The sequence below is a fragment of the Columba livia genome, chromosome 36, assembly GCF_036013475.1.
Source record: "Columba livia isolate bColLiv1 breed racing homer chromosome 36, bColLiv1.pat.W.v2, whole genome shotgun sequence".
Classification (NCBI taxonomy): domain Eukaryota; kingdom Metazoa; phylum Chordata; class Aves; order Columbiformes; family Columbidae; genus Columba; species Columba livia.
In genome coordinates, this window is record NC_088637.1 from 25,869 (window position 1) to 136,777 (window position 110,909).

General features: G+C 57.2%; 5 protein-coding genes and 1 long non-coding RNA gene across 23 annotated transcripts; 1 reads left to right on the forward strand and 5 right to left on the reverse strand.

Annotated features, from left to right (window-relative positions):
- Window positions 1–4,148: 4,148 nt before the first annotated feature.
- Window positions 4,149–5,816, reverse strand: LOC135576946 (uncharacterized). The gene is made up of 3 exons (XR_010468590.1): window positions 5,253–5,816; window positions 5,090–5,167; window positions 4,149–5,000 (listed from the first exon to the last, which is right to left on the reverse strand). It is a non-coding gene; the product is annotated as an uncharacterized LOC135576946 (long non-coding RNA).
- Window positions 5,817–45,255: 39,439 nt separating this feature from the next.
- Window positions 45,256–59,993, reverse strand: TTC5 (tetratricopeptide repeat domain 5). Of its 4 annotated transcripts, XM_065044327.1 has the most exons (25): window positions 59,845–59,993; window positions 58,227–58,395; window positions 57,334–57,545; window positions 56,350–56,512; window positions 55,590–55,681; window positions 54,905–54,961; window positions 54,552–54,698; window positions 54,109–54,297; window positions 53,431–53,575; window positions 52,333–52,379; window positions 50,880–50,981; window positions 50,631–50,755; window positions 49,706–49,857; window positions 48,879–49,070; window positions 48,558–48,641; window positions 48,391–48,473; window positions 48,213–48,305; window positions 47,452–47,548; window positions 47,329–47,380; window positions 47,155–47,243; window positions 46,488–46,576; window positions 46,276–46,401; window positions 46,004–46,117; window positions 45,667–45,754; window positions 45,256–45,495 (listed from the first exon to the last, which is right to left on the reverse strand). In XM_065044327.1, the coding sequence occupies exons 1-25, from the start codon at window positions 59,926–59,928 to the stop codon at window positions 45,347–45,349; spliced, it is 2,940 nt and encodes a 979-aa protein (XP_064900399.1). In that variant the 5' UTR covers window positions 59,929–59,993; the 3' UTR covers window positions 45,256–45,346. The 4 variants fall into 4 exon arrangements, with proteins under 4 accessions (XP_064900399.1, XP_064900402.1, XP_064900400.1 ...); XM_065044330.1 differs by lacking the exon at window positions 57,334–57,545; XM_065044328.1 differs by lacking the exon at window positions 46,276–46,401.
- Window positions 59,994–60,350: 357 nt separating this feature from the next.
- On the reverse strand, window positions 60,351–75,568 carry LOC102087315 (protein NDRG2-like). Of its 9 annotated transcripts, none has more exons than XM_065044340.1 (17): window positions 70,547–70,680; window positions 66,907–66,939; window positions 66,568–66,673; window positions 65,794–65,914; window positions 65,222–65,284; window positions 65,079–65,139; window positions 64,400–64,486; window positions 64,254–64,310; window positions 64,066–64,160; window positions 63,491–63,535; window positions 63,322–63,373; window positions 63,196–63,243; window positions 63,080–63,115; window positions 62,958–63,009; window positions 62,364–62,402; window positions 61,075–61,869; window positions 60,351–60,445 (listed from the first exon to the last, which is right to left on the reverse strand). In XM_065044340.1, the coding sequence occupies exons 2-16, from the start codon at window positions 66,934–66,936 to the stop codon at window positions 61,712–61,714; spliced, it is 1,050 nt and encodes a 349-aa protein (XP_064900412.1). In that variant the 5' UTR covers window positions 66,937–66,939; window positions 70,547–70,680; the 3' UTR covers window positions 60,351–60,445; window positions 61,075–61,711. The 9 variants fall into 9 exon arrangements, with proteins under 9 accessions (XP_064900412.1, XP_064900411.1, XP_064900410.1 ...); XM_065044339.1 differs by having other exon boundaries at window positions 66,568–66,676; XM_065044338.1 differs by lacking the exon at window positions 70,547–70,680 and adding an exon at window positions 67,526–67,647 and having other exon boundaries at window positions 66,568–66,676.
- A 172-nt stretch (window positions 75,569–75,740) lies between these two features.
- PIP4P1 (phosphatidylinositol-4,5-bisphosphate 4-phosphatase 1) lies at window positions 75,741–79,330 on the forward strand. Of its 2 annotated transcripts, XM_065044333.1 has the most exons (7): window positions 75,741–75,896; window positions 76,027–76,223; window positions 76,624–76,730; window positions 77,746–77,851; window positions 78,107–78,159; window positions 78,327–78,417; window positions 78,822–79,109. In XM_065044333.1, exons 1-7 carry the CDS (start codon window positions 75,830–75,832, stop codon window positions 78,963–78,965), a joined length of 765 nt encoding a protein of 254 aa, XP_064900405.1. In that variant the 5' UTR covers window positions 75,741–75,829; the 3' UTR covers window positions 78,966–79,109. The 2 variants fall into 2 exon arrangements, with proteins under 2 accessions (XP_064900405.1, XP_064900404.1); XM_065044332.1 differs by lacking the exon at window positions 78,327–78,417 and having other exon boundaries at window positions 78,822–79,330.
- Window positions 79,331–79,719: 389 nt separating this feature from the next.
- HNRNPC (heterogeneous nuclear ribonucleoprotein C) lies at window positions 79,720–91,055 on the reverse strand. 6 transcript variants are annotated; one of them, XM_065044349.1, is made up of 9 exons: window positions 90,928–91,054; window positions 88,856–88,883; window positions 87,121–87,383; window positions 85,423–85,498; window positions 85,246–85,293; window positions 83,773–83,942; window positions 81,923–82,024; window positions 81,687–81,835; window positions 79,720–79,977 (listed from the first exon to the last, which is right to left on the reverse strand). In XM_065044349.1, exons 3-9 carry the CDS (start codon window positions 87,359–87,361, stop codon window positions 79,894–79,896), a joined length of 870 nt encoding a protein of 289 aa, XP_064900421.1. In that variant the 5' UTR covers window positions 87,362–87,383; window positions 88,856–88,883; window positions 90,928–91,054; the 3' UTR covers window positions 79,720–79,893. The 6 variants fall into 6 exon arrangements, with proteins under 6 accessions (XP_064900421.1, XP_064900419.1, XP_064900418.1 ...); XM_065044347.1 differs by having other exon boundaries at window positions 85,384–85,498; XM_065044346.1 differs by having other exon boundaries at window positions 81,687–82,024; window positions 90,928–91,055.
- Window positions 91,056–91,461: 406 nt separating this feature from the next.
- SUPT16H (SPT16 homolog, facilitates chromatin remodeling subunit) lies at window positions 91,462–110,671 on the reverse strand. Its single transcript, XM_065044326.1, has 26 exons — window positions 110,396–110,671; window positions 109,333–109,425; window positions 108,160–108,330; window positions 107,570–107,722; window positions 107,349–107,495; window positions 107,118–107,269; window positions 105,902–106,074; window positions 104,862–104,952; window positions 104,709–104,782; window positions 103,764–103,876; window positions 103,048–103,113; window positions 102,853–102,948; window positions 102,176–102,291; window positions 101,937–102,090; window positions 101,189–101,316; window positions 100,253–100,388; window positions 100,033–100,159; window positions 98,754–98,872; window positions 98,546–98,671; window positions 97,309–97,421; window positions 96,275–96,350; window positions 94,968–95,137; window positions 93,593–93,722; window positions 92,597–92,726; window positions 91,924–92,001; window positions 91,462–91,794 (listed from the first exon to the last, which is right to left on the reverse strand). Exons 1-26 carry the CDS (start codon window positions 110,459–110,461, stop codon window positions 91,682–91,684), a joined length of 3,111 nt encoding a protein of 1,036 aa, XP_064900398.1. The 5' UTR covers window positions 110,462–110,671; the 3' UTR covers window positions 91,462–91,681.
- Window positions 110,672–110,909: the final 238 nt, after the last annotated feature.

Genomic DNA, 110,909 nt, shown 5'->3' on the forward strand with positions numbered 1-110,909 from the left:
GTTTTCTGAGTTGGATACCCTGCTGGTTAAAAGGAATATTGAAAATGGAACTGTTCTTGTTAATTGTAATTATATTAGCCTTAATGTTCTTAATCTGTATCATGCTTTGAAGACAGTGTGAAATACAGGGTATTTTTTATTTAATAAAATATTAACGAGGAGGAGATAGCGAGGCAGAGTCCCCCCCCGCCCCGGGGGGATGGGGTTGTCGCCAGCCTGGCTGAGAGGTGAAGCCAGAGACAAGAGAAACAAAAGGAGCCCCATAAGAAGGTAACAGTGAATGAGCAAGCGCCAGACACATGTGTGCAGAGCGCGTGGACAGTGCATGCAGCCTATCACGTTATTGTATAGCATGTGATACAACCAATCACACTGTTGCAAGGCACGTGGAGAGGGCAGCTTTGTATAAAGTCCGACAATAAAGTGAACTCGGTAAACATCACATTGGTGTCTCAGGTCCCATCTGTCACATGGAAAAGTGACAATACAGTCCAATAGCAACAGCTGACTCTGGGGTCTTCTTGATTCTCAGAGGATCCTTTGTACTGACCTCAGACAGGTAGTTGATTTGTGCAGCTGTAGATACTATTTACAGTCATATTAACAATGTGGTCACCTAAAAAAAAAAAAAAAGAAAAGTTAGAATACTCTGAAAAAACATCACACTACAGAGAACATTAGTTAACAACAGTCTTGAGTATGAACTGTAAAACACCAGTACAGGGAATGTCCACCCTCCTACCCATCGCAACTCCGTGCCAGATGATCGTATGAACTTTGCCTACGCAATTTAATATGTCAACAAATGAACGGTGGACACCCAGAGCTCAGTCCACCCACCCCGACTCTACAACTCTGGGCACAACAGCTCCCACCCAACATGCACATGTGCACAACAAGACTCCACAGAACGTGATAGACCACATGACTGAAACAGCACCAAAAATGTTCAACGACTCCAAGAAGAGACATGGCATCGATCAAAACAACCTGCAGGGAGGCAGTGGGAAGGCAAGGAGCCTCTGCTGCAACGCCAGAATAAAAAGGAACAGAACTCCACGGTCCCTTATGAAATGGCACCGCCACAACAAACAGAGAGAGCAACACCAGCGCAAAAAGCTGCGGCAAACGCTAAAAACTTCAAGATGCTGGGAAGAAGTGCCAGTGCCTGAGACTGGATGGGTAGAGAGCACGGCTGCTGGCACAGCCCGGGACAACGACACAAACACCCCTGAACAGAAGCGGCCGAGGGACCGAACCCATCTTCAGCAGAGGAAAACGCCACGTGCGCCAACGGCCGTCTTCCCGCGTCGCCGGGTTCCTCTTCAGCGCCTGCAGGAGCACGAGAAAGCACGCGCTCGCTAAGCCAGTGAGGCGAGGAGCCTCTACTGCAACCCCAGAAAAAAAAGGAGCCGAACGTCACGGCCTCTTATGAGACGGCGGCGCTGGCGCAAACACACAGAGACGGCGGCACTGGCGCAAACACACACAGAGACGGCGGCACTGGCGCAAACACACACAGAGACGGCGGCACTGGCGCAAACACACACAGAGACGGCGGCACTGGCGCAAACACACACAGAGACGGCGGCACTGGCGCAAACACACACAGAGACGGCGGCACTGGCGCAAACACACACAGAGACGGCGGCACTGGCGCAAACACACACAGAGACGGCGGCACTGGCGCAAACACACACAGAGACGGCGGCACTGGCGCAAACACACACAGAGACGGCGGCACTGGCGCAAACACACACAGAGACGGCGGCACTGGCGCAAAACACACAGAGACGGCGGCACTGGCGCAAACACACAGAGACGGCGGCACTGGCGCAAACACACACAGAGACGGCGGCACTGGCGCAAAACACACAGAGACGGCGGCACTGGCGCAAACACACAGAGACGGCGGCACTGGCGCAAAACACACAGAGACGGCGGCACTGGCGCAAACACACAGAGACGGCGGCACTGGCGCAAACACACACAGAGACGGCGGCACTGGCGCAAACACACAGAGACGGCGGCACTGGCGCAAAACACACAGAGACGGCGGCACTGGCGCAAAACACACAGAGACGGCGGCACTGGCGCAAAACACACAGAGACGGCGGCACTGGCGCAAAACACACAGAGACGGCGGCACTGGCGCAAACGCTTCGAGATGCTGGGAAGAAGTGCCAGTCCCCAAGACTGGATGGGTAGAAAGCAGAGCTGCCAACGCAGCCCTCAACGACACCATAACACGCAACTGACCAGAAACATCCAAAACGCAAGGACCTGCCACGCTTTCAACTGCTGATACGACAGAACCGGCACCCAATTGGCGCTACGCCAATCGGCACCGGCGTTGCAGATCCCGGAATGGCACCCGAGTAAACTTTTGTGTCCCTCGAACGCGATGAGACCCCAGGATCGTCACACAGGCGCAAGGCAGGCTTCCCGAACTACACAGCGACGCAGACGTTGGCTGGAGCTGCCCTGCCCGGCGCACGCTGGCATCGCGCTGTGAAATTCCCTGGACCCTTCACCTGCCCAAGGGAGACTGTTCCCGGAGAACCCTTGCCCCGAACGGAACTTAACCCCCCTCCCCGCAGTTTTCAGCCCCTTCCCAGGCCCCCAGCCTCCACTTAGCTTTCAGAGGGCCAAGAAACTGAATCCGTCTTCAACAGAAGAAAACGCCACGTGCGCTGACAGGGATATTCCAGCATCACCGGGTTCCTCCTCAACATCTACAGCAACACAAGAAAACACACGCTCGCTGAGCAGAGCGAGCGCACAGTATAAAGGCACGAGGCACATCTTCCCTTTGACACCACGCACCGCCCCACCTGCTTACTGGACGGCCCTTACCCTTAGCGGAGCTAAACCCCCCGTCCCTGCGACTCCCGGCCCCTCCCCAGCCCCCGTGCCTCCACTTAGCTTTCAGAGGGCCGAGGGACCGAACCCATCTTCGGCAGAGGAAAACGCCACGTGCGCCAACAGCCGTCTTCCCGCGTCGCCGGGTTCCTCTTCAGCACCTGCAGGAACACGAGAAAGCACACGGTCGCTAAGCCGCGCCGGCACACGGCGCCGCGGGGCAAACGCCGAGTCCGTCCGCGACACCCACCTCCCGCTGAGCTCCAGGGCGGTCCGGTCGGCGTGTCCTGCCGCTGGCGCGGTCACAAACACTCAGCGCTGGTGACGCCTACGACGGCGAGAAGCAAAAAAAACCGTGGCGCCGGGAACGAGTCCCCGGCCCCACGCTCCTCCTCGCCCCTAGCCCGGCTCACCGCAAATGCTCCTCCCGGTCCAGAGGGCCCACAAAGCGCCTGCAAAGCGAGAAGGAAAAGATGAAGCGAGACACCGGGCAATACCAGGGTCCTCAACGCCCACCGCCGCCTCACCTTCTCGGCTGCCGGCCGGCGTGCGGCTTCGCCCCTGCCGGCCCGTCTGCGGCACCCGCAAAACCAGAGGCATGCGCTCGGACGCCGCCCGAAAACACAGCCTGCCCGCAGACGGTCCCAGCTCGCCCTCCCTTACCTGGGCCGCTCGCCCACCCGGCCGCCCTTGCTTTTGACTGCCACGCCGCGGACCGCCGAGACGCTCAGCTGCCGCCTGTAAAACACCACCAAAGGACGCTCGGACCCGCGCCAGCAACACGGGACCTGAAACGAGCTGCCGCTTCGGCCCAGCACTCCGTGCTCACCTGGCCCGAGGAGCTGAGCTGCCGACAGCCCGCTTTCCTCTTCGCTTCGCACCTAGGAAACAGAGAAACGACCGAGCTTAGCTAGAGCCACACGGCACAGCTCCCCTCTGGCACCACCCACCGACCCACCTGCTTACGGCGCACAGCTCGCCTCCTCCGTCGCTCTTCCGGGCCAAGTTGTCCCTCTGCTCCTGAAATCAGGTGATTCTGCAAGTCACCCAGCAGCCCATCCACAGCCTGACCAGCCCACAGGTCTGCTTTCTGTGGCGCAATAACGTCCCAAGCTCTCGTGGAGGCTCTCAAACGCCTGCGCGGGGACCCTCCGCTCGCCTGACCACGGCTACTCCATCCCAGATGACCGCAACGCATGTGCCCACGCAATTTAACGCGTCAGCAGGTTCACCGGGGACCGCCAGAGCTCCGTCCACCCTCCCCTGCCTCTACGCGTCCGGGCAGAGCAGCTCCGAGCCAAACGCGCACCCGGGCCGACAGACGCTCCGCAGAACCTTATAGACCACGCGACGGCCACAGCGCCAAAAACGCTCCACGACGAACACGACGCTCCGAGACCAGAAGGGCATCGATCCCAATAATCTACGGGGAGGAGAGGAGCCTCTCCTGCATCCTCAAACGGAAAAGGAGCCCGACGTCACGGCTCCTGACGAGACGGCGGCAGCGCCACAACCGAGCAGAGACGGCGCAACCAAACGAGAAGCTGATGAAAAACCTAAGAACTTCTTCCCAGCATCTTGAAGTTCCAGTCCCTGAGACTGGATGGCTAGAGAGCACAGCTGCCGGCACAGCCCAGGACAACGCCGCTAACACCCCTGACCAGAAACGGCCGAAAGGCAAGAACCCGCCACGCTTTCGGCTGCCGACACCAGAAAACCAGCGCCCGATCGGCGCTACGCCGATCGGCACCGGCGTTCCAGATCCCGGGGTGGCACCCGAGAGGCCTTTCGTGCCCCTGGAAAGCAACGAGACCCCAGGATCGGCTGACGGGCGCAAGGCAGGCTTCCCGAACTACACCACAACGCAGACGCAGGCTGGAGCTGCCCTGCCTGGCACACGCTGGCATCGCACGGTAAAGGTCCCCGGGGCCTTCACCCGCGCCAAGGGCGCGGTTCCTGGACGGCCCTTGCCCTTAGCAGAGCTAAACCCCCCGTCCCTGCCATTCCCGGCCCCTTCCCAGCCCTCGCGCCTCCACTTAGCTTTCAGAGGGCCGAGGGACCGAACCCATCTTCGGCAGAGGAAAACGCCACGTGCGCCAACGGCCGTCTTCCCGCGTCGCCGGGTTCCTCTTCAGCGCCTGCAGGAGCACGAGAAAGCACGCGCTCGCTAAGCCACGCCGGCACACGGCGCCGCGGGGCAAACGCCGAGTCCGTCCGCGACACCCACCTCCTGCTGAGCTCCAGGGCGGTCCGGTCGGCGTGTCCTGCCGCTGGCGCGGTCACAAACCCTCAGCGCTGGTGACGCCTACGACGGCGAGAAGCAAAAAAAACCGTGGCGCCGGGAACGAGTCCCCGGCCCCACGCTCCTCCTCGCCCCTAGCCCGGCTCACCGCAAATGCTCCTCCCGGTCCAGAGGGCCCACAAAGCGCCTGCAAAGCGAGAAGGAAAAGATGAAGCGAGAGGCCGGGCAATACCGGGCTCCGCAACGCCCACCGCCGCCTCACCTTCTCGGCTGCCGGCCGGCGTGCGGCTTCGCCCCTGCCGGCTCGTCTGCGGCACCCGCAAAACCAGAGGCACGCGCTCGGACGCCGCCCGAAAACACAGCCTGCCCGCAGACGGTCCCAGCTCGCCCTCCCTTACCTGGGCCGCTCGCCCACCCGGCCGCCCTTGCTTTTGACTGCCACGCCGCGGACCGCCGAGACGCTCAGCTGCCGCCTGTAAAACACCACCAAAGGACGCTCGGACCCGCGCCAGCAACACGGGACCTGAAACGAGCTGCCGCTTCGGCCCAGCACTCCGTGCTCACCTGGCCCGAGGAGCTGAGCTGCCGACAGCCCGCTTTCCTCTTCGCTTCGCACCTAGGAAACAGAGAAACGACCGAGCTTAGCTAGAGCCACACGGCACAGCTCCCCTCTGGCACCACCCACCGACCCACCTGCTTACGGCGCACAGCTCGCCTCCTCCGGCGCTCTTCCGGGCCAAGTTGTCCCTCTGCTCCTGAAATCAGGTGATTCTGCAAGTCACCCAGCAGCCCATCAACAGCCTGACCAGCCCACAGGTCTGCTTTCTGTGGCGCAATAACGTCCCAAGCTCTCGTGGAGGCTCTCAAACGCCTGCGCGGGGACCCTCCGCTCCCCTGCCCACGGCTACTCCATCCCAGATGACCGCGCCGCCTCTGCCCACGCAATTCAACGCGTCAGCAGGTTAACCGGGGACCGCCAGAGCTCCGTCCACCCTCCCCTGCCTCTACGCGTCCGGGCAGAGCAGCTCCGAGCCAAACGCGCACCCGGGCCGACAGACGCTCCGCAGAACCTTATAGACCACGCGACGGCCACAGCGCCAAAAACGCTCCACGACGAACACGACGCTCCGAGACCAGAAGGGCATCGATCCCAATAATCTACGGGGAGGAGAGGAGCCTCTCCTGCATCCTCAAACGGAAAAGGAGCCCGACGTCACGGCTCCTGACGAGACGGCGGCAGCGCCACAACCGAGCAGAGACGTCGCAACCAAACGAGAAGCTGATGAAAAACCTAAGAACTTCTTCCCAGCATCTTGAAGTTCCAGTCCCTGAGACTGGATGGCTAGAGCTGCCGGCACAGCCCAGGACAACGCCACAATCAGCCCTGAACAGAAATGGCCCAAAGGCAAGAACCCGCCACGCTTTCGGCTGCCGATACCAGAAAACCAACGCCCGATCGGCACCGGCGTTCCAGATGTCAGGATGGCACCCGAGAGTCCTTTCCTGCCCCTGGAAAGCAACGAGACCCCAGATCGTCACACAGGCGCAAGGCAGGCTTCCCGAACTACACAGCGACGCAGACGTTGGCTGGAGCTGCCCTGCCCGGCGCACGCTGGCATCGCGCTGTGAAATTCCCTGGACCCTTCACCTGCCCAAGAGAGACTGTTCCCGGATAACCCTTGCCCCGAACGGAACTTCACCCCCCTCCCTGCAGTTTTCAGCCCCTTCCCAGCCCCCAGCCTCCACTTAGCTTTCAGAGGGCCAAGAAACTGAATCCGTCTTCAACAGAAGAAAACGCCACGTGCGCTGACAGGGATATTCCAGCATCACCGGGTTCCTCCTCAGCATCTACAGCAACACAAGAAAACACACGCTCGCTGAGCAGAGCGAGCACACAGTATAAAGGCACGAGGCACATCTTCCCTTTGACACCACGCACCGCCCCACCTGCTTACTGGACGGCCCTTGCTCTTAGCGGAGCTAAACCCCCCGTCCCTGCGACTCCCGGCCCCTCCCCAGCCCCCGTGCCTCCACTTAGCTTTCAGAGGGCCGAGGGACCGAACCCATCTTCGACGGAAGAAAACGCCACGCGCGCTAACGGGGATCTTCCTCCGTCGCCGGGTTCCTCTTCAACGTCTACAGGAACACGAGAAAGCACACGCTCGCTAAGCCTTGCCGGCACACGGTGCCGTGGGGTAGACTCCGACCCCTTCCGCGACACCCGCCTCCCGCTTAGTTCCACGGCGTTCCGTGCCGCGGGCGCGGTCACAAACCCTCAGCGCTGGTGACGCCTACGACGGCGAGAAGCAAAGAACTGTAGCTCTTTGAACGAATCCCTGGCCCCACGCTCCTGCTCGCCCCTACCACGGCTCCGTGCTCACCTTGCCAGAGGAGCTGCGCTGCCGATACCCAGCTTTCCACTTTGCTTCACTCCTAGAAAAGAGAGAAACGACCAAACTCAGCTAGAGCCACACGGCACAGCTTCCTGCTCCCACCACGCACCGACCCGCTTGCTTACGGCGCTCGGCTCGCCTCCTCCGGCGCTCGTTCGTGCTGAGTTGTCCCTCTGCATCTGAAACCAAGGTATTCAACAAGTTACCCAGGAGCTCATCAACAGCTTGACCGTTCCACAGGTCTGCTTTCTATTCAGGAATCACACAAGAAGGTCTGATTGAGTCCCAAAGACCACTGGGGAACGGACTGTCCGCTCCCCTGCCCACGGCTACTCCGTCCCAGATGACCGCACAACCTCTGCCTACGCAGGATAACGTGTCCACAGATCAATCGTGGACTCCTAAACTCAGTCCGCCCGCTCCTGACTCTACACCTCCGGGCAGAGCAGCTCCGAGCCAAACGCGCACGTGCTTAGACAGATGCTCCACACAACATTATAGACGACCCGACAGCAATAACACCAAAAATGCTCCGCAACAAAAATGACTCCGAACCAGAGACGGCAACAGTAAAAATAACCTGCGGGGAGGCAGTGGTGAGGCGAGGAGCCTCTACTGCAACCCCAGAAAAATGAGAGCCGAACGTCACGGCCTCTTATGAGACGGCGGCACTGGCGCACACACACACAGAGACGGCGGCACTGGCGCACACACACACAGAGACGGCGGCACTGGCGCAAAACACACACAGAGACGGCGGCACTGGCGCAAAACACACACAGAGACGGCGGCACTGGCGCAAAACACACACAGAGACGGCGGCACTGGCGCAAAACACACACAGAGACGGCGGCACTGGCGCAAAACACACACAGAGACGGCGGCACTGGCGCAAAACACACACAGAGACGGCGGCACTGGCGCAAAACACACACAGAGACGGCGGCACTGGCGCAAAACACACACAGAGACGGCGGCACTGGCGCAAAACACACACAGAGACGGCGGCACTGGCGCAAAACACACACAGAGACGGCGGCACTGGCGCAAAACACACACAGAGACGGCGGCACTGGCGCAAAACACACACAGAGACGGCGGCACTGGCGCAAAACACACACAGAGACGGCGGCACTGGCGCAAAACACACACAGAGACGGCGGCACTGGCGCAAAACACACACAGAGACGGCGGCACTGGCGCAAAACACACACAGAGACGGCGGCACTGGCGCAAAACACACACAGAGACGGCGGCACTGGCGCAAAACACACACAGAGACGGCGGCACTGGCGCAAAACACACACAGAGACGGCGGCACTGGCGCAAAACACACACAGAGACGGCGGCACTGGCGCAAAACACACACAGAGACGGCGGCACTGGCGCAAAACACACACAGAGACGGCGGCACTGGCGCAAAACACACACAGAGACGGCGGCACTGGCGCAAAACACACACAGAGACGGCGGCACTGGCGCAAAACACACACAGAGACGGCGGCACTGGCGCAAAACACACACAGAGACGGCGCAAATACGAGAAGCTGCTACAAGACCTAAAACCTTCAAGATGCTGGGAAGAAGTGCCAGTCCCTTAGACTGGATGGGTAGAGAGCAGAGCTGCTGTTGCAACCCAGAACTACACCATAAAACACAACTGACCAAAAGCGTTCAAGATGCAAGAACCGTGTACCCTTTTGACTGCTGATTCAAGAAAACCAGCAGCCGATCGGGGCTACGTCGATCGGCACCGGCTTTCCGGACCCCGGGACGGCGCTTGAAATGACTTTCGTGCCCCTGGAGCACAACGATACCCCGAGATCGTCTGACAGGCACGAAGCGGGCTTCCCGAACTACACCACAACAGACGCGGGCTGGAGCTGCCCTGCCCGGCACGCGCCGGCGTGGCACTATAAAGTTCCCTGACCCCATTTCTCTGTCCAAAGGGGACTGCTCCTGGACTGCCCTTTTCTGTCTCAGAACTTTAAACCCTCCCTGCAGTTCCCAGCCCCTTCCCAGCCCTCGTGCCTCCACTTAACTTTTAGAGGGCCGAGGGACCGAATCCATCTTCAACAGAGGAAAACACGACGTGGGCTGTGATCTTCCTGCAGCTGTCCCTTCCTCCATCATCACCTACAATAAGGAAAGCAAGGACATGCGTACGATTAGGCACCCAAATAACATTTTTCGGTACTAGCCTACAAGTCATTGCTCACCTTGGCTGAGTTCCGGGAGGTACGTTTGAATGACCTACCGGGGACCGCTGCAAAGGTTCTGGAGACAAGACGCTCTTCTAGGAGAAGAGATTATATTAACAGGTATTAATACAGCAATACAAACCAAAAAACAACACTCCATCTTCATCCTAGTCAGGAATTATTGGAAAATGCAAAGCACCTGGGACTGAATCAACAAATGAAACACAATGACAAACAAACTTTCTACTACAGCTGCTACTGAACCTTTCCTGCGCCCAAAGCTCTCACCTCAAAGGGACTCCTCGGCTTCTCCTGAGACGGCTGTCCACGTAGCTTAAACGGCTCAAAACCTGCCGACTGCCGAAGGAGCGACAGAGAACCGTCACCGAAGGGGTCCTGGAGCGGAATGAGCTCCCTGCCAGAGGACTGGGGCTCAAATACCCTGAGCCCCGCCCACCCCTTCCCACAATCCCCTAGGAAAGGGGAGGGATCAGTCACCACAGACCCCACCCATGACCCTTATCAAATCACCTGGAATCTCACTAGAAATGACAGCACCTGCACTTTATTACTGCTATGGCATCTACAATGAGACTCAGTATGGAGGTCAACTTACATTTTCTAGGGAGCAGACAAATAATAAGATACAATAACCGATGCTCCATCTTCATCGTGTTCAGGAATTATCGGAAAATGCAAAGCACCTGGAACTGAATCAACAAATGTAACACAATGACAAACCAACTTTCTACTACAGCTGCTACTGAACCCTTCCTGCGCCCGAAGCTCTCACCTCAAAGGGACTCCTCCGCTTCTCCTGAGACGGCTGCCCACGTAGCTTAAACGGCTCAAAACCTGCCGGCTGCCGAAGGAGCGACAGAAAACCGGCACCGAAGCGGTCCTGGAGCAGAATGAGCTCCCTACCTGGGGACTGGGGCTCAAATACCCTGAGCCCCGCCCACCCCTTCCCACAATCCCCTGGGAAAGGGGAGGGGTCAATCACCCCGGCCCCTCCCACCACCCTTATCAAATCACCTGGAATCTCACTAGAAATGACAGCACCTGCACTTTATTACTGCTATGGCACTTGCAATGTGACTAAATACAGATTTCAACCTAGATTTCCTAGGGAATAGATAGAAATAATTATATTACTAATAAAATTGTGTATTGAAATTCCCTATAAAAGGGGTCACAGGTAAGTGTCAAATGTCAGAGATCAGCACTGAAGGGTCTGAGGTCAAGAGTCATATGTCAAGGGTCATAGCTGAAAGGGCACATGTAGATGGTCAGGGGATCAGACTCAAAATGCAGTGGTCAAAGGTCTAGTGTCAAAGGTCCAGGGTCTGAGGTGGAAGGTCATGGGATCAAAGGACCACAAATGTCAAAGGTCACCAGAGGTCAAAAGGTCACCTGAGGTCAAAGGGTCACCTGAGGTCTAGAGGTCTTCTGAGGTCAAAAGGTCACCACAGGTCAAAAGGTCACTAAAGGCCAAAAGGTCAGAGGGGTCCCCCACTGTATCCTTGGCTCCCGAAAACCAGGGTCCCCGTGACATCCTTTGGGTGTCCCCTAGCCCCTATAGACTCTGCCCCCAGCCCCCCCGAGCCCTCGCTTTCAACACCAGGGATGGGGCTGTGTCCCCAAACAGCACCCCAGCCCTGTCCCCCAGAGAGCAGCGACAGCAGTAAAATCCATTACTTTAACGGACTGGGGGGCAAGGGGTGAGCCCCCTGCGAGGGCGAAAAATCACGGACTCCACACAAACCCATATGAATTCACACAAAGCCATTTATTACAGAAATAAGCCTCCTGATATATGCGGTTATGTCTTGATCACGCGTCCACGCTCCGAGCGTGCGTTAGCTGATTGGATATTGTCTATGTTCGACAGCTGTCCACGCGCCCGAGTCTCGCTGTTGATAGGTCTGCTGATTTACGTCGTGTTTTCGGCTTTCTGAGATGGCCTTGAAATTCCTGGGGGCCTGGCTAGTTCAGTAACAAATCTCCATCTAATAGAAACCCATCCACACATTGACTTCAAGAAAATCCCTCGAATCTCTCACGATGCCCCCATTTTGTCTTTGAACCGGCCGGGCCTTGTTTACAACGCGCTGATTCATCTTTGAAATAAGCCGTACTTATGTCATTAATCACATGTTGTATGCTGCAGCATAACTGCATTATATGTAATTGTAATTAATAAGATCAAACAGCTACCCAGCTATTTCCAAGCTTTTAAACCATTTGTCAAACCCTAATTCTGCTAGGACCATCTTATTAACGTGCTGTTTCAGTTTGTCTGAAGTACTATACATAGATTCTGAAGGATCGGACAACTTAATATGACGCATTCTCTCAAATTCTTCACAACCGTGACCTAGTGACAAAAGAAAAGAAAAGATCTACAGGGAATCGGGCGGCGTGGGAAACGCGGCATCTGTGGAAGAAAAAGTAAGAGTGAAAAGTACTCTGCGGCTGGCTGCACGAACAGGAAGATTTTTGGAAAAAGAAGCGGTGGGGCGTCTTTTACTATTGGCCCGGCGGAAGGGGAGTGTCCGATCGACGGACGGATTTTTTCTCCCGGTACGTGGGAGGAGATCGGGACCGAACTGTGGGAAGCGGTCACGAGGGGGAGCCGCGAGGCCCGCGACCTCGCCGGACCCTGGCGGCGGGGGGTCAGGCGGCCGACGGAGGATGTCTCGGGGGAGCCGGAAGCGTGTGCCGTCCCCTCGGAGCCGCCTGCCGCGAGCTGCCCCTGCTCCGAGAACTCCGAAAAATCGATACCCCTGGTATGTCCCGCATCACATTTGGAGTTCTGGAGCAGAGAGCAAATTAGACCCGCTGCACCCTTTGAGCCATCGCCTGCCTACGAAGACGAACGGCAGCAACCGGCAAGTTTCGACGAGCCAGGACGAGTTAATCCAGCTGACGGGCCTTTGCCGGAGGACCCGATGGAGCGCCGGGACGGAGCGCCGCAGATTCGCCCTGACTTCCGGGAGGAGAGCCGTGTGCGGAGCCTGAGTGACTTACTGAGATGGCAGGAGAGCAGATGCAGGAAGTTTTAAAAGCCAGGAAACCATCAGATGGCAGTAATGGCAAAACTTCGTGGTTGATAGCATGTAAAAAGGCATCATACGCAATTAGGGATGCGTTAGAGGCGATTGGCAGGGAATGTGAAAAACGGGGAAAAAGGGAACGGGAGGGGCGGAATTGCACATCGCTCCTGAGGAGCTCCGTATTAAAAAGGAGCAAATACATAAATGGGCTAGACAATGTGCAGAGGATGGGATGTGGTCTGTGCTTCTGTAAGAGAAGCGGATGAATATTTGAGAGCGCGATATGGAAAAGGGCTGGAGACTGGGTCAGCAGATCTATTTACAAATATGCGACGACTTACTGATCTGCAGAGAAAGACAAGGGAATTGTATAGGAGTGATAGTAATGATAATTTGGGTGCTGCCCCTATGCATCAGGGTAGAGATACTCCTCGAGATGACTCTCGTAATGCAGGGCAACGCTCACAATGGGTAGTCGGGGATGCGACCGTTGAAGGGACTATGTTACCTGGCAGTATTACATCGATGCCAGCGCACGTAAATAACAGAGGACAAAGGCAGTGGTCGCCCTTTGATTGGAAAACGGTTGAGCGATCGCAAACTGCGGTTATGCGATATGGTATGGATAACAGGCGTGTGATGCGGCTAATGGATTCATTTTTCAAGGGGTGAATACAAACTCCAACAGATATTAAGCCATTGATAGAGTTATTGCTTCCCCAGTGGGGTATTTGCTGTTCTTGGACAAGTGGCAGGGGAAGGTGGAATTGGCAGTATTAGAAAATGTTCCTTTACCAGCTGATGATCCATTGCAATCAGCTAGCATGGACCGATCACCGGATCGTGGCGATATGCGGATGGTGCCGCTGGGGTGGCGCTTCCTCCGAGGGTTTTGCGGCGAGGGCTTGCTGTGATGGCAGTGAAGGAATTACCAAATATAGGTAACCCTGTACCACCCTGTTCTACAATAAAGCAGGATCCTGGGGAGCAATATATAAGTTTGTGGACCGTTTAAAAGAAGCTATAGATGCTTCTCCTAACCTGACTCCAGAGGCAAAAGCTGCGGTGGGGAAATATTTGGCCATGACAAATGCAAACACTCAATACCGACAGATATTAGCCGGCTTGGGAAAAACAGCTTCTCGGGCGGAGATGGTGGAAGCTTGTACACGGGTACCGATTATGCAACGGGAGGTAGAAAAGGCAAAAATACATGTTCGAGCCAACGCTGAGGGTTCGGCTGCAGCGTTTTTAGCCGGCGATGAAAGGCCGAAGCCCTTCTTGTGACGGCCTAGCGTGTTTTACTTGCGTACAGACGGGGCATGTTAAAAGAAACTGCCCTCGATACGCTTAGCAGCGTTACAAAAATGGCATAACTGCTCAATTAATCCGGTAGGAGATTCTCTTTATGTTGTGGGAGTTACACAAAGACTACGTAGAGCGCTTTTGCGGCGAGTTTCCAATGCCTTGTTTATTGAAGCATTGTTAGATTTGTGGAATGTGTTAGATTATAGGACACTGCCAGTGTTTATAACGCATATAAAAAGCCACTCTAACCTACCAGGTGGTCTAGTTGAGGGAAACGACGTTATAGACAAATTAGAGCAGTGACAGAAGTATCTCCTTTTGAACAAGCCAGACAGGCTCACGAGTACTTCCGTCTATCCTCAGCATCGCTCCAAAAGCGGTTTGCGCTGACCGAGGAACAAGCTCCATCTGTTGTTACAGCTTGTCCCGATTGTGCCCGCATAATGCCTTTGCGGCAAAAAGGAGTGAATCCTCGGGGCTCGCAGCCAGGCCAGTTACGGCAAACTGATATTACTGCATTTGCACCGTCTGGCCGACAAAAGTACATTAGTGCATTCGTAGATACCTGTTCAGGACTGCTGCGGGAGTCCTCAGCAAATGCAAAAGCGGTGAAGCGTTATTTATTACGAGCTTTTGCTGTCACGGGTGTTCCTACACAGATCAAAACAGATAATGGTCTCCCCTATCGTTCTGACACACTTGCAACCTTCCTCGTCCGGTGGAATGTACAACACCCGTTTGGTGTCCCTTATGGTTCTATTGTCCGGGCAATTATCGAGCGTGCACAGGGCACCCTGAAAAGTCTTTCGTGTGTTTTGAAAAAACAAGGGGGAATTGGTCTCAGTCCAGAAGAGGTTTTGATAAAGGGACTGCATGTGCTGAACTGGCTTAATCCTAAAAGTGAGACTAAAATGGAACCTGTTCTTATGCACCATATAAAAAATGTCAGAGACTTTCCCAAGAATGTACTTAAGGTTATAGTGTGTTTAATCTGACAACGCAACAATGGGAAGGTCCTACATGATTAATAACCTGGGGAAGGGGATATGCTTGTGTTTCTACAGGTAACCATAAACATTTGTGGATCTCAATGAAGCGGGTGAGACCTTCCCTAGCGAACAAATAAGAAACTTACTACAATTATGACAACCCTTAACCTCAAAGGTGTTGAGCGGCAATGTGAAATGAATGACAGACGATGGCTGCGGGGGTCCAATTATGAATTTACTAGAAGCATGTGGTGGTATACAAATTACAGCAATCAGTGACTTGGCAAAAGTATGTTACAATAGCACAAAACTTATCAATACATTGTCAGCAAAAACCCTTCTAAAAGCAGTGGATTGGCAACAATTAGTAACTGTAATGCGAAACTTAACAAGACTTTAGCAGCAGAACTTAAACATATAAATACCATTGTAAGGAAAAGGGAGAGAGAGAGAGAAGAGGAAAACTAAGATATCAGAAAAAGAAAGGCAGAGAGAGAGAGGCAAAGAGTAAGATATCACCACTCCACAGGCACGTCGGTCCTGTGACGACCTCTGGAGTGGGGGACGCATTGAAGATTTACATGCTGGTGACCTGTATCGTACGTGAGGTTGTTTAATAAGCCGGTTCATTTACATGCAAGATAGTAGAAGGCGGCTCATCTCCTCCCTCTGCTCGCTCTTCCTGCTAATTAGGAAGACTCTTCTGGAACGGCTCTGGGGTCTTCAAACTAGGAGAAGTTCACGGTACTGAGCAGAAGCGAGATGTCTTGCCCATCAGGGGTAGCTGTTGGTTCGTGGTCTCTTCTGGTAGTTGGCTGTTCGACAGATGGTTCATCTCTATCATCCCAATTAGGCCGTGAAACCTTTCACGGCAACACTGTCAATTGTCCTTATCTTCCAAGGCGTCTGCCTTCATAGCCATAAAACTTTGGGAAAGATAAGATGAGGTGTCATCTCTCTCTTCCTCCCCACGTAACAAAAACCAGATGTTTAAGGCATAACAAGGTCTTAGTTCTGCTAAGCATGGGGGGCAGTGCTTCAAGATTGTCACACCACTTTGTAAAACAGAGCAGCGATTGATTTTGTGTTATGGGCCATGGTCACAGCTATATTTTAAGTTCAAACAACACATACAACCAAACTCTTCATAAGATAGAAGATTTGCAGAACATGAAAATAACAGAAGATGTTGGGTTTTCTGAGTTGGATACCCTGTTTGGTTAAAAGGAATATTGAAAATGGAACTGTTCTTGTTAATTGTAATTATATTAGCCTTAATGTTCTTAATCTGTATGCTTTGAAGACAGTGTGAAATACAGGGTATTTTTTATTTAATAAAATATTAACGAGGGGGAGATAGCGAGGCAGAGTCCCCCCCCCGCCCCGGGGGGATGGGGTTGTCGCCAGCCTGGCTGAGAGGTGAAGCCAGAGACAAGAGAAACAAAAGGAGCCCCATAAGAAGGTAACAGTGAACGAGCAAGCGCCAGACACACGTGTGCAGAGCACGTGGACAGTGCGTGCAGCCTATCACGTTATTGTATAGCACGTGATACAACCAATCACACTGTTGCAAGGCACGTGGAGAGGGCAGCTTTGTATAAAGTCCAACAATAAAGTGAACTCGGTAAACATCACATTGGTGTCTCAGGTCCCATCTCTCACATGGAAAAGTGACAATACAGTCCAATAGCAACAGCTGACTCTGGGGTCTTCTTGATTCTCAGAGGATCCTTTGTACTGACCTCAGACAGGTAGTTGATTTGTGCAGCTGTAGATACTATTTACAGTCATATTAACAATGTGGTCACCTAAAAAAAAAAAAAGAAAAGTTAGAATACTCTGAAAAAACATCACACTACAGAAAACATTAGTTAACAACAGTCTTGAGTATGAACTGTAAAACACCAGTACAGGGAATGTCCACCCTCCTACCCATCGCAGCTCCGTGCCAGATGATCGTACAAACTTTGCCTACGCAATTTAATATGTCAACAAATTAACGGTGGACACCTAGAGCTCAGTCCACCCACCCCGACTCTACAACTCTGGGCACAACAGCTCCCACCCAACACGCACATGTGCACAACAAGACTCCACAGAACGTGATAGACCACATGACTGAAACAGCACCAAAAATGTTCAACAACTCCAAGAAGAGACATGGCATCGATCAAAACAACCTGCAGGGAGGCAGTGGGAAGGCAAGGAGCCTCTGCTGCAACACCAGAATAAAAAGGAACAGAACTCCACGGTCCCTTATGAAATGGCACCGCCACAACAAACAGAGAGAGCAACACCAGCGCAAAAAGCTGCGGCAAACGCTAAAACCTTCAAGATGCTGGGAAGAAGTGCCAGTCCCTGAGACTGGATGGGTAGAGAGCACGGCTGCCGGCACAGCGCAGGTCAACGCCGCAAACACCCCTGACCAGAAGCGGCCGAGGGACCGAACCCATCTTCGGCAGAGGAAAACGGCACTTGCGCCAACGGCCGTCTTCCCGCGTCGCCGGGTTCCCCTTCAGCGCCTGCAGGAGCACGAGAAAGCACGCGCTCGCTAAGCCAGTGAGGCGAGGAGCCTCTACTGCAACCCCAGAAAAAAAAGGAGCCGAACGTCACGGCCTCTTATGAGACGGCGGCACTGGCGCAAACACACACAGAGACGGCGGCACTGGCGCAAAACACACACAGAGACGGCGGCACTGGCGCAAAACACACAGAGACGGCGGCACTGGCGCAAAACACACACAGAGACGGCGGCACTGGCGCAAACACACACAGAGACGGCGGCACTGGCGCAAACACACACAGAGACGGCGGCACTGGCGCAAACACACACAGAGACGGCGGCACTGGCGCAAACCACACAGAGACGGCGGCACTGGCGCAAACCACACAGAGACGGCGGCACTGGCGCAAACCACACAGAGACGGCGGCACTGGCGCAAACACACACAGAGACGGCGGCACTGGCGCAAACCACACAGAGACGGCGGCACTGGCGCAAACACACACAGAGACGGCGGCACTGGCGCAAACACACAGAGACGGCGGCACTGGCGCAAACACACACAGAGACGGCGGCACTGGCGCAAACACACAGAGACGGCGGCACTGGCGCAAACGCTTCAAGATGCTGGGAAGAAGTGCCAGTCCCCAAGACTGGATGGGTAGAGAGCAGAGCTGCCAACGCAGCCCTCAACGACGCCATAACACACAACTGACCAGAAACATCCAAAACGCAAGGACCTGCCACGCTTTCAACTGCTGATACGACAGAACCGGCACCCAATTGGCGCTACGCCAATTGGCGCCAGCGTTGCAGATCCCGGAATGGCACCCGAGTAAACTTTTGTGTCCCTCGAACGGGATGAGACCCCAGGATCGTCACGCAGGCGCAAGGCAGGCTTCCCGAACTACACAGTGACACAGACGTTGGCTGGAGCTGCCCTGCCCGGCGCACGCTGGCATCGCGCTGTGAAATTCCCTGGACCCTTCACCCGCCCAAGGGAGACTGTTCCCGGAGAACCCTTGCCCCGAACGGAACTTAACCCCCCTCCCTGCAGTTTTCAGCCCCTTCCCAGACCCCAGCCTCCACTTAGCTTTCAGAGGGCCAAGAAACTGAATCCGTCTTCAACAGAAGAAAACGCCACGTGCGCTGACAGGGATATTCCAGCATCACCGGGTTCCTCCTCAGCATCTACAGCAACACAAGAAAACACACGCTCGCTGAGCAGAGCGAGCGCACAGTATAAAGGCACGAGGCACATCTTCCCTTTGACACCACGCACCGCCCCACCTGCTTACTGGACGGCCCTTGCCCTTAGCGGAGCTAAACCCCCCGTCCCTGCGACTCCCGGCCCCTCCCCAGCCCCCGTGCCTCCACTTAGCTTTCAGAGGGCCGAGGGACCGAACCCATCTTCGGCAGAGGAAAACGCCACGCGCGCCAAGGGGCATCTTCCTGCGTCGCCGGGTTCCTCTTCAGCGTCTACAGGAACACGAGAAAGCACACGCTCGCTAAGCCTTGCCGGCACACGGTGCCGTGGGGTAGACTCCGACCCCTTCTGCGACACCCGCCTCCCGCTTAGTTCCACGGCGTTCCGTGCCGCGGGCGCGGTCACAAACCCTCATCGCTGGTGACACCTCAGACGGCGAGAAACAAAGAACTGTAGCTCTTTGAACGAATCCCTGGCCCCACGCTCCTGCTCGCCCCTACCACGGCTCCGTGCTCACCGTGCCAGAGGAGCTGCGCTGCCGATACCCAGCTTTCCACTCTGCTTCACTCCTAGAAAAGAGAGAAACGACCAAACTCAGCTAGAGCCACACGGCACAGCTTCCTGCTCCCACCACGCACAGACCCGCTTGCTTACGGCGCTCGGCTCGCCTCCTCCGTCGCTCGTTCGTGCTGAGTTGTCCCTCTGCATCTGAAATCAAGGTATTCAACAAGTTACCCAGGAGCTCATCAACAGCTTGACCGTTCCACAGGTCTGCTTTCTATTCAGGAATCCCACAAGAAGGTCTAATTGAGTCCCAAAGACCACTGGGGAACGGACTGTCCGCTCCCCTGCCCACGGCTACTCCGTCCCAGATGACCGCACAACCTCTGCCTACGCAGGATAACGTGTCCACAGATCAATCGTGGACTCCTAAACTCAGTCCGCCCGCTCCTGACTCTACACCTCCGGGCAGAGCAGCTCCGAGCCAAACGCGCACGTGCTTAGACAGATGCTCCACGCAACATTATAGACGACCCGACAGCAATAACACCAAAAATGCTCCGCAACAAAAATGACTCCGAACCAGAGACGGCAATGATAAAAATAACCTGCGGGGAGGCAGTGGTGAGGCAAGGAGCCTCTACTGCAACCCCAGAAAAATGAGAGCCGAACGTCACGGCCTCTTATGAGACGGCGGCACTGGCGCAAACACGCAGAGACGGCGGCACTGGCGCAAACACACACAGAGACGGCGGCACTGGCGCAAACACACAGAGACGGCGCAAATACGAGAAGCTGCTACAAGACCTAAAACCTTCAAGATGCTGGGAAGAAGTGCCAGTCCCTTAGACTGGACGGGTAGAGAGCACAGCTGCCGGCACAGCCCAGGACAACGCCACAATCAGCCCTGAACAGAAGCGGCCGAAAGGCAAGAACCCGCCACGCTTTCGGCTGCCGACACCAGCAAACCAGCGCCCAATCGGCACCGGCGTTCCAGATCCCGGGGTGGCACCCGAGAGGCCTTCCGTGCCCCTGGAACGCAACGAGACCCCAGGATCGTCTGACGGGCGCAAGGCAGGCTTCCCCAACTACACCACAACGCAGACGCAGGCTGGAGCTGCCCTGCCCGGCACACGCTGGCATCGCACGGTAAAGGTCCCCGGGCCCTTGACCCGCGCCAAGGGCGCGGTTCCTGGACGGCCCTTGCCCTTAGCAGAGCTAAACCCCCCGGCCCTGCCATTCCCGGCCCCTTCCCAGCCCTCGCGCCTCCACTTAGCTTTCAGAGGGCCGAGGGACCGAACCCATCTTCGGCAGAGGAAAACGCCACGTGCGCCAACGGCCGTCTTCCCGCGTCGCCGGGTTCCTCTTCAGCGCCTGCAGGAGCACGAGAAAGCACACGCTCGCTAAGCCACGCCGGCACACGGCGCCGCGGGGCAAACGCCGAGTCCGTCCGCGACACCCACCTCCTGCTGAGCTCCAGGGCGGTCCGGTCGGCGTGTCCTGCCGCTGGCGCGGTCACAAACCCTCAGCGCTGGTGACGCCTACGACGGCGAGAAGCAAAAAAAAACCGTGGCGCCGGGAACGAGCCCCCGGCCCCACGCTCCTCCTCGCCCCTAGCCCGGCTCACCGCAAATGCTCCTCCCGGTCCAGAGGGCCCACAAAGCGCCTGCAAAGCGAGAAGGAAAAGATGAAGCGAGACACCGGGCAATACCGGGCTCCTCCACGCCCACCGCCGCCTCACCTTCTCGGCTGCCGGCCGGCGTGCGGCTTCGCCCCTGCCGGCTCGTCTGCGGCACCTGCAAAACCAGAGGCACGCGCTCGGACGCCGCCCGAAAACACGGCCTGCCCGCAGACGGTCCCAGCTCGCCCTCCCTTACCTGGGCCGCTCGCCCACCCGGCCGCCCTTGCTTTTGACTGCCACGCCGCGGACCGCCGAGACGCTCAGCTGCCGCCTGTAAAACACCACCAAAGGACGCTCGGACCCGCGCCAGCAACACGGGACCTGAAACGAGCTGCCGCTTCGGCCCAGCACTCCGTGCTCACCTGGCCCGAGGAGCTGAGCTGCCGACAGCCCGCTTTCCTCTTCGCTTCGCACCTAGGAAACAGAGAAACGACCGAGCTTAGCTAGAGCCACACGGCACAGCTCCCCTCTGGCACCACCCACCGACCCACCTGCTTACGGCGCACAGCTCGCCTCCTCCGGCGCTCTTCCGGGCCAAGTTGTCCCTCTGCTCCTGAAATCAGGTGATTCTGCAAGTCACCCAGCAGCCCATCGACAGCCTGACCAGCCCACAGGTCTGCTTTCTGTGGCGCAATAACGTCCCAAGCTCTCGTGGAGGCTCTCAAACGCCTGCGCGGGGACCCTCCGCTCCCCTGCCCACGGCTACTCCATCCCAGATGACCGCACCGCCTCTGCCCACGCAATTCAACGCGTCAGCAGGTTAACCGGGGACCGCCAGAGCTCCGTCCACCCTCCCCTGCCTCTACGCGTCCGGGCAGAGCAGCTCCGAGCCAAACGCGCACCCGGGCCGACAGACGCTCCGCAGAACCTTATAGACCACGCGACGGCCACAGCGCCAAAAACGCTCCACGACGAACACGACGCTCCGAGACCAGAAGGGCATCGATCCCAATAATCTATGGGGAGGCGAGGAGCCTCTCCTGCATCCTCAAACGGAAAAGGAGCCCGACGTCACGGCTCCTGACGAGACGGCGGCAGCGCCACAACCGAGCAGAGACGGCGCAACCAAACGAGAAGCTGATGAAAAACCTAAGAACTTCTTCCCAGCATCTTGAAGTTCCAGTCCCTGAGACTGGATGGCTAGAGCTGCCGGCACAGCCCAGGACAACGCCACAATCAGCCCTGACCAGAAACGGCCGAAAGGCAAGAACCCGCCACGCTTTCGGCTGCCGACACCAGAAAACCAGCGCCCGATCGGCGCTACGCCGATCGGCACCGGCGTTCCAGATCGCGGGGTGGCACCCGAGAGGCCTTTCCTGCCCCTGGAAAGCAACGAGACTCCAGGATCGTCACACAGGCGCAAGGCAGGCTTCCCGAACTACACAGCGACGCAGACGTTGGCTGGAGCTGCCCTGCCCGGCGCACGCTGGCATCGCGCTGTGAAATTCCCTGGACCCTTCACCTGCCCAAGGGAGACTGTTCCCGGATAACCCTTGCCCCGAACGGAACTTAACCCCCCTCCCCGCAGTTTTCAGCCCCTTCCCAGGCCCCCAGCCTCCACTTAGCTTTCAGAGGGCCGAGAAACTGAATCCGTCTTCAACAGAAGAAAACGCCATGTGCGCTGACAGGGATATTCCAGCATCACCGGGTTCCTCCTCAGCATCTACAGCAACACAAGAAAACACACGCTCGCTAAGCTGAGCGAGCGCACAGTATAAAGGCACGAGGCACATCTTCCCTTTGACACCATGCACCGCCCCACCTGCTTACTGGACGGCCCTTGCCCTTAGCGGAGCTAAACCCCCCATCCCTGCGACTCCCGGCCCCTCCCCAGCCCCCGTGCCTCCACTTAGCTTTCAGAGGGCCGAGGGACCGAACCCATCTTCGGCAGAGGAAAACGCCACGCGCGCTAACGGGGATCTTCCTGCGTCGCCGGGTTCCCCTTCAACATCTACAGGAACACGAGAAAGCACACGCTCGCTAAGCCTTGCCGGCACACGGTGCCGTGGGGTAGACTCCGACCCCTTCCGCGACACCCGCCTCCCGCTTAGTTCCACGGCGTTCCGTGCCGCGGGCGCGGTCACAAACCCTCATCGCTGGTGACGCCTCAGACGGCGAGAAACAAAAGAACTGTAGCTCTTTGAACGAGCCCCCGGCCCCACGCTCCTGCTCGGCCCTACCACGGCTCCGTGCTCACCTTGCCAGAGGAGCTGCGCTGCCGATACCCAGCTTTCCACTTTGCTTCACGGCTAGAAAAGAGAGAAACGACCAAACTCAGCTAGAGCCACACGGCACAGCTTCCTGCTCCCACCACGCACCGACCCGCTTGCTTACGGCGCTCGGCTCGCCTCCTCCGTCGCTCGTTCGTGCTGAGTTGTCCCTCTGCATCTGAAATCAAGGTATTCAACAAGTTACCCAGGAGCTCATCAACAGCTTGACCGTTCCACAGGTCTGCTTTCTATTCAGGAATCCCACAAGAAGGTCTAATTGAGTCCCAAAAACCACTGGGGAACAGACTGTCCGCTCCCCTGCCCACAGCCACTCCATCCCAGATGACCGCACCGCCTCTGCCCACGCAATTCAACGCGTCAGCAGGTGAACCGGGGACCGCCAGAGCTCCGTCCACCCTCCCCTGCCTCTACGCGTCCGGGCAGAGCAGCTCCGAGCCAAACGCGCACCCGGGCCGACAGACGCTCCGCAGAACCTTATAGACCACGCGACGGCCACAGCGCCAAAAACGCTCCACGACGAACACGACGCTCCGAGACCAGAAGGGCATCGATCCCAATAATCTACGGGGAGGAGAGGAGCCTCTCCTGCATCCTCAAACGGAAAAGGAGCCCGACGTCACGGCTCCTGACGAGACGGCGGCAGCGCCACAACCGAGCAGAGACGTCGCAACCAAACGAGAAGCTGATGAAAAACCTAAGAACTTCTTCCCAGCATCTTGAAGTTCCAGTCCCTGAGACTGGATGGCTAGAGCTGCCGGCACAGCCCAGGACAACGCCACAATCAGCCCTGACCAGAAACGGCCGAAAGGCAAGAACCCGCCACGCTTTCGGCTGCCGACACCAGAAAACCAGCGCCCGATCGGCACCGGTGTTACAAATCCCGGAATGGCACCCGAGTAAACTTTTGTGTCCCTCGAACACGATGAGACCCCAGGATCGTCACACAGGCGCAAGGCAGGCTTCCCGAACTACACAGCGACGCAGACGTTGGCTGGAGCTGCCCTGCCCGGCGCACGCTGGCATCGCGCTGTGAAATTCCCTGGACCCTTCACCTGCCCAAGGGAGACTGTTCCCGGAGAACCCTTGCCCCGAACTGAACTTAACCCCCCTCCCTGCAGTTTTCAGCCCCTTCCCAGGCCCCAGCCTCCACTTAGCTTTCAGAGGGCCAAGAAACTGAATCCGTCTTCAACAGAAGAAAACGCCACGTGCGCTGACAGGGATATTCCAGCATCACCGGGTTCCTCCTCAGCATCTACAGCAACACAAGAAAACACACGCTCGCTGAGCAGAGCGAGCGCACAGTATAAAGGCACGAGGCACATCTTCCCTTTGACACCACGCACCGCCCCACCTGCTTACTGGACGGCCCTTGCCCTTAGCGGAGCTAAACCCCCCGTCCCTGCGATTCCCGGCCCCTCCCCAGCCCCCGTGCCTCCACTTAGCTTTCAGAGGGCCGAGGGACCGAACCCATCTTCGGCAGAGGAAAACGCCACGCGCGCTAACGGGGATCTTCCTGCGTCGCCGGGTTCCCCTTCAACATCTACAGGAACACGAGAAAGCACACGCTCGCTAAGCCTTGCCGGCACACGGTGCCGTGGGGTAGACTCCGACCCCGTCCGCGACACCCGCCTCCCGCTTAGTTCCACGGCGTTCCGTGCCGCGGGCGCGGTCACAAACCCTCATCGCTGGTGACGCCTCAGACGGCGAGAAACAAAAGAACTGTATCTCTTTGAACGAATCCCTGGCCCCACGCTCCTGCTCGCCCCTACCACGGCTCCGTGCTCACCTTGCCAGAGGAGCTGCGCTGCCGATACCCAGCTTTCCACTCTGCTTCACGCCTAGAAAAGAGAGAAACGACCAAACTCAGATAGAGCCACACGGCACAGCTTCCTGCTCCCACCACGCACCGACCCGCTTGCTTACGGCGCTCGGCTCGCCTCCTCCGTCGCTCGTTCGTGCCGAGTTGTCCCTCTGCATCTGAAATCAAGGTATTCAACAAGTTACCCAGGAGCTCATCAACAGCTTGACCGTTCCACAGGTCTGCTTTCTATTCAGGAATCCCACAACAAGGTCTAATTGAGTCCCAAAAACCACTGGGGAACGGACTGTCTGCCCCCCTGCCCACGGCTACTCCGTCCCAGATGACCGCACAACCTCTGCCTACGCAGGATAACGTGTCCACAGATCAATCGTGGACTCCTAAACTCAGTCCGCCCGCTCCTGACTCTACACCTCCGGGCAGAGCAGCTCCGAGCCAAACGCGCACGTGCTTAGACAGATGCTCCACGCAACATTATAGATGACCCGACAGCAATAACACCAAAAATGCTCCGCAACAAAAATGACTCCGAACCAGAGACGGCAACAGTAAAAATAACCTGCGGGGAGGCAGTGATGAGGCGAGGAGCCTCTACTGCAACCCCAGAAAAATGAGAGCCGAACGTCACGGCCCCTTATGAGACGGCGGCACTGGCGCAAACACGCAGAGACGGCGCAAATACGAGAAGCTGCTACAAGACCTAAAACCTTCAAGATGCTGGGAAGAAGTGCCAGTCCCTTAGACTGGATGGGTAGAGAGCAGAGCTGCTGTTGCAGCCCAGAACTACACCATAAAACACAACTGACCAAAAGCGTTCAAGATGCAAGAACCGTGTACCCTTTTGACTGCTGATTCAAGAAAACCAGCAGCCGATCGGCGCTACGTCGATCGGCACCGGCTTTCCGGACCCCAGGATGGCGCTTGAAATGACTTTCGTGCCCCTGGAGCACAACGATACCCCGAGATCGTCTGACAGGCACGAAGCGGGCTTCCCGAACTACACCACAACAGACGCGGGCTGGAGCTGCCCTGCCCGGCACGCGCCGGCGTGGCACTATAAAGTTCCCTGACCCCACTTCTCTGCCCAAAGGGGACTGCTCCTGGACTGCCCTTCTCTGTCTCAGAACTTAAAACCCTCCCTGCAGTTCCCAGCCCCTTCCCAGCCCTCGTGCCTCCACTTAACTTTTAGAGGGCCGAGGGACCGAATCCATCTTCAACAGAGGAAAACACGACGTGGGCTGTGATCTTCCTGCAGCTGTCACTTCCTCCATCATCACCTACAATAAGGAAAGCAAGGACATGCGTACGATTAGGCACCCAAATAACATTTATCGGTACTAGCCTACAAGTCATTGCTCACCTTGGCTGAGTTCCAGGAGGTACGTTTGAATGACCTACCGGGGACCGCTGCAAAGGTTCTGGAGACAAGACACTCTTCTAGGAGAAGAGATTATGTTAACAGCTATTAATACAGCAATACAAACCAAAAAACAACACTCCATCTTCATCGTGGTCAGGAATTATTGGAAAATGCAAAGCACCTGGGACTGAATTAACAAATAAAACATAATGACAAACCAACTTTCTACTACAGCTGCTACTGAACCTTTCCTGCGCCCGAAGCTCACACCTCAAAGGGACTCCTCCGCTTCTCCTGAGACGGCTGCCCACGTAGCTTAAACGGCTCAAAACCTGCCGGCTGCCGAAGGAGCGACAGAGAACCGGCACCGAAGGGGTCCTGGAGCCGAATGAGCTCCCTACCTGGGGACTGGGGCTCAAATACCCTGAGCCCCGCCCACCCCTTCCCACAATCCCCTGGGAAAGGGGAGGGGTCAATCACCCCGGCCCCTCCCACCACCTTATCAAATCACCTGGAATCTCACTAGAAATGACAGCACCTGCACTTTATTACTGCTATGGCACTTGCAATGTGACTAAATACAGATTTCAACCTAGATTTCCTAGGCAATAGATAGAAATAATTATATTACTAATAAAATTGTGTATTGAAATTCCCTATAAAAGGGGTCAGAGGTAAGTGTCAAATGTCAGAGGTCAGCACTGAAGGGTCTGAGGTCAAGAGACATATGTCAAGGGTCATAGCTGAAAGGGCACATGTAGATGGTCAGGGGATCAGGCTCAAAATGCAGTGGTCAAAGGTCTAGTGTCAAAGGTCCAGGGTCTGAGGTGGAAGGTCATGGGATCAAAGGACCACAAATGTCAAAGGTCACCAGAGGTCAAAAGCTCACCTGAGGTCAAAGGGTCACCTGAGGTCAAAAGGTCTTCTGAGGTCAAAAGGTCACCACAGGTCAAAAGGTCACTAAAGGCCAAAAGGTCAGAGGGGTCCCCCACTGTATCCTTGGCTCCCGAAAACCAGGGTCCCCATGACATCCTTTGGGTGTCCCCTAGCCCCTATAGACTCTGCCCCCAGCCCCCCCGAGCCCTCGCTTTCAACACCAGGGATGGGGCTGTGTCCCCAAACAGCACCCCAGCCCTGTCCCCCAGAGAGCAGCGACAGCAGTAAAATCCATTACTTTAACGGACTGGGGGGCAAGGGGTGAGCCCCCTGCGAGGGCGAAAAATCACGGACTCCACACAAACCCATATGAATTCACACAAAGCCATTTATTACAGAAATAAGCCTCCTGATATATGCGGTTATGTCCTGATCACGCGTCCACGCTCCGAGCGTGCGTTAGCTGATTGGATATTGTCTATGTTCGACAGCCGTCCACGCGCCCGAGTCTCGCTGTTGATAGGTCTGTTGATTTACGTCGTGTTTTCGGCTTTCTGAGATGGCCTTGAAATTCCTGGGGGCCTGGCTAGTTCAGTAACAAATCTCCATCTAATAGAAACCCATCCACACATTGACTTCAAGAAAATCCCTCGAATCTCTCACGATGCCCCCATTTTGTCTTTGAACCGGCCGGGCCTTGTTTACAACGCGCTGATTCATCTTTGAAATAAGCCGTACTTATGTCATTAATCACATGTTGTATGCTGCAGCATAACTGCATTATATGTAATTGTAATTAATAAGATCAAACAGCTACCCAGCTATTTCCAAGCTTTTAAACCATTTGTCAAACCCTAATTCTGCTAGGACCATCTTATTAACGTACTGTTTCAGTTTGTCTGAAGTACTATACATAGATTCTGAAGGATCGGACAACTTAATATGACGCATTCTCTCAAATTCTTCACAACCGTGACCTAGTGACAAAAGAAAAGAAAAGATCTACAGGGAATCGGGCGGCGTGGGAAACGCGGCATCTGTGGAAGAAAAAGTAAGAGTGAAAAGTATTCTGCGGCTGGCTGCACGAACAGGAAGATTTTTGGAAAAAGAAGCGGTGGGGCGTCTTTTACTATTGGCCCAGCGGAAGGGGAGTGTCCCATCGACGGACGGATTTTTTCTCCCGGTACGTTGGAGGAGATAGGGACTGAACTGTGGGAAGCGGTCACGAGGGGGAGCCGCGAGGCCCGCGACCTCGCCGGACCCTGGCGGCGGGGGGTCAGGCGGCCGACGGAGGATGTCTCGGGGGAGCCGGAAGCGTGTGCCGTCCCCTCGGAGCCGCCTGCCGCGAGCTGCCCCTGCTCCGAGAACTCCGAAAAATCGATACCCCTGGTATGTCCCGTATCACATTTGGAGTTCTGGAGCAGAGAGCAAATTATACCCGCTGCACCCTTTGAGCCGTCGCCTGCCTACGAAGATGAACGGCAGCAACCGGCAAGTTTCGACGAGCCAGGACGAGTTAATCCAGCTGACGGGCCTTTGCCGGAGGACCCGATGGAGCGCCGGGACGGAGCGCCGCAGATTCGCCCTGACTTCCGGGAGGAGAGCCGTGTGCGGAGCCTGAGTGACTGACTGAGATGGCAGGAGAGCAGATGCAGGAAGTTTTAAAAGCTAGGAAACCATCAGATGGCAGTAATGGCAAAACTTCGTGGTTAATAGCATGTAAAAAGGCATCATACGCAATTAGGGATGGGTTAGAGGCGATTGGCAGGGAATGTGAAAAACGGGGAAAACGGGAACGGGAGGGGCGGAATTGCACATCGCTCCTGAGGAGCTCCGTATTAAAAAGGAGCAAATACATAAATGGGCTGGACAATGTGCAGAGGATGGGATGTGGTCTGTGCTTCTGTAAGAGAAGCGGATGAATATTTGAGAGCGCGATATGGAAAAGGGCTGGAGACTGGGTCAGCAGATCTGTTTACAAACATGCGACGACTTACTGATCTGCAGGGAAAGACAAGGGAATTGTGTAGGAGTGATAGTAATGATAATTTGGGTGCTGCCCCTATGCATCAGGGTAGAGATACTCCTCGAGATGACTCTCGTAATGCAGGGCAAGGCTCACAATGGGTAGTCGGGGATGCGACCGTTGAAGGGATTATGTTACCTGGCGGTATTACATCGATGCCAGCGCACGTAAATAACAGAGGACAAAGGCAGTGGTCGCCCTTTGATTGGAAAACGGTTAAGCGATCGCAAACTGCGGTTATGCGATATGGTATGGATAACAGGCGTGTGATGCGGCTAATGGATTCATTTTTCAAGGGGTGAATACAAACTCCAACAGATATTAAGGCATTGATAGAGTTATTGCTTCCCCCAGTGGGGTATTTGCTGTTCTTGGACAAGTGGCAGGGGAAGGTGGAATTGGCAGTATTAGAAAATGTTCCTTTACCAGCTGATGATCCATTGCGATTAGCTAGCATGGACCGATCACCGGATCGTGGCGATATGCGGATGGTGCCGCTGGGGTGGCGCTTCCTCCGAGGATTTTGCGGCGAGGGCTTGCTGTGATGGCAGTGAAGGAATTACCAAATATAGGTAACCCTGTACCACCCTATTCTACAATAAAGCAGGATCCTGGGGAGCCGTATATAAGTTTGTGGACCGTTTAAAAGAAGCTATAGATGCTTCTCCTAACCTGACTCCAGAGGCAAAAGCTGCGGTGGGGAAAGATTTGGCCATGACAAATGCAAACACTCAATACCGACAGATATTAGCCGGCTTGGGAAAAACAGCTTCTCAGGCGGAGACGGTGGAAGCTTGTACACGGGTACCGATTATGCAACGGGAGGTAGAAAAGGCAAAAATACACGCTGGAGCCGACGCTGAGGGTTCGGCTGCAGCGTTTTTAGCCGGCGATGAAAGGCCGAAGCCCTTCTTGTGACGGCCTAGCGTGTTTTACTTGCGTACAGACGGGGCATGTTAAAAGAAACTGCCCTCGATACGCTTAGCAGCGTTACAAAAATGGCATAACTGCTCAATTAATCCGGTAGCAGATTCTCTTTATGTTGTGGGAGTTATACAAAGACTACGTAGAGCGCTTTTGAGGCGAGTTTCCAATGCCTTGTTTATTGAAGCATTGTTAGATTTGTGGAATGTGTTAGATTATAGGACACTGCCAGTGTTTATAATGCATATAAAAAGCCACTCTAACCTACCAGGTGGTCTAGTTGAGGGAAACAACGTTATAGACAAATTAGAGCAGTGACAGAAGTATCTCCTTTTGAACAAGCCAGACAGGCTCACGAGTACTTCCGTCTATCCTCAGCATCGCTCCAAGAGCGGTTTGCGCTGACCGAGGAACAAGCTCCATCTGTTGTTACAGCTTGTCCCGATTGTGCCCGCATAATGCCTTTGCGACAAAAAGGAGTGAATCCTCGGGGCTCGCAGCCAGGCCAGTTACGGCTAACTGATATTACTGAATTTGCACCGTTTGGCCGACAAAAGTACATTAGTGCGATCGTAGATACCTGTTCAGGACTGCTGCGGGAGTCCTCAGCAAATGCAAAAGCGGTGAAGCGTTATTTATTACGAGCTTTTGCTGTCACGGGTGTTCCTACACAGATCAAAACAGATAATGGTCTCCCATATCCTTCTGACACACTTGCAACCTTCCTCGTCCGGTGGAATGTACAACACCTGTTTGGTGTCCCTTATAGTTCTATTGTCCAGGCAATTATCGAGCATGCACAGGGCACCCTGAAAAGTCTTTCGTGTGTTTTGAAAAAACAAGGGGGAATTGGTCTCAGTCCAGAAGAGGTTTTGATAAAGGGACTGCATGTGCTGAACTGGCTGAACCCTAAAAGTGAGACTAAAATGGAACCTGTTCTTATGCACCATATAAAAAATGTCAGAGACTTGCCCAAGAATGTACTTAAGGTTATAGTGTGTTTAATCGGACAACGCAACAATGGGAAGGTCCTACATGATTAATAACCTGGGGAAGGGGATATGCTTGTGTTTCTACAGGTAACCATAAACATTTGTGGATCTCAATGAAGCAGGTGAGACCTTCCCTAGCGAACAAATAAGAAACTTACTACAATTATGACAACCCTTAACCTCAAAGGTGTTGAGCGGCAATGTGAAATGAATGACAGACGATGGCTGCGGGGGTCCAATTATGAATTTACTAGAAGCATGTGGTGGTATACAAATTACAGCAATCAGTGACTTGGCAAAAGTATGTTACAATAGCACAAAACTTATCAATACATTGTCAGCAAAAACCCTTCTAAAAGCAGTGGATTGGCAACAATTAGTAACTGTAATGCGAAACTTAACAAGACTTTAGCAGCAGAACTTAAACATATAAATACCATTGTAAGGAAAAGGGAGAGAGAGAGAGAAGAGGAAAACTAAGATATCAGAAAAAGAAAGGCAGAGAGAGAGAGACAAAGAGTAAGATATGACCACTCCACAGGCACGTCGGTCCTGTGACGACCTCTGGAGTGGGGGACGCGTTGAAGATTTACATGCTGGTGACCTGTATCGTACGTGAGGTTGTTTAATAAGCCGGTTCATTTACATGCAAGATAGTAGAAGGCGGCTCATCTCCTCCCTCTGCTCGCTCTTCCTGCTAATTAGGAAGACTCTTCTGGAAATGGCTCTGGGGTCTTCAAACTAGGAGAAGTTCACGGTACTGAGCAGAAGCGAGATGTCTTGCCCGTCAGGGGTAGCTGTTGGTTCGTGGTCTCTTCTGGTAGTTGGCTGTTCGACAGATGGTTCATCTCTATCATCCCAATTAGGCCGTGAAACCTTTCACGGCAACACTGATAATTGTCCTTATCTTCCAAGGCGTCTGCCTTCATAGCCATAAAACTTTGGGAAAGATAAGATGAGGTGTCATCTCTCTCTTCCTCCCCACGTATCAAAAACCAGATGTTTAAGGCATAACAAGGTCTTAGTTCTGCTAAGCATGGGGGGCAGTGCTTCAAGATTGTCACACCACTTTGTAAAACAGAGCAGCGATTAATTTCGTGTTATGGGCCATGGTCACAGCTATATTTTAATTTCAAACAACACATACAACCAAACTCTTCATAAGATAGAAGATTTGCTGAACATTAAAATAACAGAAGATGTTGGGTTTTCTGAGTTGGATACCCTGCTGGTTAAAAGGAATATTGAAAATGGAACTGTACTTGTTAATTGTAATTATATTAGCCTTAATGTTCTTAATCTGTGTGCTTTGAAGACAGTGTGAAATACAGGGTATTTTTTATTTAATAAAATATTAACGAGGGGGAGATAGCGAGGCAGAGTCCCCCCCCCGCCCCGGGGGGATGGGGTTGTCGCCAGCCTGGCTGAGAGGTGAAGCCAGAGACAAGAGAAACAAAAGGAGCCCCATAAGAAGGTAACAGTGAACGAGCAAGCGCCAGACACACGTGTGCAGAGCACGTGGACAGTGCATGCAGCCTATCACGTTATTGTATAGCACGTGATACAACCAATCACATTGTTGCAAGGCACGTGGAGAGGGCAGCTTTGTATAAAGTCCGACAATAAAGTGAACTCGGTAAACATCACATTGGTGTCTCAGGTCCCATCTGTCACATGGAAAAGTGACAATACAGTCCAATAGCAACAGCTGACTCTGGGGTCTTCTTGATTCTCAGAGGATCCTTTGTACTGACCTCAGACAGGTAGTTGATTTGTGCAGCTGTAGATACTATTTACAGTCATATTAACAATGTGGTCACCTAAAAAAAAAAAAAAGAAAAGTTAGAATACTCTGAAAAAACATCACACTACAGAAAACATGAGTTAACAACAGTCTTGAGTATGAACTGTAAAACACCAGTACAGGGAATGTCCACCCTCCTACCCATCGCAACTCCGTGCCAGATGATCGTACAAACTTTGCCTACGCAATTTAATATGTCAACAAATTAACGGTGGACACCTAGAGCTCAGTCCACCCACCCCTGACTCTACAACTCTGGGCACAACAGCTCCCACCCAACATGCACATGTGCACAACAAGACTCCACAGAACGTGATAGACCACATGACTGAAACAGCACCAAAAATGTTCAACAACTCCAAGAAGAGACATGGCATCGATCAAAACAACCTGCAGGGAGGCAGTGGGAAGGCAAGGAGCCCCTGCTGCAACACCAGAATAAAAAGGAGCCGAACGTCACGGCCTCTTATGAGACGGCGGCACTGGCGCAAACACACACAGAGACGGCGGCACTGGCGCAAACACACACAGAGACGGCGGCACTGGCGCAAACACACACAGAGACGGCGGCACTGGCGCAAACACACAGAGAGACGGCGGCACTGGCGCAAACACACAGAGAGACGGCGGCACTGGCGCAAACACACACAGAGACGGCGGCACTGGCGCAAACACACACAGAGACGGCGGCACTGGCGCAAACACACAGAGAGACGGCGGCACTGGCGCAAACACACACAGAGACGGCGGCACTGGCGCAAACACACACAGAGACGGCGGCACTGGCGCAAACACACACAGAGACGGCGGCACTGGCGCAAACACACACAGAGACGGCGGCACTGGCGCAAACACACACAGAGACGGCGGCACTGGCGCAAACACACACAGAGGCGGCGGCACTGGCGCAAACACACACAGAGGCGGCGGCACTGGCGCAAACACACAGAGACGGCGGCACTGGCGCAAACACACAGAGACGGCGGCACTGGCGCAAACGCTTCGAGGTGCTGGGAAGAAGTGCCAGTCCCCAAGACTGGATGGGTAGAGAGCAGAGCTGCCAACGCAGCCCTCAACGACGCCATAACACACAACTGACCAGAAACATCCAAAACGCAAGGACCTGCCACGCTTTCAACTGCTGATACGACAGAACCGGCACCCAATTGGCGCTACGCCAATCGGCACCGGCGTTACAGATCCCGGAATGGCACCTGAGTAAACTTTTGTGTCCCTCGAACGGGATGAGACCCCAGGATCGTCACACGGGCGCAAGGCAGGCTTCCCGAACTACACAGCGACGCAGACGTTGGCTGGAGCTGCCCTGCCCGGCGCACGCTGGCATCGCGCTGTGAAATTCCCTGGACCCTTCACCTGCCCAAGGGAGACTGTTCCCGGATAACCCTTGCCCCGAACGGAACTTAACCCCCCTCCCCGCAGTTTTCAGCCCCTTCCCAGGCCCCCAGCCTCCACTTAGCTTTCAGAGGGCCAAGAAACTGAATCCGTCTTCAACAGAAGAAAACGCCACGTGCGCTGACAGGGATATTCCAGCATCACCGGGTTCCTCCTCAGCATCTACAGCAACACAAGAAAACACACGCTCGCTGAGCTGAGCGAGCGCACAGTATAAAGGCACGAGGCACATCTTCCCTTTGACACCACGCACCGCCCCACCTGCTTACTGGACGGCCCTTGCCCTTAGCGGAGCTAAACCCCCCGTCCCTGCGACTCCCGGCCCCTCCCCAGCCCCCGTGCCTCCACTTAGCTTTCAGAGGGCCGAGGGACCGAACCCATCTTCGACAGAGGAAAACGCCACACGCGCCAATGGGGATCTTCCTGCATCGCCGGGTTCCTCTTCAGCGCCTGCAGGAGCACGAGAAAGCACGCGCTCGCTAAGCCACGCCGGCACACGGCGCCGCGGGGCAAACGCCGAGTCCGTCCGCGACACCCGCCTCCTGCTGAGTTCCAGGGCGGTCCGGTCGGCGTGTCCTGCCGCTGGCGCGGTCACAAACCCTCAGCGCTGGTGACGCCTAAGACGGCGAGAAACAAAGAACTGTAGCTCTTTGAACGAATCCCTGGCCCCACGCTCCTGCTCGCCCCTACCACGGCTCCGTGCTCACCTTGCCAGAGGAGCTGCGCTGCCGATACCCAGCTTTCCACTTTGCTTCATGCCTAGAAAAGAGAGAAACGACCAAACTCAGCTAGAGCCACACGGCACAGCTTCCTGCTCCCACCACGCACCGACCCGCTTGCTTCCGGCGCTCGGCTCGCCTCCTCCGTCGCTCGTTCGTGCCGAGTTGTCCCTCTGCATCTGAAACCAAGGTATTCAACAAGTTACCCAGGAGCTCATCAACAGCTTGACCGTTCCACAGGTCTGCTTTCTATTCAGGAATCCCACAACAAGGTCTAATTGAGTCCCAAAGACCACTGGGGAACGGACTGTCCGCTCCCCTGCCCACGGCTACTCCGTCCCAGATGACCGCACAACCTCTGCCTATGCAGGATAACATGTCCACAGATCAATCGTGGACTCCTAAACTCAGTCCGCCCGCTCCTGACTCTACACCTCCGGGCAGAGCAGCTCCGAGCCAAACGCGCACGTGCTTAGACAGATGCTCCACGCAACATTATAGACGACCCGACAGCAATAACACCAAAAATGTTCCACAACAAAAATGACTCCGAACCAGAGACGGCAACAGCAAAAATAACCTGCGGGGAGGCAGGGGTGAGGCGAGGAGCCTCTACTGCAACCCCAGAAAAATGAGAGCCGAACGTTACGGCCCCTTATGAGACGGCGGCACTGGCGCAACCACACAGAGACGGCGCAAATACGAGAAGCTGCTACAAGACCTAAAACCTTCAAGATGCTGGGAAGAAGTGCCAGTCCCTTAGACTGGATGGGTAGAGAGCAGAGCTGCCGGCACAGCCCAGGACAACGCCACAATCAGCCCTGACCAGAAGCGGCCGAAAGGCAAAAACCCGCCACGCTTTCGGCTGCCGACACCAGAAAACCAGCGCCCGATCGGCACCGGCGTTCCAGATCCCGGGATGGCACCCGAGAGGCCTTTCGTGCCCCTCGAACGCAACGAGACCCCAGGATCGGCTGACGGGCGCAAGGCAGGCTTCCCGAACTACACCACAACGCAGACGCAGGCTGGAGCTGCCCTGCCCGGCACACGCTGGCATCGCACGGTAAAGGTCCCCGGGCCCTTGACCCGCGCCAAGGACGCGGTTCCTGGACGGCCCTTGCCCTTAGCAGAGCTAAACCCCCCGTCCCCGCCATTCCCGGCCCCTTCCCAGCCCTCGCGCCTCCACTTAGCTTTCAGAGGGCCGAGGGACCGAACCCATCTTCGGCAGAGGAAAACGCCACGTGCGCCAACGGCCGTCTTCCTGCGTCGCCGGGTTCCTCTTCAGCGCCTGCAGGAGCACGAGAAAGCACACGCTCGCTAAGCCACGCCGGCACACGGTGCCGTGGGGTAGACTCCGGCCCCTTCCGCGACACCCACCTCCTGCTGAGTTCCAGGGCGGTCCGGTCGGCGTGTCGTGGCGCTGGCGCGGTCACAAACCCTCAGCGCTGGTGACGCCTACGACGGCGAGAAGCAAAAAAAACCGTGGCGCCGGGAACGAGTCCCCGGCCCCACGCTCCTCCTCGCCCCTAGCCCGGCTCACCGCAAATGCTCCTCCCGGTCCAGAGGGCCCACAAAGCGCCTGCAAAGCGAGAAGGAAAAGCTGAAGCGAGAGACCGGGCAATACCGGGCTCCTCAACGCCCACCGCCGCCTCACCTTCTCGGCTGCCGGCCGGCGTGCGGCTTCGCCCCTGCCGGCTCGTCTGCGGCACCCGCAAAACCAGAGGCATGCGCTCGGACGCCGCCCGAAAACACAGCCTGCCCGCAGACGGTCCCAGCTCGCCCTCCCTTACCTGGGCCGCTCGCCCACCCGGCCGCCCTTGCTTTTGACTGCCACGCCGCGGACCGCCGAGACGCTCAGCTGCCGCCTGTAAAACACCACCAAAGGACGCTCGGACCCGCGCCAGCAACACGGGACCTGAAACGAGCTGCCGCTTCGGCCCAGCACTCCGTGCTCACCTGGCCCGAGGAGCTGAGCTGCCGACAGCCCGCGTTCCTCTTCGCTTCGCACCTAGGAAACAGAGAAACGACCGAGCTTAGCTAGAGCCACACGGCACAGCTCCCCTCTGGCACCACCCACCGACCCACCTGCTTACGGCGCACAGCTCGCCTCCTCCGGCGCTCTTCCGGGCCAAGTTGTCCCTCTGCTCCTGAAATCAGGTGATTCTGCAAGTCACCCAGCAGCCCATCCACAGCCTGACCAGCCCACAGGTCTGCTTTCTGTGGCGCAAGAACGTCCCAAGCTCTCGTGGAGGCTCTCAAACGCCTGCGCGGGGACCCTCCGCTCCCCTGCCCACGGCTACTCCATCCCAGATGACCGCACCGCCTCTGCCCACGCAATTCAACGCGTCAGCAGGTTAACCGGGGACCGCCAGAGCTCCGTCCACCCTCCCCTGCCTCTACGCGTCCGGGCAGAGCAGCTCCGAGCCAAACGCGCACCCGGGCCGACAGACGCTCCGCAGAGCCTTATAGACCACGCGACGGCCACAGCGCCAAAAACGCTCCACGACGAACACGACGCTCCGAGACCAGAAGGGCATCGATCCCAATAATCTACGGGGAGGAGAGGAGCCTCTCCTGCATCCTCAAACGGAAAAGGAGCCCGACGTCACGGCTCCTGACGAGACGGCGGCAGCGCCACAACCGAGCAGAGACGTCGCAACCAAACGAGAAGCTGATGCAACACCTAAGAACTTCTTCCCAGCATCTTGAAGTTCCAGTCCCTGAGACTGGATGGCTAGAGCTGCCGGCACAGCCCGGGACAACGCCACAATCAGCCCTGACCAGAAATGGCCCAAAGGCAAGAACCCGCCACGCTTTCGGCAGCCGATACCAGAAAACCAGCGCCCGATCGGCACCGGCGTTCCAGATGTCAGGATGGCACCCGAGAGGCCTTTCCTGCCCCTGGAAAGCAACGAGACCCCAGGATCGTCACACAGGCGCAAGGCAGGCTTCCCGAACTACACAGCGACGCAGACGTTGGCTGGAGCTGCCCTGCCCGGCGCACGCTGGCATCGCGCTGTGAAATTCCCTGGACCCTTCACCTGCCCAAGGGAGACTGTTCCCGGATAACCCTTGCCCCGAACGGAACTTAACCCCCCTCCCCGCAGTTTTCAGCCCCTTCCCAGGCCCCCAGCCTCCACTTAGCTTTCAGAGGGCCAAGAAACTGAATCCGTCTTCAACAGAAGAAAACGCCACGTGCGCTGACAGGGATATTCCAGCATCACCGGGTTCCTCCTCAGCATCTACAGCAACACAAGAAAACACACGCTCGCTGAGCTGAGCGAGCGCACAGTATAAAGGCACGAGGCACATCTTCCCTTTGACACCACGCACCGCCCCACCTGCTTACTGGACGGCCCTTGCCCTTAGCGGAGCTAAACCCCCCGTCCCTGCCATTCCCGGCCCCTCCCCAGCCCCCGTGCCTCCACTTAGCTTTCAGAGGGCCGAGGGACCGAACCCATCTTCGGCAGAGGAAAACGCCACGTGCGCCAACGGCCGTCTTCCCGCGTCGCCGGGTTCCCCTTCAGCGCCTGCAGGAGCACGAGAAAGCACGCGCTCGCTAAGCCACGCCGGCACACGGCGCCGCGGGGCAAACGCCGAGTCCGTCCGCGACACCCACCTCCTGCTGAGCTCCAGGGCGGTCCGGTCAGCGTGTCGTGCCGCTGGCGCGGTCACAAACCCTCAGCGCTGGTGACGCCTACGACGGCGAGAAGCAAAAAAAACCGTGGCGCCGGGAACGAGTCCCCGGCCCCACGCTCCTCCTCGCCCCTAGCCCGGCTCACCGCAAATGCTCCTCCCGGTCCAGAGGGCCCACAAAGCGCCTGCAAAGCGAGAAGGAAAAGATGAAGCGAGACACCGGGCAATACCGGGCTCCTCAACGCCCACCGCCGCCTCACCTTCTCGGCTGCCGGCCGGCGTGCGGCTTCGCCCCTGCCGGCTCGTCTGCGGCACCCGCAAAACCAGAGGCATGCGCTCGGACGCCGCCCGAAAACACAGCCTGCCCGCAGACGGTCCCAGCTCGCCCTCCCTTACCTGGGCCGCTCGCCCACCCGGCCGCCCTTGCTTTTGACTGCCACGCCGCGGACCGCCGAGACGCTCAGCTGCCGCCTGTAAAACACCACCAAAGGACGCTCGGACCCGCGCCAGCAACGCGGGACCTGAAACGAGCTGCCGCTTCGGCCCAGCACTCCGTGCTCACCTGGCCCGAGGAGCTGAGCTGCCGACAGCCCGCTTTCCTCTTCGCTTCGCACCTAGGAAACAGAGGAACGACCGAGCTTAGCTAGAGCCACACGGCACAGCTCCCCTCTGGCACCACCCACCGACCCACCTGCTTACGGCGCACAGCTCGCCTCCTCCGGCGCTCTTCCGGGCCAAGTTGTCCCTCTGCTCCTGAAATCAGGTGATTCTGCAAGTCACCCAGCAGCCCATCCACAGCCTGACCAGCCCACAGGTCTGCTTTCTGTGGCGCAAGAACGTCCCAAGCTCTCGTGGAGGCTCTCAAACGCCTGCGCGGGGACCCTCCGCTCCCCTGCCCACGGCTACTCCATCCCAGATGACCGCACCGCCTCTGCCCACGCAATTCAACGCGTCAGCAGGTTAACCGGGGACCGCCAGAGCTCCGTCCACCCTCCCCTGCCTCTACGCGTCCGGGCAGAGCAGCTCCGAGCCAAACGCGCACCCGGGCCGACAGACGCTCCGCAGAGCCTTATAGACCACGCGACGGCCACAGCGCCAAAAACGCTCCACGACGAACACGACGCTCCGAGACCAGAAGGGCATCGATCCCAATAATCTACGGGGAGGAGAGGAGCCTCTCCTGCATCCTCAAACGGAAAAGGAGCCCGACGTCACGGCTCCTGACGAGACGGCGGCAGCGCCACAACCGAGCAGAGACGGCGCAACCAAACGAGAAGCTGATGAAAAACCTAAGAACTTCTTCCCAGCATCTTGAAGTTCCAGTCCCTGAGACTGGATGGGTAGAGAGCACAGCTGCCGGCACAGCCCAGGACAACGCCACAATCAGCCCTGACCAGAAACGGCCCAAAGGCAAAAACCCGCCTCGCTTTCGGCTGCCGACACCAGAAAACCGGCGCCCAATCGGCACCGGCGTTCCAGATCCCGGGGTGGCACCCGAGAGGCCTTCCGTGCCCCTCGAACGCAACGAGACCCCAGGATCGGCTGACGGGCGCAAGGCAGGCTTCCCGAACTACACCACAACGCAGACGCAGGCTGGAGCTGCCCTGCCCGGCACACGCTGGCATCGCACGGTAAAGGTCCCCGGGCCCTTCACCCGCGCCAAGGGCGCGGTTCCTGGACGGCCCTTGCCCTTAGCAGAGCTAAACCCCCCGTCCCTGCCATTCCCGGCCCCTTCCCAGCCCTCGCGCCTCCACTTAGCTTTCAGAGGGCCGAGGGACCGAACCCATCTTCGGCAGCGGAAAACGCCACGTGCGCCAACGGCCGTCTTCCCGCGTCGCCGGGTTCCTCTTCAGCGCCTGCAGGAGCACGAGAAAGCACACGGTCGCTAAGCCACGCCGGCACACGGCGCCGCGGGGCAAACGCCGAGTCCGTCCGCGACACCCACCTGCTGAGCTCCAGGGCGGTCCGGTCGGCGTGTCCTGCCGCTGGCGCGGTCACAAACCCTCAGCGCTGGTGACGCCTACGACGGCGAGAAACAAAGAACTGTAGAGCTTGGGACAAACCAGAAAGTTGCCACTTTCCCCTTCATCACCCACAATACGAAAACACATACACAATAATGAGCACTCAGATCATGGTTGTCCGTACTAGTTCCCTCGCCATCGCTCGCCTTGACCGAGTTCTGGGAGCTACATTTGAATGATCTACCAGGGTCCACCGCACACTGCAAAGGGTCTGTGGACAACACACTGTTCTGTGGTGATCAGGGAGGCCATGAGCCACCCCGTAGCTTGAAAGACACTCTGCCTTATGGTCCTGCTGCTTCCTTCAGAAATGCTAAAACTCCACCTGCAGATACGAGATGCTCATCCTAACCCCTGGTAGATAACCTGAGCATCCTAGGAGGAGAGATTGTATCAGCAACTTGTTACACACCAACACAAACCAAGAACTAACACCCCATCTCCATTGCAATCAGGAATTTAGGGAAAACACAAAGTACCAGGAATTGATTCAATAAATGAAAAATAGTTACAAACATATTTTCAACTACAGCTGCTATTGAAACTTCTCTGCTCCTGAAGGTCCTACCTCAAGCAGACATCTCCACTTCTCCAAACACATCTGTCCATGCAGCTTAAACAGCTCAACAGCTGCCGACTGCTAAAGGAGCAGCAGAGAACCAGCACCCAAGCAGCCCAGCAGCAGAATGAGCTCCCCACCTGGGGACTGGGGCTCAAATACCCTGAGCCCCGCCCACCCCTTCCCACAATCCCCTGGGAAAGGGGAGGGGTCAATCACCCCAGGCCCCACCCACCACCCTTATCAAATCACCTGGACCCTCACTGGAAGTGACAGCACCTGCACTCCTGTCGGGCTCTGTCAGACACTGTTGGTTTTTGTGAAGCCCTGTGAGACCTCTTGGGTCTGTCAGGCTCTATCAGGCTTTGATGGGCTCTGTAGGGCCCTGTCGAGACCTGTTGGGTCTGTCAGGCTCTATCAGGCTTTGATGGGCTCTGTAGGGCCCTGTCGAGACCTGTTGGGTCTGTCAGGCTGTGTCAGGCTTTGATGGGCTCTGTAGGGCCCTGTGAGACCTCTTGGGTCTGTCAGGCTGTGTCAGGCTTTGATGGGCTCTGTAGGGCCCTGTGAGACCTCTTGGGTCTGTCAGGCTGTGTCAGGCTTTGATGGGCTCTGTAGGGCCCTGTCGAGACCTCTTGGGTCTGTCAGGCTGTGTCAGGCTTTGATGGGCTCTGTAGGGCCCTGTCGAGACCTGTTGGGTCTGTCAGGCTGTGTCAGGCTTTGATGGGCTCTGTAGGGCCCTGTCGAGACCTGTTGGGTCTGTCAGGCTGTGTCAGGCTTTGATGGGCTCTGTAGGGCCCTGTCGAGACCTGTTGGGTCTGTCAGGCTGTGTCAGGCTTTGATGGGCTCTGTAGGGCCCTGTGAGACCTGTTGGGTCTGTCAGGCTCTGTCAGGCTTTGATGGGCTCTGTAGGGCTCTGTGAGACCTCTTGGGTCTGTCAGGCTGTGTCAGGCTTTGATGGGCTCTGTAGGGCCCTGTCGAGACCTGTTGGGTCTGTCAGGCTCTGTCAGGCTTTGATGGGCTCTGTAGGGCCCTGTGAGACCTGTTGGGTCTGTCAGGCTCTGTCAGGCTTTGATGGGCTCTGTAGGGCCCTGTGAGACCTCTTGGGTCTGTCAGGCTCTGTCAGGCTTTGATGGGCTCTGTAGGGCCCTGTCGAGACCTGTTGGGTCTGTCAGGCTCTGTCAGGCTTTGATGGGCTCTGTAGGGCCCTGTCGAGACCTGTTGGGTCTGTCAGGCTCTGTCAGGCTTTGATGGGCTCTGTAGGGCCCTGTCGAGACCTCTTGGGGTCTGCTGAGCCCTGTCAAGATTTCTCAGGCTCTGTTGAGACCCCCAGGGCTCTGTCATACACATTGAGGCTCTATCAGGAACTGACAAGATTTGTCAGGCCCTGACGGGTCCTGTTGGGCTCTGCCAAGCTTTGTCAGGCTCTGTGAGGACCCGTCAAGCTCTCTCGGGCCCTGTCCGGCTCTGTCGGACTTTCTCAAGCTCTCTCAGGCCCTGTCGGGCTCTGTTGGTCTTTCTTGAGCTTTGTCTGCCCCTGTCATGCCCTGTCAGGTACATGGCTCAGCAGGGGAGGGGAAGGAGTTGTAGGTCTGTAGGCCACACCCCCTGCAGGGAGCCCACCAATGGGGGTGGAAGTGTGGGTCAAGGGGGAGGAGCCCAGCTGGGAGGGTGGGGTGCTTGGAAAGGGGGTGGGGCCTGGTTGGGGCACACCCCTTCGGGAAGGCACATTGGGGAGAGCTTGGGAGGGAGGTGGGGTTGGCAGTGGCCCCGCCCACATCTTCAGCCCCACCCACAACCCTAAACCCCACCCCCAAATCCTTCACTGGAAATGGAACAAACCACATGCTTAAGGTTTTTTTACATTATTTAATTTTATTGGGTGAGAATTGGCCCCAAAACCAGGTTAAAAATCCCCCAACACGGCCCTGGGGGAGCAACGTCAGGATGGCAGCGGCACAGCGCTGCCCTTTTCCAAGATGGCTGTCAGGGGCAAACAGAGCCACAGGCCCCACCACCCACCTTGGGCCCCACCCCAGAATGGCCGCCCTAGGCAGGCCCCGCCCACCTCAGCCCCACCCTTCCAGCACAGGCTTGGCAGCCATGACAGCCATGGCCCCGCCCACCAGCAGGGACACAGCAGCCGAGATGGCCACGCCCATCAGGGCAGCCACCTTGTTCCCATGGGCAGGGTGCAGGGCCACAGGAGCAGCCGATACAGCCGGGAGCTGCCGCCTGAGCACGGCGCAGACCAACAGCCCCTCCGGCAGTGCCAGCATGGCTGCCAGCCCTCCCCCCCCAGCCATCTTGGATTCCAAGCAGGGTGGCGCCCAGCAGCCATGCTGTCCTCATTTTGTTGTGCACAGGGCCCCGTGCAGCATCGCAACCCAGGACAGCTGGTGGGGTGAGGGGACCCAGGAACGTCGATCTATGGGCGGAATGCAGAGGCTGTGGGGTGCTACACATCACTGGGGCAGAGTGCAGGAAGGGCTTTGGCTGGCTCTGTCGGGCTCTGTCAGGCCTTGTTGGCCTTGTTGGGCCTTGTTGGGCTCTGTCGGGCTCTGGCTGGCTCTGTCGGGCTCTGTCGAGCTCTGTCTGGCTCTGTCGGGCCTTGTCGGGCTCTGTCTGGCTCTGTCGGGCCTTGTCGGGCTCTGTCGGGCCTTGTCGGGCTCTGTCGGGCCTTGTCGGGCTCTGTCGGGCTCTGTTGGGCCTTGTCGGACTCTGTCTGGCTGTGTTGGGCCTTGTCAGGCTCTGGCGGGACTTGTTGGGCCTTGTTGGGCTCTGTCGGGCCTTGTCGGGCTCTGTTGGGCCTTGTCGGGCTCTGGCTGGCTCTGTTGGGCCTTGTCGGGCCTTGTCAGGCTCTGTTGGGCCTTGTCAGGCTCTGTCGGGCTCTGGCTGGCTCTGTCGGGCCTTGTCGGGCCTTGTCAGGCTCTGTCGGGCCTTGTCAGGCTCTGTCGGGCCTTGTTGGGCTCTGTCAGGCCTTGTCGGGCTCTGGCTGTAACCCTGACCCAAAACCTAACTTACGTTTAACCATAACCCTAAACCTCACCATACCCGTAACCTGAGCCTAACCCTGACGCTACGTCTAACCCTAAATCAATCCTAATCCTAACCCTAACCGTAATCCTAACCCTAACCCTAACCCTAACCCTAACCCTAACCCTAACCCTAACCCTAACCCTAATCCTAACCCTAACGTGACCCTGACCATAACACTCACCATAACTCTAACATGTTTAACGATAACCCTAAACCTCACCAGAACCGTAACCGAAGCCTAACCCTAACGCTAAGTCTAAATCTAAACCAACCTTAATCCTAACCCTAACCCTATTCCTAACCCTAACCCTAACGCCAACCCTAATCCTAACCCTAACCTAGCCCTGACTGTGACCGTAACCCTGACCCAAAACCTAACTTAAGTTTAACCATAACCCTAAACCTTACCATACCCGTAACCTAAGCCTAACCCTGACGCTACGTCTAACCCTAAACCAATCCTAATCCTAACCCTAACCGTAATCCTAACCCTAACCCTAACGCTCACCATAACCCTAACCCTAACATAGCCTTGACCCTGACCCTAAACATAATTTAAGCTTAACCATAACCCTAAACCTTACCATACCCGTAACCTAAGCCTAACCCTAACGCTACGTCTAACCCTAAACCAACCCTAAACCAACCCTAATCCTAACCCTAACCCTGACGCTACGTCTAACCCTAAACCAACCCTAATCCTAATCCTAACCTGACCATAACTCTCACCATAACCCTAACATATGTTTAACCATAACCCTAAGCCTCAGCATACCCGTAACCTAAGCCTAACCCTGACGCTACGTCTAACCCTAAACCAACCTTAATCCTAACCCTGACCCCCCCATCCCCAAATTGCCCCAAAGTGCCCCCAAAACCACGATTCTGGGCTCTTTGTGGTGACATCACTTTATTCATTGCTTCCCCTCCCCCTTAAGGTGGGGCGCGGGGCAGTGGGCGGAGTCTCCGAGGGGCGCCGACCAATCAGGCGAGAGCGATGGTCACCTGCGGGAGGAGCTGGGCCAGGCGGGCGGAGCTCTCAGGGACGGCGGCCAATGGCGTGTCGGCCAATCGGATGCGGCGCAGCTGGGGGCAGGCGGCCAATGGGGTGAGGGCGGAGGCGTCGCCGATCGCTGGGGGTGGAGTCAAGGGGAGGAGCCAATCAGAGCCCGACCCAGCGCCCCCAGTTCACCCCAGTCCCCTTAGATCTTGGCCCATTGACCCCCACTGACCCCCATTGACCCCCAGTCCCTCCCAGTGACCCCAGTGACCCCAATGACCCCCAGTGACCCCTTTGTTCTCACGGTTTCCATGGAGATCCAGCTCCTCCAGGCGGGGGAGGGGTGGGAACCCCCGCAGGGTCGTGACCTCGTTGAGTGACAAGTCCAGAACCTGCAGAGGATGGGCAGCCGGACGCCTGGGTCCCTCCCGAACTCCTGGGTCCCTCCAGAACATCTGGGTCCCTCCAGATCTCCTGGGTCCCCCCGGACGCCTGGGTCCCTCCCGAACTCCTGTGTCCCTCCCGAACTCCTGGGTCCCTCTGGAACCTCTGGGTCCCTTGAGGCACTCCTGGGTCCCCCCGGACGCCTGGGTCCCCCCAGAACTCCTGGGTCCCCCCCGGACGCCTGGGTCCCCACTCACCCTCAGCCTCCTCAGCGCCCCCATGTTTTTGGGGACCCCCCGCAGTCCGTTCCCGCTCAGATCCAGCTCCGTCACCGGCCCCGCCCACTCCAGCAGAGGAAGTGACGTCAGCGCCTGGGGGCGGGGACACAGCGTGGGGGGGGGGGGCGGGGCCTCGAGGTGGCCCCTCCCCCTCGCAATACCCCCTGGACTCCTGGTTCCCCTATTTGGGTCCCTCCCGAACTCCTGGGTCCCCCTGAACCCCCTTTCCCTCCCAAGCCCCGCCCCATTACCTTCCTGGGGAGGCGGAGCTCACAGGCCCCGCCCCCCTGTGCAAGCTCCGCCCCCAGCAGCCCCAGCGCCACCTCCGCCCGCGACCGCAGGTCATGGATGAATCCCCCACGCAGTGGATCCGCCTCCTGGGGGCGGGGCCGAGTCAGGACACGCCCCTTGACCAGCCCCACCCCCAGACAAACCCCGCCCCCCTCTGATAGGCCACGCCCACCTGTAGCTCCCGCAGCATCGATTGGATCTCGGGGCCGTTTCCCGGCGCGTCCAGCGCCCCCAAGAGAAGAGACAGGGTCAGCAGGCAACCTGGGGGACCCAGGAGTTCGGGAGGGACCCAGGAGTGCCCCAGAGGACCCAGGAGTGCCCCAAAGGACCCAGGAGTTCAGGGAGGGACCCAGGAGTGCCCCGAGGGACCCAGGAGTTCGGGAGGGACCCAGGAGTGCCCCGAGGGACCCAGGAGTTCGGGAGGGACCCAGGATTGCCCCAAATGACCCAGGAGTTCAGGAGGGACCCAGGAGTTCGGGAGGGACCCAGGAGTGCCCCAAGGGACCCAGGAGTGCCCCAAGGGATCCAGGAGTTCAGAAGGGACCCAGGAGTGCCCCAAGAGACCCAGGAGTTCCAGAGGGACCCAGGAGTGCCCCAAAGGACCCAGGAGTTCGGGAGGGACCTAAGAGTTCGGGAGTGACCCAGGAGTGCCCCAAGGGACCCAGGAATGCCCCAAGGGATCCAGGAGTTCAGAAGGGACCCAGGAGTGCCCCAAGAGACCCAGGAGTTCCAGAGGGACCCAGGAGTGCCCCAAAGGACCCAGGAGTTCGGGAGGGACCTAGGAGTTCGGGAGGGACCCAGGAGTGCCCCAAGGGACCCAGGAGTGCCCCAGGTCTCACCCCGGCTCTTCGGCTCCAGCTCCAGCAGCTCCCGGCAGGTTCCAACCACTTCCTGGAGCAGCTCTGGGTCGGCCACGCCCACTTCCGGCCTGCGGGGGGGAGGAGCGGGACTTAGCAGGGGGCAGGGATTGGGTTAAAGGAGGCGGAGCTTAAAGGAAGGGTCACGTGGCTTGCCAGAAAAGATCCCGCGATGCAACTGGCTCCTGCCACCACGCCTCGGTTTCACCTATTAAGGAAAAGGGGGCAGGGTTAGAAAGGGGTGGGGCTTAAAGGGGCAGGGCGGGGGGGGCGTCTCACCTGGGCGGAGCTTCAGCTGCCGGGGGGCGGGGTCTGGAGCCCACGTGACCAGGATGTGGGAAGGGGGCGGAGCCAGAGAGGGGGGCAGGTCAAAGAGCTGGGGGCATGTCAAGGAACCCAGGAGTTCGGGAGGAACCCAGGAGTGCCCCAAGGGACCCAGGAGTTCAGGGGGGACCCAGGAGTTCGGGAGGGACCCAGGAGTGCTCCAAGGGATCCAGGAGTTGAGGAGGGACCCAAGAGTGCCCCAAGGGACCCAGGAGTTCAGGGGGGACCCAGGAGTGCCCCAAGGGACCCAGGAGTTCGGGAGGGACCCAGGAGTGCCCCAAGGGACCCAGGAGTTCAGGGGGGACCCAGGAGTGCCCCAAGGGACCCAGGAGTTCAGGAGGGACCCAGGAGTTCGGGAGGGACCCAGGAGTGTCCCAAGGGGTCCAGGAGTTCGGGAGGGACCCAGGAGTGCCCCAAGGGACCCAGGAGTTCAGGGGGAACCCAGGAACTTCAGGAAGGACCCAGGAGTGCCCCAAGGGACCCAGGAGTTCAGGGGGGACCCAGGAACTTCAGGAAGGACCCAGGAGTTCATGGGGGACCCAGGAGTGCCCCAAGGGACCCAGGAGTTCAGGAGGGACCCAGCAGTGCCCCAAGGGACCCAGGAGTTCAGGGGGGACCCAGGAGTGCCCCAAGGGACCCAGGAGTTCAGGGGGGACCCAGGAGTGCCCCACGGGGCCCAGGAAGTTCAGGAGGGACCCAGGCGTCCGGGAGGATACCCAGGTGTGGCTGGGGCGTGGCCGCCCCTCCCCCGATCGCCACGCCCCTTCCTGGGCAGAGCCGTCCAGTGTCAACGTCAGCCCCTCCCCCACCTGCGGGGAAACAAGACGTGAGGGACCCAGGAGTGCCCCAAGGGACCCAGGAGTGCCCCAAGGGACCCAGGCGTCCGGGACTCACCCAGAGGGGTCGTGAGAAGGTCACGGCCACGGTCGCGTCCTCCAGGTTCACGTGGACCCAGATGATCCTCGGGGGGGTGGGGCCTGTTGGGAGAGGGACCCAGGCGTTCAGGAGAGGACCCAGGCGTTCGGGAGGGACCCAGGCGTTCGGGAGGGACCCAGGCGTACCCCGCGAGAGCAAGCAGCGCAGGTAGACCCAGGCGCTCTGGTCGTTGGGGTCGGTGAAAACGGCGTTTTGCACCAATTCCAGCTCTGCGGAGATAAAGGGGACCCAGGCGTCCGGGAGGGACCCAGGAGTTCAGGGGGTCCTAGGAATTTGGGGAAGGGAACCCAGGAGTTTGGGACCTAGGTATCCGGGGGGACCCAGGAGTGCCCCAAAATAGGGGACCCGGGTACCTGGGAGGACACAAAACCCCCTAAAATCCCCTTAAAATCCCCCTGAAAAAGGGACCCAGGCGTCCGGGAGGGACCCAGGCGTCCGGGACTCACCCTGCCGCAGGCGCTCGGGGGGGATGGCCCCTCCCCGGCCAGGGGACCCAGGCGTCCGGCGCAGGATGCGCAGCCGATGGTTCCAGGCCGAGAAGTTGGAGAAGTCGCGGCCCAGTAAGGTCCCAGTAAATCCCAGTTCAACCTCGGGGTCAGGATCAGCCTCCAGCGCCCAGCGGTGCTCCCAGGCGTGGACTGCGGCACCAGTATAAACCAGGATGGACCGGTGACCTCCCCAGAGGCTCCTTTCCCCCACCCCAATAAGCCCCAGTATAAACCAGTAAGATTTGTCAGCCCCAAAGCCATTCCCAGTATGAACCAGTAAGAGCTGCTGAGGCCCAGCGGCTCCTTTATGTCGTTCCAGTAACTCCGAGTAAACCAGTATAACCGGTATCTCTAAGGGACCCTAAACCCTCCTTTAACTCTCCCCCAGTGTAAACCAGTGCAAACTCCATTGACCCCATTGATCCCCATTGACCCCCATTGATCCCCATTGACCTCCATTGACTCCCATTGACCCCATTGACCTCCATTGATCCCCATTGATGCCATTGCCCCCATTGACCCCCGTTGATTCCCATTGACCCCATTGACCCCCACTGATCCCCATTGACTCCCACTGATCCCCATTGACTCCCATTGATCCCACTGACCCCATTGACTCCATTGACCCCCATTGATTCCCATTGACCCCACTGACCCCATTGCCCCCACTGACCCCATTGACTCCATTGGTCCCCATTGCCCCCATTGACCCCCATTGACCCCACTGATTCCCTCAGTGTCTCCCAGTCCCTCCCAGTACCAACCAGCACAACCAGTGCACTCACAGTTCCTGGGGTCGCTGTCCAGCATCCCGGTGCTGATCGCCGGCGCTTTGGCGTCCGTCTGTCCCAGGACCCACCCCCGGTGCTGCCAACACCCGTAGGACTTGGGGCTGCGGGACAGACACGCGGACACGAACCGCAGCTCCTCCTCCTGCCTGCCGGGGGTAAACCAGTATGAACCAGTATGCACCAGTACGGGGCGCTATAAACCCCCACACACCCATAGGGACCAATAGGAACCAGTGACCCCAACCCCCCGCCCAGCAGCATCCCAGTAACTCCCAGTAACCCCCAGTGGCTCCCAGTTCCCTCCCAGTATCCCCCAGTGACCCCAAACCCCATCCCAATAACATCCCAGTCCCCCCCAGTTCATCCCAGTTCATCCCAGTTCCCTGAGCTCTCCTCACAGGCCCTCCCATTCACCACCATTGAGACCCATTGATCCCATTGATCTCATTGATCTCACTGATCTCATTGACCCCATTGATCACACTGACCCCCATTACCCCCATTGACCCCACTGACCCCCATTGACCCCATAGATCCCTATTGACCCCCATTGACCCCATAGATCCCTATTGACCCCATAGATCCCTATTGACCCCCATTGATCCCATTGACCCCATTGATCCCATTGACCCCCATTGATCCCCATTCATCCCCATTGACCCCCATTGATCCCATTGACCCCCATTCATCCCCATTGACCCCCATTGATCCCCATTCATCCCCATTCACCCCCATTCACCCTCATTCATCCCCATTGATCCCCATTGACCCCCATTCATCCCCATTGACCCCCATTGATCCCCATTCACCCCCATTCATCCCCATTGACCCCCATTGGCTCCCATTGACTCCCATTCACCCTCATTCATCCCCCTTGACCCCCATTGACCCCCATTGGCTCCCAGTCCCCCATTCTCACCACTGGTGCCCCAGTGTCCCCAGCAGGCGGCGCCGCAGGCTCCAGGCTGTTCCCGTCTCCGGATTGGCCGCCAGGATGGACCCCGTGACCTCCAGCAAATCAGCATCCAGCTCCCCCCGCGACCTCTGACGGGGACAAGGGCAGGGGTCACCGGGGTCACCAGGGTCACCGGGGTCACGCACACAGGGTGGGGAACCGGGATATATTGAGGGGTCACTGAGATGAACTGGGGTCAGAGGTCAAGGTCACCTTGTCCCGCAGGGCCGCCATGTTTTCCAGGAAGAGGCGGAGCTTGTGCTGGCGCTTCAGCAAATGGGAGGCGTCCGGGGGGCGGAGCTTAAGCCGGCCGTGCTGCAAGGGATTGTGGGACGTGGGAATGGGGCACTGGGATGAACTGGGATGGGTCTATGGGGCACTGGGGTGAACTGGGATGGGTCTATGGGGCACTGGGATGAACTGGGATGAGCTGGGATGGGTCTATGGGGCACTGGGATGAACTGGGATGGGTCTATGGGGCACTGGGATAAACTGGGATGAACTGGGATGGGTCTATGAGGCACTGGGATGTTACTGGGATGAACTAGGATGGGTCTATGGGGCACTGGGATGAACTGGGATGAACTGGGACGGGTCTATGGGGCACTGGGATGAACTGGGATGGGTCTATGGGGCACTGGGATGAACTAGGATGGGTCTATGGGGCACTGGGATGTTACTGGGAGGGGTTTGGGGTCACTGGGATGTTACTGGGATGGGTTTGGGGTCACTGGGATGTTACTGGGAGGGGTTTGGGGTCACTGGGATGAACTGGGATGGGTCTATGGGGCACTGGGATGAACTGGGATGGGTCTATGGGGCACTGGGATGTTAATGGGGTGACACTGGGAGCCACTGGGAGTTACTGGGAGGGGTTTGGGGTCACTGGGATGAACTGGGACGGGTCTATGGGGCACTGGGATGAACTGAGATGGGTCTATGGGGCACTGGGATGTTACTGGGAGGGGTTTGGGGTCACTGGGATGAACTGGGATGGGTCTATGGGGCACTGGGATGTTACTGGGATGAACTGGGATGGGTCTATGGGGCACTGGGATGTTACTGGGAGGGGTTTGGGGTCACTGGGATGAACTGGGATGGGTCTATGGGGCACTGGGATGGGTCTATGGGGCACTGGGATGTTACTGGGAGGGGTTTGGGGTCACTGGGATGAACTGGGATGGGTCTATGGGGCACTGGGATGAACTGGGATGGGTCTATGGGGCACTGGGATGTTAATGGGGTGACACTGGGAGCCACTGGGAGTTACTGGGAGGGGTTTGGGGTCACTGGGATGAACTGGGACGGGTCTATGGGGCACTGGGATGAACTGGGATGGGTCTATGGGGCACTGGGATGAACTGGGACGGGTCTACGGGGCACTGGGATGAACTGGGATGGGTCTATGGGGCACTGGGATGAACTGGGATGGGTCTATGGGGCACTGGGATGAACTGGGACGGGTCTATGGGGCACTGGGATGAACTGGGACGGGTCTACGGGGCACTGGGATGAACTGGGATGGGTCTATGGGGCACTGGGATGTTACTGGGATGGGTTTGGGGTCACTGGGATGGGTCTATGGGGCACTGGGAGGGTTATTGGGGCAAACCGGGAGTCACTGGGATGAACGGGGCCCGCGCGGTGCATTGTGGTCCTTACTCACCATGGCGTCCGGGAGGTGTGTGTGTGGGGGGGCGGCGAATCCGGGCCCTGCGGGACAAGACACCGGGAATGAGCGGGACCCAGGAGTGCGGGGGGGACCCAGGAGTGCGGGGGGGACCTCCCCCCCCCCCCAAAAAAAACCCGCGTTAAACGCAGAACGAACCGGAACCCGCGGCTGCCGGAGGCTCCTCAGCCGACGGGAACCCGGAACAAACATGGCGGCGCCTCGGTATATCCCACAATGCACCGCGGAGACGCCGCGGCCCTTTCTGGGATATAACGAGGCAACGCGCCCCCCACCCCCACCCCGGTGCATCCTGGGATATAAAGAGGCGCCGTCCGCCCCCACCCCCCCACAGCCGCCATTTTCCTCGCTGGTTTCAAAGGCCGCCCGCAATGCATGCTGGGATATAACGAGGCGCATCGCCCCCCCCCCCCCCCCCCCCCCCCCCATGCGCGATGGATTGTGGGATATAACGAGGCGAATCGCCCACCCCACCCGCGCGATGGATTGTGGGATATAGCGAGGTTTTGGGGGCATTATCGGGCGGGTTTGAGGATTTTTTGAGTTCTGGGGGGGGATTATGGTGATTTGTGGGAGATTTTGAGGGGTGCATGGGGAGTTTGAGGGCGATTTTGATGGGTTTGGGGCGATTTTGAGGGGCTTGGGGAGTTTCGGGGGAAAGTGGGGGGGAATAAAGGGGTAATTGGGGGGGGCAGGGACGTCCCGACCCTCCCAACATGGAGCCTGTAACCATGGAGACGCTGACCCTCCCAATATGGCGCCCGTAACCATGGCGACACGCACTGCCCCTCCCACGGTGGCACAGGAAGCTCCAGCCAATCAGAGCGCGTTTATTGCGGCACCGGGGGCGTATCCGGCAGAGGGGGCGGCGCCGAGAGCGCCAGACGGGGCGGGGCCAGCGCTCGGGGGGGCGGGCGCTTCCCGTTGACCAATAGGGAGAGAGGAGACGAGACCCGCACAGCCGGGAAGGAGAAGGTCTGCACCAGTAAACACCAGTTTGAACCAATCGGTGACCCCCAATTTAGCCCAGCCCCGCCCATAACCCCTCCCATTGCCCCCCCCGCCCCCCATTACCTGTCCCTGGTGCAGGTGCTGGTGCAGGGTCAGGTGGGGGTTGGGCACCGACAGCCCCTCCCCCACCCCAACCCCCCACTCTGGCGCCGCGTTGTACACAGTGACCACGGCCACGGCCCCGCCCCCCACGGCCACGCCCAGCGCCCTGAGTGGACAGTGGGGTCACGTGATGGGGGGGAGGGCCCTCCTGCACTCCTGGGTCCCCTCCCAAACGCCTGGGTCCCTTGGGGCACTCCTGGGTCCCTCCCGGACTCCTGGGTCCCTTGGGGCACTCCTGGCTTCCTCCCGAACTCCTGGGTCCCTCCCGATCTCCTGGGTCCCTTGGGGCACTCCTGGGTCCCTCCCAAACTCCTGGGTCCCTTGGGGCACGCCTGGGTCCTCCCCGAACTCCTGGGTCCCTCCCGAACTCCTGGGTCCCCCCCGGACTCCTGGGTCCCTTGGGGCACTCCTGGGTCCCTCCTGAACTCCTGGGTCCCCCCCAGACTCCTGGGTCCCTTGGGGCACTCCTGGGTCCTTCCCGAACTCCTGGGTCCCCCCATTAACTCCTTAGTTCCACCCGGACTCCTGGGTCCCTTGGTGGACTCCTGGGTCCCCCCCGAACCCCTTAGTTCCCCCGAACGCCTGGGTCCTCCTCCCGAACGCCTGGGTCCCCCGGTTTGATTGGCAGCTGTCACTCACAGTGGGACACGCTCCGGGGGGCTCAGGGTGAACAGGACCCGCCCACTCAGCACCTGCCCGGGATTGGCTCCTGGACGCAGGGGGTGGAGCCCGTCGCTGGCCCCGCTTCCCCCCGAGGCTCCGCCCACTTCCGGTCCCCGCCGGCGGCTCCGCCCCCCCCGGGGCCGCACCTGGGAGACACAAAACCCCCTTAATTCCCCCCAAATTCCCTTGTTTAGCCCCAAATCCCAATAATTTCCCCCAAAATCCCTCAGCACCAAAATCCCCTTAAAAACCCCCTTAGAATGTCCCCAAATCCCCTTAAAATACCCCCAAAATCCCCTCGAATTTCTATAACTTCTATAAGGGGTTATTTCCCCTAAAATTCCCCCAACGCCCCCGCTCCACCTTTAAATACCACCTGGAAGGCCCGCCCCCCCCCGCGGTAGCCACGCCCCTCTCACCCTATTGGCCAGCGCAGCACGCAGCCGCTCCAGGAAGTCCAGGAGGTGGGCGTGGCGCCGCCGAGGCTCCGCCCACCCGGGCGCCAGCGCCGCCGCGCGGCTCAGCCCGTCCAGCGCCGCCCCAAAGCTCTCCTGGTATTGGAGGAGCTGCCGGAGAGCGCTGATTGGCTGCGGTGCACAGCGGGCGCCTCCCCATTGGCTGCGCCCCCCGCCCCCCCCCAGCGCTATTTGCAGAGCGCTGATTGGCTGCGCGCCGTGCCTACCGCCCGGCCCGCCCCGATTTTGGAGGCTATTGGTCCAACCGCAGCGGCCACGCCCCCCGCCCCGCCCCTTCCGGCTCCCCATTGGCTCACGGTGGCGCGGTTGAGGTGCAGGTCGGGGTTGTTGGCGGCTTTAGGGTCCACCCGCTCCTGTTTGGGGGCGGAGAAATGGGACTTAGCCACGCCCCCTGGCAACCAGCCCACCCATAGCAAACAGCAAGGCCTGAAGAAACCCTATAGACCGGGAGGCCACGCCCCCTAGCAACGCCCCACCCCCTGGCAACCCCCAGGGCTATATAAGGACACCATGGCCACGCCCCTAGCAACACCACACCCCCTAGCAACCCCCAGGGCTATATAAGGACTCCATGGCCACGCCCCTAGCAACACCACACCCCCTAGCAACCCCCAGGGCTATATAAGGACTCCATGGGCACGCCCCCTAGCAACACCACGCCCCCTGGCACCCACTCAGCAATCCCATAGGCCCGCAGAGCTCACTTGGCCACGCCCCTAGCAACGCCTCACCCCCTGGCAACCCCCAGGGCTATATAAGGACACCATGGCCACACCCCCTAGCAACACCACACCCCCTAGCAACCACTCAGCAACCCCATAGGTCCACAGCAATCACGTGGCCACGCCCCTAGCAACCACCCCTCCATAGCAACCACGCAGGCCTGACCAGACCCTGTAGGCCGGAAGGCCCCAAAACCTCATTTTTTTCCCCCAAAATACCTGTTTTTTCCCCCCAAACGCCCCCCAGCCCCACACTTACAGCCTGTGCATAGGCCCCCAAGGCCCGTTGGGCGTCCTGGGGGTTCTGCCCCCCACCAAAAAACAGCGACACATACGCATTGCCCAGCACGTCTATGAGGAGGAAAAGGGGGTCAAAATCCCCCAAAAAACAAACATTAAACTCCCAAATTCACCCAAATTTCCCCCTTGGACCCCAAACTCCTCCCCACAGTGTCCCCAGATCCCAAAATGTTCCCCTCCAAACCATCAAACCCCACTTGGACCCCAAAATTCTTCCACCAAACCCCCATTAAAGCACCAAATCCCCCATTAAACCCCCAAATTTCCCCCAAATCCTCCATTAAACCCCCAAATTCCCCCCAAAATCCCCCATGAAACCCCCAAATTTCCCCCCAAATCCCCCATGAAACCCCCAAATTTCCCCCCAAATCCCCCATGAAACCCCCTAATTCCCCCCAAATCCCCCATGAAACCCCCTAATTTCCCCCCAAAGCCCCCATCAAACCCCCAAATTCCCCCCAAATCCCCATTAAACCCCCAAATTTCCACCCAAATCCCCCATTAAAGCCCCAAATTTCCCCATGAAACGCCCAAATTTCCCCCCAAATCCCCATATTTCCCCCCAAATCCCCCATCAAACCCCCAAATTCCCCCCAAATCCCCCCCTAAAATCCCCCATGAAACCCCCAAAATACCCCATGAAACCCCCAAAATCCCCCCAAATCCCCCAATAAAGCCCCAAATCCCCCCAAATCGAACCCCCCCGTCCCCCCCCATACACCAGTTGTTCCCGTCCGTGGGGTCGCAGCGCACGGCGGCCTCGGCCTGCTGGCGGCTCTCGCGCAGGGCGGCCATGTTGTCGCCATCGTTGTCCCCTCCCCGCGCCGCCCCCCCGGCCCGCAGCGCCATGGACAGCAGCCGATGCGCCTCCGCATCCTCCCCCTGCCCGCGTTTGGGGACATTTGGGGACATTTTGGGACATTTCGGGACATGGAACAGGGTGGAGATGCCACATTCAAGATGGCCGCCAGGCCGTCAATAAACCTCTTAATTAACCCCCAAACTCCCCCAAATTGACTTCACTGGTGGCCCAGATCCCTTCGATTAGCCCGAAAATGCCCTTAATAATTAACCCAAAAATCCTCTTAATTAACCCCCCAAATCTCCTTAATTGTCACCATGGCGACCAGGCCACACTCAAGATGGCGGCCAGGCCCGGTCACCATGGCGACCAGGCCACACTCAAGATGGCGGCCAGGCCCGGTCACCATGGCGACCAGGCCACACTCAAGATGGCGGCCAGGCCCGGTCACCATGGCGACCAGGCCACACTCAAGATGGCGGCCGGGCCTGGTATCCATGGCAACCGGGACACACTCAAAATGGCCACCAGGCCCCACATCCCCTCAATTAACCCCTTAATTAACACCCAAGGCCCCAAAATCACCCGATAACGCCCCAAAATCACCCAATAATGCCCCAAAATCACCCCAAATCAACACAAAACACCCCAAATCCCCAAATTGATCCAATAATGGCCCAAAATCCCCCCCCAACGAACCCAAATTCCCCACAAACCCCCCCAAGAGGCCCCAAGCCCCCCCCAAGAGGCCCCAAACCCACCCAAGAGGCCCCAAACCCCCCCCAAGAGGCCCCAAGCCCCCCCCAAGAGGCCCCAAACCCCCCCCAAGAGGCCCCAAGCCCCCCCCAAGAGGCCCCAAGCCCCCCCCAAGAGGCCCCAAGCCGCCCCGTGTTGTGCTCACGTGCTGCAGCGCGCCCCGGAAGCAGAGCAGCGCCCCCTGCAGGTCCCCGCGCTGCCAGCGCAGCTCCCCCAGGCGCGTCCAGGCCCGGCTTAGCGCCGGGTTGAGCTTCAGGGCCCGGCCCAGGGCCTGCTCGGCGAGGGGGAGCCCCTGGGGGGTCACCCCAAGCGCCTGAGCGCGCAGCAGCAGCGCCCACGCCCGCCGGCCAGGGGACACTGCGGGACAAGGGAGGTAACCAGGCCACACTCAATATGGCGGATGGCGAGGTGTCCATGGCGACCAGGCCACACTCAATATGGCAGATGGGGAGGTATCCATGGCGACCAGGCCACACTCAATATGGCCGCCAGGCCCAGTATCCATGGCGACCGGGACACACTCAATATGGCTGCCAGGCCCAGTATCCATGGCGACCGGGACACACTCAATATGGCCGCTGGGCCTGGTATCCATGGCGACCAGGCCACACTCAATATGGCCGCCAGGCCCAGTATCCATGGCGACCGGGACACACTCAATATGGCCGCTGGGCCTGGTATCCATGGCGACCAGGCCACACTCAATATGGCCACCAGGCCCAGTATCCATGGCGACCGGGACACACTCAATATGGCCGCTGGGCCTGGTATCCATGGCGACCGGGACACACTCAATATGGCCGCTGGGCCTGGTATCCATGGTGACCGGGACACACTCAATATGGCCGCTGGGCCTGGTATCCATGGTGACCGGAACACACTCAATATGGCCGCTGGGCCTGGTATCCATGGCAACCAGGCCCCGCCGCCATCGTGAGTGTGGCTGTGTTGCCATGGAGACCGGCACGGCCGCCATGTTGGGTGTGCCCCGGTCGCCATGGAGACCGGCGCGGCCGCCATGTTGGGTGTGGCCGTTACCTGTCACCTGGTCCATGAGCCGCAGCGTCGCCTCCACTTGCCGGGCCAGCGCCTCGGGGTCAGCGGGGTCACCCGCGGGGTCACCAAGGTCACCGTCGGGGTCACTGTGGGGGTCGCGGGGCTTCTTGGGGAGGTTGTCGCGGAAACGGTGAAGTTCGGTCACCAGCTCCTGCGGGAGGGACCCAGGAGTGCCCCCAGGAGCTCAGGAGGGACCCAGGAGTACCCCAAGGGACCCAGGAGTGCCCCGAGGAGCTCAGGAGGGACCCAGGAGTGCCCCGAGGAGCTCAGGAGGGACCCAGGAGTGCCCCCAGGAGCTCAGGAGGGACCCAGGAGTGCCCCCAGGAGCTCAGGAGGGACCCAGGAGTACCCCAAGGGACCCAGGAGTGCCCCGAGGAGCTCAGGAGGGACCCAGGAGTGCCCCGAGGAGCTCAGGAGGGACCCAGGAGTGCCCCCAGGAGCTCAGGAGGGACCCAGGAGTGCCCCCAGGAGCTCAGGAGGGACCCAGGAGTGCCCCGAGGGGCTCAGGAGGGACCCAGGAGTGCCCCGAGGGGCTCAGGAGGGACCCAAGGAGTTCAGGAGGGACCCAAGGGACCCAGGAGTGCCCCAAGGAGTTCAGGAGGGACCCAGGAGTGCCCCAAGGAGTTCAGGAGGGACCCAGGAGTGCCTCAAGGAGTTTAGGAGGGACCCAGGAGTGCCCCAAGGAGTTCAGGAGGGACCCAGGAGTGCCCCAAGGAGTTCAGGAGGGACCCAGGAGTGCCCCAAGGAGTTCAGGAGGGACCCAGGAGTGCCCCAAGGAGTTCAGGAGGGACCCAGGAGTGCCCCAAGGAGTTCAGGAGGGACCCAGGAGTGCCCCAAGGAGTTCAGGAGGGACCCAGGAGTGCCCCAAGGAGTTCAGGAGGGACCCAGGAGGGACCCAAGAGTACCCCCAAGGGACCCAGGAGTGCCCCAAGGTGTTCAGGAGGGACCCAGGAGTGCCCCAAGGAGTTCAGGAGGGACCCAGGAGTGCCCCAAGGAGTTCAGGAGCGACCCAGAAGGGACCCAAGAGTAGCCCCAAGGGACCCAGGAGTGCCCCAAGGAGTTTAGGAGGGACCCAGGAGTGCCCCAAGGTGTTCAGCAGGGACCCAGGAGTGCCCCAAGGGACCCAGGAGTGCCTCAAGGAGTTTAAGAGGGACCCAGGAGTGCCCCAAGGAGTTCAGGAGGGACCCAGGAGTGCCCCAAGGAGTTCAGGAAGGACCCAAGAGTGCCCCAAGGGACCCAGGAGTGCCCCAAGGTGTTCAGGAGGGACCCAAGAGTGCCCCAAGGGACCCAGGAGTGCCCCAAGGGACCCAGGAGGGACCCAGGAGTGCCCCAAGGGACCCAGGAGTGCCCCAAGGAGTTTAAGAGGGACCCAGGAGTGCCCCAAGTAGTTCAGGAGCGACGCAGAAGGGACCCAAGAGTACCCCCAAGGGACCCAGGAGTGCACCAAGGAGTTCAGAAGGGACCCAGGAGTGCCCCAAGGAGTTCAGGAGGGCCCAGGAGTGCCCCAAGGGACCCAGGAGTACCCCAAGGAACCGCCCCTCCAAGTGGACCCAGGAGTTCTGGACCCCGCCGAAAAGGGACCCAGGCGTTCGGGACTCACCTCCAGCCTCTTCAGCGCTTCCTCGTCCTCATCCCCATCACCATTTTCCCCTTCAGCCGCCGCCGCCGCCTCAGAAGCCGCCATTACAGCGCCAAGCCCCGCCCCTTCCGCCCCACGCCCCCCCCTTCCGCCCTGAAAAAACGCGCGCATTCCGCCACACTCAAAATGGCGCCCGCGCCGGGTCCAAAGTGGCGCTCCCGCCACACACAAGATGGCGGACCCACCAGCCAGTCACCGCCGCGGATTTTCCCGCCTTTTCCCAGACCACGCCCACCCGCGGCTTCCCCCCCCCCGCTTTATTCCGCTTTTGTTTAATCAATTTCCCCCAGTTTCGCGCTTTCCGTTATTTTTCCCTTTAATATCCTTTGAAATATTGTGCCCTTTATTCCCCTTTTTAACCTTTTCCCCCTTTATTTTCTTAATGTTTATTCCCCCCCTTTTAACCCACTTTTTCATCATTTTCAAGCAACAAAAAACAGCAGAAAACAGGCAAAAACAACCAGAAATGAGGATAAATTGAACAGAATAAGTTTAAATAATAAAGTTGAAAGAAATGAGGTTTTAAAGGGCTTGGCGGCGCCGGTTCCCCGATTGGCTCCACCTGAGGCGGGAAGAAAGCGGCGTCAGGAGACGGAAACAGCCGATTGGTTCCGGAAACAGCCGAACCCTCTCGGGACGCTCCGATTGGTTCCGGAAATCCCCGCACCCTCCCGGGACCCTCCGATTGGTTCCGGAAACCCCCGAACCCTCTCGGGACCCTCCGATTGGTTCCGGAAATCCCCGAACCCTCCCGGGACCCTCCGATTGATTACGGAAACCCCCGAACCCTCCCGGGACCCTCCGATTGGTTCCGGAAATCCCCGAACCCTCCCGGGACCCTCCGATTGGCTCCGGAAACCCCCGAACCCTCTCGGGACCCTCCGATTGGTTCCGGAAATCCCCGAACCCTCTCGGCACCCTCCGAACCCCCCTCGGAATCCCCCTATGGCGCCTGTACGACCCCCCAAAATCCGAGGCGGGGGTGGGAACCGCTTTCTCCCCCGCGCCGGGTGAAGAAGGAGCCGCTTGTTGCTCTGCGACGCCGCTAAAACCCCGGGCCCGCCCTCGGCTGGCGGCGGCGGGGGGAACGCGGGTCGGGAACGGTGATCGCGAGGTCGATATCGCGATAGAAACCGCGATACGAGCCGATAAACCCGGACACCCCCCCCCCCCCCCCCCCCACACACACACCGCGTTACCGCCACGATGCGATCGCTCCGGCTCCCGCGCGGCGACTGAGGCGAGGCCCCTCGCGCTCCCATTGGCCGCCGCCCGCCCCTCGGGGGCGTGGCCGCGCTCTCATTGGCCACCGCCCTCAACCCTCCCCGTTGACGCCGCGCCCCCCGCGCTCCCATTGGCCGCCGAGTCATTGTCGGTGAATGAGCGGTCGCTCCGCCCCCCCTCGGCGAGCTCGGCCAATCAGCGATCGCTCCCGTTCACACGCCCCGTTTAGGGAATGAGGGACCGCGGGGTGGATGAATGAAAGGTTTTAATAGCGGGGTTACTGGGGGTTGGGGGTCGATAGGAAGGTCGGGAGGGGGGGGGCCCAAAATTTTGGGGGGGATGTTGGGATGTGGGGGGGTTAAGGGGGATTTGGAGGGAGGTTTTGGGGGAGGGAGGAGGGGACTTTGGGAGGTTTAAGGGGGTCTGAAACATTTAAGGGGTTTGGGAGGGGTTTCGGGGGGGGGGTTGGGGTGAATTTTGGGGCAGTTTGGCGAGGTTTTGGGGCAATTCCGAGGCATCTTGTGGCAACTGGGAACACAGGAGCTCGGGAGGGACCAAGGGGATTTTGGGGCAGTTTTGGGGTTGTTCCGCGGGGTTTCCGTGCTCAGGGAGGAGGGGGCGTGTCCCTGGCTCCGCCCCCCACGCTGCCACGTGACAGAGTTCGGCTCCGCCCCCGCTCGTTGTCCCCACCCCCGCCGGAACTGACGCTACAGAGGGAGGCGGTTCTGGAGCGCGACAGGCGCGTCATGGTGGACGTGGCCACTGCCAATCAGGACACAGCAATGGGGACCCGCCCATCGGGACACGCCCCCTCCATGGACACACCCCTTGAGGCTCCCAGTGACCCCCCAGTCCCTCCCATTGACCCCCATTGATCCCCATTGACTCCATTGACCCCCATTGACCCCCACCAGTCCCTCCCATTGACCCCCATTGTCTCCCATTGATCCCCATTGACTCCCCTCAGTCCCTCCCATTGATCCCCATTGACTCCCATTGATCCCCATTGACTCCCATTGACCCCCATTGACTCCCATTGATCCCCATTGACTCCCATTGATCCCCCCCAGTCCCTCCCATTGACTCCCATTAACCCCCATTGACCCCCATTGAACCCCCCCCAGTCCCTCCCATTGACCCCAGTGTGTTAATGGCAGCACACGTGACGTCACTCGGGGGGGTGGGGTTGTGATGTCACGGGGGTGGGCGGGGCCGGTGGCATCACGTGACCTGGGCGATGACGTCATCGCTCCTACCTGGCCCCCGGCTCCACCCGCGCTGCAGCACCAGGGGGACTGAGGGGCGCACCCAATTCACACTAATTAGCCCCATTAACTGCTAATTAACACCTACTATTAACCCCAATCACCCGCATTGAGCCTTCATTGACTCTAATTACCCTAATTGACCCCCTAATTAACCCTATTTAACTGCTATTAACCCCAAATGACTCCTCATTGACCCCCAATTTAACCCTAATTATCCCCTAATTGACACCCTAATTAGCCCCAATAGACCCCACATAACCCCCAATTAACCCTAACTGACCTCTAACCAACCACTAGTTGACCACTATTAATCCTTAATTAACCCCTAATTAACCCCAAGGGCACTAATTACCACCTCAGCCCCTTAATTACCCTCCAGCGCTATTAATTATACATTAATTAACCTCCCCAGCTCTGTCCCAGCTCTTCTGGGATCTTAATTACCCCCCATAAGGGTCTTAATTACCATTGTAGGATCTTAATTACCCCATAGGGTGTTAATTAGCCCCTATGGGATCTGAACTCCCCCCTGGGGGGTCATTAATGGGTTCATTAGTGCGTTAATTAGCGGTAATTACTCACTGTATCCCATCCCCTGCACAAAGTACTTGAAGGCCTCGGTCAGCTTGGCCGGCTGGGGTCAAAGGTCAAGGTCAAGGTCTTGGCCACCCTGACCTTTGACCCTTGACCCTGCCCCTCCTCACCTGGGTGATCTGGGGCTGCCCCCCTCCATCCGCCATCTGTGGGAGGTCAAAGGTTACAGGGTGGGGTCAGAGATCACATGGTGGGGGGGGTCAGAGGTCACGGGGTCAGAGGTCACCTTGAGGAAGGAGGTCTGGGTGGGGTCCAGCTTGGCGTTGCACTCGACCTGCAGGGGGCGGCGTCACGCCAGGTCATGTGACATCGTGTGGGGTCACGTGACCTCGGGGGGGTGTGGTCAACTCACCGCGGCGTCCTCATGGGGGGACCCGTCGCCGACGACCAATAGGACGGGACAGCTGGGAGGGGGGGCGGGGCCAGAGTGATCATGGAGACCAATGGGAAAGCAGAGAAACCCAGAGAGGGGTCACCGGTTTGAAGTGGGAGGGACTGCTCAGGGGTCAAAGGTCACTCACCGCAGGCTCCCGGCCCCACTTCGCTCCAGGCCCAGGTCACCGCGGCTGGAAAGGGACCAGGATGGGCCAGTGTGGGCCAGTGTGGGCCAGTGTGGGCCAGGAGGGACCACAACTCCACTGACCCCCATTGACCCCCACTGACCCCCATTGACCCCCACTGACCCCCACTGACCCCCACTGACCCCCATTGACCCCCATTGACCCCCATTGACCCCCACTGACCCCCACTGACCCCCACTGACCCCCATTGATCCCCACTTACCATTGACCCCCATTGACTCCATTGACCCCCATTGATCCCTATTGACACCCATTGATCCCTATTGACCCCCATTGATCCCATTGACCCCCATTGACTCCCACTGACCCCCACTGACCCCCATTGACCCCCACTGACCCCCATTGACCCCCATTGACTCCCACTGACCCCCCCTACCCCCACTGATCCCCATTGACTCCATTGACCCCCATCGCCCCCCACTGATCCCCATTGACCCCCACTGACCCCATTGACCCCCACTGACTCCCATTGACCCCCACTGACCCCCTCAGCGGCTCCCAGTCCAAACCAGTACCTGTTGTACATGGCCCAGAGCAGCCCCGCGTTGGGCGCCCCCTCCAGTCTCTCCCGCAGCTGCCGCACGGGGGGCGGGGCCAGCGCCAGCTCCGCCTACAACCCAGTACAGACCAGTACAAACCAGTGACCCCACCCCCCCCCACCCCCGGGTCCCCCCTCCCCCAGTCCCTCCCAGTGACCCCTGACCTGGCTGAACAGGTGACCCAGGATCAGCTCATTGGTCGACGCAGTCAGGCCCATGAGCTGTGGGGGAGGGATGGGTGAGACCCATAGGAGCCTCTGGGTGCCCCCTGGCCCCGCCCCTCAAGCCCCGCCCCTCGAGCCCCGCCCACCTTGTGCGCTGCCCAATCCATCCAACCGCGGGCCTTGGGGTCCAGGTTGACGAGAACGAGACCCTCGACCTGCAGGGGGCGCTGGAGCTGTGGGGAGACCCATAGAGACCAATGGGGACCAATGGGGACCCACAGAGCCCCATAGAGACCAACGGGGACCCATAGAGACCAATGGGGACCAATGGGGACCCACAGAGACCCATGGGGACCAAGGGGGACCCATAGAGACCAATGGGGACCCACCCAGACCAATGGGGACCCACCCAGACCCTTAGAGACCAACGGGGACCCATAGAGACCAATGGGGACCAACGGGGACCCATAGAGACCAATGGGGACCCATGGGGACCAATGGGGACCCACAGAGACCCATGGGGACCAATGGGGACCCAACTGGGGACCCATAGAGACCAGTGGGGACCCACACAGACGCATAGAGACCAACGGGGACCCATAGACACCAATGGGGACCCACAGAGACCCAAGGGGACCAATGGGAACCCATAGAGAGCCATGGGGACCAATGGGGACCAATGGGGACCCACAGAGACCAATGGGGACCAATGGGGACCCATAGAGACCCACGGGGACCAATGGGGACCAATGGGGACCCATGGGGACTCACGGGGACCAATGGGGACCCCATAGGTCCCCCAGGCCCCGCCCCCACGCGACTCACCGCGAATTTGGCCAATACGAAGGCTCCGGCCCCTACCCCAATCCCAATGATGGTGGCCACGCTATGGGGCAGAGGGGGCGGGGTTAGAGGGCACGGGGTCATGTGACAGCCCCCCAAGCCCCGCCCCCCCCCCCCCCACTCACTTGAGGCGCTCGAGGACCAATGGGAGCAGCTCGGCCAGTTGGTCCAATGAGGGGTATTGGTAGCTGTGGGGCGGGGTCAATGGGTCAATGGGGGTCAGTGGGGACAATGGGGTCAACTGGGATCAAGTGGGGGTCAAGAGGGGTCAATGGGGCCAACTGGGGGGGTCAATGGGGTCAACTGGGATCAACTGGGGGGGTCAATGGGGGTCAAGTTGGGGGTCAACAAGGTCAATGGGTGAACTGGGGGTCAATGGGTCAATGGGGGTCAAGCTGGGGGTCAAGCTGGGGGTCAACAAGGTCAATGGGTGAACTGGGGGTCAATGGGTCAATGGGGGTCAAGCTGGGGGTCAAGCTGGGGGTCAACAAGGTCAATGGATCAAGTTGGGGGTCAAGTTGGGGGTCAAGTTGGGGGTCAACAAGGTCAATGGATCAAGTTGGGGGTCAAGTTGGGGGTCAAGTTGGGGGTCAAGTTGGGGGTCAAGTTGGGGGTCAATGGGTGAACTGGGATCAACTGGGAGTCAACGGGGTGAAGTGGGGGTGAACTGGGGGGTCGGGGGTCAAAGGTCACGCACCCAGGCGGGTAGGGCGGGGCTCCGTCCTCCATGCCGGGCGGGTCCACGTGGACCAATAGGAAGTTGCGGACGATCTCCTGCATCTCCTCGTGGGCGAATAGCGGCGCGAAGCACGTCTGGTCTACGGAGGGACCCAGGCGTCCGGGAGGACACGACACCCACCGACAGCCCCTTCAAAACCCCGCTGAAAGGGACCCAGGAGTGCCCCGAGGGACCCAAGAGTTCGGGAGGGGACCCAGGAGTGCCCCAAGGGACCCAGGAGTGCCCCAAGGGACCCAGGCGTCCGGGAGGACACGACACCCACCGACAGCCCCTTCAAAACCCCGCTGAAAGGGACCCAGGAGTGCCCCGAGGGACCCAGGAGTTCGGGAGGGGACCCAGGAGTTCAGGAAGGGACCCAGGAGTGCCCCAAGGGACCCAGGAGTGCCCCAAGGGACCCAGGAGTTCGGGACAGGACCCAAGAGTTTGGAAAGGACCCAGGAGTGCCCCAAGGGACCCAGGAGTTCTGGGGGGACCCAGGAGTGCCCCAAGGGACCCAAGAGTTCAGAAGGGGACCCAGGAGTGCCCCAAGGAACCAAGGAGTTTGGAGGGGACCCAGGAGTGCCCCAAAGGACCCAGGAGTTCAGGAAGGGACCCAGGAGTGCCCCAAACTAGGGGACCCAGGCATCTGGGAGGACCCAAACTGCCTTAAAATCCACCTAAAAACCCTGCGAAAAAGGGACCCAGGCATCCGGGCAAGGGACCCAGGCGTCCGGGGGTGGGTGGGGCACTCACGGGTGTGTCCCACATCCGGGAAGGTGAGGAGGGCGGGGCGGGAGGGGCGGGGCGACCCCGCCCACGTGACCCGCACGGCCCCATGGGGCGTGTCCAGCAGCGTCCCCTGCTGGGGGGGGAGGAGGGGGGCACAAGTTTTACCCAAAACTCACCGTTTTCACCCCAAAAATCAGCCCCAGCCGCCCCCAAATTTAACGGTTTCACTTCGATTTCACCACTTATGCCCCCAAAATTGAATCAGTTTGCCCCCAAACTAACAATTTTTACCCCAAAATCAGCCCCTTCTGCTCCAATTCCCCCCAATTCCCCAATTTGCCCCAAACTGCCCCAATTTCTCACCTCGGGGGGCGGGGCCTCATGCGGTTCCATGACCTTTAGGGGTGGGGGGTGAGGTCAAAGGTCACCCCAGACCCCATGCCACCCCATCCTCCAAAACTCCAGGAGGGACCCAGGAGTTCGGGAGGGACCCAGGTGTCCTGAGGGGACCCAGGAGTGCCCCAAGGGACCCAGGAGTTCGGGAGGGACCCAGGAGTTCGGGAGGGGACCCAGGAGTGCCCCAAGGGACCCAGGAATTCTGGGGGAACCCAGGAGTGCCCCAAGGGACCCAGGAATTTGGGAGGGGACCCAGGAGTGCCCCAAGGGACCCAGGAGTTTGGAGGGGACCCAGGAGTTTGGAGGGGACCCAGGAGTGCCCTAAGTGACCCAGGGGCTCTGGAGGGACCCAGGAGTGCCCCAAGGAACCCAGGAGTTCTGGGGGGAAACAGGAATTCTGGAGGGGACCCAGGAGTGCCCCAAGGAACCCAGGAGTTCGGGAGGGGACCCAGGAGTTTGGGAGGGGACCCAGGAGTGCCCCAAAGGACCCAGGAGTTCGGGAGGGACCCAGGAGTGCCCCAAGGGACCCAGGAGTTTGGGAGGGGACCCAGGAGTTCGGGAGGGGACCCAGGAGTTCGGGACCCACCTGCCACCTTCACTTGTCTTTGCCGAAAACAGCCCCTCCCCCCACGGCCCCTCCCCCAGCCCCTCCCCCCCCCACCCCTTTAAGGGGGGACCCAGGCGTTCGTGGGGGGGACCCAGGCGTTCGGGAGGGGACCCAGGCGTCCGGCCGGACGCCTGGGTCCCCTCCCGAACGCCTGGGTCCCCCTTTCGCAAAGGCTGATGGGATATGGGGGGAGGGGCCTCACCCGGACGCCTGGGTTCCCAACCCCTCCCTGCCCCGCAGCAATCACACCCGACGCTCATTAAGAGTAATTAACGCTTTAATTGCCTCATCACAGCTGGGGGGGAGGGGCCACTCCCCCTCATTAACAATCATCACTAAGCAGTGCTTAATTAACCCATTTGGTCCCTGAATTGATTGATTAATTAATTAGCGGGGGGGGGTGAATTAATTAATTGGTCCCAGAGGGGAAATTAGTTAAGGGGGGGGGAGGGGATTGAAAGGAGGGGGTGGGGCCAATGGGGTGATTGACAGGTGGGAAAAGCCGGGATTAAGCTGGGATTAAACATGAATTAAGCCTAAATTGAATATGGGAGGAACTGGGGGTTTAAACCGGGATTAAACTGGGATTAAGGGAGAATTAAACTGGGTTTAATAGGGGAGGAAGTGGGGGTTTAAACCGGGATTAAACTGGGATTAAGGGAGAATTAAACTGGGTTTAATAGGAGAGGAAGTGGGGGTTTAAACCGGGATTGACACGGGGGTTAAACCGGAATTAAACTGGGATTGAAGGCAGATTAAGGGCAAATTAAACTGGGTTTAATAAGGGAGAAACTCAGGTTTTAAACCGGGAATAACTCAGGATTAAACCGGGTTTAACGCGTGTTTGAACCAGGTTTAACATGCGAGTAACACGGGTTTAAACCGGGTTTAAAAGGTCTCTTGATTGAGATGATGAAGCGACTAAATCAGGATTAGGTAAGGATTAACCCCTGGATTAAATGCGGGATGAACCGGGATTAACATCAAAGGGACAAAGGGGGACAAGCAGGTAAACTGGGTTTAAACCGGGATTAAACAACTGGCCGAACCCGAGATTAACCCAGGATTAATTCAGTGTTAAGACATGATTAAGGTAGAACTAACCCAAGATGAACTCGAGATCAAATCGGGATTAATTAACCCACAATTAACCTGGGACTAAACCAAAATTAACCCGAGATTAAGTCAGGGTCTAATTCAGGATTAACCCCAAATTAAATCAAGATTAAAACAGGGCTAATTCAGAATTAATGTGGAACTAACCCAAGATTAACCTGGAACTAAGACAAGATTAACTCAGGATTAAGGCCAGAATAACTCACTATTAGTCCCAAATTAAGGCAGAACCAACCCCAGATTAGCCCAGGACTAAAGCAAGATTAACCTGGGATTAAAGCGGGAAGAACCACCATTAAATGAAGACTAATTAAGGTTAAATGAACCCAAGATCAACCTGGGACTAAGACAAGATTAACTCAGGATCTAATTCAGGATTAACCCAAGATTAGGAGGAGAAGTAACCCAAGATTAACCTGGGATTAATTGAGGATTAATGTGGAACTACCCCATCTTAAACCAGGACTAACTGAATATTAACCCAGGATTAATGTCAAACTAACCCAAGATTAAGCCACATTAAACTAAGCCAAGATTAACTCAGGATTCACTCCGGATTAACCCAGGAATAAATCAGTTTTAACCTGACTTCAAGGTGGGACTAAACCAGGATTGACCTGGGATTAAACCAGGACCAACTGAGTATTAACCCAGGATTAAGCTCAGACTAACCCAAGATTAACCCACGTTAAACTAAACAACGATTAATTTGTTGTGGATTAACCCAGGCCTAAACTGGTTTTAACGTGAGTTTAAGGCGGGACTCAACCAAGATTAACCTGGGGTTAAACTAGGACTAATTGAGTATTAACCCAGGACTACAGCCAAACTAACCCAGGGTTAATCCACATTAAACTAAGCCAAGATTAACCTGGGATTAAACCTCAATTAAACCAGGACTAATTGAGTATCAACCCAGCATCACAGTCAAACCCAAAGTTAATCCAGATTAAACTAAACCAAGATGAACCTGGGATTAAACCCCAATTAAGCCAGGATTAAGCTCAAACGACGCCAAGATCAACCCAGATTAAGACAAGACTCCCCCGGAGCCCCAACAAACCCCCAACCAATCCCAGATCAACCCGAGCCCTCCCCACTGCTAAACCGAGCTTAAGGCGGGGTCACGGCCCCGCCCCCTTGGGCGGCGCGTCACGATTGGCCAGCAGCGGCGCCAGCGCCACCAGCAGGTCGCGGATCAGGACGGCAGCGCCCTCGGCCGCCTCCAGCACGGCCGCGTGCTCGCTGGGCGTGGCCACTTCTGGCCCCGCCCTATCCGCTTCCTCCTCCTCCTCATCGTCGCTGGCCCCGCCCCCGGCGGCCATGTTGGTTATGAGCGACAGGCCCAGCACCCGCAGCCCCAGGTGCCGCGCGGCTGTCGCCTCCCCCACCGTCGACATCCCTGCGGGGACACGCCCACTCAGGCCACGCCCACCCCGGCCACGCCCATTGGGGGGCTGACCGGGGCTTTTTTGAGCGAGATCCGGGGCCTTTTTGGGGCCTTAGAACCAGTTTTAGGAGCTAGATCTGTTCTGAGGCCGTTTGTAAGCTTAAAACAGGGTTTAGGAGCCATTTGTGGGGCTTAATCTGTTCTTAGACCATTCATGGCCTTAAAACCGGTTTTAGCAGTTAAACCTGCTCTTAAGCCATTCATAACCTTAAAATCAGTTCTATGAGCTAAATCTGTTCTTAGGCCCTTTGAGGCCTTAAAACCAGTTTTATGAGCTCAATCTGTTCTTAGGCCCTTTGAGGCCTTAAACCCGGTTTAGGAGCCATTTGTGGGGCTTAATCTGTTCTTAGACCACTCATGGCCTTAAAACCGGTTTTAGCAGCTCAACCTGCTCTCAGGCCTTTCATAACCTTAAAACCAGGCTTAGGACTCACCCACGGCGTCGGCGCCCAAGCGGCGCAGCAGGCGGCACTCAGCCGGCGTCTCGTAGGCGGGGCCGGACACGCCCACGTACACGCCCGGGCGGGGCCGCAGGGCGGGCGGGGCCAAGGCCAAGGCCGCACGCCGCAGGGCGGGGTCGTAGGCGGCGGCCATGACGGGGAAACGAGGCCCGAACCTGTCAAGGGGGCACGCCTGGGTCCCTCCCTGAACTCCTGGGTCCCCCCTGACCCCCATGTCCCCCCAGTCCCTGAACTCCTGGGTCCCTCTGGCACTCCTGGGTCCCTCCAACCCCTATGTCCCCCCAACCCCCGCACTCGCAGGTCCCTTGGGGCACTCCTGGGTCCCTCCGACTCCCATGTCCCCCCAATCCCTGAACTCCTGGGTCCCCCCAATCCCCGAACTCCTGGGTCCCTTGGGGCACTCCTGGGTCCCTCCCCACACTCCCGGGTCCCTCTGACCCCCATGTCCCCCCAATCCCTGAACTCCCGGCTCCCCTGGGGCACTCCCGGGTCCCTCCCCGAACTCCTGGGTCCCTCCCCGCACTCCTGGGTCCCCCCAATCCCCGAACTCCTGGGTCCCTCCCCGCACTCCTGGGTCCCCCCTGACCCCCATGTTCCCCACCCCTTGAACTCCTGGGTCCCTCCCCGAACTCCCGGGTCCCCTGGGGCACTCCTGGGTCCCTCCTGCTCTCCTGGGTCACTCCTGGGTCCCTCCCCGAACTCCTGTGTCCCTTGAGGCACTCCCGGGTCCCTCCGACCCCCATGTCCCCCCAATCCCTGCACTCCCGGGTCCCTCCCTGAACCCCTGGGTCCCCTGGGGCACTCCTGGGTCCCCCGGGGCACTCCTGGGTCCCTCCCTGAACCCCTGGGTCCCCTGGGGCACTCCTGGGTCCATCCCCGAACTCCTGGGTCCCCCGGGGCACTCCTGGGTCCCTCCCCGAACTCCCGGGTCCTTTGGGGCACTCCTGGGTCCCTCCGACCCCCATGTCCCCCCAATCCCTGCACTCCCAGGCCCCTCCCCGAACCCCTGGGTCTCCTGGGGCACTCCTGGGTCCCCCGGGGCACTCCTGGGTCCCTCCCTGAACCCCTGGGTCCCCTGGGGCACTCCTGGGTCCCTCCCCGAACCCCTGGGTCCCCCGGGGCACTCCTGGGTCCCTCCCTGAACTCCTGGGTCCCCTGGGGCACTCCTGGGTCCCTCCCCGAACTCCCGGGTCCTTTGGGGCACTCCTGGGTCCCTCCGACCGCCATGTCCCCCCAATCCCTGCACTCCCAGGCCCCTCCCCGAACCCCTGGGTCTCCTGGGGCACTCCTGGGTCCCTCCCCAAACCCCTGGGTCCCCTGGGGCACTCCTGGGTCCCTCCCTGAACCCCTGGGTCCCCTGGGGCACTCCTGGGTCCCCCGGGGCACTCCTGGGTCCCTCCCCGAACTCCTGGGTCCCCTGGGGCACTCCTGGGTCCCTCCCCGAACTCCCGGGTCCTTTGGGGCACTCCTGGGTCCCTCCGACCCCCATGTCCCCCCACTCCCTGCACTCCCAGGCCCCTCCCCGAACCCCTGGGTCTCCTGGGGCACTCCTGGGTCCCCCAGGGCACTCCTGGGTCCCTCCCCGAACTCCTGGATCCCCTGGGGCACTCCTGGGTCCCCCGGGGCACTCCTGGGTCCCTCCCCGAACTCCTGGATCCCCTGGGGCACTCCTGGGTCCCCTGGGGCACTCCTGGGTCCCTGGGGCACTCCCGGGTCCCCGCCGTGTCCCACCTGTCGTCGTTGGGCCCCAGCAGCACCCCGTTTCCCGCCAGGCCGGGCAGGTCGATGTGGTCGCGGAGCAGCAGCAGCTGCCCCGGCCGCAGGGGGCGCCGGAGGCTGCCGGCCGCGTTGGTCAGCACCAGCGTGTGCACGCCCAGCAGCGCCAGCGCCCGCACCGGCAGCGCCACCTGCGGGACGGGAGGACCCGGGAGTGCCCCAGGGGACCCAGGAGTTCGGGGAAGGACCCAGGCGTTCGGGGAAGGACCCAGGCGTTCGGGGCACTGACCTGGGCGGGGCCGTGTCCCTCGTAGAGGTGACTCCGCCCCTGCAGGACGATAACGGGAACCCCGCCCAGGAGCCCCCAGACCACCCGTCCCGCGTGGCCGGGCACTGCGCCAGTATAGACCAGTATAGACCAGTATAGACCAGTATGGGCCCCCCAAAGACCCCCCCAGTATAAACCAGTATAGACCAGTATGGGCCCCCCAGAGACCCCACCCCCCCCCCCCAGTCCCTCCCAGTCCGGACCAGTACAGGCCCCCCAAAGACCCCCCCAGTATAAACCAGTATAGACCAGTATGAGCCCTCCAGACCTTCCCAGTGCTCCCAGTCCCTCCCATTCATCCCCATTGACCCCACTGACACCCCCATTCATCCCCATTGACCCCATTGACCCCCCATTGACCCCCCATTCATCCCCATTGACCCCCCAATGACTCCCCATTCATCCCCATTGACCCTCCATTCATCCCCATTGACACCCCCATTCATCCCCACTGACCCCCCATTCATCCCCATTGACTTCCATTGACCCCCCACTGACACCCCCATTCATCCCCATTGACCCCATTGCCCCCCCATTCATCCCCATTGCCCCCCCCATTGACACCCCCATTTATCCCTATTGACTCCCATTCATCCCCATTGCCCCCTATTCATCCCCATTGACTTCCATTGACCCCCCACTCATCCCCATTCTTCCCCATTGACCCCCCATTCATCCCCACCGACCCCCATTGACCCCACTGACCCCCCATTCATCCCCACTGACCCCCATTGACACCCCTATTTATCCCTATTGACTCCCATTCATCCCCAATGACTTCCATTGCCCTCCCATTCATCCCCATTGCCCCCCCATTCATCCCCAATGACTTCCATTGCCCTCCCATTCATCCCCATTGCCCCCCCATTCATCCCCATTGACTTCCATTGCCCCCCCATTCATCCCCATTGACCCCATTGCCCCCCCATTCATCCCCATTGCCCCCCCCATTGCCCCCCCCATTGACTCACCGGAGGCGGGTTTGAAGTGCGGGACGTCCCCGTAGGGGGCGCTCTGGGCCCCCTCCAGCGCCCCCACCAGCCCCCCCAGGCCGGACCCACAGATCAGCCCCACGCGGGGGGCCACGCCCCCCAGGCGCCCCCGCAGCCAATCGGCTGCTTCCGCGGCCGCCTCGTAGCTGGGACAGACCCGTAAGTGACCAGGGGGACCCACAGAGTGACCCATAAGTGACCAGGGGGACCATAAGTGACCAGGGGGACCCATAGAGTGACCCATAAGTGAGCAGGGGGACCCATAGAGGGACCAGGGGGACCCATAGAGGGACCCATAAGTGACCAGGGGGACCCATAGAGTGACCAGGGGGACCCATAAGAGATCAGAGAGACCCAGAGACCCATAGGGACCCATAGAGTAACCAGAGTGACCCATAAGTGACCAGGGGGACCCATAGAGTGACCCATAAGTGACCACGGGGACCCATAAGTGATCAGAGAGACCCAAAGACCCATAGAGTGACCAGAGTGACCCATAAGTGACCAGGGGGACCCATAGAGTGACCAGAAAGACTCAGAGACCCATAGGGACCCATAAGTGACCAGGGGGACCTATAGAGTGACCAGAGTGACCCATAAGTGACCAGGGGGACCCAGAGACCCATAGGGACCCATAGAGTGACCAGAGTGACCCATAAGTGACCACGGGGACCCATAAGTGATCAGAGAGACCTGGAGACCCATAGGGACCCATAGAGTGACCAGAGTGACCCATAAGTGACCAGGGGGACCCATAAGTGACCAGAAAGACTCAGAGACCCATAGGGACCCATAAGTGACCAGGGGGACCTATAGAGTGACCAGAGTGACCCATAAGTGATCAGAGAGACCTGGAGACCCATAGGGACCCATAGAGTGACCAGAGTGACCCATAAGTGACCACGGGGACCCATAAGTGATCAGAGAGACCTGGAGACACATAGGGACCCATAGAGTGACCAGGGGGACCCAGAGACCCATAGAGACCCATAGAGTGACCAGAGTGACCATGGGGACCCATAGAGTAACCCATAGAGTGACCAGACTGACCCATAAGTGACCATGGGGACCCAGAGACCCATGGGGACCCATAGAGTGACCCATAAGTGATCAGGGGGATGCACAGAGCCCCATAAAGACCCACAGTGACCCATAAGTGACCCCCATAGAGAGTCCCCCGCCCCAGAGACTGACCCACAGATTGACCCCCAAGTAGCCCCAGCCCCACACACACCCGCCCCACTAGGACTGTTAACCACCACCCGAACTCCTGGGTCCACCGGGCCCACAGCCAAAGGGACTTTGGGATGGGGAGGGAGGGGGGCGGGGCATCTCACAGGGGACCCAGGAGTTCGGGAGGGACCCAGGAGTGCCCCAAGGGACCCAGGAGTTCGGGAGGGACCCAGGAGTGCTCCAAGGGACCCAGGAATTAGGGCAGGACCCAAAGAGGGGACCCAGGAGTTCGGGAGTGGACCCAGGAGTGCCCCAAGGGACCCATGAGTTCGGGAGTGGACCCAGGAGTACCCCAAGGGACCCAGGAGTTCGGGAGTGGACCCAGGAGTACCCCAAGGGACCCAGGAGTTCGGGAGGAACTCAGGAATGCCCCAAGGGACCCAAAAATTAGAGGACGACCCAAATAGAGAACCCAGGAGTTCGCGGGGGGGACCCAGGAGTGCCCCAAGGGACCCAGGAGTTGGGGAGGAACTCAGGAGTGCCCCAAGAAACCCAGGAGTTAGGGGAGGACCCAAAGAGTGGACCCAGGAGTTCGGGAGGAGAACCCAGGAGTGCCCCAAGGGACCCAGGAGTTCCGCTCTCACCTCCCCTCCATTTCTCTCCGGCTGCGCCGGCTCCGCGCCCGCCCCTTACATAGGCCGCTCGGCCGTGACGTCACCGTGCCGGTCACGGCCCCGCGGCTCGACCAATCCGCGGCCGCGCTTCGCTCCCCCGCCCCCCTCGCATCGCCATGGAAACCGGGGCGGGGGCGTGGCCGCGGCAACGCGCGAGTCACGGCGGCCAATGGGAGGGCGCGGCGGTTGCCCGGCAACGTGTGGGAGGGGGGCGAGTCACGTGAAGCGCGGCGGCCAATGGGAGCGCGCGGCGGTCGCCCGGCAACGCAGCGGGAGGGGGCGGAGCCGCGGCGGGGTGGTGGCGGCGAATGGGAGGGCGCGGCAGGCGGTCACGTGGGGCGGGCGGGCCAATGGGCGGGCGGCCGGCGCTGTCATGGCGGACGGGGAGCGCTCGCCGCTGCTGCCGCCCGAGGCGGGAACCGGCGGGACGCAGGGCAGCGGTGAGAGGGGGCGGGGCTTGTGCGGGGTGGGCGGAGCTTTCGGGGGCGGGGTTTGGAGGGAGGCGGGGTTTGCGAAGGGGGCGTGGTTTGGCGGGACCGCTCACCCCTTCCCCTTCCCATTGATTGACAGGGAGCGGAGGGGCGGGGCACGCGGAGGCCCCGCCCCCTTACTCGCCCTTGGGCAGCCCGGGAGGAGGGGGTGTGGCCGAGGAGGAGGAGGAGGGGGCGGGGCCGGCGGTCACGTGCCGCGTTTGCCAGCGGCCAATCAGCGTGGAGGGCAAAGGCCACCAGCACGTGGTGAAGTGCGGGGGCTGCGGGGAGGCCACGGTGAGGGGCGGGGCTTGGGGAGGGGCGGGGCTCTCAACGGGGGCGTGGGTTAATGGGACGGGCCTTAAGGGGGGTGTGGCTTTAAAAGGGTGGAGACAAAGGGGCGGGGCGTCGGGGAGGCATAGAGCTTGGGGGCGGGGCGTAAAGGGGCGGGGCTTGCTGCTAAGGGATTGAGTGGCGGGGCTTAAAGGGGCGGGGCTTGCACTTAAGGGATTGAGGGGCGTGGCCTAAAGGGGGCGGGGACAAAGGCTGCAGGGATAAAGGGGCGGGGGCTAAGGGGGCGGGGTTTAAAGGGTCTGGGTCTGAATTGGCGGGGGATAAGGGGGCGGGGTTGCGGCTTAGAGGGGCGGGGTTTGAATGGGGGGGCGTGTCCTGAGGCTCCGCCCCCCCCTTTTCGCAGCCAATCCGCACGGCCCCCGCGGGGAAGAAATACGTGAGGTGTCCGTGCAACTGCCTGTTGGTGTGCAGGGCGGGCGCCCAGCGCATCGCCTGCCCCCGCGCGTACTGGTGGGAATGGGGGGACTGGGAATGGGAAATGGGGGGCTGGGATGGGGAATGGGGGGAATGGGGGGGCTGGGATGGGGAATGGGGGGACTGGGATGGGGAATGGGGGGAATGGGGGGAATGGGATGGGAAATGGGGGGAATGGGGGGAATGGGATGGGGAATGGGGGGACTGGGATGGGGAATGGGGGAAATGTGGGGACTGGGATGGGGAACGGGGGGACTGGGATGGGGAATGGGGGGAATGGGGGGGCTGGGATGGGGAATGGGGGGACTGGGATGGGCAATGGGGGGCAATGGGGGGGCTGGGATGGGGAATGGGGGGAAAGGGGGGGCTGGGATGGGGAATGGGGGAAATGGGGGGACTGGGATGGGGAATGGGGGGACTGGGATGGGGAATGGGGGGAATGGGGGGGCTGGGATGGGGAATGGGGGGAATGGGGGGAATGGGATGGGGAATGGGGGGACTGGGATGGGGAATGGGGGAAATGTGGGGACTGGGATGGGGAACGGGGGGACTGGGATGGGGAATGGGGGGAATGGGGGGACTGGGATGGGGAATGGGGGGAATAGGGGGGCTGGGATGGGGAATGGGGGGCGATGGGATGGGCAATGGGGGGAATAGGGGGGCTGGGATGGGGAATGGGGGGAACTGGGGGGACTGGGATGGGAAATGGGGGGACTGGGATGGGCAATGGGGGGCAATGGGGGAACTGGGATGGGCAATGGGGGGCAATGGGGGGGCTGGGATGGGGAATGGGGGGACTGGGATGGGGAACTGGGGGATCTGGGGGGGCTGGGATGGGGATTGGGGGGCAATGGGGGGACTGGGAGCACTGGGAATGGGGAATGGGGGGAATGAGGGGGCTGGGATGGGCAATGGGGGAACTGGGGGGACTGGGATGGGCAATGGGGGGACTGGGATGGGCAATGGGGGCAATGGGGGGACTGGGAGCACTGGGAATTGGGAAGGGGGGTCCAGTTCACCCCAGCTGACCCCAGGTCGCCCGTTTCCGCAGCAAACGCATCATCTCGCTGTCTCCGCTCCCGCCCGGCGCCCCCGGCCCCGCGGCGCCCCCTGCCGGAGTGCGCGTGTCCTGCGCCCACTGCGGGGGCCCCTTCCTGGTGAGCCACGCCCACCCCCCACAAGCCACGCCCACCCCCCCGCCACACCCAACCCCCACAGGCCACGCCCACCCCCGCAGGCCACGCCCCTTTCTCTTGTCCCCTATGTCCCTGTTCATCCCAGTCATCCTCATTGACCCCTCCCAGTTCATCGCAGTGACCCCCCCCTAATTAATTACCCCCTAATTTATTACCCCCCTAATTCATTACCCCCTAATTAATTACACCCCTAATTAACCGCCGATTGCCCGGCAGTGGGCGGAGCTCCCGGAGCGCTCGCTGGCGCGTTGTCCCCATTGCCGGAAGGTGTAAGTGATTGGCCGGGGGGTGTTTGGTGGGCGGGGCTTAGTGGGGTCGGGGGGGGAGGGGGGGGGAGCACAAATAGACCCGGAAATGGCCCCAAAATGGCCGTGAGGCAGGGAAGGGGCGGGGTTTGCCTGTGGGCGTGTCCCGTGCTGACCACGCCCCTCCACAGCTCGGCCATTGGCGGGCGGTTCCCGCGGGGGCGGTGCCTGCGCTGCCTCCTCCTCGCGCTCCTATTGGCCGGGGCGGCCGCTGGGCTGGCGGTAATGGGGGCGGGGCCTGAAGGGGGAGGGGCCACTGAGGGGGCGGGGCTTGGGGCTTAAAGGGCCATGGGGGGGTCAATGGGGGAATCTCAATGAGGGGGGTGGGTTGAGGGGCGGGGCCGGAGGGGGCGTGGTCTAAAGGGCGGGGCTTAAAGTGGGATGGTATTGCGGTGGGAGGGGTCAAGGGGGCGGGGCTTTAGGGGTCATTGGGTTCAAGGGGGGGGTAAGGGATTGAGGGGCGGGGCCTAAAGGGGCGGGGCTTGGGGTGGAGCTGTAAAGGGCGGTGCTGTAAGGGGGTGGAGATTAAAGGGGGCGGGGCTAAAGGACCCAGGGATTGAAGGCGGGGGGTTGGAGGGGACCCAGGTGTCCGGCGACCCGCTGACCCCGCCCCTTTTCTCCCATAGGTGGGCACGTGGGGCCCCGCCCGGCGCTACCGGCCAATCCACGCGGGCTGGGCGGCGCTGGGGGCGGGGGCGGGGGCGTGTCTGCTGCGCGCGGCCTATTGGGGCTGCGTGCGGGTCAGCCGGCCCCTCCCCCCCCGCGCCTGACCCCGCCCACCCCCGCGGCCATCTTGGATTCACACTTCCCGGCCGCTCTGCCCCGTTTGGTGGCCACTTCCGGTTGGGTTGGGCCACCGAAGAGGGGACTTCCGGTGGGAATGGCGGCCACCATAGGAAGGCACTTCCGGTCCAATGGGTCCTCTCCGACAGCCACTTCCGGTCCGGCAGCCATCTTGGATTGCACGCCCCCCCTCCACTCTCGGCGGCCATCTTGGACTGGCCCCTCCCCCATGTCCCAGCATGCCCCGCCCCCGCATGCCCCCGCCCCCTGCTGTACAGAAGCCCCGCCCCCCTGTAGATATTTATTGCGATTGGATTGTAAATAAAGCCCCGGACGCCTGGGTCCCCCCCCCACAATGCCTGGGTCTCTTGGGGCACTCCTGGGTTCCTGGGGCACTCCTGGGTCCCTCCTGAACACCTGGGTCCCTTGGGGCACTCCTGGATCCTTTGGGGCACTCCTGGGTCCCTCCCGAACGCCTGAGTCTTTTGGGGCACTCCTGGGTCCCTCCCGAACGCCTGGGTCCCTGGGGCACTCCTGGGTCCCTGGGGCACTCCTGGGTCCCTCCTGCAGCGTCACGCGGTTCCTCCCCCAGCACGGCCACCCCCCTCTCGTACCCGCTCAGCGCCCGCAGAGCATCATGGGAAACGGGGGGGGGGGGTTGGCCCCGCCCACAACGTCTGGGGTGGGCGTGGCTCAGGGAGCTCTGCGCCCCCATTGGTCGCTCAGGGCTCCTCCCACCGCTACAAACCATCCGTCCTTTAATCATCAACTCATAACGAGGTATCAAAATTAAAAGGGGGGGGGGGCGCGGGGGGGGGGCGGGGCCGGGGGGGTGGGGGGCGGAGCCACGACAGCACGAGCACGGGGGGGCGGGAAACGGGGCGTTTTGGGGCGAACGGGGGCGGGTTTGGGGCCTTAGGAGTCGTCCTCGCCGTTGGCGCTGTCCCGGTCGTCCTCGCCCTCCTCCGCCTCCTTCTCGTCCCCCTTGATGGACTCGAGCTGCGGGGACAGCAGGGGGCCGTCACCCCCGCCCACAGCTCCGCCAGCGCCCCGAAGGCCCCTCCGAACACCCCAAATTCGACTGAAAACGGCCAAATTCGACTGAAAACGGCCAAATTCCACTGAAAACGGCCAAAGTTTGACTGAAAACGGCCCAAGTTTGACTGAAAACGGCCCAAATTCGACTGAAAACGGCCCAAGTTTGACTGAAAACGGACCAAGTTTGACTGAAAACAGCCCAAGTTTGACTGAAAACGGCCAAATTCGACTGAAAACGGCCCATATTCGACTGAAAACGGCCCAAATTCGACTGAAAACAGCCCAAGTTTGACTGAAAACGGCCAAATTCGACTGAAAACGGCCCAAATTCGACTGAAAACGGCCCAAGTTTGACTGAAAACGGCCCAAGTTTGACTGAAAACGGCCCAAGTTTGACTGAAAACGGCCAAATTCGACTGAAAACGGCCAAATTCCACTGAAAACGGCCCAAGTTTGACTGAAAACGGACCAAGTTTGACTGAAAACGGCCAAATTCGACTGAAAACGGCCAAATTCGACTGAAAACGGCCAAATTCCACTGAAAACGGCCCAAGTTTGACTGAAAACGGCCAAAGTTTGACTGAAAACGGCCAAAATCTGACTGAAAACGGCCAAATTCTGACTGAAAACGGCCAAATTTGACTGAAAACGGACCAAATTGGCCTCAAAATGGCCCAAATTTGACTCAAAACTGCCCAAATTTGACTCAAAACGGCCAAAATTTGACTGAAAACGGCCAAAATCTGAGTGAAAACGACCAAAATTTGACTGAAAACGGCCAAAATTTGACTCAAAATGCCCAAATTCTACTCAAAATGGCCAAAATTTGAGTCAAAACTGCCAAAATTTGACTCAAAATGGCCAGTATTCACCTCCAAACAGCCAAAATTCACCTCCAAACGCCCCAAATTCGCCTCCAAACACCCAAAATTTGACTCAAAATGGCCGAAATCCGTCTCAAAACGCTCCAAATTTCACCTCCAAACGCCCAAATTTGCCTCAAAAAAATTGAAATTTTGAGAATAAAATTTGAAATTTTGAAAGTTGAATTTTCAGAGTTTTGAAAATGTTGAAATTTCACCATTTTAGAATGGTTAAATTTCAGAATTTTGAACATGTTGAAATTTTGGAGTTTTGTAAAACTTGAAGTTTTGAGTTTTGAAAAATTCAAAATTCCGAGCTTTGAAAAATCTGAAGTTTCGAGTTTTGAAAATTTCGACATTTCACAATTTTGAAAATGGTTAAATTTCGGGATTTTGACCATGTTGAAACTTCAGAATTTTGAAAAAGCTGAAATTTGTTTTTTTAATAATTTGAAATTTCGAGCTTTGAAAAATTTGAAATTTCGAGTTTTGAAAAATTTGAAATTTCGAGTTTTGAAAAATCTGAAGTTTCGAGTTTTGAAAAATCTGAAGTTTTGCAATTTTGAAGACGTTGAAACTTCAGAATTTTTAAAAATTGAAATTTCCAATTTTGAAAACGTTGAAACTTCAGAATTTTAAAAAATTGAAATTTCGAATTTTTTTAAACGTTGACACTTCAGAATTTTAAAAAACTCGAAATTTCGAATTTTGAAGATTTTGAAATGCGGGGATTTGGACCCATCTGCCGTTTCGGGGCTCGGAAGCGCCTGAATTCGCGGCAATTCGGCCGTGGCGGCCTGCGCCCACCTGCTCGTCGCCCCGCTCCTCGGCCTCCTCGTCATCCAGCAGGTCTCCCTCCTCCCCCGACTCGTCGGCGGCGCCGGCGGGCTCGCCCTTCCCCCCCGCGCCGCCATCGTCCTTCTTGGGCTCCTCCTCGGCCTTCTCGCTCTTCTGCTCTGCGGGGAGAAGGCCCAGAATGGTTAAAAGGGGGGACTGGGCCCCAGATCGGGGCGGGGGCGGGGGCGGGGCGGGGCGGCACGCACTCTGCTCGCGGTCGATGCGCTCCAGGCTCTCCAGCAGCGCGTCCACCTTCTGCTTGATCTGGCTCAGCTCCTTCTTGATGCTCTGCAGGTCGTCGCCCTTCACTGCGCCGCAAACACAGACATTCGCCTCAGAATCGCGCTAATTCGCCTCAAAATGGCCGAATGTTAGTCTTGAATTAGGCCATTGGGCTCCAAAGTGCGAGTTTACCTCAAAACGACCAAAGTTTACCTCAAAATTTACCTCAAAATTGCCAAGGTTCACGCCTAAATGACCACCTTACATCAAAATTGCAAGTTTACCTCAAAATTTACCTCAAAATTGCCAAAATTTACCTCAAAATTGCCAAGGTTCACTCCTAAATGACCACGTTACATCAATATTGCAAGTTTACCTCAAAACAACAAAAATTTACCTCAAAATTCACCTCAAAATTGCCAAGGTTCACTCCTAAATGACCACGTTACCTCAATATTACAAGTTCAGCTCAAAACAACCAAAATTTACCTCAAAATTGCAGAAATTCACCTCAACATTGTGTAAAATTGCTCTAAGATTACCCTGTTTGGCTCAAAAGTGCAAGTTTACCTCAAAACGACCAAAATTTACCTCAAAATTGCCAAAATTTACCTCAAAATTGCCAAGGTTCACTCCTAAATGACCATGTTACCCCAAAATTGCAAGTTGACCTCAAAATGACCGAAATTTACCTCGAAATTTAGATAAAGATTGCCAAGATTCATTCCTAAATGACCACGGTACCTCAAAATTGTGAGTTTACCTCAAAACAACCAAAATTTACCTCAGAATTGCCAAAATTTACCTCAGAATTGCCAAAATTTACCTCAAAATTGCCAAGGTTCACTCCTACATGACCACGTTACCCCAAAATTGCGAGTTTACCTCAAAACGACCAAAGTTTACCTCAAAATTTAGATCAAAATTGCCAAGGTTCACGCCAAAATGACGTTACATCAAAATTGCAAGTTTACCTCAAAATGACCAAAGTTTACCTCAAAATTTACCTCAAAATTGCCAAGGTTCACTCCAAAATGACCACGTTACCCCAAAATTGCAAGTTGACCTCAAAATGACCGAAATTTACCTCGAAATTTAGATAAAAATTGCCAAGATTCATTCCTAAATGACCACGGTACCTCAAAATTGTGAGTTTACCTCAAAACAACCGAAATTTACCTCAAAATTGCCAAAATTTCCCTCAAAATTGCCAAGGTTCACTCCAAAATGACCCCGTTACCTCAAAATTGCAAGTTTACCTCAAAACGACCAAAGTTTACCTCAAAATTTAGATCAAAATTGCCAAGGTTCACTCCAAAATGACCCCGTTACCTCAAAATTGCAAGTTTACCTCAAAACGACCAAAGTTTACCTCAAAATTTAGATCAAAATTGCCAAGGTTCACTCCTAAATGATCCCTTTAACTTAAAATTGCAAGTTTACCTCAAAATTTACCTCAAAATTGCCAAAATTTACCTCAAAACTGCCAAGATTCATTCCTAAATGACCACGTTACCTCAAAATTGCAATTTTACCTCAAAATGACCAAAATTTACCTCATAATTTGGATCAAAATTGCCAAGGTTCACTCCAAAATGACCACGTTACCTCAAAATTGCAAGTTTACCTCAAAATGACCAAAATTTACCTCAGAATTGCCAAGTTTTACCTCAAAACTGCCAAAATTTACCTCAGAATTGCCGCCATCTTGTCCCCTTGGCCGCCATCTTGTCCCTTCCCCTGGCAGCCATATTGTCCCCCCGGCGGCCATCTTGTCCCCCCGACAGCCACGTTGTCCCCCCGCCCCGGCGGCCATCTTGTCCCACGCACTCACGTTTCCCGGACTTGGAGGAGGATCCGCGCTGGCCGCTCTTGGAGTTGAAGCTCTTCCCGCGCCGGGAGGTGTTCCCGCCGCCCCCGGACACGCGCTGGCGCTTGGAGGGGACGACGGCGCGGGGGGCGATGGGGGGCGGCGGGGGGACGCGCGCCGGGTAGCTGTACATCCTGCGGGGGGCGCGCGGACACCCGGTTATGGCGGGAGAAACGCCCGTTTCGGGGCGCAAGATGGGGGGGTTTTGGCGGGAAACGGGGCACAGGGAGGTGGGGGGGGGGGTAAGGGAATAAAAAGGAGTTTTAATTAAAAAAAGTGCGTTTTTGGGGAAAAATAAGGGTGAATTTGGATTTAAGGAGAAAAAAGGTGTTTTTTTGGTGGGGAAAGTGTATTTTTTGGGGTGGAAATGGAGGAAAACGGTTTTGGCGGGAAATGGGTTATGGGGAGGTACGTGGGGGGTAAAGAAAAAGGCTTTTTTTTGAGGAAAAAGTGAGGTTTTTTGGGGAAAAGTGTTTTTTTGGGGGAAGAAAAGGGGTTTTTATGAGAGGAAAAAAGGTTTTATTGGGAAAAAAATGGTTTTTTTGGGGTGGAAAATGGGGGTTTTATGATAAAAAAGGGGTTTTTTTGGGGAAAAAGTGGGATTTTATGAGGGGAAAATGGGGGTTTTGGGGAAAAATGGGGGTTTTATGAGGTGAAAAAGGTGTTTCTGGGGAAAAATGGGGGTTTTATGAGGTGAAAAAGGCTCTTTTTTGGGCAAAAAAAAAGGGGGTTTTTGGGGAAAATCGGGTTTTTCTGAGAGGAACACATTTTTTGGAGGGAAATAATGGGGATTTTAGGAGGAGAAAAAGGGGTTTTATGGGGGGAAAGTGGTGTTTTAAAAAATGGGTGGTTTTGGGGGGAAAATTGGGATTTTATGAGGTAAAAATAGGGTTTTTTTTTTTGAGGAAAATGGGGGTTTTATGAGGAGAAAAAGCAGGTTTATTAGGGGGAAAAATTAGGGTTTTTTTTGGGGGGAAATGGTGTTTTTATGAGGAAAAAAAGGGTGGGTTTTTTTTGCCTAAAATGGTGTTTTTATGAGGAGAAAAGTGGGTTTTTTGGTGAAAAAAACTGGTTTTTTTGGGGAAAATGGGGTTTTTATGAGAGAAAAAACGGTATTTTGGGGGGGGGAATGGGGTTTTATGAGGCAAAAAAAGGCTTTTTGCTGTAAAAAGATTTTTGGGGGAAAAAAAAAGGGTTTTTTTGGGGGGGAATGGGGTTATTATGAGGAGAAAAAAGTGGGGTTTTTGGGGGGAAAAAAGGGTTTTTTGGGGGCAAAAGGGTTTTTATGAGGAGAAAAAGGGTGTTTATGAGGAGAACAAGGGTTTTTTGGGGTTGAAAAGGGTTTTTATGAGCGAAAAGAACGCGTTTTTTTGACAAAAATGTATTTTTAGGGCAGAAAAGGAGGTTTTTGGGCTGAGCTCAAAATGGCCGCCGTACCTGTCATAGTAATCGCGCTGGAAATCGTAGTCGAGATCGAAGGACGACCTGTGGGGGGATGGGGGGGTGAGTGGGGCCCGTGGGGTCCCGGGGGACCCCTAGGGTCTATGGGGCGGGCGGGGGGGCTGTGGGTCCCACCTGACGAGGGGGGAGGGAGAAGGTGGGGCGGGTACTGACCCGTACATCTCGGCCGCCGAGCGCTTCACCCCGCCCTTGCCTCGGTTTACCTTGGGCTCCGCCGCCAGGTTGATGTCTGGGGGGTGGGGGACATTCAGGGGGTTTGGGGGTGTCCGGGGGGGGGGGAGGGGGGCGAGGAAATGGGGGGAAAGTTGAGGAAATGGGGGGAAAAGTCGAGGAAATAGGAAAAGTCGAGGAAATGGGGAAAGAAGTCAAGAAAATGGGGAAAAAAGTCAATGGAATGGGCCCAAAAGTCAACAGGATGGGCCCAAAAGTCAATGAAATGGGCCCAAAAGTCAACGGGATGGGGAAAATAGTCAATGAAATGGGCCCAAAAGTGAATGGAATGGGCCCAAAAGTCAAGAAAATGGGGAAAAAAGTCAATGGAATGGGACCAAAAGTCAACGGAATGGGCCCAAGAGTCAACGAATGGGCCCAAGAGTCAACGAATGGGCCCAAGAGTCAATGAAATGGGCCCAAAAGTCAACGGAATGGGGAAAAAAGTCAATGAAATGGGCCCAAAAGTCAACGGGATGGGCCCAAAAGTCAATGAAATGGGCCCAAAAGTGAAGGAAATGGAGAAAAAGTCAATGAAATGGGGAAAATAGTCAATGAAATCGACCCAAAAGTCAACAGCACGGGGAGAAAAGTCAACGAAATAGTCCCAAAAGTCAAGGAAATGGGGGCAAAAGGCAACGAAATGGTCCCAAAAGTCAACCAAATGGTCTCAGAAGTCAACGAAATGTCCCCAAAACCCAAGGAGATGCCTCCAAACCCCAACAAATCGTCCTCAAAACCAAATGTAACGTTCCCAGAAGTCACCGTGACGGCCCCAAACCTCAACGTCCCCAAAACCCAACGCAACGTCCCCAAAACTCAGTGTGATGTCCCCAAAACCCAACGAGACGCCCCCAAAACCCAACAAGACGCCCCCAAAGCCCAACGAGACGCCCCCAAAACCCAACGAGACGCCCCCAAAACTCAACATAATGTCCCCAAATACCGAGACGCCCCCAAAACTCAATGTAACGTCCCCAAAACCCACTGCGACGCCCCCAAAACGCAACGAGACACCCCCAAAGTCCATCATAATGTCCCCACAACCCAACGAGACGCCCCCAAAACCCAACGAGACGCCCCCAAAACCCCTAATGTCCCCAAAACCCAACGAGACGCCCCCAAAGTCCATCATAATGTCCCCAAAACTCAACGTAACGTCCCCAAAACCCATCATAATGTCCCCAAAACCCAACGAGACGCCCCCAAAGTCCATCATAATGTCCCCAAAACCCAACGAGACACCCCCAAACCCCTAATGTCCCCAAAACCCAATGAGACGCCCCCAAAGTCCACCATAATGTCCCCAAAACTCAACGTAACGTCCCCAAAACCCATCATAATGTCCCCACAACCCAATGAGACGCCTCCAAAACCCAACGAGACGCCCCCCAAAACCCAACATAACGTCCCCAAAACCCAACGAGACGCCCCCAAAGTCCCTCATAATGTCCCCAAAACTCAACGTGACGTCCCCAAAACCCAACGTAACGTCCCCAAAACCCAACGTAACGTCCCCAAAACCCAACGAGACGCCCCCAAAGTCCATCATAATGTCCCCAAAACTCAACGTAACGTCCCCAAAACCCAACGTAACGTCCCCAAAACTCAATGAGACGCCCCCAAGCCCGCTCCGCTCACCGAGGACCTGTCCGGCGATCATGCGTCCGTCCTCGCCGGCCACGGCGGCGCGCGCGTTGCGCTCGTTGACGTACTGCACGAAGGCGAAGCCCTTGTGCACCGAGCAGCCCACGATCTTGCCGTACTTGGAGAAGATGGCCTCCACGTCGCTCTTCTTCACCACCAGCGTGTTGAGGTTGCCGATGAAGACGCGCGAGTTCATGGAGCGCGGGTCGGTCTTGTTGGTGACGTTGCTGGCCATGGCGGGGACCACTCGGGGACTCCTGGGGGGAGAAGGGTGTTAAAATGAACCGTTTTGGGGGGTTTTGGGGGGGTTGGAAGCATCGGGAGTCAATAGTTTGGGTGGTGACGTCTTCGAAATGCAACAATTGGGTGGTGGTGGAACCAAAACTCAACGTTTTTGGGTCATTTTGGGGGGTGGAGGCATCAAAACTCAACGTTTTTGGGTCAACTTGGGTGGTGGCGTCTTCAAAACTCAACGTTTTTGGGTCAACTTGGGTGGTGGCGTCTTCAAAACTCAACGTTTTTGGGTCATTTTGGGTGGTGGAGGAACCAAAACTCAATAATTTGGGGGGTGGAGGCATCAAAACTCAACGTTTTTGGGTCATTTTGGGTGGTGGGGGCATCAAAACTCAACGTTTTTGGGTCATTTTGGGTGCTGGAATCAAAACTCAACGTTTTTGGGTCATTTTGGGTGCTGGAATCAAAACTCAACATTTTTGGGTCATTTTGGGTGGTGGTGGAACCAAAACTCAACGTTTTTGGGTCATTTTCAGTGGTGGGGGCATCAAAACTCAACGTTTTTGGGTCATTTTCAGTGGTGGGGGCATCAAAACTCAACGTTTTTGGGTCATTTTGGGTGGCGTGGGCATCAAAACTGAATAATTTGGGGGATTTTGGGGGGCGGCGCCATCTTCCAAGATGGCCGCCAGGGCGGTGATGTCATCATCTTCCAAGATGGCCGCCGCAGCGGGGTCGTCACCGTCAGCTCCGCCCCCCCGCGCTAATTAACCACTTACCTCCCGTGGGGGGCTCGTTAGGCCCTTAATTAACGCTGTGGCCCCTCGTTAATTAGCGCCCCTCCCCCTTCGTTAGCCCCCTTGTCTAATTAACAACCCTGGATTAATTAACGCACCTTAATGATCCCCGCCCTCCCCCCCCCCCGCCCAATTAAGCGCTCGTTAATGGGCTCTTACCGTGGGGGGGGGGAGGGGCCAAGTCGTCCGTGATTCGCCGGCGGCGGGAGGGGGAGGGGCCAAAGGGGGCGGGGCTTGGGGGGGGAAGGGGGAGGGGCCCGAAAAATGGCCGGAAACGGTGAAAAATTTAAAAAAAAAAACAATAAAAAAATAAAAAATTAAAAAAATAAAAAAAGAAAAAGAGAAAAAAACCCATAAAAATAAAAAATTAAAAAAAAAAAGCAACAATAATAAAAATAATCAAAAACCCCTTAAAATCCTACGTTGGGGGGGGGGCGGGGCGGGGGGAGGGGCGGGGGGTTTTGCCCGTTTTGGGGCTTTTTTTGGGGCGGAAAAGTGAAAATTTGGGTGGGAACGGCCCCAAAATGGGGGTGGGGGGAGGGGCCGATGCCGCCCCTCCCCCGCTTGGGGCCCATTGGTGGGGGGTGGGGGGGAGGTGGGTGTGGGGGAGGGGCTGAAAGTGGGGGGGAATATGGGGGGGGGAGGGCGGGGCAAATACTCATCGTTTTGGGGTGAAAAAAGGAGAATTTGGCACTTACGGTCGCCGGCGGCTCTAAAAAAATCGCGCTGTGAAAAGAAGCACAAGAGGGGGTGGGGGAGGGGTTAGATTTGGGGGGGGGGAGGGGCGGGGACCCCTCCCCCCGCACGCTCCCCCCCCCGCGAAAAGAATTGGCGAAAATCGGCTGATTTGAGCCCAAAACGGCGCTCGGGGGGGGGGTGGGGGAGGGGAGGGGAGGGTGGGGGGAGGGGGGTGGGGGAGGGGCCGGTGTCACCGCTGGGCCCTGCGGAATAAAAAGGGGGGAAATTGGGGTTTTTTGGGGGGGAAACGCTGATGGGGGTGGGAAACGGGGAAAAAGATGGAATTTTGCCCTAAAATTGAGGGTTTTCCCTCAAAATTTTAATGGGGGGGGGGGTGGGGTGAGGCTAAAATGGGCAAAATCCTAAATTTGGGGGGATTTAGCCCGTTTTGGCGCCTCAAAATGAGGTGGAAAAGGGGGTTTTGGGGGCGATGCGGCCTCAGGGGGAAAAAGGCGGGAAAAGCGTTTATGGCACTTTTCGCCCCAAATTTAACGGGGAAAATTGGGGTTTAAAGGGATTTGACCCCAAAATTGTGATGGGGGAGGGGGGGTGACGCCAAAATGGGCAAAACGCCGCATTTTTGGGGTTTTACGGCCGTTTTGGCGCCTCAAAATGAGGTGGAAAAGGGGGTTTTGGGGGCGACGAGGCCTCAGGGGGAAAAAGGCGGGAAAAGCGTTTTTGCCCCAAAAGTGACAGGAAAAAAGGGGATTTTGCCCCAAAACTTGAATGGGGGAGGGGTCTGAGCCCCAAAATTAGGTGGAAAAGGGTTTTTTTTGCCGCTTCGAGCCCAAAAATGAGGGAAAACGGGGGGGTTTTATTCCGGTTTTGCGCCCAAAAGCGCGTGGAAAACAGGAAAACTGTTTTGCCCCAAAAATAGCGATTTTGATGCTGGTTTTACCTCCAAAAACGCCGAAAACTTGGGGTTTTGACCCAATTTCCCGCATTTTAGCCCCAAAACGTTGCTAAAAAAGGCATTCATCCCCATTTCGCCCCCAAAACGAGAGGAAATAAAACATGTTTTATGCTCGTTTTCCCCCAAAATCACCACAGAAAAAGGGCTTTTCTTTCCCATTTTAACCCTCAAAAGAAGGCGATTTAGCCCTTAAAGTTACTCAAAAATGAGATATTTTCCCTCAAAACTGCGGTGGGGGGGGGTTCCCGCCACCCCCCCCACCTTCTAACCACCCAAAAACCGGCTTTTTCACCCAAAAAACGAGACAAAAGCATCTTTTGTCCCCCGGGGGGTTGAATTTAACCCCCTATGACATGGGGCGGGGGGGGGAGACCCCCAAAATAAGCCAAAAAAGGTGTTTTTTTCCCCAAAATTATTAAGGGGGGGTTTCCCGCGCTGCTGAGCCTGGAAGAGAAGCACAAGCCACGCCCCCTCCCCAGGCCACACCCCCTCCCATTTAAACCAATGCGTCCCGTGGCCACGCCCCTCCATCCAACTTAATGCGGCCACCAGGCCACGCCCCCTCCCTTTAAATCAATGCGCCCCCAGGCCACGCCCCCTCCCATTTAAACCAAAGCGCCCCGAGGCCACACCCCCTCCCATTTAAACCAATACGCCCCGTGGCCACGCCCCCTCCATTCAACTTAATGCGGTCACCAGGCCACGCCCCCTTCTGTTTGAACCAATGCGCCCCCAGAGGCCACGCCCCCAAGCCTTACCACGCCCCCCGCGCCTTAACACCGCCCCCCTCCTGTTTTAATCAAAGCGCGCCCAGGACACGCCCCCGCGCCTTAGCCACGCCCCTCCCGTTTAAACCTATACGCCCAAGGCCACGCCCCCGCGCTTAAACCACGCCCTACGCCTCCAAGCCACGCCCGCCCCCCCCCACCCCCCGCGCCGCCATCTTCCCCCCATTCCCCCCCCCCCCCCCCTTTCCCCCATTTTCCCGCCTCGCGGCGTGAAGGACACGGAAGCGCCGCCATTCCCGCCCCCCCCACCTCCCCCCCCCCGCATCCCGCACCGTGTCCCCCTCGTCTCGTCCCCGCCGCGCCCGCCGCCGCTTCCCCGCTTCCCCCTCACCGCTCCGGCCCCGCTCCGCTCCCGCCGCCGCCGCCTCTTCGGGGGCTGCTCGCAAAATGGCGCCCGCGCCGCCCTCTGCGCCGCACGGAACGGGGCGTGAGCCAGTTGATGGGGATGGGCGCGCCGCGCAATCCCCCTCTGCGATTGGCTGGCGGCGGCGTCACTCATGCACGCGGCCAATCGCGGCGCGGATAACCGGGGGGGGCGGAGCGGCGGGGAGTGGTGGAGGCGGCTTGTCAATCACGGCGAGGGGCGGGGGTTGGTGCTGATTGGCTGAGCGCCCCGAAGGGAGGGGAGAGGGGAGGCGCGGCCGCGCAGGCCCCGCCCCGCCGCCGCTTTAGCCGCGCGGATTGGCTGGCGGGAGGGCGGGGCTTGGCGGAGATTGGCTGCGGCGCTGTCAATCATCGGCGGCGGGGAGGGAAGCGGGGGGCGGTTAATGGCGGAGCCGCGGGTCCCAGGTTGAGCCCGATCTAAACGGGTTTAGTCAATTTTTGGGGGGAATTCGTGGCAATTCGGGGGCGAAAAAAGCTCACATTTTAGTTAGAAAACCTTAAAAAAACGACATTTTATTTATTGGAAAAAAAAAACACCGGCTACAGAACGGGGGGGGGGGGGGGCCGGAAAGGAGGGGGGACCCCAAAAACGAGGGATCCGCCCCAAAAAGAGGGGGAAAAGCCCCGAAAACGCCGATAAATAGAGAAAAAAAATAACAAAAACAACAAAAAAACGACGAAAAATGGGGGGTGGGAGGGTTCTACTTCCTCTTCTTTTTGGCGGGAAGCGGGTGGCGCCCCCGGGGGGGCGGGGCTTTGCGCTTGCGGCTCCGCCCACGCTCCTCCTCCTCCTCGTATTGGCTCTCGCGGTCGGCTGTGGGCGGGGCGAGGAGGTCACGAGATTGCACGGTGTGTGTGTGGGGGGGGGGTCCCCTCGTTTTAGGGGGACCCCAAAAGGTCGTGGGGGGGTCAGGGCGACTTTGACCTTGACCTTTGACCCCACCTTTGCGCGCCTCTTCCTCCAGTTCGTCCCAGTCCTTCCCGCTCTCCTCCTCGCTGCCCAGGGACTCCTTGGAGTACTCTGCAACGTATAGGGGGCACTATGGGGCTCTATGGTCCCTGTGCGCCACTCTAGGCGTCACTCTATGGTCCCCATTGGGCTCTATTGGCACCTACAGACTCCCCAGGGTCCTAAAACCCACCCCCCTCTATGGTCTCTGTGGGTCCCTATGGGTCCCCATTGCTCTCTACGGACTCCCCAGGGTCCTAAAACCCTCCCTCTCTATGGTCTCTGTGGGTCCCTATGGGGCTCTATGGGTTCCTATGGGTCCCCATTGCTCTCTACGGACTCCCCAGGGTCCTAAAACCCTCCCTCTCTATGGTCTCTGTGGGTCCCTATGGGTCCCCATTGGTCTCTATGGACTCCCCAGGGTCCTAAAACCCACCCCCTCTATGGGGCTCTATGGGTCCCTATGGGTCCCCATTGGTCTCTATGGACTCCCCAGGGTCCTAAAACCCTCCCCCTCTATGGTCCCTATGGGTCCCCATGGTGTCTCTGATCTCCCCAGGGTTCTGCTGGGACCCCACGGGGCTGCGGTGGGTCTGGTGGCCCCACAGGGCGCCGTGGTGGCCCCACAGGGATCCAGTGGCCCCCCGGTGGCCCCCCGGGGCCGTACCCGACTCCTCGGCCTCGGAGGAATAGTCCTCGTCGCTGTCGTCCTCCTCCTCCTCGTAATCCTCCTCCGACGGGTTGAACGTCTCGTCCTCCATCTCCGACTCCGAATCCGCCACCTCGGCGTCGCTGCCCTGGGGACGGCGGGGACAACGGGGACGGCGTGGGGACACCGAGACGAGGGGACAACACGGGGGAGCCCAACGTGGGGACACCGAGACGAGGGGACAACACGGGGGAGCCCAACGTGGGGACACCGAGACGAGGGGACAACACGGGGGAGCCCAACGTGGGGACACCGAGACGAGGGGACAACACGGGGGAGCCCAACGTGGGGACACCGAGACGAGGGGACAACACGGGGGAGCCCAAGGTGGGGACACCAAGACGTGGGGACACCAAGACATGGGGGAGCTCAAGGTGGGGACACCAGGATGAGGGGACACCAAGACATGGGGACACCAAGACATGGGGACATCAAGACATGGGGGAGCTCAAGGTGGGGACACCAGGACGAGGGGACAACAGGGAGAAGCTGGGGAAGGGATGTCAAGTGTGGGGACAACCCAACGTGGGGACAACATGGGGTTGGGGACAATGGGGAGAAGCTCAGGGTGGGGACACCAAGATGAGGGGACACCATGGGCTGGGGATACCAAGGGGTGGGGACACCAAGGGGTGGGGACACCAAGGGGTGGGGACACCAAGGGGTGGGGACACCAAGGGGTGGGGACACCAAGACATGGGGGAGCTCAAGGTGGGGACACCAAGACATGGGGGAGCTCAAGGTGGGGACACCAAGACATGGGGGAGCTCAAGGTGGGGACACCAAGGGGTGGGGACACCATGGGGTGGGGACACCAAGGGGTGGGGACACCAAGGGGTGGGGACACCATGGGGTGGGGACACCATGGGGTGGGGACACCAAGGGGTGGGGACACCAAGGGGTGGGGACACCAAGGGCTGGGGACACCAAGGGGTGGGGACAGGGTGTCCGCACCTCCCCCTCGGGCTCCAGGAAGCTCCACCCGCCCTGCTCGAAAAAGCCCTCGGGGTCGTCCACGATGGTCTTCATGATCTTGGTCCAGTTGAGCGACTGCACGCCCTCCGTGTACTTGAGGTCGCAGGAGCTGCGGGGACACGCCGGACACGGCCCAAAATCGCCGGAATCCGCCTCAAAATACCGCGGGGAAACGCCCCCAAAAGTGGTCAAAACGCAACTCGAAATTTCGTGAGGAAAACACCTCAAAACGGTCAAAATCCAGCGCGAAATTTTGTGAGGAAAAACCCTTAAAATGGTCAAAATCCAGCGCGAAATTTTGTGAGGAAAACACCTCAAAATGGTCAAAATCCAGCACGAAATTTTGTGAGAAAAAACCCTTAAAATGTTCCAAATCCACCTCTAAATTTTGTGAGGAAAACAGCTCAAAATGGTCAAAATCCAGCACGAAATTTTGTGAGGAAAAAAACCTCAAAATGGTCAAAATCCAGCAGGAAATTTTGTGAGGAAACACCTCAAATTGTTCCTAATCCAGCGCGAAATTTTGTGAGGAAAACACCTCAAAATGGTCAAAATCCAGCGCGAAATTTTGTGAGGAAACACCTCAAATTGTTCCTAATCCACCGTGAAATTTTGTGAGGAAAACACCTCAAAATGGTCAAAATCTACCGCAAAATTTTGTGAGGAAAACAGCTCAAAATGTTCCAAATCCATCTCGAAATTTTGTGAGGAAAACACCTCAAAATGGTCAAAATCTACCGCGAAATTTTGTGAGGAAAACACCTCAAAATTTCTGAAATTTACCTCAAAATTACGTGAACAAAACACCTCAGAATGCTCAAAATCCACCTCGAAATTTCGTGAGGAAAACACCTCAAAATGTCTGAAATCTGCCTCAAAAATTACGTGAGGAAAACCCCTGAAAATTCTCAAATTCCACCTCAAAATTTCATGAGGAAAACCCCTTAAAATTTACAAAATCCACCTCAAAATTTTGTGAGGAAAACCCCTCAGAATTTCTGAAATTCACCTCAAAAATCTCCTGAAGAAAACCCCTTAAAACTCTCAAATTCCACCTCAAAATTTCACGAGGAAAACCCCTCAGAATTTCTGAAATTTACCCCAAAATTTCACGAGCAAAACCCCTTCAAATTTACAAAATCCGCCTCGAAATTCCGCGAGGAAAACGCCTCCAAATCATCTTGAAGTTCCGTGAGGAAAACCCCGCGAAACTTCCAAAAAGCCGCCTCCAAATTCCACCGAAAACCCTTCAAAATTGGCCGATTCCCGCCAAATTTCCAAACCGCGCCCGGAAATGTTCCCATTTTGGAATTTGGCCCCAAATCCGCCCCAAACGGGCCCCGAACGGGCGTACTTGAGCCACTCCTTGATGGGGTCGAGCGAGGCGACGGGGATGGCGTTGATCATGGTGACCTTCTTGGCGTAGTCCTTGTAGACCACCACCATGTCGAAGTTCTTGAGGTGGAACTGGACGCGCTCGAAGTGGATCAGCTCCACCTCGTCCAGCGTCACCACGAACGGCGGCTGCGGGGGGACGCGCGTCACCACGGGGTTGGGGGGAGCTTTGGGGTCACCATGGGTTGGGGGGGGAGCTCTGGTGGTGGAGGAACCGCCAACCTCTTGAGGAACCTCTGGAGTTACTGAGGAACCTTCAAGCTCATGAGGAACCTCCAACGTGTTGAGGAACCTCCAACGCGTTGAGGAACCTCCAACGTGTTGAGGAACCTCCAACGCGTTGAGGAACCTCCAACGCGTTGAGGAACCTCCAACGCGTTGAGGAACCTCCAACGCGTTGAGGAGCCTCCAAGGCGTTGAGGAGCCTCCAACGCGTTGAGGAGCCTCCAACGCGTTGAGGAGCCTCCAACGCGTTGAGGAGCCTCCAACGCGTTGAGGAGCCTCCAACGCGTTGAGGAACCTCCAAGTTGTTGAGGAGCCTCCAACGCGTTGAGGAACCTCCAACGCGTTGAGGAACCTCCAACGCGTTGAGGAACCTCCAAGTTGTTGAGGAACCTCCAAGTTGTTGAGGAACCTCCAACGCGTTGAGGAACCTCCAACGTGTTGAGGAGCCTCCAACGCGTTGAGGAACCTCCAACGCGTTGAGGAACCTCCAACGCGTTGAGGAACCTCCTGAGTTATTGAGGAACCTCCTGAGTTATTGAGGAACCTTCAACATGTTGAGAAATCTCATGAGCTGTTGAGGAACCTCTGGAGTTATTGGGGAACCTTCAACATGTTGAGAAACCTCATGAGCTGTTGAGGAACCTCTGGAGTTATTGGGGAACCTTCAACATGTTGAGAAACCTCATGAGCTGTTGAGGAACCTCTGGAGTTATTGGGGAACCTTCAACATGTTGAAGAACCTCTTGAGCTGTTGAGGATCCTACAATATCTTCAGGAACCTCTTGAGTTGTTGAGGAACCTTCAACATGTCAAGGAACCTCTTGACTATTGAGGAACCTCTTGACTATTGAGGAACCTTCAACATGTTGAGGAACCTCTGGAGTTATTGAGGAACCTCTGGAGTTATTGAGGAACCTTCAACATGTTGAGGAACCTCTTGACATTTGTTGGAACCTCCAAGTCGTGGTGACTCCCCAAAAGTCATGGTGACCCCCCAAAGGTCACGGTGACCCCCCAAAGGTCACGGTGACCCCGACTCACCCACTCGGTGCAGTTGACCAAGGCGCTGCTGGTGGGTTGGAGGAGGCAGGTGCTGCGATACGGGGCCCCATTGAACCTGCCCCACAGAACCTGCTGTTAGACCAGCAAAACCAGCAGGAGACCCCAAAGAACCAGCAGGAGACCCCAAGGAACCACCAGGTGACCCCAAGGAACCACCAGGTGACCCCAAGGAACCACCAGGTGACCCCAAAGAACCACCTGGAGAACCCCAAGGAACCACCTGGAGAACCCAAAGAACCACCTGGAGAACCCCAAAGAACCACCTGGAGAACCCCAAAGAACCACCCGGAGAACCCAAAGAACCACCTGGAGAACACAAAGAACCACCTGGAGAACCCAAAAGAACCACCCGGAGAACCCCAAAGAACCACCTCGAGAACCCAAAGAACCACCATGAGAACCCCAAAAACCACCTGGAGAACCCCAAGGAACCACCTGGAGACCCCAAAGAACCACCTGGAGACCCCAAAGAACCACCTGAAGAACCCCAAAGAACCACCTGGAGAACCCAAAAGAACCACCTGGAGAACCCCAAAGAACCACCTGGAGAACCCCAAAGAACCACCCGGAGAACCCCAAAGAACCACCTGGAGAACCCCAAAGAACCACCTGGAGAACCCCAAAGAACCACCTGGAGAACCCAAAGAACCACCTGGAGAACCCAAAGAACCACCTGGAGAACCCCAAAGAACCACCTGGAGAACCCAAAGAACCACCTGGAGAACCCAAAGAACCACCCGGAGAACCCCAAAGAACCACCCGGAGAACCCCAAGGAACCACCTGGAGAACCCCAAAGAACCACCCGGAGAACCCAAAGAACCACCTGGAGAACACAAAGAACCACCTGGAGAACCCAAAAGAACCACCCAGAGAACCCCAAAGAACCACCTGGAGAACCCAAAGAACCACCTGGAGAACCCCAAAGAACCACCTGGAGAACCCAAAGAACCATCTGGAGAACCCAAAAGACCACCAGGAGACCCCAAAATGCAGGTGGAAGGTGCGGACTCACCCCAGCTCCCGGAACGGCACCTCGAACTCCAGCTCCTCCTTGGTCAGGGCCTCCACCTTCTCGATGAAGTTCTTGAAGGCCGTCTTGAGCTTGTGCCGCATCTCCCGCTCCATCTGGGGATGAGACGACCCCAAAACGGGCTCAGACGACCCAGAAATGGGGTCGGACGACCCAAAATTGGGTCAACCAACCCCCAAAAATGGGGTCAACCCCAAAATGGGTCAACTGCCCAAAAATCAACGTCAACCGACCAAAAAATGAGACCAATCAACCTAAAACTGGGTCGACTGGCCCCACAATGGGTCAACCAACCCAAAAACGGGTCAACCAACCCAAAATCAAGACCAACTAACCTGGAATTGGGTCAACCAACCCAAAAATGGGTCAACCAGCCCCACAATCAAGGTCAACCAACCCAAAACCAAGACCAACTAACCTAAAATTGGGTCAACAGACCCAAAACAAGTTGACAGACCCAAAAATGGGTCAATGACCCCAAAGACAAGACCAAGCGACCCAACGGGGGGTCAATGGGCCCAATTGGGGGTCAACCCGCCCAATGGGGGGTCAATGGACCCAATGGGGGGTCAACCTGCCCAATGGGGGGTCAATGGACCCAATGGGGGGTCAACTGGCCCAATGGGGGGTCAATGGGCCCAACGAGGGGTCAATGGGCCCAACGGGTGGTCAACCCGCCCAACTAGGGGGTCAATGGACCCAACGAGGGGTCAATGGAGCCAATGGGGGGTCAACCCCCCAACGAGGGGTCAATGGACCCAAGGAGGGGTCAACCCGCCCAACGAGGGGGGTCAACCCGCCCAACGAGGGGGGTCAACCCGCCCAACGAGGGGGGTCAATGGACCCAATGAGGGGTCAACCCGCCCAACGAGGGGTCAATGGACCCAACGAGGGGTCAATGGACCCAACGAGGGGTCAACCCGCCCAACGAGGGGTCAATGGACCCAATGGGGGGTCAGACCGCCAAACGAGGGATCAATGGACCCAATGGGGGGTCAGACCGCCCAATGGGGGGTCAATGGACCCACTGGGGGATCAACCCGCCTAACGAGGGGTCAACCCGCCCAACGAGGGGTCAACCCGCCCAACGAGGGGTCAACCCGCCCAATGAGGGGTCAACCCATCCAACGAGGGGCCAACGGACCCAAAAATGAGTGAAATGAGCCCAAAAGTGCCCCGGGCAGGCCGGTGGTGGCATCTCGGGGTGCCGGGGCCGCACCTGCTCGGCGTAGAGGTCGTCGCGGTCGTGCATGTGCTGGTGCTTGCCCAGGTCGGTGGTGATCTCGCCCACCTCGGTGTAGAACTGCACGTCCGTGTGGCGCTTCTTGCCGAACATGATGGCGTTCTGGGGCGAGAAACGGCGGAAATGGGGCTGGGGGAGCGCGGGGGGCGGCCGGCGGGGGGCGGGGAACCGGGCCGGGGGAGACCTTGAGGTGGAAGTGCAGCACGATGATCATCTCGCCGTCGCAGGGCTGGAAGACGGCGTGCTTGATGTTGTTGTACAGGATGTCCACCTTGTCGCCGCGCACCGACGTGAAGCGGAAACCTGGGGGGCAACGGGGAGGACCATGGGGAGAGCCCAAAAAACAACAAGGAGACCCCAAAGAACCACCACGAACCTCCAAAAACCAACAAGGAGGGGCCAAGAAACCACCAAGAAGCTCCAAAAACCAACAAGGAAGCACCAAGAAACCACCAAGAAGCTCCAAGAAACAACAAGGAGACCTCATAAACCAACAAGGAGACCCCATAAAACCACCAAGAACCTCCAAAAAACAACAAGAAGACCCCAAAATCCAACAAGGAGACCCCATAAAACCACCAAGAACCTCCAAAAAAAAACAAGAAGACCCCAAAATCCAACAAGGAGACCCCATAAAACCGCCAAGAACCTCCAGAAAACAACAAGGAGACCCCATAAAACCACCAAGAACCTCCAAAAAACAACAAGGAGACCCCAAGAAACAACAAAGAGAGCCCAAGGAACCACCAAGAACCTCCAGAAAACAACAAGGAGACCCCGAGGAACCACCAAGAACCTCCAAAAACCAACAAGGAGACCCCAAAAAACCACCAAGAACCTCCAAAAAACAACAAGGAGACCCCAAAAAACCACCAAGAACCTCCAGAAAACAACAAGGAGACCCCAAAAGCCAACAAGGAGGCCCCATAAAACCACCAAGAACCTCCAAAAAACAACAAGGAGACCCCAAAAAACCACCAAGAACCTCCAGAAAACAACAAGGAGACCCCATAAAACCACCAAGAACCTCCAGGAAACAACAAGGAGACCCCAAGGAACCACCAAGAACCTTCAAAAACCAACAAGGAGACCCGAAAAACCACCAAGAACCTCCAAAAAGCAACAAGGAGACCCAAAAAACAACAAAGAGACCCCAAAAAACAACATGAGAAGACCCCAACAATACCATCAGGAGGCCCCAAAAAACCACCAGGAGACCCCAAAACTACATGAAGAACCTCCAAAGAGACACGAGGAGACCCCAAAAAGCCCCCGAGAACCCAAAAAAACCACGAGGAGGCCTCAAAGAACCATCAAGAGACCCCAAAACCACGTGGAGAACCTCCAAAGAGACACGAGGAAGCCCCAAGGGACCACCAGGAGACCCCAAAAAACCATAAGAACCCCCAAATCCAGGTCCCCGGGCCACCGGGAGGCTTGTGTTGGCCAGCGCAGCCCCGTACCATTGACGTGGGCCTCCAGCGAGCCCTGCATCCTCTTCTGGGCGATGTTGGGCCGGATGTAGAGGTCCTTCAGCTTGGGGTTGCTGCGGTTGAGGTTGATGACCAAGGAATCCTGCTTGACGATGCCCTGGGGGAGCGAAACGAGCGTCTCGTGATGCTCCTCAACCTTTCGGGGGGTGGAGGAGACGCCATGAAACGTCTCGCGGGGGGTTGTCCTCACCTCCTTCTCCTTCTCCTCGGCCTCGCGCGTCTTGTAGCGCTTCTGGACCTCCTTGATGATGCGGAAGGCGTTCTGGAGGTTGACGGCCGGGACCGTCTGCTCGCCCGGCGTCTTCATGTTGGACGCCCGGTAGGTTCTACGGTGGGGGCGGTGATGGGTGGGGGGACCCCAGAACCCAACGGGACCCAACTAAACCCAACGGAACCCAACAGGAGCCAATGGGACCCAACGGGACAGAAGAAAACCCAACGGGAGCCAATGGGAGCCAATGGGAGCCAACGGGAGCCAATGAGACCCAATGGAACCCAACGGGAGCCGAGAAAACCCAACAGGAGCCAATGGGAGCCAATGGAACCCAACGGGACCCAAGAGGACCCAACGGGAGCCAATGGAACCCAACAGGAGCCAATGGGACTCAACAGGAGCCAATGGGACCCAAGAAAACCCAACGGGAGCCAATGAGACCCAATGGAACCCAACGAGACCCAAGAAAACCCAACAGGAGCCAACGGGACTCAACGGGAGCCAACGGGACCCAACGGGAGCCAATGGAACCCAACAGGAGCCAATGGAACCCAACAGGAGCCAATGGGACCCAACAGGAGCCAATGGGACCCAACAGGAGCCAATGGGACCCAAGAAAACCCAACGGGAGCCAATGAGACCCAATGGAACCCAACGAGACCCAAGAAAACCCAACAGGAGCCAACGGGACCCAACGGGAGCCAATGGGACCCAAGAAAACCCAATGGGACCCAAGGGGACCCCATTGGACCCAACGGATCCCAATGGGACCCAAGAAAACCCAACAGGAGCCAAGAAAACCCAACAGGACCCAACAGGACCCAACGAGACCCAATGGGACCCAATGGGACCCAAGAAGACCCAACAAGACCCAAGGGGAGCCAAGGGGAGCCAAGATGGCGGCTGGCTCACATCTCCTTGACGAAGGTGGCCTCGGGGTTGGGGAAGATGTTGCCCTCGTTGCGGCCCAGGGCGCTGCCCGGGCAGTAGAAGTTGATGCGGAGGTAGGTGTAGTCGCCTTCCACCGACATGCTGATGTTCTGCGGGGGGGACGCCAAAAACAGCGTTTCAGCCCCAAAAACACCTCAGGTGGGACCTCAAAACCACCTCGGGTTCAAGGTGGGACCCCAAAATTACCTCAGGTTGAAGGTGGGAGCTCAAAACCACCTTGAATTGGGGATTGAGCTCCAAAATTACCTCAGGTGGAAGGTGGGACCTCAAAATTACCTCAGGTTGAAGGTGGGACCCCAAAACCACCTTGAATTGGGGATTGAGCCCCAAAATTACCTCAGGTGGAAGGTGGGACACCAAAACCGCCTTGAATTGGGGATTGAGCCCCAAAATTACCTCAGGTTGAAGGTGGGACCCCAAAACCACCTTGAATTGGGGATTGACCCCCAAAATTACCTCAGGTTGAAGGTGGGACCCCAAAACCACCTTGAATTGGAGATTGAGCCCCAAAATTACCTCAGGTTGAAGGTGGGACCCCAAAACCACCTACTTTTGCCCTTTTCTGTGAGTTTCTGAGCCGTTTTGGAGGTTTTTTGAGGTATTTTGGGGTTTCCAGGGGCCATTTTGGGGTTTCCAGGGGCCATTTTGGGGCTTTTTGGGGTCGTTTTGGGGCTTTTTGGGGCCGTTTTGGGGCTTTTTGGGGCCGTACCTTGATGGTGGCGATGTGGAAGGGGGTGGCGATGCCGAAGACGGGCATGATGACGGTCTCGTACTTCTTATCGATGTAGATCTTCATCTCCCTGATGTGCGGCTCCTTGGGCATCAACGCCGGGTTCTTATAGGAGATGTTGGACTTGCGGGCCCTACGGGGCGAGAAAACACCTCAAGCCCCCCAAAAACACCCAAAACGGCGATTTTTTACCTCAGAAAAGGTGGTTTCGGGGTTACTTCTGGATCTGCTGCTCGCCCTTCTGCTCGGTCAAGCGCCGCCGCGCTTCCTCGTTGAGTTGCGTGGCCAACTCCTTCTGGTGCGCTCGGCGCTTCTCCTCGGCCGTCAGCTCGTTCTGGTGCCAAATAACCCCAAAAACGCTTGAATTCGCCCCAAAAACGCTTCGTTTCACCCCCGAAACGCTCAAATCGGGCGAAAAACGCTCAAATTCGGCCCAAAACGCCCCCAAAACGCCCCAAAAACGCCTGAGTTACAAGGTAAGAAAGGCGCCCGCGGCCCTGGAGATCTGGCCCGTAGCTCCTCACAAAACGCCCCAAAATTGGCCAAAATGCACATTTTCGCCCCAAAAACCCCATTTTGGGCATTTTGGGGTGTTGTCCGTACACTTAAGTGACAAAAAATTGTCCCCCAAACCCCAAAATCCACCAAAATCACTTCAAAATCCTCCCAAAACGCCCCCATAGCTCCTCCTAAAACGCCCCGAAATCCGCCCAAACTTGCCCAAAATGCACGGATTTCGCCCCAAAACGCCCGTTTCAGACGCTTTTGGGGCTCGTCTGCACACTCAACTGATAAATTGTTAAGTGTCCACAAAATCGCCCCCAAAATCCCTCCGTAACTCGTAAAACAGCCCAAAATTGCCCAAAATCCCCCGATTTCACCCCAAAACTCCCACCCGCGTGCGCTCGGTCAGAAGAGCCGCCCGGGAGCTGCGCCCCAGCAGATCTTCGGCCTCATCTTTATCCTCTTCCTCCTCCTCCTCGTCTTCGTTCTTGGGGAAAAAAACCACGTTTTGAGGTCAAAATGTCAAATTCGCACATTTTTCAAATTTCAAATTTCGGAATTCCAAATTTGGGCGGAATTTCGGTACCTTGAGGAAAATGCCGACGTTCTTGACCTTCTTCTTGACGGCCGTGAGGACGGTGGCCGGGCCGTCCTGAGGATTGAGCGGAATTTGGGGGGGGAAATTGAAATTTGGGGGAGAAAATTGAAATTTGGGGGGGAAAATTGAAATTTGAGGCGGGAAACTAAGAAGTGAGGCGGGAAATTTGGAATTTAAGGCGGGAAATTAAGAATTAGGGCGGGAAACTAAGAATTAGGGCAGGAAACTGAAATTTGAGGGGGGAAAACCGAAATTTGAGGGGGGAAAACCGAAATTTGAGGCGGGGAAACCCAAATTTGAGGCGGGGAAACCCAAATTTGGGGGGGGGAAATCCAAATTTGGGGGGGGGGAAATCCAAATTTGGGGGGGGGAAATTGAAATTGAGGAGGGGAAATTGAAATTGAGGGGGGGAAATTGAAATTTGAGGGGAGGAAACCAAAATTTGAGGGGGGGAAATTGAAATTTGAGTCAGGAAATTGAAATTTGAGGGGGGGAAATGGAAATTTAAGGGGGGAAATTGAAATTTGAGGCGGGAAACTGAAATTTGAGGGCGAGAAATTGAAATTTAGGGGGGGAAATTGAAATTTGAGCGGGAGAAATTGCAATTTTGAGGGGAAAATTGAAATTTGAGGGGAAAATTGAAATTTGAGGGGGGAAATAGAAATTTGAGGGGGGAAATCGAAATTTGGGGGGCGACGCGTCACCTCGTCCACCAGGACGGTGTCCCCGATGAAGATGGCGTACGTCTTCTCCTCCGGTTTCTTGCCGTCCTTGTTGGGGAGGTCGGAGAAGCCGACGTTGATGCTGAAAACCATCCCTGGGGGGACGCGGAAATTCGGGAGCAAATTGGGGAATTTGGGGGAAATTTGAGGAGGAAATTTGGTGAAGTCAGGGGTAAAATTTGGGGAGATTGGGGAGGAAATTTGGGGAGGAAATTTGGGGGATTTGGGACAAAATTTGGGGGATTTGGGACAAAATTTGAGAGATTTGGGACAAAATTTGAGAGATTTGGGACAAAATTTGAGAGATTTGGGACAAAATTTGAGAGATTTGGGACAAAATTTGTGAAGATTCAGGAGAAAATTGTGGGAAATTTGGGACAAAATTTCAGGAGGAAATTTGGGACAAAATTTTGGGAGATTCGGGAGGAAATTTGGGGCAAAATTTTGGGAGATTCGGGAGGAAATTTGGGGCAAAATTTTGGGAGATTCGGGAGGAAATTTGGGGCAAAACTTTGGGAGGTTTGTGAGGAAATTTGGGAGATTTGTGAGGAAATTATGGGAGATTGGGGACAAAATTTCAGGAGGAAATTTGGGACAAAATTTTGGGAGATTTGGGAGGAAATTTGGGGCAAAATTTTGGGAGATTCAGGAGGAAATTTGGGAGATTCAGGAGGAAATTTGGGAGATTCAGGAGGAAATTTGTGGTAAAATTTGGGGAGGTTGGGGAGAAAATTTGGGAGGAAGTTTTGGGGCTTTGGGGTGGAGAAAATGTTGGGGTAGCGCGACAAATTGTGGAGATTTGGGACAATTTGAGACCTTTGGGGAAAGAAACTGTGGTGGGAAAGGCCAATTTGGGGTGGAAAAGGCCGATTTTGAGGCGGAAAGGGCCAATTTGGGGTGGAAAAGGCCGATTTGGGGCTCCCTCACCCTTCTTGAGGCGCTGCTGGTTCTTGCTGTTGATGACCAAGGAGCCCTCGCGGAACTCGATGCCCATGGCGAAGCTGCGGAGAGCCCCAAAAACCGCCCTTCTCACCCCAAATTCCAGAGCGGCCCCGGAGCCCCAAAACTCGCCCTTCTCACCCCAAATTCTTGGTGATCTTGCTCAGCAGCTCCGGCTTCTGCTTCTTGACCAGCTCCATGACGGCCGCGTAGACGTCGCACAGCTTGGCGCCTGCGCCGCACGGGGGGGCGTTTCAGAATTGCGAAATTCCAAATTTCAACAGTTTTAAAATCTTGACATTTCAGAATTTTGAAATTCCAAATTTCAACAGTTTTAAAATCTTGAAATTTCAGAATTTTGAAATTCCAAATTCCAACACTTTGAAAATATTGAAATTTCAGAATTTTGAAATTCCAAATTTCAACAGTTTTAAAATCTTGAAATTTCAGAATTTTGAAATTCCAAGTATCAACATTTGAAAACTTGACATTTTAAAATTTTGAAAATTTAGATTTTATTATTTTGACATTTGAAGTCTTAGAATTTCTGAAATTTCAAAACCTCCAAATTTCAAAATTTAAAAACCTCCAAATTTCGAAACCTCCAAATTTCAAAATTTCGACATTTCAAAACCTCAAAACTTCAAAATTTTGAAACTCCAAAAGCTCAAAACTTCAAAATTTTGAAACTCCAAAAGCTCAAAACCTCAAAATTTTGAAACCTCAAAACCTCAAAATTTTGAAACCTCAAAACCTCAAAATTTTGAAACCTCAAAACCTCAAAATTTTGAAACCTCAAAACCTCAAAACCTCGAAATTTCGACATTTCAAAACCTCAAAACTTCAAAATTTTGACAATTCAAAACCTCAAAACTTCCAAACCTCAAGATTTCAAAATTTCTAAACCCCAAAACTTCAAAATTTTGTAATTTCAAAACCTCAAAACTTTGATATTTCAAAACTTTGACAACCTCAAAACTTCGAAACCTCAAAACCCCACAATTTCCAATCCTCCCTAATTTCAAACCCCATAATTTCAAACCTCCCTAATTTCAAACCTCCCTAATTTCAAACCTCCCTAATTTCAAACCTCCCTAATTTCAAACCCCATAATTTCAAACCTCCCTAATTTCAAACCTCCCTAATTTCAAACCTCCCTGATTTTGGGGTCCTGGGCTCACCGTGGCGCATCTCCTTGAGCATCTCGTCCTGGAGGTGCAGCAGGAAGCCGTAGTTGTCCTGCATGTCCTGCGGCGGATCCACCATCAGCGTCCGGACCAGGTTGGAGCAGTACGACTTGTAGCGGATGCCCATGGAGCAGGTGATGGCGCCAAAGTGCATGTGGCTCTTGTCGCTGCCGTTCGGGGAGGAAACGCGCGATTCGGGGGGAAAACGGGAATTTGGGGGGGAAAACGGGAATTTGGAGAGGTTTTTTTGGGGGGGAAATGTGAATTTTGGGGGTGGAAATGTAAAGTTTGGGGGGTGAAATGTGAATTTGGGGGGCTAAGTGACCCATTCCCACCGTTTGCTGAGGTAAAATTAGTCAATGTAATGATTTTATGAGGCAAAATCACCCATTCCCGCCATTTTACGAGGTAAAATTAGCCAATGTGGACGTTTTTTGAGGTAAAATTACTCAATATAACCATTCTATGAGGTAAAACCACCCATTCCCGCCATTTTATGAGGTAAACTCACCCACTGCCGCCATTTTATGAGGTAAAATTACTCAATGTGGATGTTTTTTGAGGTAAAATTACTCAATATAACTATTTTTATGAGGTAAGATCACCCACTATCACCATTTTATGAGGTAAACTCACCTACTATCACCCTTTTATGAGGTAAAATAACCCATTCTGGTCATTTTATGAGGTAAAATAACCCATTCTGGTCATTTTATGAGGTAAAATCACTCAATATGGCATTTTATGAGGTAAAATTACTGAAAATGGACGTTCTATGAGGTAAAAATCGCCCATTCCTGCCATTTTGAGGTAAAATCACCCATTCCCGCCGTTTTTTGAGGTAAAACTACTCAATATGGACGTTTTATGACGTAAAATCACCCATTCCCGCCGTTTTTTGAGGTAAAACTACTCAATATGGACGTTTTATGACGTAAAATCACCCATTCCCGCCATTTTGTGAGGTAAAATCACTCGATATGGACATTTTATGAGGTAAAATCACCCATTCCCGCCATTTTATGAGGTAAAATCACTCAATATGGCCGTTTTATGAGGTAAACTCGCCCATTCCTGCCCTTTCATGAGGCAAAACCGCCCAGCGCCGCCATTTTGGGGGAGCCCCCCGCGCGGCGGCGGCCATCTTGAACCGCCAAAAACCCCCCGAAAACCCCCCAAAATGCCCCAATTTCCGCCATTTCGGCCCCACCTGATGACGCTGAACTTGAGGTTGTAGTTGCCGCCGCTCTGGATGATGGGCGGGTAGCACATCTCCACGGCCGACGGGTCGGCGCCCGCCAGGTACTTCTTCTCCTCGATGGCCTTCTCCACCGCCTCGGCCAGCTTGCTGTGCCGCACTTTCTGCACCGCGACGCCGCCGTTACGCCAAAACCCCGCCTTTTCGCCCCAAAACCCCACCCAACGGGCGGCTCGCTCGCACCTCGTCGGCGTCCACGATCTCCATGACGCGCTCCTTGAAGAACTTGGTGAAGACCTCAGAGGTGATGGCGGCCGCCTTGCGCATCAGGTTGAGCTCGCCGTCCTCCTTGGCCGCCATGGTGTAGGCGACGGCCGCGCTGATGTCCACCTGCGGGGACGCCGTGGGGACAACGTCAGCGGCCCCGCGGCCACGCCCAAGATGGCGGCGGGAGCGGGGCGGACCTTCTCGAAGCCTTCTTTGTTGAGGCAGTCGTTCCAGCTCTTCATGAAGTCGCCGGGGAACTTGTCCTTGGAGAAGACGCCCAAGCGCTTCCCGCCCCGGCTGCTCCGCAGCGCCTCGATCATCTTCTCAAAGTTGGCCTTGTTGCTCTCGTTCTGGGGGGAAAACGCGGGGAATCGGGCAAAAGAAACGGGCGAGAGGCCACGGGTGCCGCCCACAGGCCCGACGAGCTCCCCGAAGGACACAGGGCCGTCCTGTAGACCCAACGTCCATCTTGTGGACCCAACGTCCAATCCCAAAGACCCAACGTCCAACCCCAAAGACCCAACGTCCAACCCCAAAGACCCAACGACCACCCAGAAGAACCCACGTCCATCTTGTAGACACAACGTCCATCTTGTGGACCCAACGTCCATCTTGTGGACCCAACGTCCATCTTGTGGACCCAACAACCACCCAGAAGAACCCACGTCCATCTTGTAGACCCAACGTCCATCTTGTAGACCCAATGTCCAACCCCAAAGACCCAACATCCAACCCCAAAGACCCAACGTCCATCTTACAGACCCATCGTCCCCCCCGCAGGTCCCACCTTCTCGCGGACGAGGAGGGTGATGGCGGGGACGCCGTTGGCGCCCTCGGTGCCCTTGGCCTGCGCCACCTGCTTGAGGAACTCGACCTTCTTCTTGCTGGCCATGAAGAGGATCTTCTCCTCGCAGAACACCATGATGGTGTCCGTCAGCTCGTACCCGAACAGCCACGTCTGCAAAACGGCCGTCGGGGGCCCGAAACGGGGGGGATTCCCTCAGAAATGCGGTGGGATTGGTTAAATGCCGTGGAATTACCTCAGAAATGTGGTGAGGTTGGTGAAATATGGCGGAACTCCCTCAAAAATGTGGAGGGAGCGGTGAAATGTGGCGGAATTGCCTCAGAAATATGGCGGGATTGGTTAAATATGGTGGAATTACCTCAAAACTGTGGTGGGACCAGCACAAAATGGCGGAATTACCTCAGAAATGTGGCGGGATTGGTTAAATGTGGTGGAATTGCCTCAGAAATGTGGCAGGATTGGTTAAATGTGGCGGAATTACCTCAGAAATGTGGCGGGATTGGTGAAATATGGTGGAATTACCTCAGAAATGTGGCGGGATTGGTTAAATATGGTGGAATTGCCTCAGAAATGTGGCGGGATTGGTTAAATGTGGTGGAATTGCCTCAGAAATGTGGCAGGATTGGTTAAATGTGGCGGAATTACCTCAGAAATGTGGCGGGATTGGTGAAATATGGTGGAATTACCTCAGAAATGTGGCGGGATTGGTTAAATATGGTGGAATTGCCTCAGAAATGTGGCGGGATTGGGGAAATATGGTGGAATTGCCTCAGAAATGTGGCGGGATTGGGGAAATATGGTGGAATTACCTCAGAAATGTGGCGGGAACAGCAAAAAAATGGGGGTAGGAGCCTCCAAAATGGCGGAATTGCCCCCAAAATGGTGAGGGGGTTGTAAATATGTCGGGAAATGCCACGAAGGTGGCGGGAATGATGAAAAAGGGGTGAAATCGCCTCAAAATGGTGGGGAGACCCCCCCCAAAAATGGCGGGAAAGCCAAAATGGGCAAGAAACGCCCCCAAAATGGCGGGAAACCGCCTCACGAAAATGGCGGGAAACGCCAAATGGGCAAGAAACACCCCAAAAAAGGCGGGAAACCCCCCAAAAAAGGCGGGAAACCCCCCAAAAAAAGGCGGGAAACCCCCCAAAAACGTACCTGGAGCGCGGTGGACTTGGCGTAGACGATCTCCTCGTCCACCCCCACGGCCACCACGATGGCGTCGACCCCCCCCAGCTCCTCCTCCCCTTTCTGGGGGGACACGGGGGGGTAAATCACACAGAATCGACACAAAATGCCCCAAAATCCCCCCCAAAATGCCCCAAAATCACCACCCATGATCAGCCCCAAAACCACCCAAAGAGCCCCCAAAATCACCCCACAAAAACAGCCCCAAATCAGCCCCAAATGAGCCCCAAACTACCCCCAAAACCACCCAAAAGTCCCCCAAAATCAGCCCCAAAAATCCCCCCCAAAACAGCCCCAAACTACCCCTCAAACCACCCAAAAATCCCCCCAAAATCAGCCCCAAATCCCCCCAAATCAGCCCCAAACTACCCCTCAAACCACCCAAAAATCCCCCCCAAATCAGACCCCAAATCCCCCATTTCCCACCACTAAATCCCCCCCAGAATCAGCCCCCAACCACCCAAAAATCCCCCCAAAATGAGCCCCTAAATCAGCCCCAAACTACCCCCAAAACTACCCCAAAATCCCCCCCAAATCAGACCCCAAATCCCCCATTCCCCACCCCCAAATGAGCCCCAAACTACCCCAAAATCAGCCCCAAACTATCCCCCAAGTCAGACCCCAAATCCCCCAAAATCAGCCCCAAAATCAGCCCCAAATTGACCCCCAAAACCACCCCAAAATCCCCCCAAATCAGACCCCAAATGCCCCCAAAAATGAGCCCCAAAATCCCCCCAAATCAGCCCCAAAAATCAGACCCAAAATGAGCCCCAAACTCCCCCTCAACCCCCCCAAATCAGCCCAAACCCCCTCAAAACGAGCCCTAAAACCCCCCCAAATCACCCCAAACCACCCAGACACCCCCAAATCCCCCCCACCCCCTCCCCCGCCCCTTTCCCCCCCCGCCCCTCCCCCTCCCCCCCACTTTCCGCCCCTCCCCCCCGCCTTGCGCCGTCAAACGGCCGCTCAGGCCCCTCCCCCCCCCCACTCCGGGCCCCCCCCGGCCCTGCAGGCCGCTTCCCGCGCCCCGCACCTGCCAGCTCCCGTAGAGCCGCCGCAGCCGCCGGTAATAGGCGTCGCGGTCCAGGGAAAGCGCCATCGGGGCAGCGAAGCGGCCGCGGGGCCCCGAACCGCCGCCGCCTCCTCCTCCTTCTGCTTCAGCCTCCCGCCCGGAAGTCCTTCCCCCCGCGCTTCCGCTTCCGGCGGCGCCCGCGTCACGTGGGTGAGGGGATGGGAGGGACCCGCGTTCACGTGATGGGGGAGGCCCACGTCACGTGGTACAGGCAGCGCGGAGAGGCGGTGCACGCGTCACGTGGTTGTGAGGGGGGTGAGGGGGGGGTGGAAGATCTGCGTCACGTGGTTGTGGGGGAGTGGGGGGGGGGTGGAAGACCCACGTCACGTGGTTGTGGGGGAGTGGGGGGGGGTGGAAGACCCGTGTCACGTGGTGATGGGGGAGTGTGGGGGGGGGAAGACCCGAGTCACGTGGTTGTGGGGGGGTGGGGGGTGGAAGCCCCGCATCACGTGGGTTAAAAGGGGCGGGGAAAGGG

Bases quoted from the DNA above. Each gene is read 5' to 3' on its own strand.
- TTC5 (XM_065044327.1), bottom strand. From the start codon at position 59,928: ATGGCGGCTTCTGAGGCGGCGGCGGCGGCTGAAGGGGAAAATGGTGAT. The intron at 50,756-50,879 runs GTGACCTTGACC...TGTCCCCGTCAG, and splicing joins TGGCGGCCCTGCGGGACAAG to AGGTCGCGGGGGGAGCTGGA. The intron at 49,071-49,705 runs GTGAGTGCACTG...CTGGTGCCGCAG, and splicing joins GGACAGCGACCCCAGGAACT to TCCACGCCTGGGAGCACCGC.
- LOC102087315 (XM_065044334.1), bottom strand. From the start codon at position 66,926: ATGAGGCCCCGCCCCCCGAG. The intron at 63,536-64,065 runs GTACTGGTTTGG...GTCCCTTTCCAG, and splicing joins CTCTGGGCCATGTACAACAG to CCGCGGTGACCTGGGCCTGG. The intron at 62,403-62,957 runs GTGAGTAATTAC...TGCGCCCCTCAG, and splicing joins TGTGCAGGGGATGGGATACA to TCCCCCTGGTGCTGCAGCGC.
- PIP4P1 (XM_065044332.1), top strand. From the start codon at position 75,830: ATGGCGGACGGGGAGCGCTCGCCGCTGCTGCCGCCCGAGGCGGGAACC. The intron at 76,731-77,745 runs GTGGGAATGGGG...CCGTTTCCGCAG, and splicing joins GCCTGCCCCCGCGCGTACTG to CAAACGCATCATCTCGCTGT. The intron at 78,160-78,821 runs GTAAGTGATTGG...TTTCTCCCATAG, and splicing joins TGTCCCCATTGCCGGAAGGT to GTGGGCACGTGGGGCCCCGC.
- HNRNPC (XM_065044344.1), bottom strand. From the start codon at position 87,361: ATGGCCAGCAACGTCACCAACAAGACCGACCCGCGCTCCATGAACTCG. The intron at 83,943-85,245 runs GTACGGCGGCCA...CGCCCCCCGCAG, and splicing joins CAGCGCGATTACTATGACAG to GATGTACAGCTACCCGGCGC. The intron at 79,978-81,686 runs GTGGGCGCAGGC...CTGTCCCCGCAG, and splicing joins AGGAGCGGGGCGACGAGCAG to CTCGAGTCCATCAAGGGGGA.
- SUPT16H (XM_065044326.1), bottom strand. From the start codon at position 110,461: ATGGCGCTTTCCCTGGACCGCGACGCCTATTACCGGCGGCTGCGGCGG. The intron at 104,783-104,861 runs GTGAGAAGGGCG...GGCTCTCCGCAG, and splicing joins AAGATCACCAAGAATTTGGG to CTTCGCCATGGGCATCGAGT. The intron at 92,002-92,596 runs GTACGGCCCCGG...TATACGTTGCAG, and splicing joins CTCCGAGGCCGAGGAGTCGG to AGTACTCCAAGGAGTCCCTG.